Source organism: Lissotriton vulgaris, unplaced genomic scaffold (genome assembly GCF_964263255.1).
Source record: "Lissotriton vulgaris unplaced genomic scaffold, aLisVul1.2 SCAFFOLD_3338, whole genome shotgun sequence".
Taxonomy (NCBI): Eukaryota; Metazoa; Chordata; class Amphibia; order Caudata; family Salamandridae; genus Lissotriton; species Lissotriton vulgaris.
In genome coordinates, this window is record NW_028251673.1 from 28,737 (window position 1) to 172,915 (window position 144,179).

The following is a 144,179-nucleotide window of genomic DNA, read 5'->3' on the forward strand; positions in this document are numbered from 1 at the left end:
GTGATCCCTAAGACACGTGTAGGTGGTATATGTGTCTGAATTTAATTGCCAAGGTTGTTAGGATTTGGTTAAATTCAGCTAAATACCACGTGGTTAAATTAATCAGTCAACATGTTTCTGCCGTACTAGTGGTATGTATTCACCAAGGCATTCTTCAGGACTATACCCCGGCGGTATGGACACTCTAATAGTCCACCCTAACCTGGGGACGTGAAAGTGAAAAAAGAAAAGTGAAAAAAAGTGCTTAAAAATTAGAAGAGCAAATGCTCATTCTAAAAAAAAAACAAATTCAGGGGTGTATCAGCACCTGTAAGAGAGAATATACAAACAAACAAATATAGACATACATACAATTAGTATATGCTAGGGTAAAGTTATCATAGTGCTCCTAAGATGGTGGCAAACTTTTGTGTGCACACAATAGATGATATCTTATGCACCATCCAAGTAGCCCTTGGGGATGTTGTAGCATTATACACTAGGAGGTGAAGTGCTAGAGGTGGTTTAAAACTACGATTGTAGAGGGGGGAGTAAAAACACGATGTGAATTCTCCATAAGGAGGGATCAATTTGACCAAAGGGTCGGTGACCCCCCTAAGATGGTAAATATGGAGGGTATCTCACTTTAAAATAGGGCGCTACTAGCACCATGGGTCTCGGGAGGAGGATTGGAGCGCGCCTGGCACATCCTAAGAAAGGAAAGAGTTAAATGTCATTGCAACCTAAGCGTACAGGTACTTAGCTTGTGGCGATCGTAAAAATCGTTCCGCTGAGAATGGAGACTCACGCCCTCAGCGCTCTCAACCCGCTTCTCAACCTGCAAGAATCCTCAGAACCGGACCCCGACGATGGAGAGCGGGGCCGGTGAATGCGTTTAAAAGCGCTGTGTTTTCGTTTCAGCGTGCGATTCCGGGTTGGGCGTGTCTCGCTCAAAGCGAGGCTTGGGACGCACACGCCCATGTGGGCGGAGTGCGTTTAGCTTTCAAAACGAGGCTTGGAGTAGCGGGCCTATCGTTCAAGGTTTACAAGTCAGTGTTTGTCAAGCTTACGGTTGCTGAGGCAACAAAGCGCTCGTTTCCTTGCACCGGTGATGTGCAAATACCTTTGGCTATAAAGAGATTAGAAAGGAATTTAGCACTGCTATGTTTAAGGGGATAATTGTGAGGCATTCGGTGTAAATTGCACAGACTATTGGGGAAATTCTAGAGCATTTGTGCTTGGCTATCAGACATGATCCAATAATAAAGCATTGATAGTAAAATGCACCGGTTTTTTCAGTATTCAGAGCAGATCCACTCAGACCACCTTTGTATTTTGTTTTCAGATACAGTTTCAGAAATATGAGGCTGGAAGCCAGGGGGTTCATGATAGGACTGTGTTCCAGGGGATATCGTCGTTGAGGCCATTGGTGTTGGTCCCCAGGCGATATACCCAGCGCTGTTCCTTTTCGAACAGTCTATTTTGTACATTCCTAGTACCATCGATCGCTTCAATGACAGTCCACCTCATATCATTGGTAGTGTGATTTTTATCCAGAAAATGGCGGCTCAGTTTCGTTGTTGCTTTTTTGCACCTTATGTTGCTCCGGTGCTCGCAGATACGTTGTTTTACCTTTCTAGTGGTCATACCTACGTACCGGAGCTGGCAGGGACAGGTGATGAGGTAGATCACGTTGATCGAGTTGCAATTAGTGTGTTCACGTTGGGTCCACACTTTGCCTTCTTCCAGTGTCAATGTTTTAGTAGCTTGTGTTAAGTGGCACACACTACAGTCCGAGCAGGGGTAGTGTCCGGTAATTTATGGAAGGCCCCATGATGTCGTCACTGACGGTATCGTGTTTAGTGGTTTCTCTTTTGGGCGAGTGTGGACCAGGGCATCTCTTAAACTGCATCCCTTTTTGAATGAAAAAAGGGGTTTTTCCCAATCCTTTTTCAAGGTTTTTACAATACTCCAATGTTTGTTTTTGCTCTTTTTCATGATGTTTGAGAGACTGCTGTATGTGGTGACACAGGTGAGTGGGATCTGTTCTGGATTGTTAGTTCTTTCTTCAAGGAGTGCCTCCCTTGGTTGATTTTTGGCTCTTTTGAATCCCTTGTTAAGGGTAGATATCGGGTAGCCTCTATTTTTTAGTTTTTCTGTGAGGTTGATTGATTGATCTTTGAAGTCTGTGGTCGTACTGCAGTTCCTTCTTAGCCTGAGGTATTGTCCGTAAGGGAGGTTTTCCTTCAGCGGGCGAGGATGGAAGCTGCTAAATTCCAGGAGGTTATTCTTTGTGGTTGGTTTGTTGTGGGTTTTAGTGGTAAGTGTCGTTCCACTAATTGAGATGACCACATCTAAGAACACAATGTCTGTTTTGCTCGTGGTGTTGGTAAACCTTAGGTTGTGGTCTAGGGTGTTAATCCATGTAAGGAAATTTTCCAGGTCAATATTACTGCCATTCCAGATGAGCAAAATATCGTCAATGTAACGCTTCCACAGAAGCATTGACGAAAAAAAGGTTGCATTGGGTGGCAGGATATGCTTGGCTTCAAAGTCTGCTACATACAACCCCGCCACGCTTGGCGCAAAAGTACTGCCCATAGATGTACCAGAGCATTGTAGGTACAATTGGTCTTTGAAGGAGAAAAAGTTCTCTTTCAGTGCTATGGTGGCACACTCAATAATGAACTTTTTCGGAGTCTGGTATTGCCAGGCAGTTGAATCAAGTACCTTAGTAAGGACCTCGATGGTGTCGTCCTGTGGGATACTAGTGTAGAGGCTTTCTACATCTAGTGTCACAAGGGTGATTGAGTTTTCAGGAAATGTAATCTCCGCTAGCAGACGCAACAGACTTTTCGTGTCTTTAAGGTAAGTTGGTGTAGACTGTACCAATGGTTTTAGAAAATAATCACAGAATTGTGATAAAGGCTCTAGAAGCGAACCGATCCCTGAGACGATTGGACGTCCAGGTGGTGGTAGTCTGTTCTTGTGCATTTTCGGCAACGTATAAAAGTAGGGTATCACACTACTCGTGTTGTTCAGAAATGCTGCTTCATTCTTGGATAGGTGATCTTGGTCCTCTGCTTGTTTTACCAGGGAGGTGATCCTTTTTGTGAGGTCAGCAGTTGGATCCGATGTCAGTGGAGTGTAATTTCTGACATCCCCAAGTAGATTTTTACAGGTGTTCTCATAGTCGGTTGTATTCTGGATAACAGTCCCTCCGCCCTTGTCTGCAGGCTTTATAGTTATGGAGGTGTTGTTTTTTAATTGTTGTAATGCCTGGAATTCAGCTGTACTGAAATTTCCGAATGTTCTCGGGTTCTGGCAATTTTCTAGGTCTTTGAAAACGGCTTGCTCAAAAGCAGTTATGGCCGCTGGTATTGTGTGCGGAGGAGGAATGAAAGTAGAACTTGGTCTTCATCCTGTGTCACCTTTCCTAACTGATTCCATTGGGTCAGTTTTTCCATCAAAAAACGCTTTCAATTTCAGTTTGCGGAAAAATCCAGCCAGTTCGCAGTGCAACTTAAATTTGTCAGGTTTAGCTGTAGGTACAAAACCTAACCCTTTTTCCAATACTTGGATCTCCGCAGGAGTTAGTGTTCTAGCAAATAGATTAGTCACTAGACTCATACTCCGCTCGGGCCCGGCTGCTGGTTGCTCTGGGTGTGGTTCGCTACCGAGTCGTCCTCTTGCCAGGTTACTCTGGTGTTGCCTCTCCTTTTGCCTCGGCCTCTCCGGCCGCTCTCTAAAAAAGGCTGTCTATACTGCTGTTGAAAATTGGCCAGGGGCATGAAGCCTGGGTTCCAGCCCATGAATGGGTAGGGTGGCTGTTGGAAGGCATAAGGGTGTGTGCCCATCCCCATTTGTGGAGGATACCACTGTTGGTGGTTACCTTGATTTCCATGTCCACCTCTTTGGTTCTATTGCCACGGTTCCCTCTTCTTTTTGTTTGTTTAAAAGAGTTGTTGCTAGAACCACTGCTATTCGATGAATCATCGTCTGAATAATCGGAGTTGTTGGCATTGCGTGCTGGTGGAGTGAATGAAGCGGCAGAGTAGGGGTACACTTTTTCGAACTCGAACTTCTTTTGGTCTTTTTGAAGTTTGGTTGCCTTCGATTGCATCAGGTTGTCTTTGTATTCATTCATCTCCTTGTTTAATTCATCTAGTCGTTTTTTGTAGCCGGTGATAGTGGATTTAAAGTGAGATTCAGTTTCTCTGATTTCTACCATAAGGGATTCCGAGAGTCTCAGTGCTGTCTTTATTATTAAGACCATCCAATCGCGTGTGCAGTGCCATGCGATTGATGCCCAGTCCTTCCTAAAGGCAGCATCATTGAGAAAGATGCGCGGGGCATTTGCCACCAAAAGGCCTTTCGGGCTGTGTTGGATGTTAGATAGCCCTTAAGGATCGTGCCATGAAGAACAGTACGTATATGCTCTTTCTTTTTCTCTGACAGGTTTTCCCATTCAGCAGTGTTGGCTATTGCTTGTGATATGTGTGGATCTGCAAAGATTGCAGCATCTGACATCAACTCCTCGATTTCCGCCTCAGAGTATGTCAGACCCAGGTTCGCCATAGTGAGATATTAGTATTAAAAGAACAAGCAATGATAGGGGGTTGTTATTATCTTGCTTGAGGTAAAAAAAGCTCTCACAGCTGTGCGCTGCTATGATATATGTCAACAAAGGGAGAGGTAGGGAGAATCAAGGACACTCTCTTAATCCCCGGTTAAATGCAATACAACAAAAGAAGAGAGGTCTGGTCAGTCACAGGACTGCCAGGAATATGGAGCAAATGATAGGAGGGTTTTAACACAATCACTCTGATTGAGTAGGAAGGCCCTCACACACCGACCTGGTCAGTGTCATGCTTCATCATCGGGCCCCACCGAAGAGACCGAGTGTCTCTTCGGTGTGCTGCGACGCCAGAAAGACTGCGGAGCTGGTCGTGTGGGGAGGACGTGTTGTGAAAAATAGAAATTAAGAGTGCCTAACAGGGTATCAAAAAAACTTTAATGAGTGATCCCTAAGACACGTGTAGGTGGTATATGTGTCTGAATTTAATTGCCAAGGTTGTTAGGATTTGGTTAAATTCAGCTAAATACCACATGGTTAAATTAATCAGTCAACATGTTTCTGCCGTACTAGTGGTATGTATTCACCAAGGCATTCTTCAGGACTATACCCCGGCGGTATGGACACTCTAATAGTCCACCCTAACCTGGGGACGTGAAAGTGAAAAAAGAAAAGTGAAAAAAAGTGCTTAAAAATTAGAAGAGCAAATGCTCATTCTAAAAAAAAACCAAATTCAGGGGTGTATCAGCACCTGTAAGAGAGACTATACAAACAAACAAATATAGACATACATACAATTAGTATATGCTAGGGTAAAGTTATCATAGTGCTCCTAAGATGGTGGCAAACTTTTGTGTGCACACAATAGATGATATCTTATGCACCATCCAAGTAGCCCTTGGGGATGTTGTAGCATTATATACTAGGAGGTGAAGTGCTAGAGGTGGTTTAAAACTACGATTGTAGAGGGGGGAGTAAAAACACGATGTGAATTCTCCATAAGGAGGGATCAATTTGACCAGAGGGTCGGTGACCCCCCTAAGATGGTAAATATGGAGGGTATCTCACTTTAAAATAGGGCGCTACTAGCACCATGGGTCTCGGGAGGAGGATTGGAGCGCGCCTGGCACATCCTAAGAAAGGAAAGAGTTAAATGTCATTGCAACCTAAGCGTACAGGTACTTAGCTTGTGGCGATCGTAAAAATCGTTCCGCTGAGAATGGAGACTCACGCCCTCAGCGCTCTCAACCCGCCTCTCAACCTGCAAGAATCCTCAGAACCGGACCCCGACGATGGAGAGCGGGGCCGGTGAATGCGTTTAAAAGCGCTGTGTTTTCGTTTCAGCGCGCGATTCCGGGTTGGGCGTGTCTCGCTCAAAGCGAGGCTTGGGACGCACACGCCCATGTGGGCGGAGTGCATTTAGCTTTCAAAACGAGGCTTGGAGTAGCGGGCCTATCGTTCAAGGTTTACAAGTCAGTGTTTGTCAAGCTTACGGTTGCTGAGGCAACAAAGCGCTCGTTTCCTTGCACCGTGATGTGCAAATACCTTTGGCTATAAAGAGATTAGAAAGGAATTTAGCACTGCTATGTTTAAGGGGATAATTGTGAGGCATTCGGTGTAAATTGCACAGACTATTGGGGAAATTCTAGAGCATTTGTGCTTGGCTATCAGACATGATCCAATAATAAAGCATTGATAGTAAAATGCACCGGTTTTTTCAGTATTCAGAGCAGATCCACTCAGACCACCTTTGTATTTTGTTTTCAGATACAGTTTCAGAAATATGAGGCTGGAAGCCAGGGGGTTCATGATAGGACTGCAAGACGATCAGGGGGTTCATGATAGGACTGCAAGACGATCTCCATCATACACTGCATTGATAAGGATGTGATTAAACAACAAGCTTCTTACAAATTGTTGTGGGATTGCTATGAGGTCTTCAGAGGCCACGCCCCCTTTCTCCAACACTCTGCAAACACGCCTCCTGGAGCACTACTTATTGAGGGATGAAGTTTACTTTACTCCTGAGCGGCCTTTGGGGAGAGGAAGCCCTCCTGGTACCTCCTGTAAGTCCTTCACAGCGGGATTCCAGAGAGCGGGTCTGAGGCCGCACCAACATATTAAATAACTTCTGTATAGTATAATTATTACTTAAAAGAGTACTGGAAGAACAAATTTACAAACGTAAGTGAACGTACCTCTTTAAAATGTTTTTCACATCCTAGAGAGAAATGAAGAAAGAGGACAAAGTAAATATCCAAACACGCATACATTGAAGCATTCATTTCCTTTGTAGATGGCCCTGATCTGTGATTGAAGGAAAGGTAGCATCTAGATATCAGAGAATACTATATAATCAACATATCTTCAGCATTTACCATTTTTATTTTTCTGACTGATAGTTGTTTAGTCACAGAACAACCTGACAGTATCAGATCAGGAAAACTTGCAATAAATACCAGAGATGGCTGCATGCACAATGGGAGTTCACTCAGGTTTCCTTTAAATCATTTGTGATCATCAGGCTATCATGCACATTTAAAATTTAAGAGCATTATGAGCATTGTTCATGAGCATTTTGATGTAGAAATAGAGAAGGCTCCCTTTCTTAATGTGGGCTGTACAAAGTCTGGCAGAGGCATGCAGAAAGGACAAGGAGTGAGACAGAGCAGGGTTGCTGCACTGTCAACTACTTTAATTGAATGCCTATGTTGTTTAAACTACACTGCCTATGACACATGCAGAGGGTGATATGGTTGGCGGATTGGTAATGTGGCTCATATGGCAGAAAATTCAAGCATGCTCTGTAGGTGTAGAACAGCACTCCTATTTAATGAAAAAGTCTGTTAATAATGTACATCAAGTTCAATGAGTAAGTGAGCAGTCTCATGTGGGGAATGCCCTATTCCCCTTCTACTGTAAGCTCTGTTGAGGCCAGGGAACACCTGGTCTATGAGGCGCTCAACTATGTCCCTCAGGCTTCAATACCCTGGAACTCAAATATCTAACAATCATCAATTTTTATCCTAAAGAAACTTTTCTAATGATTCACAAAACATACACTGTGTTAATCTTGTGAAAACACTCAGCTTTATGTCACTTTTATGGAACGAAAACGATCTGTGTGCATCATTAAAATATTACCATCCACATAGTAAACAAATCATCACAGTAAATCATTGGTCTGTCAAACAGGGAACAAAATAAACAAACAAAAACACCCAATGCATTTCGGGTCTAATTCGACCCTTCTTCCGGGGCAACCAATGATACTGAATTCTAAACTGTCACAATTGATGAGAATTCCACTTAGTACATTCAAAACTTGATAGTGCTAGGTTCGTCTAGTAGGCAATCTGCCAAATGTGTGACTCTGTAGAGATCAATCGCCTAGAGAATGTAACTTCATGTGTTCACAAATTTACTCCAAGACTCTAATTTTAAGTTGAACTCTTGCCCTCAACCTGTGCGATATCAGGTCCACCGTATCAAGCGGAGTGTCGTTCACCTGCAGGCTTTCAATACGCCCGCGAACATCCAAATTGCCAAAACGCCTGTCACCCGTTCCTGAGCATCAAAATTCCACCACAACAGACAAGACTCCGTCCTCCATTGCTCGATATGAAAATACCCGCGGGTATTTTCATATGAATTTTCATTCAGAGTTCAACTGAAAATTCAAGCAACCACAATTGTATATATACAGCTCTAGCTTGTCACGGTGCTTTACGCCCAATGTGATAAACTGGACGCTTTTTGCTAATAATACTCGAAGCTATAAGAAGACACCCACAGACCTGCTGCAGTGGCCCCCACCCAGTTCTTGGCCCCACTCACATTTCCTAGCTTACCTGAAGATCACTGGTAAGAGCTTGCTGGCCTGACTTCAGAAGTTGTAATCAAATTAGTAATACAAAATTTAGCAACAGAAAAACCCCTGGATTAGTTCTCTCTTAAATATTATATAATGTTTGCAACTCACCTGGTTCCCCGCTTAACTGCAATATATATATATAGAAACCCTCTAGATAGGCATTCTCCCTTGTACCCAGTTTGTTCCTCCTATTATCAATATCCAAGCCTGATCGAGATCCAAATGAATTGCAGTGACAGTTACCACAAACCAAAAGGAGTGGGGCAGGTGGAGGAGGCACACGGGTGGAAAAAGGGAGGGGGAACACGAGGGGAGTTTAATATTAACTTTTATAAAAAGGAAGACTTACATCAAGCTGCCGGCTGCCTCCCACTCCTCACCTTCCTAGTCCCAGGAGCTGCTGGGACAGCATCAAAAACTTCCTGTGCAATCCCCGTGCTGCCCTCATGCTACGAGTGCAGCACGGGATTGACTTGAGCGGGCTAGTGTGACGCTCCGCTCAGGACAGGGACTCTGTGCTGTTTCTTCTACCTGGCTGTTCATTACAGCTGAGTTGGAGAAACCTATGGATGCATGTGTGTTTGGCCAGCCTACATCGGCCAGCCAAAGACACATGCACACTTAGAAGTACAGGAGCCACTCCTTTGCCCCCCTCTCATAGTCCTGGCCCCACCCCTCCCTGCACACGATGGCTGAGCCAGAAGGTAAAAAATAAAACAATGATAGAATATGGTTTAATTTTTCACCTGTTAGCTCTGAGCCAGTGAGGCTACGCTCCTCCGCCACTGCAGAGGAGCTGCCCCTGCTCAATTGCCTTCTTTCAGGCCACTGCTTATCTTGGGTACTGACTACAAAATATTAAGCAAGATTCTAGCACACAGATACTTACAAATACTCCCTGCGCTTATCCACTCAGATCAACATGGATTGTGCCTGGTTACAGTAACTCCCTAAACATCCGCAGGTTTCTCCACATCATGGACAGAGTTTCTTTCCAATTTCCTCAATCTGCCTGTCTAGTGCTGGATTTGGAGAAGGCCCTTGATGCACCTGACTGAGGTTATCTTTACCAGGTTCTACCTGGGCTAGGAGTATGTAAGTGCTTGCTCCCCCTGATTCGACTACTCCCTCTTCACATGTTCTAATGGGCAACTTACTCAAAAAAGCATTAACATTCTGGAGACCTTTCCTTAGATGGATACTTGCTCTCTTTTGAACAACACATAGCACAGCACAGTATTCATACGGGGCAGGTTCTAATGCACAGGCAGCTTCGGCAGACCGGTTGTATGCTATGGGGAATCCCTCATGAGGAGCCACAAATTCACACAGTTACACATAAAATGTTTGTAATGAGTCCATGTTGACTTTTAGCTACCTGGCTAAAAAAATATACTTTGTGGCAAATGTAATTTGGAAGGGGGTTCCTTACTTTTTCTTGCAAAAGAAGCTTGTATATAAATGTGAATTTACATGTACATATGTCAGTTGTTTGATAGTTGTATGATAGTTGTAAATATTGTAAATGTTTGTATTAAGTGTGTTTTTCTCACCCATGAAAAAATGTTTCCAAAAATGATTGAAAATTTATAAAAGGGTTTAAATAAAATAACCCATACAAACAAAAGGTTCCCCCTTGTTTGTATTCTCGAAAGTTGTGAGAATATCCTCCTGAGGGCCAGCACTCATTTTCTTCTTCACTAGTTGGCATCTACAAGCACACAAAGCAAAGTAAGGTTCACAGAGCTCACCCTCTTGTTAGCTAAATGGATTATAACCTTAAAGAGACATGCGTCATTGCCCCCAACGGTTGCATCTTGGAGGCAAAGAAGAGGCAAGAGCTTCCCTAAACACCCCATCCCTATGTAATGGGATGATATGTTGAACCACTATCAACGCATTAATAAAGATGACTCCCTCCCCCACCATGTTAAATGTGAGTGGCTGATACTTCTCCTCCCTGTGACCACTCCCCTGTCCTTGGCATGCCGGCAACTACTTCCAGCTCACAAGAAGCACCACACACCCTTGCTTTCCTCCCCTGCTTTCCTCCCCTGTATAGAACGCATTGTTGTATCTGTATTACCTTCCTGTGCCTGGGTAGTCCCCTTGCTCGCATAGACAGAAGCCACACAACAATCACAGACTTCCCACTGCTCAAGTATTGTCCGAAAGTTCACATTTTTTCACCCTTTGTCTTTTTTAAGCATAATTCCTCATAGTAGCACAGTGATGTTTTCATTAATTGGGTAAAAAGGAGTTTAATTGGTGTATTATGAACACATCAACATTATCTGTAATCTCCTAGAAAGCTTTGCAGATACTGTCTGTCATGGTCTAAATTAAACATGCTTAATAAAAAGACTTGGTCAAAAAAGTGAGACAGAGGCCCAGCAGTGGAGAAGTGGATTAGGCTGGGGCATAGAGGAAAGACAGTAGGTAATACTCAACCACAGTAAGGAGGGTGATGCATCTGGTGCACACAGAGAGGGGAGCCTGCGGCATCCAGAGAGGATCAATATGTCAGGCAAAGGCACTCACAATAGACTGTAAGAGTGTATCGCGGAGACAGAATGGAGAGGAGAACAAGGTGGCCACACCGAACACGATGAGGAGTCACAGTACACCTAATGGACAGAATGGAAGACTGAGGAGGAACTGGAGCAGGGCTGAACAACCCACCAGGTGTTTAGGATGGCACCACACCTGCACTAGTGGTAGGTAGGGAAAAGCAAGGCGTGAGAGAGCAGATGACCAGACCGGTCACTCTTCTAGCACTGCCAAGTCTAGCAGTAGAAGAGCAAGAGTGCTTTATGTGTACACAAGAAACACACAGGACCTCACACATAAGTGTGTGTGTGTGTGTGTGTTTTAACAGTGATCAATGCAGCAATAAAAAGTAAGGAAAATAAAAGTCCACAGTTCGAAACCACCCTAATGTTAATCACAACTCCAAACAAGAGCTCAATTCATATCTTAGACTGCACTAGTGCTAACTCTACATACCTACATTTGACAGTTCCTCCTGTAAGCTGCTAGGCCTCCCCTCCCAAATAAATATGACAGCCTCCTCACACGTATGCACCCCTACATTCTCCAAGTGTCACTTGATAAAGTGTCTGCTCATTTTCCAGCACTTTAAAAATACATTAATTATTCCTCAGTGATTCTCTAGGAGCCACATAGCCTTCAAAATATTTTACTGACTCAATGGTCAAGCTAGACAGTTTTTGGTATACTTTCTTTGAGTATATGTTAAGGGTCCTGCCTTGCCTATTAGGAGATTAATTTGATTAATAAATCCCCATCACACACCACATCCCGGCTATCATTGACCGGAGTCCTGTTATTGTAAGATACAACAATACGCTCTTAGAACTATCTATAACTCCCAGAATTCGGTTGACATTTTTAAGGCCAGTGCTAGGCCTTTGTGACATTTTAATTGTGGTCTCGAACTTTGCAAAATTCTCAAACATACATTTCCAGGAATTCCCCAATAAGTGAAATTTCCATGAATTCCCCATTAAGTGAAATTTTGCAAAATTTCTTCAATAGAAGCCGAATGATTCAAGCAGAAAATCTATTACGGAAGACATTTTCTCCTTGAATGAGTTCTCTTCCAGGAATCTCGTACTGCTTTTGAACGCATGCTATGCCTTTGTATTGAATTTTCAGGTGAGACATTGCAAAATTATGTATCATACATTTTCACCTGATTTTCCATATTTTTTGTGAAATGTCACAAAATGAATTCTGCAGTTTTTTACAGGCCTAGACATTGTGCTGAATAATGCACAGGCTTGCTACAATCCCTTTACAGTTTTTATGTTGACGGCGGACCATCAACGCAGTCACCCCCGAGGAGACTAGGGGGCATATTATCAAGCCCCTTATCGCCGCGTTATCAGCACTTGTCTGCCAATTATGTGGGGATATTTGCATCTCCCTATTATCAAGGAAGTGTTAAGGCAATTCACTTGGCTTTAAGCCACATTAATTGACTTAACGCTGCCTTGATAATAGTGCCCTTTTAACGGTAAAATAATTGTGAAAGGGGGAGTGCAGTGGCTGTTGCGGTGGGCATTCCACCACAACACCCATTCACTTTGACGCTGCCACCTATTATCAAGCTTGTTGAAGTGAATGGGTGTTGCAGTGGAGTGGAATGCCCACTGCAAAACCCACTTCACGCCCCCTTTCACAATTAGTTTATCGTAAAAGGGGCACTATTATCAAGGCAGTGTTAAGTCAATGAATGTGGCTTAAAGCCACGTTAATTGCCTTACGCTCTCTTGATAATAGGGCGATGCAAATATTGTTGCGTTATCGGCAGAAAAGTGCTGATAACGCAGCGATAAGGGGCTTGATAATATGTCCCTTAGTCTTAAGGTGGCAAAACGAGGAGAAATGCTTCATTTCTCCTTGTTTTTGCTTTTTTCATGTGTTCTGCCTTGTGCAGTTGAGTCATATACAATCAATACATGAAGGTACTGTGGTACATGACCCTGTCACCAGGCAGGTCGCTCCTCTCGCCGTCACACAGCCCCTCCTGTGTGCCCTGATCCCGCTGCTGCCGCTCGCATTGGTATTGTGCCCCGCATATCTTTGACTGCTTGAATTCTGCTCTGTCATTTATTTTGTACTGTGTTTAGCACTTCTGTGTTCTTTTACCTCTGTGCCCTCTGCTTTGCCTCCGGTAACCCTCGCCCGCTCCCCCCCTTGTTTTTCCCGCTGCTGCGTCCCCGCCCCCCTGATCTCCTATTCGCTGCCCAGCTCCCGCCTCCCAGCTCTTCCTCCCTCCCACATCCCCTCATATGGACGCCGCGTCGCTGAGGCGCCACTGGCGCGCCTCAGTCAAGCCCATCTGCGCTTGGACCACGCCCAGCACCAGGACCCCTGGCCTCTGTGAATGTCACGATGCCCACCTCCGCTACGACTCCAGAACTCTCCACGCACCCAACACCGGGCGACCACGCACCTGCTGCCTGGTCGCCTCGAAGCGCACCCAAGGGCCCTTCTCCTGCCGGAACTGCAGCTTCACCAGCATCCGACCCGCTAACCCACCTACCAAAGAACCCAACTACCTCAGATGCATCCTTCTCAACACCCGCTCCACACGCAAACACGCCCTTGAACTCTAGGACCTACTGGACCCCAACACCCCAGACGTCGCCTTCCTGACAGAGACCTGGCTGAAACCGTCCTCGGCACCGGACATCGCCATAGTCACTCCGGAAGGCTACAAGGTCACCCGCAAGGACCGCACCAACGGAGCAGGAGGAGGAAACTCCATCGTCCACAGGAACACTCTCAAAATCTCGACAAACACCAACAACATCCTCAGCACCGCCAAACCCCTGCACTTCCAGATCCACACCAACCCCAACACCACCCTCAGAGGAACCCTCGTCTACAGACCCCCCCCAGGACCACAGTTCAACGAATCCATCGCTGACTTTGTCAGCACACATGCCCTTGCCTCTATGGACTACATCCTCGTAGGGGACCTGAACTTCCACCTCGAGAACAACAAAGACTCCAACTCTTCCACCCTGATCGGCAACCTCACCAACCTCGGACTCAAGACAACTTGTCACAACACCCACCCACTCCGCCAGCCACGCGCTGGGCCCCACCTTCACCGCAAGCCCCCACGTCTCCTTCAACCACACCACCGAACTCCATTGGACTGACCACTTCACCTTCCGGAAACCCACCATGCTCCACCGCACTCAACAGATCCCCCGCCACTGCTGGAGCAAAGTCACCGAAGACCAGCTAACCACCACCCTCGCCCGAAGCCCACCCACAGACCCGACCGACGCCGACTCCCGCAACCTTAGACAGTGGATCGACAACTGCGCCAACACCTTTGCTCCGCTCAAGAAACCCTCCAACAGCCACACCAGAAGAAAGAAAGAAAGCCAGCTGGTTCTCTAAAGACCTCCAGGCCTCCAAGCAAACCTGCCGAAAGCTAGAGAAGACCTGGATCCATGAACGAACACCGGAAAGCCACGCAGCCCAGAAGAACACCACCCGCAGACACCACGACCTCATCAGATCCGCCAAACAGGTCTCCTTTAAAGACCACCTAGACAACAACGCACACAACAGCAAAGAGCTCTTCAACATCGTGAAGGAACTCTCCAAACCCAGCTCCAACACCAACGGCATCCCACCTTCGCAAGACCTGTGTGACTCGCTGGCCACCTTCTTCCACCGCAAGATCGCAGACATCCATGACAGCTTCAATGCCACGACCGCCCTGGCAACCACTGAGACTCCCTCCTCCACGACCACCACCCGCACCAACTGCCTGATCTCCTGGACCAACATTAACAACGACGACACCATCAAGATCATGAACTCCGTCCACTCTGGATCCCCGTCTGACCCATGCCCACACAACATCTTCAACAAAGCCAGCACCACCTTCACCCCCCACCTCTGGAAAGCCAACAACATCTCCTTCGAGACAGCAACCTTCCTGGAGAGTTGGAAGTGCGCCTTACTCAAGAAGCCCAAGGCGGACCCCAAGGATCTCAAGAACTTCCGACCCATCTCCCTGCTGCCGTTCCCGGCGAAGGTAATCAAGAAGGCCGTCAACACGGCCCAGATTCCTCAAGGAGAACAGCATCCTGGACCCATACTAGTCTGGGTTCCGCAGCAACCACAGCACCAAAACTGCCCTCATCGCCACCACCGACATCAGGACCCTGCTGGACAATGGAGAAATCACGGCCCTCATCCTCCTGGACCTGTCAGCCGTCTTCGACATGGTCTGCCACTGCACACTACGAACACGCCTCCACGAGGCCGGGATCCAAGAGAAGGCCCTGGACTGAACAACCTCCTTCATCTCCGGCAGAACACAGAGCGTCAGCCTTCCCCCCCTTCCGCTCCGAAGCTACTGAGATAATCTGCAGTGTACCACAGGGCTCATCCCTCATCCCAACGCTGTTCAACGTCTACATGGCACCGCTCGCTCACGTTACCCGACTGCACGACCTCAACATCATCTCTTACGCTGACGACACCCAGCTGATCCTCTCCCTCACCAAAGACCCAATCACCTCTAAAACCAACCTCCACGAAGGAATGGAGACTGTCGCCGAATGGATGAGAAACAGCCGACTGAAGCTGAACTTGGACAAGACGCAGATCCTCATCCTAAGATCCACGCTCTCAGCCTGGGATGACTCCTGGTAGCCGACCGCACTAGGAACAGCTCCAACGCCCACCGACAACACACGCAACCTATGGGTCATCCTCAATGCGACTCTCCATGACGAAGCAGGTCAACGCCATCTCTTCCTCCTGATTCAACACCCGCCGCATGCTCCTCCGATCTACAAGTGGATTTCCACCGTAACAGGAAGGACGGTCACCCAGGCCCTCGTCAGCAGCAGACTGGACTATAGAAATGCCATCTACGCAGGAGCCTCGGTCAAACTCCTGAAATGGCTCCAATGCATCCAGAACGCCTCCGCACGCCTGATCCTCGACATCCTTCGCCGCAGCCACATCACACCCCACCTGAGAGACCTGCACTGGCTCCCCGTCAACAAGAGGATAACCTTCAAGCTCCTCACCCACGCACACAAAGCACTCCTCAACACCGGACCAGCATACCTCAACAGCCAACTCAGCTTCTACACCCCCACCCGCCAGCTCTGCTTGCCTACCACGCCCTCGCCACTGTCCCCCGCTTCCGAAGAGTGACCGCCGGGAGAGGATCATTCTCCCACCTCGCCGCCAAGACATGAAACACCCTCCCCATCCGCCTATGGCAGACCCAAGACCTACAGGAGACTCCTCAAAACCAGGCTTTTCAAACAGTAGCAGCATCCCCCCACCCCTTAGAGCTTGAGACCCTCATGGGTAAGTTGTGCGATTTACAAATGCTTTGATTGATTGATTGATTGAAAGGACAACAGGTGTAGCATAGCTATGATGAAGGGGAGGTGCGCTCACTCACAACATAATAGAGTTGCAATATTGTAGTCTCAGACACTTTGTGACATTTTTCCCTCAGTCTGAAAAATAAAGCAATATGAGTTAAAAGTGTTTTTTTCACTTTTTCTATGTGTTCTTAGGCTCTACAAGTAGAATAGGAAATGAAATTAAATGAAATGAAATGGAGTTTTATAAAGCGCATTTCTACCCGGAGGCCTCGTAGCGCTGCGGACGGGAGGGGGGAAAGATGCCAGACTGATTATTACTGAAAGAGGAATGTTTTCAGGTTTTTGCGGAACTTAAGAAGATCCGGTTCGCTGCGCAAAGTGAGAGGCAGGGAGTTCCAGTCGGAGGCAGCGTTTCACGAAAAGGAACGGCCTCCCCACCTAGCTCGTTTGAGGTTTTTTTGTTGAAGCTAGAAAGGTTGTAGTGGAACGTAGTGATCTAGGAGGGTGGTACGGAGTGACTAAGGAGCAGATCATTGCAGGACCTTTTTGCCACATAGCTTTGTGCGTTATGCACATCGCCTTGAATTTTATCCTGGCCTGTATGGGCAGCCAGTGCAGTTTTCTCATGGCGGCAGTGCCTGAATGTCTTCGGGGAAGTCCGAGGAGGAGACGTGCAGCCGCATTCTGGGTGACCTGGAGCTTTTTGACAGAGCTTACCAGAGCGCCCATATAGAGGGCGTTCCCGTAGTCCAGGCGGGACAGGATAATTGACTGCACCATTATCCTCCGGGCCTGAAAAGGGAGGAGAGGCAAGATTTTTCTCAGCATCCTCATCAGGCCGAAGCATGTGGCAGAGAGTTTGGTGGCTTGCTGATTAACCCCTTCGCTGCGGCGGCTATTCCGCCGCAGCGCTAAGGGGGCAGGGCGGCCGCGCGGCGGTCCCATGCTCGTGATGGAACCGCTCCGTCACGGCCCGGGGGTGAGCTGTGCTTGTGATGGAACGGTTCCGTCACGGCCCTGCCCGCTCAATAGAACGCGCCGCACAGGTGCGGCGAGCGGGCCGTGACGGAACCGTTCCGTCACCAGCACAGCCCACCCGAGGCTCGTGACGGAACGGTTCCATCACAAGCATGGGAGGGGTTAAAGCTTAAGTTGTTATCAAGCCATATTCCCAGACTTTTGATCTGGTCTTTAGGTTCTGGAGGCCCACCCATGCAGGTCGGCCAGTCAATGGTGGCTATAGGTGAAACGGATTTTCCCAGGAACATCAGTACCGTTTTTTCCCCATTCAGTTTTAAATGGGAGAGTGCCATCCATTTGGTTATTGCTTCTAGACAGCTGCCCAGGTTACTGGGCGTGCCCTCAGGGTGGTTCAGGGCCACCACTAATTGGGTGTCGTCTGCATAGGTTACAATTTCAAACCAAAAGGATGCACTATCTCTGCCAGAGGCTCCATATAGACATTAAAAAGGGTAGGGCTTAGGGAGGAGCCCTGGGGCACTCCCCGGTTGAGGGGCCATGCTTTGGATTGGGTGGCACCCTCCGATACCTGGAACGTCCGGCCGTCTAGCCTAGGAAGGATTGTAGCCAGGTGAGGGCCTGGCCTGCGACTCCAAGATGTTTTAAGCGAAGAACCAGGATATTATGATCCACGGTATCAAAGGCGGCACTCAGGTCTAACAGCATAATTGCCGTAGTGCCGCCTTGATCCATGTGCTTCCGGGCTAACTCAGTTACTGTTAACAAGGTGACCTCAGTCCCCAGCTTTGGGCGGAAGCCTGCTTGAGAGTCATGGAGTAAGTTGTTAGCCTCCAGATGGTTAACAAGAGTGGAATTGATATGCTTCTCAAGCAGCTTGGTCACCCATGGGAGAAGAGAGATCGGACGATAGTTAGCCATGGCTGCTGGGTCGAGGTTAGGTTTTTTTAGTAGTGCTCTGACCTGCGCACACTTCCATGCCTTTGGTACAGTTCCTGTAGTGATAGAGGTATTCAAGATGTTTAATAAGAATGGTCTAATAGTGTCCGCAACCGTCAGCAGATGGCACGGGGGGCAGGGTCAGTGGGAGAGCCTGATGACACTTTTAACATTATTGCGTTCAAGGAGTCCTCATTAAGCAGTGGAATTTCCACTAGCTGGCAGTTGGAGTTTGCGGGGGTGTTTTGCGCGTCCGGGGGATTATGTTCATTTGAAGTAAAGGAAAGGGAGATGGACTGTATTTTTTGGGGAAAGTACTCTGCCTGCTTGTCGCAGCCGTTTTGGGCTTCTTTTGGGTCAGGGGGGTTTGGTTGAGTTTTAATCAGTGTTTTGGCAATTCAGAAGATTTCCCTCGGGCGTTGGCTGCCATCCTTATCTTTTGCTTGTAAAACACAGATTGTGCCAGTGTGATTTCGGCCAGTGTGATTTCTGTCGTGTGCCCCTATGGTCTGTCTCCAATTCCTCTCTAATTTCCTACAACTTTGCTTTAACTCTTTCAGTTTAGGAGTATACCGCGGTGCATCTTATGACTTAGTTTTTTTCTTGAGAATTTTCAAGGGGGCCACAGAGTCCAATGAGGTCTGTATCCACTCATTGAAATATTTATTAAGTGAATCTGGGTCATCCCCTGAAAGTAGAGGGGTGGCTAAGAGGGAATTTGTCCATTGGTTAGCTGATACCTTCGACCAATTCCTCCCCATTAGTGTGGCAAAGGGATGGGGCCGAGGGGGGTTCGGGATTTCCCAGACTAGCGGTACCAACAGGTGGTCCATCCAGGGAAAGGGATTGGAAGGCCTACATGAAGCCTATGGTCATTACTGAGGACGGTGTCTAATAGATGGCCTTTGTTGTGCGTTGGTTCGAAAGAGCTAAACAGATCAGACAGAGTAGAGGATGAATTAGCATAAAAAACAAGCACATCAAAGTATTTGGTACAGGAGTGAGGTTTGACAAAAGCAGATACAAAGTTCCCATTTACAAGTCTTTTAGTGGTAAAGTTGTGTCCTACATATGACCTAGATGCACTGCTTAATTTGAGCTAGCACTCTGCAGCGCCACTTAATTCTCAACACCAGCACAAAGGACAGGCCACCACACAGGGGTACGGTTTGTCTAAATTTGAGGTGAGCACAGCAAATGTGTTTAATGATTCAATATACATAAAAATTAATAATACCTGCCATCCAGGTCATTCTGATAGCTTTGGGGCAGAATAGTTAGAATTGTCACACTTGTGTGAACATTAGTAGTTGTGCTGGTACTGTCAGAGCTCGTAGGGGTAATAGGTGGTGCATTCCACCGGCCTCTTGAGAAGGGCCTGAATACCTACTTTTTTTAAAGTTTTTTTTTTTTTTACAAATTTTGCACTGCCTAGATGTGATATACTGCTGAATTTCCAGGAGGGAGATACACTTACAATAATTTACTCCAATGCATGCCTATATCGACTGTAATTATCTGCAATAACTTAAGAGCAGCAGCCACTTGAAATCATAGGATACACTTAACAGTACCTTTCCATTTTATTCTACGTGTGTTCATGTTATTTCTTCTATATACTGAACATGACATTTAAATAATGTCTTGATTATCAAATGTACTGTTAGATCTAGTGTGGAAGGTTTCATGGCAATCAGGGTTTACCATGCTCCAATAGAGACACATCTAGCCATTTAGCATTAGTGTCCAGGGGGCACCATACTGCTAAATCCCAAATTGGATTGTAAGTACTTCTCTTTAGCACCTAACTATCACAGGCTAGTAAGACCAAGCAGTCCTAGACACACCCAAGCAAGTGGTGAGGGCTAGACTCAGCAAACAACAATTCCATCAATAAGGCTACCACTTAAACTCAGTTCCCACTAGATACAGTTCAGCGTCAAACTCTTCAGTCATTACGCTTGAAAGGAGTAATATATTGGTGTATATTATGGAGCAGGCCGGTGTGCACCACCACAAAGACAGCAAGTTGTTGCAGGATTTCTGCACTTGAACACAGAAACCGGACAGACCCAAAACAAAGACACCATCCAAATTGAAGGACCCTAGATTGAACCCACTCAGAATCAGTAACACTAATCAATCTAGCCACACAAAGAGGGGAACCAGGAAGAAAAATCCCAGCCTCATAGATAATCAAATTAAAACCATGATGTTAGTGCATTAAATGTTTCAGAGCTTCCTGCTGAAATCAGATACCCTTAATATCTCATAAGCTGCCCGCTGCACTTCACAGTTAAAATATCTCGGTGCTTGGCTGGCCATGAGTCCTGGACACATCTCCACAACCGTACAATGGATCTACACTTTGATTGCGGCGCTGGGAGCAGCATGGCCTCACCTAACTGCCAATCTTACTGCCTCCACTCCCGGAGAAGACACAGATGTGGTCCTTGCACTCTTGTGGGGGCAACTAAAGGTAGACACCAGCACTCTGTAGTCAGCAACCCTTCCTGCACAGCGGAGGGGCAACCTCAAGGTTCTCTAGGAGTTGGGCTGATGAACGCCTTCGATGGCAGGCTCTCCTCTGTAGGATGGAATCCAGCAATCCTCTTCCCAAAAGGCAGAGCCAGTCTCCTCTCCAGTCAGTGCAGCACAGCATTTAGAAGGAAACCTAACCAAGACTCAAGGTCAGATTCAGAGTCTGGTGGGCAGGCCACCAGCCTGCTGGGTCAGAGAAGGGTATAGCCTCTGCTCCCTTTGCAGAAGACTGACCAGATATTTAGATGCTGCAGTGGTTGCTCTGAAAACAGAGTAACTTTATGGGAGCTGTGCTTGATGTGCCCACTCTGAAGAATGTATTTTTTGTTTTTCAGGTATACATTCACAAAGCAGGAGTTCTTCTAAAAAAATAAATCCTCTTATGATGCCTAAATGCAGGAAGTTTTTTCTTCTCATAAGGGGACAATGGAGCAATGTTCCTGTCTGCGACTGCTATGGCTCACAGGGGTTACATACAGGCAAATGTTGTGGGAGCGCCTAATACAGCTGTCTGACTTCAGTATGATCTGGCAGTCCTGTGGCAGAGAGGCCAATAGAGACAGTCACTGTTCTACAGTATTAATCAAGCTCTTCCCCTGACTCTAAAAGAGCTGGGTTACCACAACGTATGATGTGGGAGCACCACCAATTTATGGTCCACTAAACTCAAGATTACCCTCTAAATCCCTTATCTCCAGCCTGCTAAATGGAGGTCAGAAATTAGCAGATTCAGGGGCTGGGTTAAAGCCATTGTTCAATAGTGATGGGTTACAGCCCTGCCCTGCCCTACATCTTAAATGATCCTGGAACAAGGTATGTTTAGGCCGGTCAGTATTTATCCCCAGAGCCCAACAATAAGCTCTTCTTTTTTTTTAAAATATACTTTTATTGACAACACGGGAAAAAAACCCAGAAAAATCATTTAAGAAGAATTTAAAGTGAAACAATAGAATGATAACAAATCCATACAGAGATACAATTTTGCCGGATCAAAGGAATTCAATCAGTCATACATTTATATTAAACTAATAAAGTAAATAAATTTGCAGCCTTCACAATTGATAAGCCTCAAAATTCATTAAGCACAGAGGAGATGTTACAATATGGTTATGAAAATATTCCCCAAATTTTATCCAGTTTCATCATCGATCGCACTCCCCTTATTTTAGCTAATGCTAACTCTATGGTGTAAATTTCATTAACCAGAGTCCACCATTCCATAATGTGCGGTGGTTTTAAAGAAATCCAAGCCCTAGCAATAGTCAATCTGGCACACAAAAATAAAATAGTGATTAGATCTTTATATGGACAGATTATTGATGGTATATCTAATAAAACGGTGCTCACTGAGAAGGGAGAAAGAATTATCTGTTTCTGATTAAGAATGTTTTCGAATCCAGACCAGAACTCAGACAATGCCGGGCATAAGAGAAACATATGTTCTAAGTCTGCCGCCATTAGATCGCATTTGGGATATTTAGAACGATTATTTGATGGGCTATTTTGAGACCATTTTGATATTCTTTGTGGGGTATAATATAAGAGACATATAGTTTTATATAGCTGGAGCCTTAAACTAGAGGACTGAACCACACGATTAATGCTACAAAGTGAGGCTGAAATCTGATTAGAAGTTATATTAGTGCCTAGTCTTATAGTCCACTTTGTGGCAAGTTTTATAAAGTCATCCACCTTGTATTGATTAAGGCATTTGTAGCCCTCACTTATTAGTGATTTCAGAGTACAGACAAGTCCAAATATCCGAATCCGAGATTTCAATCAACTTCATCTTGCGGATGAAAAAATCCAGAATTTGCATATATTTAAACTGCAAAGAATCTGTCAAATTGTAAAGAAGTTTAAGTGTTGCAAAGTCTAAGAATCCACCAGAACCATAAAAATCCCCTAAGGTAGTGATACCATAGTTGGCCCATGTGGTCCCTGCACCATCGTTAAAGATTCCGGGAAGCCCCGGATTTCCCCACAACAGCAGTTTAGGATGATAAAAAGAAGTCTTACAGAGAGTCAGAATCAGATTCCATATTCTGGCTGTCTCCCTTGCAGTCTTAAATTTAACCCTTTTAAAGTAGTTAGGGTTGTTTACTCTTGCTAAGAACTGGTTGGAATCTATGCCCAGCATAAATGGATGAAAAAAAACTGGTTATTAGAGTTAAGTAGGCTACGAAGGCAACCAAAAAAAGTTGCAAAAAAGTATAATCTAAAATCGGGGAAATTTAACCCTCCTTTGTTAATTGGGAGCTTAAGCAAGGAAATCGATCTACGAGCTTTTTTGTAACCCCAGATAAAGCTGCTAAAGATCCCTTCTAGTTTTTTAAAGTAAAGATTATTAACACGTAAAGGAATTGATCTAAATAAATAAAGGAATTTTGGCAATAACTTCATTTTTATTAAATTAATTCGACCTTCAAGACTGAGAGGGACATTATGCCATTTTTTCAATAGAACTGACACTTCTTTTAGTAAAGAGTCATAGTTAAGTGTAATTATTTCTTTTATTGTAGATGAAATCTTAATCCCTAAATAGGTAGCGGTCCTGCATATCCCTTGGACAGGGGCCTGAGGTTTGTAATTCACTATAACCTGTGTTTTGTTTATATTTAATTTGTATCCAGAGATTGCCCCGAAGCTATTAGCCTCCTCTGTTATCCCTGATAAAGCTTTTGCCACATCAGTAGAATATATAGCGATATCATCAGTGTAAGCCGTAATTTTAAGAGAATTTAGACCATATTCAAAAGCAACAATACTGGAGTGGGCCTGTAGTGTGTTGATAAATGGTTCGATAGAGAGTGTAAACAGCAAGGGTGACAAAGGACACCCTTGCCGAGTGCCCCTAGCTATTATAAAGTTAGAGGATGTCATGCCAGCATAGCTGATTTTCACAGTAGGATGATCATATAATGCCTGCATCCATCTTAGATATTGTCCCTTAAAGCCGTATGCCGTCATTGCAGCCCAAATGTAGTTGCACCCCACTCGGTACAAAAGGGGGTGGTGATGGACGGAGCATACGAATCAATCAAACACTCACACCCAGTCAAAAGATCTGGGTTTAATCCATCACCGTTCTTTAGCCCACTCTGCCACCCCAGTTCAGACATGGCTATATGCAAATCAGTCTGACCCTGTGCCTCATGGGAACAGTCCAGCCCCTACTGCCAAGCCATGTCTTCCCTGGACCGGAAACAAGCTTCCGAGGACCGGTTTCTGGCATTCCAGCCGTCTTCAGCCCAGCTTGCTTGAATCCAGTGGCAAAGTGAGCAAGGGACTCACGTCTGAGCATACCCTGCCACACTTATGGCGGCCAAAAGCGGTATAAAAGGGGGTGGTGATGGTCAAAAGCTTTCTCAGCGTTCAACAATATCATACCGAGTGGGGTGGAGCTGACCGCCGCCGCCGCTACATCGAAGGCGGTTATCGAAATATTTACATGGGCTGTGGTGTCCCTACCAATAATAAATCCATGTTGTTGTGGATTAACTAATTTTGGCATTAGGGGGGCAAGTCGCATGGCTAAAACTTTCGCAAATGCTTTTGCATCCGCGTTGAGTGATATCGGTCTATATGACCCACACTCATTAGGAGGTTCATTCTTTTTTAAGAAAAACACTATCTTGGTAGTATTCCACGAATTAGGAGCTTTTCCAGTTTCACCGATCAAATTAATAACTAAACTGAGAAGAGGGAGTAATTCATCAATACATATTTTATAAAGTGCTATGTGTAGCATATCCTCCCCCGCAGCCTTGCCTGAGGGAAGAGATGCAATCGCAAAATCTTATCTCTGTATTAGTGATATTTTCAACCAATTGCCCCATTCCTTCTATTTCTCTATCATTCATCAGATTATTATTGATGTACGTTTGTACACTGTTCACAATAGGATAATTTTCAGGGGTATACAGATTACTATAATAATTAACAAATTGCTCCATTATCTGTACTGGTTGGTTGTAAATAGTATTATTCGGTCCCTTAATTGACTTGATTAATGTATTAGCCTTCTCATCAGCAACTTTGCAAGCCAAAATGTTCCCAATTTTGTCACCATTCTCATATTGAGACAGATGATATTTGTGGAGTTTAATACTACTTTTCTCTCTGAGTATGCTTTTCATGGCAGACTGAAGACTCACTATTTTAAGTCTTAATTCGACAATATTTTGCGAACCTTGGCGCAGGGCTTCCGCTAAATGATTTTCTAATGACAAAATGTTAGACATCATGATTTTAATCTCGTTTCTACGCTCTAAGTTCTGTCTCAAAATAAACTGTTGGGCAAAGCCCCTAATACTAGCCTTGCAGGCATCCCAAACAAAAATAGGTGAAGTAGAATTGAGATACATTTTTATAAATTCTATAATATGTTCTTTGAGTCGTGAGATGAATACTGATTCTAGTAATAAATATCTAGGGAATGTAAATAGCCTTGGGCCCTGTTTCTTTGATGCGATGTTGAAGACAAGAAGGATAGGGTTATGGTCTGATGGTGACCCTTGGACATATCTCTATAGTAGTAGAGTCTAGAGTCCTATCCGAAACCCAGGCCATATCTATACGTGAGCATAGTTTATGGGGCGCAGAATAGTAAGTATACCCTCCTAAGTTGGGGTATATAGTCCGCCAGGCATCCTTTATATTATGTAGTCGGCTTAGTTCTAATATTGCAGCTCGTGTCTTGCGCATCCGTTGGAAGGCGCCCGCGCCTGGTGGTATCTAACTCATAATTCATTACACAATTAAAATCGCTCATAATAATAAGTTCTCCTTCCCAGTCCAACAATTCGACATTTAGACAATCAAACATAGCTGGATCATCAATATTAGGTCCATATACGACACAAAAAACATATTTGCAATTTACCAAGTCTATTTGAACGGCTGCCCATTTGCCCCCTTATCGACAGCAGTTTTAATAGTTTCTAGTCTTAATTGCTTTTGTTTCAGAATGGCAACCCCTCTAATAGAGGCAGCTAATGTAGAACAAACAACTAGCTCGTACCCTAATTGCCCTAATAATTTACTATCTTTATAACAGATATGAGTTTCTGATAGTAAGGCTATATGGGGGTTATACATTTTTATCTCTTCTTGGACTAAGCGCCTCTTGGTCTTGCTGTTAAGGCCTGCGACATTCCATGCTAAACATCTAAACAGATACATTTCCTAAATAGATTGCATCCTTCTGCTCCGTACAAAAATAGGAATATTTCACCGTAATCTTCTTCCATAGTTCTAATTCTCGTGTTGTCAATTTTTACCCTCCCCAAAGGCCCAACCCGCCCTACCCCAAACCATACTACTCCCCACACATTTGTCCCTTAGGGGAAAACACCCCTCCATTTCCTGCTGCCGCTGGAAGGGCAGCCTTGCAGGAGAGGCAGCATCGGAGTCCGCCCCCCCCCCCGACCCCTGTTCACAAAAGAACATAAACTAATAATTTTCTTTAATGATTTCAGTCAATTACAATTTATTCTAATCAGAGAACTATCAGAGAAGTATCAGCCAAAGGAAAGAAAAATAAAAGAGAACAAAAAATAATGAATAAAAGAATATGAATAAAGAGATAAACAGACAAAGAGACAGACTGGAGCAAAAAAAGATGCAATGCTCGCCCTCCTAAACTAGCGTCTCCTGTCATAGTAGCAAACATGGAAAGAAAAAGAAGAAAGCCAGGTTTCCAATATACCAATATACCAAGTCAAGTCAAGTTCCAGGTCAACACTAGGATTTTTGATACGAAGTTAACATTCTTTTCCCCCTTGATATTCTTTAACCAAATTTAGAGAGTGCTACCTCCGCTTCTCTAACATCAGTATAAGAATATGTGTGGCCACCCTTAACCACTTTGAGAAGAGCTGGCTCCTGGAGAAACGCCTGCCCCCCCAGTGCTTTGAAAGGATCAATAAGCTGACGTAATTTCCACCTTTTTTCCATTGTGGCCTTACTCAAATCAGATCTGACAAAAAAAGTAATATTCTCTATTGTGACAGGAGTGTTAGGCCTATCTTTAAACGCTACAGCTTGCCTGAGTAAAAAATTACCAAAATAGATCAAAAAAGGGCAGGGAAATTTGCTCTCTCGGTTTCTGTAAGTTATTGGAAGTCTATGTAGTCTTTAGAGCTGTGAATCCCAGTCCCAGTCTGCCAAATCTGGAAAGGCCTTCTGGAATAATTTAACGATATAAGCTTATGGATCTGCCCCTTCTGATCCTTCAGGTATGCCAAAAAGTCTGAGATTTTGCCTTCTTTGACGATTCTCCATGTCTTCTATTTTTCTCTGTAAGTTCACCATCTGCGTATCATGTTGAAGGGTTAAAGCCTCTGTGTGAGCAGATAATTCTTTAACCCCCACCACCCTTTGTTGAAGATCTTCTTTTGCTTGTATAATCTCACCAAGCTTGCTGGTCACTTCTGATAAAGAATTTTGCATCTTACTATTGTCTTCTCTCAGCTGTAGGAAGTGCTGTTGTGCTTTCTGTTGGTGTTCCATTAGGGTCTTTAATATCATATCAAAATGGGAGAAGTTAGCCTCTGGATTTTCTATAGCTGCTAGAGCCGGCAAACTAGTGTTGTTGATGACATTATCATTATCACGATTATCTGTTGTAGCAATTGAGGTTATGAGTAGGGCGGCAGGATCTGTTTAATTTGTTTCCATTGTGGCAACTGTTTTGATTGATGTTGTTGTTGTTATAGCACAGCTGGATTCCGACAAAGTTTCAATCTCATTTAAAGGAATTGATACAGAGCTTGCCAATGTTAGTGAAACTGCCGGCAGAACAGGTGAGATGGGAGGAGGTGAATTATGATCACCAGTTGTAGCACAATCTTTCGAATGTTCCCCCTCCGTGGCGCTATTGCCAGATAAGCGTAGTACCATATTCTTAACCCCTCCTTTTGCCTGAATCCATTTACGAAGAGGACTCTCCTTGCTGATAGGCTTCCCTCGTATATTCGAGGTGGAACTTGTAGTGGAGAGAGTAGAAACATTAGTATTCTTCCCTTTCTTTGATTTATTCTTCGCTTTAGACTTCCCCTTTTTACGCCCTAATTGTTTTGCCACATTTGCAGGGGAGCTGGTTAAATCATCTTCCTCTAGCAGCTCTTCATATTTATCATTTGAACATTCATCACCCCCGTTGAAGTTGGCAGCGGCACTGTTCATCGTCCAATCCATCATCTCCAATTCCCCTTTTGCAACAGGATCTCCTATAGATTCAAAAGTCTCAGATTCGGCCGAAGGAGTCATGCTGAGTGCTTCTGGGCTTAGATGAGAGTCTACCGTGCGCTTTATTAAATACTTTATTCATTCATTCATTCATTCATTCATTCATTCATTCATTCATTCATTCATTCATTCTGCTTGGTCATCCCTTTGTGAAAGTGCAGACACTAGTTTAACACACTTAGCAGGTCTAGATGCATTTTCACAAGTGTCGGAATCTTCTATAGTTGCTCCACTGGTAGCCATTGAGTCTTTCTCAGCACACAAATTAATATATTCTCTGTTGCTGGGCAGCCCCTTGTTTGTTACATCAGAGTCTAAACTAGCCCCGTTAGACAGCTTAGTGATATTAACTTTGAGAACGGTGCTATTATAAGCTCCATCTGTGTTTGAGATTAGTGCAACATCGTTCTTAAGGGGAGCAACAGTGTTTCCAACACAGGCATTGTTCCCTGCACCGCCGTTGGCATTCGTTAATTTATCTGTTACCGTAAACAATGGGGCACAAATGAATTGCTTACCTAGCTGCCCGTCGGGATTCTCGGAGATTAGCAGGGGTGTGGAAGCAAGCATAGCACCTGCCGCCGCCGCCTTCGGTACTTTTCCAGCTACAATGTCTCCCCCGTCTGTAGCGGTTAAAATCTCCGTCGCAGCACCCTTACCCGCCCTTGTCAATCTAGGTGCATTTTTGGGTGCCATAGTAAGCACTGCTGAAGAAGTCAGCACCTCGCCATTCGTTGGTGCATTCACGGCACACGGGGCAGCTGAGAGAATGGTTGATGGCGAGAGACCAAAGCAGCCGAGCCACGATCCTACGGACTGGGACGTCCTTGGAAGTGCTTGTTAGGTTATTCGGTCTCATTTTGAGTTCTCCAAGTAATTTTCAGAAGTTTTCTTTCGTGATTGATAGGGGAGCAGGGAGCCTCCAGCTGCGCTACACCTCCGTGGCGACTTCAACCCGCCATCTTGGATTTCCCTAATTTACCGTGATCAGCTCTTCTATACAGTTTGAAAATGAGGAGAGTCTTCAAATGCTGCTTGATCTGAGGTGCCTTTCCTGAGCTTGTTTCTGCAAACTCTGGTATAGATGTTTGTTCGACCCTAAAATCCAGATCAAATAATTTGTGAAGCAGATGAGGAAAGAAGATGGGATGCTGTGTCAATAAAAGGACACAGGGGGAAGGGAAGGAATGTCAACGATGCAGGTTTCCCAGTTCACAATGGTCTGGGTGGCTTTACACAAAAGGCAGACATTGTCCACCATCAAAGGTTGCTGGACACATCAGAAAGCCAAAATGGGCTCCATTTCATATGATGTTTGCCATGCACACCGATCCTCACATTCCCACACATCAACCATGCAGATAGAAATAATTTCCTTTTCATCTATGAACCAACGAAAATAAAAAAAAAGTAGACTGGCAGTAAAGTGTTTAAGACAGGTAAAGCTGCCACTATTGCCTGTCACACAAAGCCTGTGTTGACACCCTATGATCCACTCTCCTAAAGAGGGGTCTCTTAGTGTGCCCACTGCTACAACACCACGCTAGTGTCCCAATCCATGTAACAGGGAAAGTCTGTAGTGAGCACCCTTTGGGGAAATGACCTATGGCATGGGGAACATGCAGTCTAGAGCTACAAAGGGCTTTCCTTCCCATACCAACAAGGTCTGCTCATGACTGCAAGCAAACGTGCTTTGAACATTCACAGGCTTACCTTCAGCATGTCCACATCTTGTTGCTGACACTTCTCCTCTAAATCCGCGATGAGGCCCCGGTGGGTAGATTGTGATAGCTCCAGCTCAGTCAGTTTCTCTTGCGTCTTCTTCATATTCTCCTCATGTTCCTTTTCCAGTTTGCTGAGAAGTTGTTGCTTTTCCTTGTCCAGAAACTGCTTCAGCAGCTCAAATGTACTAATGATCTTCTCTGTCTGGTTCTTGTAGTTTTCCTTGATTAAAACAATTTTAACAATTAAACTTATTTTTATAATTTTCCATTTAATGATCCCACAGCAACATGTTATTACATTTGTCATGTTGAGCATGTAACACTGATCTATAACCAAACTTAGAACATTGGAATGTGGAACACTCCATTGAAGATAATGGAGTGCTCCATGCTTCTATGGGCAGGTAAAGGCCAGCAAAGCAACATTCCAATGTTTTTGCAAAGACCTCTCGTGCTAGAGGAGATTTAAATTCCCTCGGGCTTCGCGAGGCCTTTGCTTTATTTGTTAGAACATTCTGGCCTCTAGTGGCAGAATGTTCTAATAGCCTTATAGCCCTTCGTAGCTGGGCTATACCGGCTATTGAAGGTACGCTCTCTTGTGAAAGGCCCTCGCCTTCGGCACGGGCTTTTAACGCTGGAGCAGAGCGGGTCTTTAATAGCCGGTATAGCCCGCTACGGCAGGCTATAAGGCTATTTTACAGACCTTTTGAAAGATGTGATAAGTAACCCTGGGCGAAGGACTTCGCCACGCCCACGAAGTGGGCGTAGTGTCGCCTACTTCGCCCTTTGCAAAGTAGCTGAAGCAGGCAACACTACTCCCACTCCTTGGGCGTAGCGAAGTTGCCCGCCACCCGCCTCCCTCCCACCCTCCCGAACATACCTAATTTTAGTAAATGGGCACATAAAAATAAAGAAAAGGCACTTACCTTGTCCGCGGTGTCCCGGGGCTCCCTCTGCTCGTTCACGCTGCTGTCTGATAACCAATGCGCATGCGCGGCCGAGCAGAGGGAGCCACGGGACGCCGCGGACAAGGTAAGTGCCTTTTATTTATTTTTATGTGCCCATTTGCTAAAATTAGGTATGCAGGGGAGGGGGGCATGCGGCGCGTAGTGGGGCTACGCGAAGTGCGCAGGTGGGCGTAGTTTCTCGCCCACTTTGCGTAGCTTCGCGTAGACCCACTATGCACTCTACGCCCAGGGTTAGTGATAAGCGACATGTTAAATTAGTCCATTAGTTAAAACATTAACTCACACAATCTCTCTATCTGTCTGTCTGTCTGTCTGTCTGTCTGTCTGGACAGACAGACAGACAGACAGACAGACAGACAGACAGACAGACAGACAGAACGTTTTAACTAATGGACTAATTTAACATAACAAATTAAAATTATAGTTATACTTATGTTGCAAAACTATCATTTGTGGCCTAAAGTTGCTTAAAGGCATTATAATTTCTTCAGTGTATACTATGCCACTCTACTTTACTACACTCCACACCACTCCGCTCTGACATTTTACTCCAATCTACACTACCCCACTCTAGTTCACTCCACTATGCTCCACTCTACTACTACATTTTATCCCACTCTACACCACTGTACTACACTACACTCTACATCACTCCACTGTCCGACACTCTACTCCATTTTGTGCAAATCCACTCTACAACATTGTACTACACTCAAAGCCATTCTATTGCACTGTACTCCACGCTATGTCCATCCACTGTACACCAGAGTAATACACTGTATAACACTCGATGACACGCCACTCAACTTCCTTCTACGATATGCCACTCCACTATATGAGATGGTATGACACTCCACTCCACTCTATGACACTCTCCTCCACTATACTCTATGACCCTGCACTTCACGATACTCCACCCTATGACACTCTACTTCACCCTACTCTCCTCTAAAACTCTCTAACACACTACACCACCCTACTCTACTGTTCGACACGCCATTTCACTTTACAACTCGCTGCTCCAGTCTATGATACATGACTCCACTATATGAGACACCATGTCACTACACTTTATAAAACGTTAATACACTCCACTTGATTCCAATTTGCAATACTCCGGTCTATGATAGCAGCATTTACAACACTCTCCTTCACTATACTGTACCACACTCCACATAACAGCTCTTCACTTTTAATACTGGACTCTACGATTTAAAACACATTTTTTTTTTAAACATTGAAATTCAATAACAAAACCAAAGGTTAAAGCTTAGTTATAGTAAGGAAAACTTATTTTCCCTATACAAAGCAAGGTTAAACTACACAAACTTGAAACATTCTAAAGTTATAGTTATAACGTTGATTTACAATTTATCCACCACCTTCAAATAATTATAAGTAGTAGACCTTGTTACACAGTCGTTTCAGCTCAATAACCACACAACACTAACTATAACTTGCCACTCTACCAAGCACTGTGTTGGGAGAAATAATATAATTTGAGAAGTTATGTGTTGTTATGAATGCTATGATTTCACATGCTGTAAGTGATGTACTATGCAAAGGTATAACCAGTGCCTGGGAAAGGAAGGAGTTATAGTTAATGCAGTCACACACACACATAAAGACATATATACAAGCCCTCACACACATAATCAACCACACATCGCCACACACATACACCTATACACATACACCCACACAATGACACACAGCTACCTACACCACACCCCAGATACTCAGAGACTATCCCATAAAACCATATGCACACATAAACCCCACAATACCTCATACACTCATATATGCAACCACCCCCACACAGAGATGCAACCACCATCACAATCCAATACACAGAGCCACACTTACACCCTCACAAACGCATATGCACACAGACACAAGTACACAAACCCACACACACACTCTCTCTCCCTCTATCAAACACACAAATGTTGGGGAGTTTTTAAAAAAGATACACTCACACAACCACACAATCCAATACAGTCGCACACACACAGTCACACAGTCATACATACTCACACAATCCTCACACAAATTCAATCACACAATGACACACACACACAGATAGCTATACAACACTCCCAGACACTCACAGACAGAATACCACAGAACGCACACACTTGCAACCACACAATGCCACGCCCACAGAACACCATTACACACTCATACTCGCTACCGCCCCAACAACACACTACCATCTCCCATACAGTCATAGTAGCAGCTACTGCTTTCAAGCAGCCAGGTAAAGCTGAAGCCACTGGATCCAAAGTGGCAGAGAAATACGCCACTGAACGTCGGATCCGTCCATATCCTTGAGTCAAAACTGAAAGTGCACAACTCTCTTTTTCACAATAGAATAATGCTAATTATTTTGTATTATCTGGCATTCCCAAGGCTAGCACCTCACACAGACAATTTTGCAACTTTACGGTTCACCAACAACAGATACTCCACCACCATATACCCACCTGGGCCCATAAAACTCACAGTGGACAAACCGCTGGTGGGTCAAGTTTTTAGATATTTTCACAAACTGTTTAAGATTAGTTTTATTCAATACCTCTGTTCAATTTTCAACTAACCCTTCGCAGATCAACAAGTTCTTTCCTCTGGTAGATGGACCATTAGTTGAAACTAGTTGATGGCGATAATTAACATAAACTAACTTTCTATACTTTAAGAAAATCACCACAGACTGAAGAAGTTTTCAAATCTTTATCTAAAATTATAGTTGCATGTGAACAATCTTAATACAGTGAAGTCATAATCATTCATAGGAGAGAAAATTCAATTAATAAACACAATACATTTATCTCTGACTCACGCAATAATTGAGGCCGGAAAGGGAGAGGACAGAGAGAAAAAATTGAAACATTAGCAAATAACAGAAAATTATTTTTACCAAGGATGGTGTGGAAGATCAACCCCCTGGCCAAAGGGCTGATGGGGGTCCCCTGAGACAGATTTCAGGAGACAAAGACTTCAGGATAGTTACCGTCTCTAAGATACCGCCGGTTGCGCCGCACCCCTCTCTGACACTCTCTTCCTCCTCAAGATTCTACAGCAATCTTTGAATCTAACCCAAATTAATTTACAATAGAAAGTTCTGCTTCAGGTTCTGCTATTGATTCTTCATCAGCAACACAGCATCAGCTTCTCTCTACAGCATTCAGCATGTCTCTACTCACACCGTTCAGTTCTCAACCATCCAGTTCTGACTAACTAACTAAAGCTATCTTAATGATATCTTTCGTTCTGCAAATTCCACCCATTAATGATTCAATATCAGGAACATAAAAAAATTGATTGGTCCGGCAAAGGGGGGTCTTCATCACACCATGCTTACATGTCCCAAAATTTAGTCAAACCATTGTTCGCAAAACCAACCCCTTACTTTTTATTCATACATGTTATTCCCATATACTACATGTATATAAATGGCAACATTAAAACATTACAATGAATAGAACATTTCACTGCTGAACTCTGCACGATCCGTTCCCAGGCTGTGGCACTTGTTCTTGGCTTTCTTTCAACTGCTGTGTCATTGACCTTCATGACTTCCTCAGTGGGTATGCGCAGACTTTGTGTCACTCAGCTTATTCAGTTATGCAAGAAAGGCCCAAATACGCACTAATGATCAAAGTCAAAAGACAGATGTTAATTTCTCAAAATAAGTGTTTGCACTGTATACCACCCACCTCTACTCTATCCCTGTTTATTTATTACACTTCTCCCCATGTTAGCATTAGTAAAATAGCTTGCTCTAATTTCAGATAAGCAGGTGCCATGCACATGAATCCTCAAGCCGCCATGTTAATAGCTTCTGCTCTTGTGCCAGATTTTCCCTCCAAGCATTACCTTGTCATACTACGTAGATGTAGTTGACACATGCACAAAACAGATTTCCCGCTTAAAGCAGTTTTAGTCCTTCTTTAATGTTATCTGGATTAGTAAATCCATACGCAAGCTTCGCTAACCCATAAGTGTTTGTGTAAATGCGTATTAGTTTCCACAAAACGTTATTAATAACTTGTTAGTAAGTTAAATGAGCAGATTGCTCCGAGCAAGTCTCTTCTCTCCGAGACCTTGCCCCATCAATACATACTCACACAATCCTCACACAAACTCATCCACACAATAATACACACACACATTGCTTTACAACACTCCCAGACACTCACAGACAGAATACCACAGAACGCACACACACACATACAACCACACAACCACACAATGCCACAACCACAGAACACCATTACACACTCATACTCACTACTGCCCCAAAAACACACTACCATCTCTCATACAGTCATACCCACCCTCAAAATCCCATATAATATACACAGTCATACACCCCCCAATCATTGACACACAGACAGCTACATGTGCACAATTCCATATACACACATACTCATCCACACAATCAACCCCACACACAGAAACTCACACTCACCCTCACAACACAAACATAAAGTAAAATACTCAAACACACAATATCATATCTAACACAGTCACATCCAGACTCACACACAGAGGCACACACATAGGTTAACACATTCCTGCAGATATGCATTGGAAACAAAATACTTTAAAACAATAAATTAAATGTTTTGCTGAAACTGTTTTATTGACATGTTGCTCACGGGTCTCAATCTTTGGACAAATGTTGAAGAAAGAGAACCATCAACTATGCCAATGTGTCCTTCATTAGATTTCAAGTTCAGCCCCTGTGATTCTATTATGATCATTGCTATCACAGTGCAGAGTCATCAGATCTGGGTGCTCATAATCCAAAATCCACTCAAGCAAACTATGCGGTTTTTTTGCTTAAGGAAAGGTCTCTAACAAGAGAATACTTCCCTACTAAACACATCACATAGTAAGTAGTACATGAAGTGTATTCTACATGAAACTTTCTCCCCATAAGAACCATTTTACTAAACAGCTCTGTCTCTCACCAAATATATAAGGTAACTGTAGGCAGTATTGCAAGGTATGTCTGTGTGAGATAGTTAAACAGGTAATGTAAGTACTCTAACATTTTTTAAACCATTTTCGAAACATTTTAATTACTCATACTATACCAAGCAATGTAACCAAAGATAGATGTAATCTACTCCAAGGTTGTTCTGTGGCTCTGCCATTCTTTTTCATGCACTTTTCAGTGCTCCAAATGCCCTTCACTCATATGAAGTTTGGAACATAGAGGGCAGCACTTCAATTTCTTTTTTTAAGATTCCATAAACAGGATATTTAAAAATAAAGTTTACGTAAATTGATAAAATGTTTAAGTGGCAATGAGAAGAAAATTCGAAAGAAGAAGATAAAGAATGGAGAGTTAAAATAGTTGAAGAAATAGTGATATGATCAGTATTATTTGCGCCTCCTGTGCAACTTTAAAGAATGTTTTAAAAATAAGTCTCTTTAACAATCTTTTGAAAATTGAGAAATTAATAAGTATATATGTAAGCATATGTCCACTTACATATATCCTCACATGTTTAATAACACACTCATACACTCCCTCTTTTACTTAGGGATATACAAACATACATTCTTATGGCTTAAACTGTCACACATACAGTAAAACACACATGTAATTAATTGTATAGACAGATTCACTCACACTCACAGGGAGATATACACAAGTAAACCTATACACACATTCAGTCAGACCTATCCACACACACCTTCCAAACACTGAGTCACACATACAGATTGAAATACTGGCACACATACCCACACAAATAAGCTCTTACTCAACAAAACCACCACACACCCGCATATACTCATACTCTGAGTCACACAAACACACATAGATCCCCACTTAGTCAATTATTGATGATTGATTGATTGATTGATTGATTGATTGGATACTTATATAGCGCTGACTGTCGCCCTACGGACATCCTGGCGCTTCTGACTGAAGATAGGAACCTAGATGGAAAAAGGCATAGCCGAAAATATAGGAGGCAGAGAACTAAGTTTTAGGAAAGAGCCAGGTTTTAAGGCTCTTCCGGAATTCTGATAGAGTAGCTGCTAGTCTAAAGTTCAGGGGGAGTTTATTTCAGAGGCATGCACCCACGACGCTGAAAGCCCTCCCTCGTGCTCTGGCCCGTTTAACCCTGGAGACTGCCAGAAGGCCAGCACTGGAGGAGCGAAGGTGCCTCTTAGGTTGATACCACCTGAACTTTTCCTGCAGGGCGATAGGTCCTAGCTTATGCACTGCTCTGAAGATCAGACATAAAGATTTAAACTGGACCCTTTCCTTAAGGGGGAGCCAGTGCAGCTCTCTCAGAGCCATGGTGGAAGATGAGCTTCGTGGCCTGCTGAGTGCTAATTTCGCCACTGCGGATTGTATTCTTTGCAGACCCTGAATGATATAGAGTGGGGCACCTGCATACAGGGAATTACAATAATCCAACCTGCTTAGGACGGTGCTCCTTACCACCAGTGATCATACCTCAGTAGGTAGTAGCGTAAGTATTTTACGTAACAGCCTTTTTAACCAGAGACATACATTAGCGGTCTTAGTATCATGGGACTCCATCTGGAGGTTGTCATCGCACGTATGCACAGGACTGAACCTATGACTTTAAAATGTATACTCTTTTAACAGCAGAATCAGCATGCACACTTGGAGGCAAGCCGCCATCCACGAATGTGCTGACAAGTGCCCCCATTTCTTTCAAGGAGTCCTGATATTTTAGGCATCAGTGTATTGCATTTTGGAACTTGTAGTTTTTGGGACTTGTAGTTTTGTCGTTTCATTGTAATGATAGGCCCATAAATTCCAGTATCCGACATGCTAATGGCAAAAAAGCCAGGAGTAGCCAAATGCCAGATTTTTATAAAGAGGTGACAAAAGCAGGTGAGAAAAATGAATATCAACGCTTTTTAAAATTTCATTAACAATCTCAGTTTCACATTTTAGGCCTAATTACGACTTTCGGCAGTGAGGAGCGGGCGAATTTCACCGCCACCCGCCTGCCAGATTACAAGTTTAAAGTGGTCTGGACTCCCGATCATGGCATTTATTTTACTTTCTAAGATGATCATGCTCCTTCGACTGCTCTATTACTTTGCGGACCTGCCAATGCGGGTCCCGGTGTAGGGGTCTCGGCAGCTGGACTCTCGTCTGAGAGAGTTGGTCTGGGTTTGGGGTCGACAACGCGTCTCGCTCGGGATCCTGTGCTGCCCTCCTCTTGAGGGAAACCAAGATTCTTCACAGACTGTATGGGAGTCGGAACTGCAACAAATTTGGCGGGTCACCACTCATCGGACCAAAGAGTAATTACTTTGCTAAACAACATGATCTTGGTTTTGTCTACATTCAGCTGTAGATAATTAACTGTCATCCAACTAGAGATGGCTACCAATCCCTCCGCAAATTGATCTTTGGTTTTAGCTAGATCTTTGTCCAAGGTGTAAATCAGCATAGGACATTATTTCAAAGCCAAAATAGCCCTACAATCTAAGCAAAGGGCACCACATAAATGTTAAACAGTGGTACGAATCACTGAGAGAATATCGAAGGTCAAAATATCGACCTAAAAAAATATCGCAGCAAGAATATCAAAGTCAAGAATATAGACGTCCCATCTACATTATGGTAAGTATAAAAATATCGGGAAAAAAATATTGTTGTTAAAAATATTGTTTATTTTTAAGTAATTTTTTTTAAATGAAGTAAATAATATATATATATTTAAAATAAACATAGATACAAAAAATTAAAATGTTAAAACTTTATAAATTATATATACAATTTATAAATACATTTAACATATACATATAATATATACACTTACTTATTAATGTTTTAATACTTATTTTAATAACTTATAAATTATTTTAAAAAATATATAAATTATAGAAAAATTACTATTCCCACTACAGTGAGTGCAACAGTATGTTATATGTTATGGTATATTCAATTTATACAGCGCACGGCTACTCTAAGTGTCCCGCCGCTAGCTCAAGAAGGTTAATCCACACTCAGATCAAAAAGCTAAAAGAGCAGCATTTTTAATTTTTTCTTGTAGAGCAAAGGGTCATGAACACTCTGAAGAGCCAGCGGTAGCATATTCCAAGCCAAGCCTGCTTTACGAAAAAAGGAGCTCACACCAAGCCTATGGCGATTAAATCGAGAGTTCTGTATTAGTAGCTGATCAGATGATCGAAGTTGTCTAGTGGGTTTATAAAAAAAAAAATCTGTTCTGCAGGTAGATAGGGCCTAGCCCATAAAGGGCCAGATGAACAATGGACAGCATTTTAAATTTGAGTCGAGACTCAACTGGGAGCCAGTGCAAGTTACGTAGATGGAAACGAACACTCTGTCTAGATGAAAATCCCAGTAGTAGTCTAGCTGCCGCATTTTGGACTACTTGCAGTTTCCTAGTCAGATATTCAGAACTACCCACCAAGAGAGCATTAGCGTAGTCTAATCGGGACAAGATCAGAGCCCGGACCAACACACTCTTTGGCGCTAACTGGTAAAAGAGGGAGACATTTTCTCAGGATTTTCAGGGTGCCTAAACAGGTCCCTGTCAGCTTCTTCACCTGTGTCGAGAAGTTCAGGTTTTCATCAAACCATACCCCAAGATTGTTGGCGGTACCCTTACCTGCAGTGGGGCAGGGAAGTCAGGAGGCCACAGCCTATCTCTGAAATCCCTTGGAAACGAACCGTACAGGAGTACTTCAGATTTTTCTTCATTGCACTTCAACTGTGCGCTCGCCAACCAATGGAACACAGAGGATAGACAGTGCTGCACAGACCGACCGAGTCATCACCCCTCTTCCAAGAGAACAGGAGCTGCGTATCATCCGCATAGGCCATCACCTTAGCCCCCAGTGACTCTGCAAGATAAACCGGCGGGGTCACATAGATGTTAAAAAGGAGAGGGCTAAGCGATGACCCCTGCGGAACGCCAGTTGACAAATGCATCGGCGTAGAGGCACAGGGAGGAAGCCAGACCTGCTGTGATCTATCCTCCCAAAAAGATCTAATCCATCTCCATGCCGATCCCGAAATACCAATTTCCGTTAGGCGATCAAGGAGTAGAGAGTGAGGCACCATGTTGAATACCGCCAAGAGATCAAGCATAACCAGGGCTGCTCTCCCACCGGCATCCAGACAATCCCGGATCGCCTCTGCCACCTCCAATAGTGCTAACTCCTTACTATAGGGAAAGTGTTGGATAGCGTAGGGGTAATAATTACTATTCCCACTCCAGTGAGTGCAACAGTAGAGAAAGTGTTGGATAGCATAGAGAAAAAAATTACTATTCCCACTCCAGTGAGTGCAACAGTAGGGAAAGTGTGGGATAGCGTAGGGGTAAAAATTACTATTCCCACTCCAGTGAGTGCAACAGTAGGGAAAGTGTGGGATAGCGTAGGGGTAAAAATTACTATTCCCACTCCAGTGAGTGCAACCGTAGAGAAAGCGTTGGATAGTGTATGGGTAAAAATTACTATTCCCGCTCCAGAGAGTACAACAGTAAGGAAAGTGTGGTATAGCGTAGTGGTAAAAATTACTATTCCCACTCCAGTGAGTGCAACAGTAGGGAAAGTGTTGGATAGCGTAGGGGTAAAAATGACTATTCCCACTTCAGTGAGTGCAACAGAAGGGAAAGTGTTGGATATCGTAGGGGTAAAAATCACTATTCCCACTCCAGTGAGTGCAACAGTAGGGAAAGTGTGGGATAGCATAGGGGTAAAAATTACTATTCCCACTCCAGTGAGTGCAACAGTAGGGAAAGTATTGGGTAGCATAGGGGTAAAAAATACTATTCCCACTCCAGTGAGTGCAACAATAGAGAACATGTTGGATAGTGTAGGGGTAAAAACACTATTCCCACTCCAGAGAGTGCAACAGTAGGGAAAGTGTTGGATAGCGTAGGGTAATAATTACTATTCCCACTCCAGTGAGTGCAACAGTAGGGAAAGTGTGGGATAGCATAGGGGTAAAAATTACTATTCCCACTCCAGTGAGTGAAACAGTAGGGAAAGTGTGGGATAGCGTAGGGGTAAAAATTACTATTCCCGCTCCAGAGAGTACAACAGTAAGGAACATGTGGGATAGCGTAGGGGTAAAAATTACTATTCCCACTCCAGTGAGTGCAACAGTAAGGAAAGTGTTGGATAGCATAGGGGTAAAAATTACTATTCCCACTCCAGTGAGTGCAACAGTAGGGAAAGTGTTGGATAGCGTAGGGGTAAAATTACTATTCCCACTCCAGAGAGTGCAACAGTAGGGAAAGTGTTGGATAGCGTAGGGGTAATTATTACTATTCCCACTATAGTGAGTGCAACAGTAGGGAAAGTGTGGGACAGCATAGGGGTAGAAAAATAACATGCTTATTAATTGAATTATTTTAAATAAATACTAATTTAATTATTAAATATCAATACGTTAATTATCAATACCGATAAATATTTAATAAAAATAATTACCAATTAATATCGAATTGACAGTAAATTAATGATAAATGGCAATAAATAATAAAATGAATTACCAACTAAAAATTAATTAACAATAAATACATTTTCAATGCCAAAAAATAATTATTAAAAAGTAATTACCAATTAATAATTATTTACCCAAAAATTAATGATACATACAAATAAACAATATTTAATCCAAATTAATTACCAATTAATAATTAATTAGAAATACATTAATGTTCAATACCAAAAAATTATAAGTATAAAACATTGATTTCCAATTAATAATTAACTAACAAAAGTTAATTATCAATACCCAATAATAAAGTTAATAATTACTTAATTAGAATTAAATTACTTCCCACCCTATTTCCCTACAAACTCACAACTCGCTCCAATCAAAAAATTAATACACTTAATATAATTACCAATTAATCATCTATACACATAAAACAATGATATAAATACAATTTAAATAAATATATGTAACACATTAAAATAATTAAAATTATTTTTAATGTTTGAAAAATTAATTATATGCTACATTAGCTAAAATAATTTTAAAAAATTTGATGACGGAGGGAATAAAATTACTATTCCAACTCCAAACATTGCAACAGTAAGGTAAATGTTGGACAGCATAGCTGTTAACATTAAACAGTAGGGAAGATGTTGGATAGCGTAGGGGTAAAAATTACTATTCCCACTCCATTGAGTGCAACAGTAGGGAAAGTGTTGGATAGCGTAGGGGTAAAAATTACTATTCCCACTCCAGTGAGTCCAACAGTAGGTAAAGTGTTGGATAGCGTTGGGGTAATTTTTACTATTCCCACTCCAGTGAGTGCAACAGTAGGGAAAGTGTTGGATAGCGTAGGGGTAATTATTACTATTCCCACTCCAGTGAGTGCAACAGTAGGGAAAGTGTGGGACAGTGTAGGGGTAAAAAATAACATACTTATTAATTAAATTATACGTCCGCCCGCCACCCTTGCGGAGCTGGGACCGGCTGCTAGTGGTGCGACAGTCCCTCACAGGCAATTAGGATGTCACCTTCACGGTGGCGGAGGCATCCCGCATCCACATCATTGTGGCTGGCGGTGCACACTTTGCATTTGCATGCACAACGTGGCAGGCACTGCCCGGTGTCTGCCACCTTGTGCATGCAAATGGTACCCCCCATGTGCCCCCCCACTCACCTTAACATCCTGGGGCCCGCAACGGGCCCCCAACTGCGAAATCCGCATGGAAAGGCTGATCCGCCTACCCGCCATCCTAATGGGCCCCTTAGGCTGTGCACCCTGTGGTACACCCTTGTCCAGTTGGCACTTGCAGGAAGTATAAAGACCGAGAGAAATAGTTTGAAATCTATCTTCCAAGAAATTTGGGATCCAATTGAGAGTAGTCCCCTAGATACCTTTCTCATGATGTGTCTGCAACAACCTTGAATGTGATATCGTATCAGTCTGCGGACAGGTCTAGCAGCCCTAACATAGATGAAGCTCCAGCATCAAGTGAGAGTCTAAAAATGTTTGTGACAGACAGCCAAATCAGTGCTCTGATTAGATCTAAATCCAGATTGCAACAGATCCAGCATCTGATTCTCTGCAAGATAGGCTGTTAATTGCTTGTTAATTAGGCCTTCTAAAAGCTTTCCTAAAAGGGGTAGTAGAGATATATGACGATATTTGGATACGATTTTGGGATCTATATTTGCTTTTTTTTTAGATAGGTAGGACTTGTGAAGATTTCTTCTCTGAGGGGATACTGGTTGTTTTAAATGTTAAATGAACCACTGTCTGAATAGCCAGGGCAACATGGTTGGAGAGTAAACTCATGACCGTGGGTGGGCAAAGTTCCAGCAGCAAGCCAGATTTCACAGTTTCTAATGGATCTCTGGGCAACCTCTAGAGAAAAAGGCTTAAATTTGCTTAATGTAGAGGTAAATTTCCTAATGTCACTGCTATATTCTTCGGCTGGGATCCTAAAATTCAAGTATATCTGAGAAAGTTTATCCTGAAAAAAGTTTGCAAGAGAATCAAATAATTCCGAGATGCATAAGTGGACTGGGAGCATGCCTGAGGACTGATAAAATTATGTAAAATTCTAAATAGCACTTTGGATGAGTTGCCTGCCTGTTCAATTTGATTAGTAAAAAAGAAATATTTTGGTGGGCTTGATGTTATAGTGATATCTAGACAAGGCTAATTTATAAAAAAACTTTATCCTGGAAGTTATTTGTTCTAAGCCATCTTCTCTCAAGTTTTTTACAAGTCGATTTTTTACGTTTCAGCTCTGTTGTATACCAAGGATCACAGGAAGGCTGTTTTGCATCACCCATCTATTTCAGCGGAGCAATTTTATTTATAGACAGGTTTTTCCTGGAATCGAGGGTTGGGTACACGTTAGTGTGTGTATACCGCCCAGTTTCCATACACTTGGTCCTGAAGAAAACCTGGTAGATTCAGTCGCAGGTTGAAACATGTCAACCACTATTTTACACTTCACATAGATACAGTCGGTCATTGAAGCCAACTGAAGTATATTACAATTTATTTTAATATTGTTCAGTGGCTTCAGAATAAAAATCTCTTTCAAGAAGTTATACTCGGACAATTTTTAACATCACCTTTTTCTATTGCACTTCACTCGCACACAAAAACCCGCTCCACTGTCGCAGCACACCCGGATGGCACTCGGCTGTCCGGGTGGGACCCCGATGATGAAGCATGTCACCAACCAGGTTGGTGAGTGAGGGGTCTTCCTACAAAAGAAGATCTTTCTTTTGTTATTTCTCCTTCTCCTCCTATCCCATTTAGGGCCATTGATTTGGTCCTCTGGGGATACTCCTCCTGTTGTTTTTTGATTTTTTTCAATTTTATCAAAAGCCACCGTTAAAGCCTTATTAAAGTCAGCTAATGCTAGATTAACATCAGAGACATTTGCTTGTGAAGCTGATTTAAAAAAAGTCACTGAAAGAATCAGGCAAGACTAAGTGCCAAGCTGTTCTTAGAGCCTTGTCACAATGGTTACTAGTGAGGAATGAAATTGAAAGATGATCATACGATTGTCTGTTCATGTTAACCCCTTAAGTGCTGCCTCGGTGCATTGGCCGACGGCAGCACTACCTCCCCAGTGCTGCGCACGACCATTGGACGTCCATTCAGCACTAGTTCCAATGGACAAAGCAACACTGGGGAGGAATGTTTAATAGCATCTATGAGGTTAAAAAGCATGGGTACATTGCATATGACTGAATGGCTATTAGTAAACAGTAGGTCCAGCAAATGGCCTACTTGGTGAGTAGGATCTGTTGGCTCAGTCCCAGAGTTCGCAGATCTGCCATAAGCTGCGCCACCTCTGGATTGGAGAGATCTTCTTCACGGTAATTAAAATCACCCCCACTAGACGAAAAGATTTAGTTGCCAGGACTTGGGTCGATATTGCTTCTACCAATCAGTGACTAAAACCATTCTATGGACCCGGCGGGCAATAGATAAGTGTACCTTTCTAGATTTCCATGGGGCGGTGGGGGGCAATTTTAAAGATGCTAAATTCCATAGTCTCAGAAATGGAAGTATCAACCCATGATACTTTGATGGTGTTTTTAAAAACAATAGCAATGCCACCTCCTGTTTTCAAACCACTATCCAATCTTATTAGCTGATATTTTTCAGGACGGCCAAAGTAATAGCCCAGGAATTTGTGGCATTTAGCCAAGTTTTATTAAGAAAACATATATCTGGGGACAAAGAAGTAATAACATTCCATACTTCAACGGAATGTTTAGATAGCAATCTAACTTTGCAAAGAAACGTCTTTCTCTTAAGGCCGGGATTAGAATTGGTAGGATATAATTCTTGACGTGGTGCTATAGAGTGAGGAGCAGCAGGTACGTTGACCGTATCTTTCTCACTGCAGACAGGATCTATTTTAGGTATATCTGGATTTTCATCCTCAAAGGTGTGGCTAAAAAAACATAGCCACATTCAAAATAGAAAAAAGACAGGCCACGGAGCCCTTGAGAGCGCAAGGAAAACCTTTAGGGCTGTGCACTTTATGTGAAGTAACTTATGCATTAAGGAAGGAGGGACGATATGAGATTCTACTAGATTTATCACTAATGGGGGAGGCTACTGGCAAATCCCCAAAAAGTGTCATGCAACGCCTGACTGAAATACATATAGTACAACTACACCCACAGAACAAACCTGACCGCACACAGATTTAGGGCAATTTACGGCGGCGAGCCAAGACCATGTGCATGCTGTACGACACTGAATGCAGACTTCCTACACATGACCTGGTGTGCACATACATCCAGGGTTATCGGGAGAAGATACTGATGAAAATTAACGCAACTCTGAACAACTCACTGGAGAACACAGCAGAGATATGTCTGCTGGGTAACTTCACTAGGCCCGAGCCCAAAAGTGTAGGGAGTAGGTTTGCATACTTAGCCCTAATATTAGCTCAGAGATGGATCGCTATCACATGGAAAAACACCTCAGTGCCCAGGGTTGAGACCTGGAAATGAGATGTATCATTATGGGCCAGGGCTGAAGAGAGAGCACAGGGGAAGAGGCCCCTGGAGTATGCCGACACCTCATAGCCAACCTATGGAAGGAGATCATAGATGAATGGGAACTTCCAACACAGACAGAGTCTGAACAGGGGATGGCCCAGTTGGTGAACAGTCTATTGCAAGCCATCATTTGTGGACCTGGAAAGAATTTTTTGTGCAAATGTCAGATATACACAAACTACTACAACATACAACCAGTAAAGAAGTCAAAGTGGACAGGCCACTGTGTCACACACCACCAGTAGAATTATTCTTCATTCTGGAAAAAGGAGTGAGCAGAGAGGTTAGTCAGTTGTTAATGTCTACCTAACTTAGCCATCCTCCTAGAGAAAGGTTGTGAGCAGATTAATTTATCACAATCTACTACTACAGTCATTCACAAAGGAGAGAGGTCTAAGGAAACTGGTCAGCATGTCATAAAACAGAACTATACTCAGTCATCACTGTAGAGTGAAGTCTCAATGAACAGCTTAGACTATCACAGACCACTACCATACACATACATCAGCAGGGAATATGTGTCAGTGTAGAGGCTAATTCACTGATAAATAGCACCCCCACTTTATAAATGGGATCAAAGATCAGATGACAAATGTTATAAATAGTATCACTTAGGGGCCAATTCCGATCTGGGTCGGAAAGCACTCCGTCCGATCCAGAGTGATTTCCGACTGATCCGGACTCCCGCAGTCCGACCGAGTGAGTACGATGCGGCCGGATGCTATTGGACTTGGTTCGGTCGGACTCCCATAGAAGTCAATGGGAGCCGGTCGTACAACACGTACATGGGCTCCCATTGACTGAATGGGTACGTCGCCAACAAGTGCGCCACCTACAGTGGGTACGTGTCAGTGCCATCCGGACCGTACATGCCTATGTTGGAGAGAACCCCAAAGTCAGCCTCCGAGAGCTATTGTGAGCCGGACGCTCCACTCGATCCGGCTGTCCGAATCTACTGTCGTATTGGCTCGGTCGGTATTTGTCTCCATTGCATGCCACGGTGTGCTTGCGACCGAGTCGGTCGGAGTGGCTCGGACCCGGTCGGACCTAGAGACGAATCGGACAGAGATCTTGCGCTTGTTTGCATCGTACTACGGCGTCCGGACGCGTGCACGATTCGTTCAGAAATTCAGCCTCCGAATCGGATCCACTGATTCCGAACCCGATTCGGTGCCCTAACAACCGAGATCGGAAGAAGCCCCTTAGTAGTGCAGAAAAAATAGTAAGTTAACTTATGCAGTAGCTTAGTATATTTCTTTAACCCCTTCCCCGCTGGGGTAATTACCCCGCGGTGCACGGGGGAGGGGTGCCGCGCGCTGCGCCGCGGTGCTCGTGGCGAGCTCAGCTAGTCATGCTGCACAGTGGAGCTGTGCTCATGGCGAGCTGAGTTCGTCACGACTCCGCCCAATCAATGGAACGCCCCGCACAGTAGGGGAATTATCCCCGCGTGGGCGTTCCGCGGCGGTTATGACGAGCTGAGCTCGTCATGAGCACAGCTCCACTGTGTCTCATGATGAGCTGAGCTCGTCATGAGTGCCAAAAGGGTTAAGTCTCAGAAACGTTTTACGAAGCACACTCACGGCATCTATTTATTAGTAAATTTTAAAAAACATAATCCCCAAATATTACATTATATATGTATATATATATATAAAGATACAGACAAATATATATGTGTGTGTTTAATTTACATTATACTAATGATTTTGGGTTTTCAATTTTATCTGGCTTGGCGTTCCACCCTTCACTGGCCTTGCAACGATTCTTTGAGTACTTCTATTATATAGATATATATATATATATATAGAGGGAATACGCTAGAGCAGTAAAATACTAGTCCGCTCGTTGTTGGCGACAATTCGCTCTCACGTAGAGCTGCAGTGCTAAGTTTTGTTTTCCCATCAATGCTATAATGGCGGAGGCAGCGGACGTGCTTCGTGACTGCGAGGCAATGGCTGAAGCATTATACTCGAATGTGGATATAGTTGACAAAAGTAAACCAAAAGATAATTCGCAAATAAATAAAAAAGAGGCAAATGTGAGAAGTGTTTTGAAAAAATTTGAAAAACTGCAAAAATCGGAGCTTACCAAGTGGTGGGAAAGTAAATCCCTGCAAAAATACAAGGAAGCTGGAAGAGTGCCCAGGGGGTTGAGAGTATTAATAGCACCCTCCTTCGAGAAACCGAACCCCGAATTATTAAAGGAATGGGCAACAAACAATCTTGATGCCTCAATGAATATGGTTTGCCTGCTTATAAAATACGCCGACATTGACAGAGCGGATATTGTAAAAGAAATAAATGCAGTTCTACTGGAATTGGAAGCGTTTGAGGAGCAAGAACTCATTAAAAAGGAAAAAGAAAATATTAACAAATGCTTAGACAAACAACAGGAGGTCATCAAAAATAGAAAGATCTATAAGTTTGCAAGAGACAAAAGTGACTATGAGATGGGAAAAATCTTTACCTTTTCGAAAAAATTCGACAATGTGAAAAGGAAAGCACTCTTGCTGAAGGCAGTCACAGCAGCTACAAGCGATGCCAATACTGAAATGCTGTCTATTGATGACACAAACTCCATAACCACCTCAATGAGCAGTAGTAGTGCGGACTCCATAGATGATATGGGAGTAAATTTGAGTGAAGCAAGTTTTACCCCTTCAGAGGAGTTGGGGTTTATGGTGGAAGATCGTAGATACTCCCTACGCTCGAGGGGAACACAACAACAAAAACCGTACAATCAAATCGGAACAAACGCCACTACCAGAGGTGGAAACGCAAGAGGCAACTGGAGAAACAGAGGAGGGAAAGGGAAAGGGAAAGCGCAACCGCCCCAATAGAGCACAATGACAAAAATAGTGAGAACACTGATCAATTTGAGTAATCTAGATCTTGATACTGCAGAACTACAATTACTCTCTTTGGGCCTTTCTTTTTGCCCTAAAACCAGCTTTCAATACACTCAAGCCAGAATTGATGTATTTAAATTTATTCGAAAACTAAAATTGGTTAAGTTCCATAACTTAAAAAAAGCCAATGACAAGGCAGCAGATATTAGTTCTTCAAGTATGAAATTTCAAGTCTCTGATATCGCGGGATTGAGAACGGTACAAGCACTGGCAGAGACAACAGATGTTGAAGAATATGAAAACACTCAACAGGAATTGAGGGATATGGGCATTATAAGTACGTGTCATGCAGAAAGCCCATTCAAACCAACTTCAACTTTTGTACCGATCGTGCCACGTGATGCTATTGACATTTTCAGTGAGGTCGTTATTGATGACCTCAAGCAATTAAACAGAGACATGAAAACTAAGAAAAATAATAGAAGTTTCAAAGAACAACAATACACCAAAATAATGAAGAAGATTAAGGATGCAGACAATATCATCATAAAAAATGCAGACAAGGGTGGTAACATAGTTCTCTGGCCCAGAAATATGTACATTGATGAGGCAAATAAACATTTGAATGATCCAGGCTGTTATAAAAAAAAGCCAGTTTTAAAGAACTTACAGCCACAAAAGATCTACTATTCAAAGAATTGGCCAATTGGAAAAGGAAAGAGGAATATAATTTCCTAAAAACTGATTTTCCAGTGACTCCAACTCTATATTTTCTCCCCAAGGTGCACAAACAGGTTGATCCCTGACCAGGGCGCCCTATTATATCTGCCCAGGGAGGATTGATGGAACCAATCTCCAAATATGTGGATATCTTTATCAGAAACTATGTGGAAGCGCTTGACTCGTATATCAAAGATACGGGTCATTTTTTGGAAAAACTTAGTGAAATAGTATGGTGCGATCAATACTGTTTTATTGTCATGGATATTTGTGCCCTGTACACCAGTATTAAGCATGAACAGGGTCTGGCGGGAGTTAGTTTTTATCTATCCAAGCGAGAGATTAAATTCCATGAGCACAATAAGATGATCCTAAAAATGATTGATATATGTCTAAAGCATAATTATTTTTTGTTTAATGCAGTGGTGTATCAACAACTGAGGGGTGTGGCAATGGGGGCATGTTTCTCGCCCAGTTTTGCATGTTTACATGTGGGATGGTGGGAGGAGCATGTCCTCAAGCCCATCCTAGAGGAACACTTCTCAAATAAGGTAGTTGCCTGGTGGCGATTTATTGATGATGTCTGTGTCATTTGGCAGGGCTCTGTAGAATCAGCGCAGACTTTTATTGATAAAATCAATACAAATGAATTGAATCTTAAATTCACTGCTAACATAAGCAATGTAAGAGTGGAGTTCCTAGATGTAGAAATTTATATCTCAAACGGTATAATAAACACCAAACTACATAGGAAAAACACGGCTGGCAACTCTATCCTACATGCCAGTAGCACCCACCCCAGACACCTTATCAAAAGCATCCCCTATGGGGAATTTTTGAGGATTAAGAGAATCTGCAGTAATACTGAGGATTTAAAAACTTGCCTAGACCAAGCAGTGCAAAGATTTTTAATCAGAGGATACAAAATGGAAGACCTAAAGATAGCCTTACATAAACTGGACACATCAACAGTCATGCCTAATGAAACCCTGATGGTAGATAATATTGAAACTCCAAGTGAAAAAGTGCCCATCAGATTGATCACGGCCTACAACTGTCAACATAAGAAAGTAAGACAGATAATAACTAAAAACTGGCCCATTCTAAAATCTGACATAACACTGGCATCTGAAATTGAAACTGTCCCTAGCATTACGTATAGAAGAGCACCTTCTATGCGGGACACCTTAGTAAAAACTATGCCAGAGATAGTCACTAAAACTAACATCAAGAGTGACTGGCTAACCAATAGAAAAGGCTTTTATAAATGCAGCTCATGCAGAGCCTGCAAATTTGGTATTAACATGAGGGAGGTTCAAGATGCTTTCTCCACAGATCTATACCAATTGAAAGGTCTGTTTTCATGTAAAACAGAATTTGCTGTTTATATCCTCGAATGCACTTGCAAACTTAAGTACATAGGCAGTACAAAATTACCTGTTGCCAATCGTATCTTACAACATCTACGAGCCATTGTCAATTCCGACGCCAGTTACCCTGTGGCCCTCCATTTTAAACTTGTACATAATAATAATCTTAATGATTTAACTTATTTTGTACTAGATGCGTGCCAAAGGAATTAAGAGGAGGAAACAGGGATAAAAAACTTAGACAACTGGAAAGTCGTTATATTATGCAATTTGACACTAAGATACCGAACGGTTTAAATACAGGGGAAGATTTATACAATTTCTTATAAAAAGGTTTTAGAGCGGAACTTTTTTTGTAGAAATATTATTAATCGGTTATATATTTGCTGCTACTTGATACTGTGATTTACCTCATTATGAATGTGTTTTTTATAAATTTAATTTTATAACTGTCTTTTATGCAATTTTATTATATGTGTAAATAGTAATGTATGAATTTTTTGCCTATTTTATATTGGATTTTAACGGGTTTTACCAAATATTTGGTTTTACTTGTTTTTATCTGGTGTTTATTGGGTGGAGTGTTTGTACTTTGCTATTTTGCACTTATACAGATAGTTATATCATGTGAATTTAAGATCAATAGTAGAAATATGGGAAAGTAATGCAATCTTAAAAACTGTCATGTTCTGACTCAGGTATTTATCTTTTTATTTCACTGGTCACTTTATATCTTGAATGCCTTGATCAATTACACATTCTAATATTATGACAACATATGAATGAATGATATATTTCCTTTTATGAATTAACTATGTATACTACATCCGTCATATAATGTGTAATTTTGATGGATTTTTGCTTTTTTTTAAACTATATAGGATTCGAGTTAAGATTATATATTATCTCTTTCTCTTTTTTTGCACTATAATGAACTAAAAGAATTTTACAGGTTTCCCTTATTTCAATAGGCCCTCTGTTATTATGAATTACAGTCTATGGATTACATGCCAATATTTGTCGGTTGGGTAACTCATATATTTGTGGTGGCTTTTAGGTTTTTGTCCCACTAATCAATTTGTCATGATACCCATTTAGAGCTAGGCCACTTGCCCAGTATATCTGAAATATAAATTCTAAATTGTTTTGTATATATGTCGAACATTTTATACTCTGTTTTTATGGAGAAATGAATTGAAATATCTAGACATTTATACATTCAAAATATTGGCATACAGTTATTTAATCAGTATTGTATTTATACATGAATTAATGTCATAGTCTGTCTTCTAGATCCTTTACAAAAGAAGGGAGGAGCCTTTGTTAATGGGAAACAGTATTTATGCACTGTGGTGGTCACGACATGTCATGTGATCAAGTCCGGGCTAACCGGACGAAACGCGTCATGTCTGTTTGGATGGGAAAATAAAAGCACTTTGAAAATTCGAAATCTTGCCGTGTGGTCCGTGTCCTCGTCGGAATCAGTTTGTGCGGTGAATACTGGGAAGTGTGGGGTATATAGATATATATATAAAGATGCAATTGACATTTATCACGAATGCGTGACGGAAGATCTGAAAAGGTTAAACCGTACTATACAGGCACAAACTAACAAGAACAATGCTAGGATCACACAGTACAATACTCTAATGAAAAAACTAAGTCAAAATCAGGAAGTGGTTATTAACAAGTCTGACAAGGGGGTAATATTGTCTTGTGGAAAAAGGAAGAATACATGGTCGAAGCCATGAGACAGTTAAACGACCCCACCTGCTATGAAAGATCAAATGGGATGGCCTACAAACGAGCCAAAGACAATTTGAAAAAAATGTTAATGTCTTACAAAAGAAATAATTTGATCTCTCAGGCTGAATTTGACTACCTTCACAGAGAACACCCGGTGATACCGATATTGTATTTGATCCCTAAAATTCATAAGCAGAAAATTCCCACTCCGGGCCGCCCCATAATAGCGGCCATAAATAGTGTGGGGGAGAATATTTCACAATATATAGACTTTTTTCTGCAGGACATTGTCAAAGATCTGCCTAGCTATTTGAAAGATACGGGGGACTTTCTAAACAAACTCAATTCCATCCAGTGGCGTGAAAATTGGTGCATTCTGACTTTAGACATTGAGTCTTTATACACCTCCATAGACCACACTAAAGGGTTGAACGCCATCACACACTACCTTGGCTCTCGATCTTGTGAATATTATGCACACAACAAGATGTTGTGTGAGTTAGTGCATTGGTGTCTGTACAACAATTACTTTATGTTTGCTAAGAATGTCTGGAGACAAGTGCGAGGTGTGGCGATGGGATCGTGCTTCTCCCCCAGCTACGCATGCTTGCATGTGAGCTGGTGGGAGGAGCGCGGTCTCACTAACACTCCCGGATTTCATAAGGTTCAATACTGGAAACGGTTTATTGATGATGTGTTTTGTATTTGGGAGGGGGATGAGGAAAGCGCTAAAGTTTTTGTTGATGCTCTCAATCAGAACAATGATAATCTGTTCTTTACGGCCCACATCAGCAAAGAGCAAGCAGATTTCCTAGATGTACATGTCACCATTGCTAACAATACTGTTGCCACATCGTTATATCGTAAACCGACGGCTGGCAACAGTATATTACACGCCAGCAGTAAGCATCCCCAACACGTAATCACCAATATTCCGTATGGGGAGCTGCTAAGAGTCAAGAGGATCAGCAGCACTCCTGAAACCTTTGAACATGAGGCACAGATCACGATGAACAGACTGAGAGCTAGGGGATATAATGACAAGGTCTTAAACAGCGCGCTTAGGCGATGCCGAGCGAAACCTAGGGAATCTCTTCTGACATCTGAGAGTGTTGAACTGGAGTCAGATAACCCTGCCCCTCGACTCATACTGGCATTCAGCAAACAAGAAAAACAAATAAGGTCCATTGTGAGGAAGCACCGGTCTATCCTTCTAACTGACAGTGTCCTGGGTGATATTATCCCCAGTGCCCCCACTATAACGTACAAAAAAGCACCTAGTATGCACAACTGTCTAGTCAAAAATAGCCCTGAACTAGGTAATGGTAGCGCATGGCTTAAACAAAAAGGTTTCTTTAAATGTTCCTCCTGTAGGGCTTGTAAATTCGGTGTCAACACATCACATTACTTTACACCTTTCAGTTCTAGGAGGAAAGCTATCCGGGGATACTTTAACTGCCACAGTGAGTTTGCAATATATGTCCTGACGTGTACCTGTGGCCTACGATATGTGGGCAGCACCAAGCTACAGGTGCACGCCAGGATCTTGCAACACTTGCGTGCCATTGTTAACAGTGACAGTACGTACCCGGTAGCACGTCATTTTAAGTCCACACATAACAATGATTTATCCAACTTATCATATTATGTTATTGATGTGGTTGTGCCCCTCGTTCGAGGAGGCGACAGAGAAAGACTGCTACGAAAAAAGGAAACCGAATACATCATTGAACTAGACAGCAAATACCCGAATGGGCTAAACACCACTGAAGACTTACATCATCTGTTGTAGTCTTATTCATCTCAATATTCACTTGTGGTTTTTTCCATATTTTTCTTCTCAAGGTCTTTCTGAAATCAACAACTGATACCAGATGGAGCCGACTTGGCACCGTATGGGAGTCCAGCAAGGATTCTTTGATCATACAGATCTTGATGTACATTGCCTTCATGTAAATATTATCTCTCTATCCACTCTAAGTAAAAATTGGTGATTAACAAATCTTATGTCAACCAATAACCTGTTTTTAGCTCACAATTTTGCACTTTCACTATAATTTCAATATAATTCGTAATAGGACTTATCACTAGTGGGTTGTTTAATATCAGTGTTGGCACGCTATAAGTACATGTACATATTGAAGCTGTAAATTACTCAAACTATTAGTATGAATTATATATTGATATGTGTCCATTTGTCTATCTAAATGTTATGGAAGCTCTAAATTGGGTTTGTAATGGATGTGGACTTGTATATAGGAATAGAGTGTGTATTTTTGTAAGATATAGATGGATATATATGTATATGTGTATATATATATTTTTGTTACAACTTTGTGATATTGTATATAGATAGTATATATATTTTTCTAGGTGTATATAGATTTATTTAAACCTAATGGACACACTTCCGTATGGGACAGATATTTGTAAATATTTTTGTACATGGCTATTGTGTAACATGTCAGTATAAATGCATTCATGCAGATATAATTTTTCTTAGTGCCATCACCACTGGTATTTTTTAGATTGAAAATATAGGTGTGCACGTAGTTTACAATTGAATACGTGTTTTTTCTATGTCTACACCTTGTGACTCACGTTAATGGGTGGAGCATCACTGGTAAAAAAATGGTTTAAATTTGTAGCTGACCTGGTGCGCGGTGTGTGACCAAGGGCACTAGTTGCTCGAAACGCGTAACCAGCGAGGTTTTCATTAAAGATCTCCTTAACTGCAACCATTGGGTCCGTGTCTTCGTTTCCACAGCAGGAGTGTGGTTTATTTGAAGATTGTTCTGTTCATGTTATACGGGGAGCAGCTGTCCTCGTTTACGGAACCCACTCGCCAGCAAGAGGTCGGGAGTACAACAGCTGAAAAGCAACGTTTGTTTCCGAGGAGGAAAATTTTCACCTGAACCCCCTGAGCTGAAAGCAAGAGCCTTCGTGTTGGCGGACTACTACACACTTACGGCGGGTCCCAGTGGCTAGCGGTCGGTGAGTGGTGTCCAACCGCTGCGGGGCTTCCATTTGGAATTCTCAGGTGGGGAGAACTGGTGTGCAGTCAAGAGACCGGCAGCGGCGCGAGCCGCCGGGTTATATATTTTAAGAACAGAACCTCTCCAGTCGCACTATGTCAGCCAGTTTGGAGAGAGAGAGGGAGGACGCCGCTGAAACACTCTTCAGCAATATACGGAAAAATATTCCAACCACCAACGCGGCAAAAAGTCAGCCCAACGAAGCGCAACAGGATGCCAAACAATTGTTGAAAATCCTGGAGAAAAAAACAAAGTCGGAGATCACGAAGTGGTGGGAGCATAAGTCGCTCACCAAATATGTTGAAGCCGGTCGAGTTCCGCGTGGTCTGCGGATCATGCTGGCACCCAGCTTCGAGGACCCCAATCCAGCAATGTTAAAGGAGTGGGGCGAGCTGAATTTGGATGCGTCGATGAACTTAGTAAGAGTGCTCATCAAATATGCGGTCATAGACCGCGAAAAACTGCTTGAGGAAATCAAGGGTATTAATGAGCAGCTGGATGCCACTACGGACCCGGATACTAAGTTGCTAATAATTAATATGCGCAAAGAGATAAGCGAAAGACTGCACAAACACGAGGAGCGCATTAAGATCAGAAAAGTGCACAAGTTCGCGAGGGACTTGAAAGACTATGAGACTGGGCAAATTTATACGTTTGCCAGAAAGTATGACCGAGCCAAGCAAGTCAAACTGACCAAACAAGCCGCCAGTGTGGGAGCAGGCGGTAGCAATTTGGCGAGAATGAATCAACATGATGAGTTGATGGAAAACTCGGATCCAGACACAGTCTCTCTGGCCAGCTCATCCAGCATGTCCCTTTCAGAAATTAGCAACACAGAAGCACAACCGGGAAGAATTTTAGAAATCGGCGAAGAGATCGATTTTTTAGTAGAGGACCGGCTGCAAACTTTGCGTCCCAGACACAAAAAGAACTACAACGCAAAAAGCGCAACGCAAGACGCCATGCAAGACGCAAAAGGCGGAAAGCAACAGCAGCCGCAACAGCAAAAGAAAAAGAAACAATGGTTCAACAAGAAGAAACAATAAAGGATTGTACCATTACTAATCTTTCCGATGTTACCCTAACCAAGGCAGAAGAGCAATTACTAGCTCTAGGACTTAATTTTTGTCCAGAAAGTTCTTTTAATTATACCAACACTAGAGCGGATGTTTTTAAGTTTATTCGCAAGCTTATGCTTAGAAAGTTTTTTGCGTCCAAAACCGCGACCAAAAACAAGGAGCGTACTGCCAACACCACTGCCAACAGCAGTGTCATTGCCACAGTGCCAGCAGCCCCGGCAGCGAGAGATGCTAGACTCTTGCTCACCCTGTGTGACCTGGGAAATGCGGCGGCCTCAACACCGGATGAAGAAGGTGTTCCAAATACCCAAAGAGAATTGATCAATGTGGACATTCGCCAAAAAGGAGCTGGAGAAAGTCCTTTCAAGCCGGTAAGCACCTTTTTACCTGTCATGCCTAAAGATGCAATTGACATTTATCACGAATGCGTGACGGAAGATCTGAAAAGGTTAAACCGTACTATACAGGCACAAACTAACAAGAACAATGCTAGGATCACACAGTACAATACTCTAATGAAAAAACTAAGTCAAAATCAGGAAGTGGTTATTAACAAGTCTGACAAGGGGGGTAATATTGTCTTGTGGAAAAAGGAAGAATACATGGTCGAAGCCATGAGACAGTTAAACGACCCCACCTGCTATGAAAGATCAAATGGGATGGCCTACAAACGAGCCAAAGACAATTTGAAAAAAATGTTAATGTCTTACAAAAGAAATAATTTGATCTCTCAGGCTGAATTTGACTACCTTCACAGAGAACACCCGGTGATACCGATATTGTATTTGATCCCTAAAATTCATAAGCAGAAAATTCCCACTCCGGGCCGCCCCATAATAGCGGCCATAAATAGTGTGGGGGAGAATATTTCACAATATATAGACTTTTTTCTGCAGGACATTGTCAAAGATCTGCCTAGCTATTTGAAAGATACGGGGGACTTTCTAAACAAACTCAATTCCATCCAGTGGCGTGAAAATTGGTGCATTCTGACTTTAGACATTGAGTCTTTATACACCTCCATAGACCACACTAAAGGGTTGAACGCCATCACACACTACCTTGGCTCTCGATCTTGTGAATATTATGCACACAACAAGATGTTGTGTGAGTTAGTGCATTGGTGTCTGTACAACAATTACTTTATGTTTGCTAAGAATGTCTGGAGACAAGTGCGAGGTGTGGCGATGGGATCGTGCTTCTCCCCCAGCTACGCATGCTTGCATGTGGGCTGGTGGGAGGAGCGCGGTCTCACTAACACTCCCGGATTTCATAAGGTTCAATACTGGAAACGGTTTATTGATGATGTGTTTTGTATTTGGGAGGGGGATGAGGAAAGCGCTAAAGTTTTTGTTGATGCTCTCAATCAGAACAATGATAATCTGTTCTTTACGGCCCACATCAGCAAAGAGCAAGCAGATTTCCTAGATGTACATGTCACCATTGCTAACAATACTGTTGCCACATCGTTATATCGTAAACCGACGGCTGGCAACAGTATATTACACGCCAGCAGTAAGCATCCCCAACACGTAATCACCAATATTCCGTATGGGGAGCTGCTAAGAGTCAAGAGGATCAGCAGCACTCCTGAAACCTTTGAACATGAGGCACAGATCACGATGAACAGACTGAGAGCTAGGGGATATAATGACAAGGTCTTAAACAGCGCGCTTAGGCGATGCCGAGCGAAACCTAGGGAATCTCTTCTGACATCTGAGAGTGTTGAACTGGAGTCAGATAACCCTGCCCCTCGACTCATACTGGCATTCAGCAAACAAGAAAAACAAATAAGGTCCATTGTGAGGAAGCACTGGTCTATCCTTCTAACTGACAGTGTCCTGGGTGATATTATCCCCAGTGCCCCCACTATAACGTACAAAAAAGCACCTAGTATGCACAACTGTCTAGTCAAAAATAGCCCTGAACTAGGTAATGGTAGCGCATGGCTTAAACAAAAAGGTTTCTTTAAATGTTCCTCCTGTAGGGCTTGTAAATTCGGTGTCAACACATCACATTACTTTACACCTTTCAGTTCTAGGAGGAAAGCTATCCGGGGATACTTTAACTGCCACAGTGAGTTTGCAATATATGTCCTGACGTGTACCTGTGGCCTACGATATGTGGGCAGCACCAAGCTACAGGTGCACGCCAGGATCTTGCAACACTTGCGTGCCATTGTTAACAGTGACAGTACGTACCCGGTAGCACGTCATTTCAAGTCCACACATAACAATGATTTATCCAACTTATCATATTATGTTATTGATGTGGTTGCGCCCCTCGTTCGAGGAGGCGACAGAGAAAGACTGCTACGAAAAAAGGAAACCGAATACATCATTGAACTAGACAGCAAATACCCGAATGGGCTAAACACCACTAAAGACTTACATCATCTGTTGTAGTCTTATTCATCTCAATATTCACATGTGGTTTTTTCCATATTTTTCTTCTCAAGGTCTTTCTGAAATCAACAACTGATACCAGATGGAGCCGACTTGGCACCGTATGGGAGTCCAGCAAGGATTCTTTGATCATACAGATCTTGATGTACATTGCCTTCATGTAAATATTATCTCTCTATCCACTCTAAGTAAAAATTGGTGATTAACAAATCTTATGTCAACCAATAACCTGTTTTTAGCTCACAATTTTGCACTTTCACTATAATTTCAATATAATTCGTAATAGGACTTATCACTAGTGGGTTGTTTAATATCAGTGTTGGCACGCTATAAGTACATGTACATATTGAAGCTGTAAATTACTCAAACTATTAGTATGAATTATATATTGATATGTGTCCATTTGTCTATCTAAATGTTATGGAAGCTCTAAATTGGGTTTGTAATGGATGTGGACTTGTATATAGGAATAGAGTGTGTATTTTTGTAAGATATAGATGGATATATATGTATATGTGTATATATATATTTTTGTTACAACTTTGTGATATTGTATATAGATAGTATATATATTTTTCTAGGTGTATATAGATTTATTTAAACCTAATGGACACACTTCCGTATGGGACAGATATTTGTAAATATTTTTGTACATGGCTATTGTGTAACATGTCAGTATAAATGCATTCATGCAGATATAATTTTTCTTAGTGCCATCACCACTGGTATTTTTTAGATTGAAAATATAGGTGTGCACGTAGTTTACAATTGAATACGTGTTTTTTCTATGTCTACACCTTGTGACTCACGTTAATGGGTGGAGCATCACTGGTAAAAAAATGGTTTAAATTTGTAGCCGACCTGGTGCGCGGTGTGTGACCAAGGGCACTAGTTGCTCGAAACGCGTAACCAGCGAGGTTTTCATTAAAGATCTCCTTAACTGCAACCGTTGGGTCCGTGTCTTCGTTTCCACAGCAGGAGTGTGGTTTACTTGAAGATTGTTCTGTTCATATATATATATATATATATATATATATATATATATATATATATATATATATATATATATATATATATATATATATATATATCACATTAAGATGAAAAATATACAATATTGTGTGTGTGTGTGTATATATATATATATATATATTTATATATTTATTTTTTTTGTTTGTTTTTGTGACAAACAACCAACTTTTCGAGGTTGCACTCAATTACCAGTCTGTGTGAAAGAAAAACTGACTTGCCTTCCCTCGGAAAAAAATCCATTCAGCCTTACGCATTTCGGAACTCCTTTGCTCCTTGATCACAGGCATTCACAGAAACTGCAAAGAATAAAGGAGGCACCTTTGCAGCATGTTTTTATTACGCCCATAATGGGCCCCAGGTGACTGACACAAATGCTGCATGTTGGGGCTTGTATTCTATAGTAGTTGTCATTAGTAGGCTTCGGTGCCCCCTACTTTTGTTACCATTGTGGGTTTTTGCCTATTTCCATGTCACTAAAAGTGTATCCACGCATTTCGGCCATCGCTTGCATTGATCACATCATTTACAAATTCAAACGTCGTGTCTTAAAACTAAACAGTGAAAACATGCTAAGGCATTTTCACACTGTGCATAATACAAATACAGACAAATATACAAAAATTTAGAATGACAACTCATCTTTTCACACACTGAATATGTACCTTTCAGTCCATATATAATACAGTATAAACCCAAATTAGTCAGGGTATATCTATTATATGTTCATCTGGCCAACTGGCATTACACTGCCTGAAACGTCTCTCCCCCTGGTGGTGAGCTAACGACAAGAGAAAATAGCCCTTTGTATGGATAATGATCACATTCTCAAATAATGAAGGCACAAGGGTTACTACTAGTCAAATCCCACCTGATGCAAGAATAGAAAGAAAAGGTATGTTTCCTTTCCCGTCCCAGTGCATTATGGTAGCAAAGGCGCGGCAGATCATGTCAATGTGCTATATCAAATCAGCACGCCAAGTGGTGGCGGCACAATGTATATGAATGCAAGCTGTGTGGATGGAGAAAGAAAGGGGGCGGGGAAAGGAGGGGGGTAGACGGCCATCCCACAAGCAGGTGTCTCACAATCCCGAATCTATACTCCATGGTACTGGCATGATTCCATGTGATAATCCCCCATTGAAAGGCACATGCCTAATATGAGCATGGCCATAAACAAATCCTGGAGAGCAAATCGACCCCTAGTGGGGAAAGAAATCTATTCCTAATGGGAAATGCATGGGAAGTACTGCGTACTAAAGCATGGATATGAACAGCGGGTAGGGTTCAATGACCTTGGCCAGTAGTAATAAAAAAATCAATCAGCTTTTTACTGTCTTGAACAGTACTATGAAACGTAAAAGCAAAAATATATGAAACAATATAGAAATATATAAGAAGTGCAACCACCAGACTTATCAGACAAACACCATGAATCAATCAAAGAAAAGGATAGGGAACACTGTTGAAGCAGGAAACACAGCCACAGTTGCCACTTTCTTTCTTCCTGTGAAGAGAATCAAACATAAAGAGATGTAGTTATTCCAAAACCCAGAAGAGAATAAGATGCATGTTAGCTATAAATGCAATTGAAAACATGTGCATAACTTTATCTACACATTCTTACACCCATCTTGATCACAAAAAATACAACTAAGGTTAAAAATCCAGGGACTGAAAAAACCCAACAAAGGTTTAAGGTGAAAATGAAGGGGCTGAGAAACAGCATCGCACATCCCAAATGTAAGTTATTTGAAAAAACTAGTCATTATGGAAAAGAATTTCTAGTTCCTCATCCTGGTTCAACTTGTCCTGGTAAACCGTTTTGAGGTCAATTATTACCTCAGACTCCCTTGCTCTCATTCTGAGTATTCTATCTCAATCTTTTCTATGATGAAGAAACTCAGTAATTTCCTGTCACCAAAATGTTTGTCGAAGAAGTGCCTGCAACAGGGACCGAAATTGACAGTATGGCGCAATAATGGTTTAATTGATTGGAACGAGTCCCAAATTGCCCATGATATATTTGTTACCTAAAGTGCATAAAGATGTGAACAACCCATCTGGGAGTCCGACAGTCTCCTCATGTTAGATTGCCCATGAGTTCATATCAAGATACGGGGTCTCGATACTCAGAGAGTTTGTTATGACCTTACCATCTTATGTGCCAGACACTAAGGATTTCCTGTGCAAAATCTTGGTGGTAACATGGGAACCTGATTATCTATTGATGACCCTGGATGTCATGGAGAGTATAGCTGCATGTCAATCAATCAGGGAATAGTAAGCGCACTACTCACCCCTGAGGGTCTCAATGCGCTGGGGGGTATGCAGCTCCGTTCAGTCGCACAGCCAGGTTGTGGGTGTCTTCCTGAAGACGTTCAGGGAGGGGGCGGGTTTGATGTGGATTGTGAGCTTTCTTCCTGTTCTTGGCTGCGATGTAGGAGAAGGCTCTTCATCCTGTTCTGGCTCAGCGGATGCACAGTGTGTCGGCAAGCACGAGATTGGCAGATCTGAGGTTTCTTTTGGGTATGTGGAAGGAGATTCTCTCGTAGAGGTATTGGGGTCCCATGTGATGGAGCGAGGCTGAAAACAAACATTTTTGTATACCCCTCTCAATGTCAATTTCCCATAACTGTAATATGTATTAATCGTGGGACACTAATTGGCTTGTGTTGCAAACAGTAATACATTAATTATGTGAATTTGTCTTACTAATATAGTGCGGTTATGCTTTAACTTAATTGAAGCTATGCATGTACGCTTATTAGAAGTATTATAGTGGCAGAAATGACGGAGAATGGTAAGAAAACAATGCTTATGTGTTGCTTAAAAGCTAGGTAACCACTAACAGGGTGAACTTAGAATGGGGGGCGGTAAACAGAAGGGCTTTACTTCGAAATCTAACGTTTAGTTGTGTTTGTTTCTATAATAGTTCCGGTTATGGCCCATGCGGCCAAGCAAAACATGGAGGTTTTGCAAGACTCCGAGAGAGTGTACTTCTACGCATGCGCGACTGTGCTCGAGAGATGTGCGAGCGGCCTATGCCTGTGCTGCTGATGTCAAGGTCAGCGTGGCCTGAAGAGCAAAAGGGTGCCAATTTGGAATGTTCGTGTTGTGAGCCTGGGAAAATACATCGAAGTGTCAAAATAAGGACAATAATGAAATATTGCAACAGAGACAATTAGGACTGTATTAGGCTTAAGGAAGTGACTTAGCGAACAATCAGACAATGAGGAGATGAGGTTATCTTCATCCACCCTTTGAATGGACCAATGAGAAAGGAGTGTGAACCCTAAAGTTTCAAATTTTAGTTAGATAGTTAGGGAAAAAGGGTATAAAAGAGGTCGTTTGAAAAAGAGAAAAAAATGCTTGCTTCAAATTACTTTTCGCACCACGACAAGCTGTGGGACTGATTGATTTTGTCTGGTGCAAAGACTTTGAAAATGTTTCCTGACTTTAACTTTTGATGGGGTCGGAGTCCTGATGGGAGGTGAATACCAAGAAAGATAGAGAGGCTGATTTTGGAAACTTTGCTGTTCTTAATCCTGATTTTCATTACCGAAAAGATGGGTAAAATGTGTTTGATTTACTTTATTTCTGAACTATTCTGCTAATAAATGCAAACTGATTGAATTAATTTTACTCTTTACTTGAGGTGATTAATAAAATGCTTAACTGAATTTTGAATAAAGAACTTAATAAAAGTAAGGTCATGCTAGGTGATTTAAAGCGAAAATAAAATTTAAATAAATGGAGAATTAAGCTGGTCTTGTTGTCCATTAGCTAACTTTTACTAGCTGATCCATTGACCAAACAGTGGGGTGCCTTAAATCTTTGCTTGAGAGTTAAGACCATGGTAAAATGCATATGTATATAAATATATAGAATTTAAATTAAATAGATGAAATAGGGTACTCCGCTATCCAGCAGCTCGTCCTCTGGTTTTTCCCTGATCTTGGGAGCAGTGTAATTTGTGTGAATGAGTGACTCGCGGTGCTATGGGCCCCATCGACAAGAAAAGTACGATAGCTCCTGGGTTTTACAGTGATGGTTTGGATGGTTGTTTGAAAGCAGCGCTGGATCACGTGTTGTGGAGGCATTTGAAGGCGACAGGGATCCAGTGGAGGTTCTGTAGGTGTTGGGTGATGTGTTTGTGTCGAGTGATGCCGATGACGAGTCTGACTGCTCTGTTCTGTGTTGTCTGGTGTTTACGGAGTAGAGAGTTGTTGATCCCGCCATATAGGGCATTTCCGTAGTCCAGCCTGCTGGCTATGAGTGTGTGGGTGACGGTCTTCCTTTACTCAGGGGATCCATTTGAAGGTCTTTCGGAGGATGCAGAGGGTGTTGAAACAGCTGGAGGTGAAGGTGTTGACCTGTCTGTTCATGGAGAGGGAGGAGTTGAGTGCGGGTGTGGTCCGTGGGGGAGTGGGGGCTGCAGAGTGCTGTGGGCCACCAGGTGTTATCCCATGCTGACGGGGAGGTTCTGAGGATGAGGACTTCTGTGTCCTATGAGTTGAGCTTCAGGCAGCTGTTGCTCATCCAGGATGCAACAACTTGCATTCCTTCCTGGAAGTTGAGTCTGGTGGTGGTGGGGTCCTCAGTAAGGGAGAGGATGAGCTGGGTGTTGTCTGCGTAGGACCCTATGCTGAGGCCTTGCTGTCTGACGATGGCGGTGAGGGGGGCCATGTAGCTGTTGAAAAGGGTAGGACTGAGCGAAGATCCCTGGTGTACTCTGCAGCTGATTTCCATGGGTTCGGAGAGGAAGGGTTGCAGTCTGATTCTTTGGGATCTGCCGGTGAGGAATGAGCGGATCCAGTCGAGGGCAGTTTCTTGTATGCCGGCGTCGTGGAGTCTGCCTGCGAGTTTGCGGTGGGAGACGGTGTTGAATGCTTCAGAGAGGTCAAGTAGGATCTGAGCCGCGGTGTGTCCTTGGTCAAGGAGGGTGCGGATGTCGTCTGTGGCAGCGAGCAGGGCAGTCTCAGTGCTGTGGTTGCTGCGAAATCCAGATTGGGAGGGGTAGAGGATGGAGTTGCCGTTGATGAACCTTGTTAGTTGTGAGTTGATGGTCTTCTCGGTAACTTTTGCTAAGGGGAGGAGGGAGATGAGCTGGAAGTTTTTGAGGTCCGTTGGATCCGCTGAGGGTTTCTTGAGAAGCGGTCTGACTTCTGCACGTTTCCTGTTGTCGGGGAAGGTGCCGGTCTTAAAGGTGGCGTTGATGGTGCGTCATGGTCTGGCACAATGGTGGTGTAGGCTCTGTGGTAGATGTGCGGAGAGCAGGGGTCAGTGGGGGACCCCCAAATGGATGCTTTTCATGGTCGAGGAGGTCTGAACATTTCATGTGAGCTAGAGCAAATAAATATCATGTATATACACAGATGGTCCTAGAAATGATTTATTACTGTTTAACTAAGAATATATTTCTGTTTAATGGCTCCCTGTACCAACAGACCCTGCTATGAGTACTTCCTTTGACCCGAGTCTACCAATCTCTTCCTAGGCAAGTGAGAGGAGGATCTGGGTGAGGTCAACAACTTGACCCAGAGAAGATCACTGTGTGACTGAGGTACATTGATCACATTTTTATCATTTGGAAGGAATCGAGCACCTCAGCCACCAAATTTGTTGACAAACTCAACAGGAACAACCTCAATCCAGTATTTTCCCGTACCATTAGTGATACCACCATTGAATATTCGGATGTGGTTGTAGAAACAAGGACAACAATATACAAGCTAAAGGTTTTAGAAAATCCACTGCTGGAAACAGTATCCTCCATGCCCTCATCAGATATCATGAAAACCTAAAATGAATGATCTCATATGGTGTGCTCCTATGTGCCAGGAGGAACTGTAGTCCTGATGAGGCTTACTACAGGGAACGCAAAATCATGATAGAAAGATTTAAGGATAGAGGCTATCCTATCTGGGTTCTCAAAAAAGCTGCTACATGTGCCAATCTTCTCAAAAGGGGCAAGCTACTCCTTAAAAACACAGCTACTGACACCCCTGACCTCACCCCCAGACTTATTCTGACATTTACTAACAGCTCCACGAGGGTCAAGCAGATCCTGGTGAGAAATTGGCAGATTGTCAAAAGTGACCCCATCATAGGGAAACTAGTAGGCTTGTATCCGAGAACAGGTCCCTGAGAAATTCTCTGGTGAGAAGCGATATTACCCTCAACAGAGGTATCAATAACTCAATGAAGGGCTTCTATCCCTGTCGCCGTGGCAAGACTTGCAGCAACAGCAGTATTGTTAATACATACGCCACTTTTAATGGATCAGCACGTACCATCAAACAGTTCTTGACATGCAGTACCAATCAAGTGATTTATGCTCTTGTTTGTCCATGAAATTTAAGATACATAGGCAGTACCATCTTCGCAGCCAAAAAAAGCGTGCTGGAGAACTTAAGAGCCATTGAGCATACCAACAGGAAATATCCTGTTTCCAGGCACTTCTTTGACGACACTTTGGTGACAGAAACCACTACTGAGTTTGTTCATCATAGAACGGATTAAGACTCCCCGGCAGGGGGGAGACAGAGTATTCCGAACAAGGAAAAGGGAGTCTGAGGTAATAATTGACTTCAACACGGTTTACCCGAACAAGTTGAATCAGGATAAGGAAATAGGAATTAATTTCCATAATGACTAGTTTTTTCACATAACATACATCTGGGATGTGCAATGCTGTTTCTCAGACATTGCCATTTTAACCTTTAACCTTTGTTGTACTTTCTCAGCCCCTGTATTTTTAACCTAAGTTGAATTTTGAGTCATCATGATGGATGTAAGAATGTTTAGAAAAATGTGTGCACGTTTTTAATTGCATTCATAGCTTAGATACATGTTATTCTCTTATGGGTCTTGGAATAACTGCATCTCTTTATGTTCGATTCTCTTTCTAGGAGGAAAGGAAGGAGCACGTGTGGATATGTTTCCTGCTTTGACGGTGTTCCCTACCCTTTCCTCCGATTTATTCACGGTGTTCGTCTATTACACTCAGATAAGACTGGTGGTTGCACTTCTTATATATTTATAGATTGTTTCATATTTTTTTGCTTTTTAGTTTTGCAATGCTGATCCACACAGTAAAAAGCGAATTGATTTTTTAATGTGTGTATGCCAAGGGCATTGAACCCTACCCAACAGGGCATGTCCATGCTTTGGTACAGTGCTTCCTTTTTCTTAACCTTTTTTATTGCTGTTTTTCATATATACACATAAAACACACCCCTAGTCCCACAAACCCCACGAACCCCCATGTTGAAATCACAAATAAATTATACAGAAAATCACACCTATTGCAACACAGCATACATGATTAGGAAACAATACAGGTTATTAAATAACAACAGTTCAATATAACACAGACATAATCCGTCTCTACAAATAACCCCCTTCTAAAATGACATGTGACAAGTAATATAACCACGTTTCATTGTACTAATATAAAATTTAAATCTAGACAACTAATCCCTTTTACCCATTAAAGTGCCTAGTGCTGTAACAACACAATACTACAACAGAGATAACCCAAAAAGTTCCATCTAGAGACATCCCATCTCCACCCATCTTAAAGTGACACATGACTTATAACAACTAGCCCCATTTTCTATCAAATTGACTAGAGCAATAGCAGATGAGTACAATATCAAACATACCTTTATGAATGGATTAACTGGCTACGTGGTTAGCTCACTTAGTCAGTCGATACCAAATTCTCTGCCCCTTCTTATGCGCTCTGGGGCCCTTTTGTGCATAAATACTCTTTTGTAGGTTATACACCGATAATACCCTGGCCGGCCACTGCTGAAAAGTTGGGAAATTAGATTTGAGCACGCTGAGGCAATGCACAGTCTAAGAATTGCCATAGAAACACATATATAAGCCCCACCCTCTACTATTACCTCTCCATCTAAGGCTCCCAACAATATCAAGGAGGGGGTTAGTGTCACCCTCGATCTACCTCAACTTCTACAATCACTTTCTAATGAAGTAAAGCCTCCACAAAGACTCGTAAAGAAATACTGAAACAACTCGATCTACCTCATTAGCTACATCAACTTCAACAAATACTTTCTAACTACCTCAAAGATACCTCAAGGTATCACAAGTACCACAAAGCAATCATGTAGTCTCTCCAAAGGCCCTGCAGACCACGCATAACTGGGTACAACCGGACCAGCACCTCAGCCTCGACAAACAACAACGAACAGCTGATGGAGGCTCCCGACCCTTGAGTTAACACAGAGGAGAGCACTTCCTGGGTGTCGTGCGGGGGGCAATGACTCAACCCTGACTCAACCCAGCGCAAGTGCCTACACCCAGAACCTACTACATCGACATCATCTACCTCATTGGAGACCTCGGCAAACTACCTCACCAAGACCACAACAACAGACGTTGGAAACTGAAGGAGGGCAGGCAGCACAACCTACATACTTGATGTCATGCACGGAAACCAAGACTATCATCATATCCTTTTTACCTATAAAGACACAAGGGCAGTGAATAATGGCGGGGAGAAACTAACACAGACTTTACACAGCAAAGAAAACTGTAAATGAAGACTCTCTTGGGATCATAGAAACATAGAACTACTACCCAACAACACGCAGTGAGACGGGACGGCGACCCTGTCATCGCACGCTCAGCATATGATAATTCTGTGATGGGGGGAGCGAGGGGGGAGGGGGATCACTAAACTCTTTGCTTTCTTTTTTCTCTGTCTTCCTTTCTATTTTCACCTCTTTACTCTCACGTTTTTCGACGAGAAGGTTCCGCCAGACACTTGTAACCACTAGAAGAGAGAGACCTAACACTGTGGCTAACACAAGGCAGACACTCGTCCTACAGCACGGGGCCAGGTCGTGCGGGAAGGGAGGAGTTACAACAAATGAGAGCTGGGGAGTAGATTAGGTTTACCAGACATGACTCACACTAGATAATGGCCCCCACCCACAATCTCAATCTGGCCTCTGACCTAAAGATAGTATCCCTCAATGTCAAAGGGCTCAATCACTCCATTAAACGCAAGAAGATCCTAGACTACCTAGCTGAAACTAAAGGAGACGTGGTACTGCTACAAGAAACCAAACTATCCCTGGGAGATGTCAGGCTAGAGAAAGGTAACTGGATCTCACAGGTTGCGTGCTCACCAGCAGAGGGGAAGAAGCGAGGGGTAATCACACTGGTATCTAAAAGTTCCAACCTAACTCTAGAATCACAGTACCATGACGAAGTAGGTAGACTATCTATGGGGCACACAATAATCGGAATTAAATCCAAAATAAATAAACAAAAACACAAACTTACAGCTGTCCCAGCTTGAGCAGGACATCAAAAGCCTAGAAAAGGCCCACGCCAGGGTCACACACAATACTAAACTCCTAACGGACCCAACTAGAAAAAAGTATGAATACAATAAGATCCTGAGTGAGAGAGCCGGACTGTGGTTTAGAAAATACAAGGCCATTAACCTCTGCAAGGCAAACAAAGCGAGGAAACTACTAGCCTCCTACCTGAAGCATAAGCGTAGCCAATTTACCATCTCATCCGTCACAGACCCACACAACAAAACCCACACAAGACACAAAGACATCCTCAAGACCTTTCAAGAGTTTTTATCAGGAACTCTATAAAAACGACCAGATCTTGGAACTGGAGGCATGCAAAAAAACCTTAACAGACTTGGCATCCCACAGTTAACCAGTGTAGAAGCACAGAGATTAGGGCAAGAAGTTAGCATCGCTGAGTTTGAAAAGGCGGTTAAATCCATGAAGGATAACAAAGCCCCAGGCCCGGATGGGTACACAGCCACCTTTTACAAGTCTTTCTAGAGCAGCTGAAAACTACAATGAAGAGGGTGTTCAATCACTGTGCAGAGAATGGGTTGGTATCACAATCCATGTCCGAAGCCAGCATAATAGTCATCCCAAAGGAGGGTAAGGGTCAGTTGTTACCCAAGAACTACAGGCCCATATCCCTAATTAATGTGGACTGCAAAATATGTGGAAAAATCCTAGCAACCAGACTAAATTCCATCCTACCCAACTTAATAAGCAACTCCCAAGTAGGTTTCCTAAGTACACGAATATCTAAAGACAATACCAGACTCTGCTACATACTAGAACATACAGCAAAAAAAAAACAGAGGCAGCTGTAGCTATCACCCTTGATGCCGAGAAGGCCTTCAATAGAGTATCATGGTCCTTCCTGGAGCAGGGCATGCAATCCTTCAACTTAGGGGAAGGTTATATACGGAAGGTGATGGCGCTGTATGGGGACCCAAGAGCACGTAAGGTAATTAACGGGTCACTCTCCGAACCACTAACGCTACAACGCAGCACTAGACAGGGCTGCCCACTGTCCCCCTCACTCTTTCTGCTGGCATTGGAACCCCTGATCAGCGACATCAAGGCAAATGCGAAAATAAAAGAGGTCAATAATAATGGCGTTGGCATACGCGGATGACATTTTAATTGTAACGGAGCAACCAAAGACCTCAATTGAGGCCCTGATAGACAACATAGAGCTATACTCAGGACACTCAGGATATAAGCTCAACAGGGACAAATCAGAATGCAAACCCCCGAACATCCATTGCACTAGGGACACCCTAGGGGGGTCGGGCCTGGCCTGGCAAACACTGTTTATCAAATATCTAGGTATACACTTTGGTAACGATCTCATGAGCACACTAGGCCATAATGAGAAACTACTGCTAGAAAAAATAAAGAAAATCTTGGAGGCCTGGTCCCCGAAAAGTATAACTTGGTGGGGCAGAATCGAAAAGATCAAAATGATGATCACCTCAATGATCAACTACCTGATCAGCATGCTCCCACTCCTGCTCACAGAGGACTTCCACCGTTAAGTAGATAACCTGATTACTAAATTCTTATGGCGTGGGAAGATGGCACAAATAAGCATAAAAACTAAGACTGTAGAGAAAACTGGAAGGTGTAAATCTAGTAGACTTTAGAACCTCCCAAACAGCATTTTATCACCTCCTCATGGATACACACCGGTATGGCTACAAGTCGGGAGAACCATACTGAACAATTTAAACCCAATGGCGCTGTTAACAGCTAACAAGCATCTTCACGCCTCCTGCTCCATTTAAAAAAAAAAAAAAAAACTAAAATGTTCCTTCCAAGAACAGACAAGAAAATAGAGAACAGCATAAAGGACTCGAAGCTGGAGTCACTCTGGGCCAATAGCAAGATCAGACACAAGGGAAAATGCCTAGCCTTCAACACATGGACAGAGAAAGGTATTTCCCACCCAGCCGAACTGAAGGAAAGGGGATACCCCACAACGTTTGCCGTACTGAAATCTAGATATAACCTAACAGACACTGAGTTCTACAACTGCCTGAAAATCAAAGCAGCCCTATCCAAAGCCAAACTATCGCCTGCCCAACCGTCAATCCCACAGTATATGGCAAAGATCAACAGACTAGGTCATCCGGTATCACACCTCTACAAACTTCTACACCAAAATCCACCAAACATAATGACAACTAACTATTGGGTAAAACAAGGCAATATCTCATTCAACGAGCAAGAACTGGCTATATTATGGTCCTCTGCTTCACGTAATAAAATATCCCCGGTACTATCACAAACCAAATTCTGGCTACACCACAAGGCTTTCTGGACCCCGCTCAATTATTCTCACTAGGCCTCAGGGAAGATGATCTATGCTGGAACTGTAGCAAGGAAAAGGGGGACCTAGCACATCTTATCTACTATTCCCTATCACTCAAAACATTCAAAATCTTTAATTTCATAAATAAAGTGCTGGGCTGCACAATAACAGCTGAATTTTCCTCCCTTGTCACCGCATTCATGACCACAGGACCCAGATCAGAGCATGACAAATACCTACTAGACCTGCTCCTGACCACGGCAGTAAAAATGGTCCTGACCAACTGGAAGGACACAACTAAGACCTCATACAAAGGCTGGTTCAACTGGGTGACGCACCTCAGAGGCGCGGATAAAATTTGTCTACAAAACTCACCCTAGAGACAGCAACCAGGGGGATGTGGAAGTCACTAGACACGTACCTAGACTCTTACGAACCCCCTTGATCCATTCCGATTGCATCACTCATGGGCCCCAACGACGGTAGGTCGTCCTGGGCCGGGGACTCCAGTATCTCTACGTGACACCTGGGAGCTTGAGTTAAGTGTTCTTTTACTGCCTCTATTTGAATTCCCAGCATCATGTTGTTTGACACATATTTATTCTTAGTGTCCCCTTTACCTCCCCTCATATTAGAGGCTGCAAACATATTAGTAATGGAAGGCTGCGAGTGCCCACCTTCCGAGTGCTAGGCTCCGCGAGTAATCTGCTCCGCTGTTTTTCTCAGCCTGGCTTCACGCTTTCATTTACAAGTGGCATCAGCGTGTTTTGCCTCCTCTCCTGCATCACGATGTACTAGAAGCGGCGCATGGTAACCGTCCCGATCACACCACCAGCTCTGGTGGTAGTTGGTAGGGCAACAAGCCCTGCCTGTCCTGTCACCTGCCCTTCACTTCTTGTGCCGGGTCACCTCTCCTTCCCCGTCACCTCTCCTGCCTGCCCTGTCACCTCTCCTTCCCCGTCACCTCTCCTTCCCCGTCACCTCTACGGCCTCATCACTTCTCCTGCCCCGTCACTGCTCCTGCCCCGTTCATTGCTCCTGCCCCGTTCACTGCTCCTGCCCCGTTCACTGCTCCTGCCCCGTTCACTGCTCCTGCCCCGTTCACTGCTCCTGCCCCGTTCACTGCTCCTGTCCTGTTCACTGCTCCTGCCCCGTTCACCGCTTCTGCCCCGTTCACCCCTCCTGTCCTTTCACCGCTCCCGCCCGGTTACCGCTCCAGCTCATGCCCCATCACCTCTCCTGCCCGTAAACTCTCCTGCCCCATCATCTCTCCTGTCTTGTCATCTCTCCTACCCAGTCACCTCTCCTGCCCAGTCACCTCTCCTGCTCGTCACCTCTCCTGCCCCGTCACTTCTCCTGCTCGTCACATCTCCTGCTCGTCACATCTCCTGCTCGTCACATCGCCTGCTCGTCACATCTCCTGCCCCGTCACTTTTCCTGCTCGTCACTTCTCCTGCTCGTCACTTCTCCTGCTCGTCACTTCTCCTGCCTGGTCACCTCTCCTGCCCAGTTCCCTCTCCTTTCCTGTTGCCTCTCCTGCCCCGTCAAGGCTCCTGGCCCGTCACTTTTCCTACCTCGTCACTTTTCCTGCCTCGTCACTTTTACTGCCCCGTCACCGCTCCTGCCAGTTCACTGCTCCTGCTCCGTTCACTGCTCCTGCTCCGTTCACTGCTCCTGCTCTGTTCACTGCTCCTGCCCCGTTCACCGCTCCTGCCCGGTTCCACTCTTGCTCATGCCTAATCACCGCTCCTGCCTATCACTTCTTCTGCTTCGTAACTTCTCCTGCCCCGTCACCTCTCCTGCCACGTCACCTCTCCTGCCCCGTCACCTGTCCTGCCCAGTCACCTCTCCTGCCCCGTCACCTCTCCTGCCCCGTCACCTCTCCTGCCCCGTCACCTCTCCTGCCCGGTCACTTCTCCTGCCCCTTCACTTCTCCTGCCCCTTCACTTCTCCTGCCCCTTCACTGCTCCTGCCCCGTCACTGCTCCTGCCCCGTCACTGCTCCTGCCCAGTCAATGCTCCTGCCCCGTCACTGCTCCTGCCCCGTCACTGCTCCTGCCCCGTTCACTGCTCCTGCCCGTTCACTGCTCCTGCCCCGTTCACTGCTCCTGCCCCATTCACTGCTCCTGCCCTGTTCACCGCTCTCTCGCCCGGTTACCGCTCCAGCTCATGCTCCATCACCTCTCCTGCCCATCAACTCTCCTGCCCCATCACCTCTCCTGGCCTGTCATCTCTCCTGCTCGTCACATCTCCTGCTCGTCACATCTCCTGCCCCGTCACTTCTCCTGCTCTGTTCACCGCTCAGGCTCGGTTGCCGCTCCAGCTCTTGCCCCATCACCTCTCCTGCCCATCAACTCTCCTGCCCCATCACCTCTCCTGGCCTGTCACATCTCCTGCTCGTCACATCTCCAGCCCCATCACTTCTCCTGTCCCATCACTTCTCCTGCCCCGTCACTTCTCCTGCCCCGTCACTTCTCCTGCCCCGTCACTTCTCCTGCCCCGTCACTTCTCCTGCCCGTTCACTGCTCCTGCCCCGTTCACTGCTCCTGCCCCGTTCACTGCTCCTGCCCCGTTCACTGCTCCTGCCCCGTTCACTGCTCCTGCCCTGTTCACTGCTCCTGCCCAGTTCACTGCTTCTGCCCTGTTCACCGCTCCCACCTGGTAACCGCTCCAGCTCATGCCCCATCACCTCTCTTGCCCGTCACCGCTCCTGCTCGTCACCTCTCCTGCCCCATCACTTCTCCTGCCCAGTCAGTTCTCCTGCTCGTCACATCTCCTGCTCGTCACATATCCTGCCCCGTCACTTCTCCTGCTCGTCACTTCTCCTGCCTGGTCACCTCTCCTGCCCAGTTTGCTCTCCTGCCCAGTCACCTCTCCTTCCCTGTTGCCTCTCCTGCCCCGTCACTGCTCCTGGCCCGTCACTTTTCCTACCCCGTCACTTTTCCTTCCCCATCACTTTTCCTGCCCCGTCACCGCTCCTGTCCGTTCACTGCTCCTGCCCCATTCACTGCTCCTGCCCCGTTCACTGCTCCTGCCCGGTTACCATTCTTGCTCATGCCTAATCACCGCTCCTGCCCATCACTGCTCCTGCTTCGTAACTTCTCCTTCCCCGTCACCTCTCCAGCCACATCACCTCTCCTGCCCCGTCACCTCTCCTGCCCCGTCACCTCTCCTGCCCGGTCACTTCTCCTGCCCGGTCACTTCTCCTGCCCGGTCACTTCTCCTGCCTGGTCAGCACTCCTGCCAGATCACTGCCCCAGCCCCATCACTGCTCCTGTCCCATCACTTCTCCTGCCCAGTCACTTCTCCTGCCCAGTCACTTCTCCTGCCCGTTCACTGCTCCTGCCCCGTTCACTGCTCCTGCCCCGTTCACTGCTCCTGCCCCATTCACTACTCCTGCCCCGTTCACTGCTCCTGCCCCGTTCACTGCTCCTGCCCCGTTCACTTCTCCTGCCCCGTTCACTGCTCCTGCCCCGTCACTTCTCCTGCCCCAACACTTCTCCTGTCCCGTCACTTCTCCTGCCCCGTCACTTCTCCTGCCCCTCCACTGCTCCTGCCCAGTCAATGCTCCTGCCCCGTCACTGCTCCTGCCCCGTCACTGCTCCTGCCCCGTTCACTGCTCCTGCCCGTTCACTGCTCCTGCCCCGTTCACTGCTCCTGCCCCATTCACTGCTCCTGCCCTGTTCACCGCTCTCTCGCCCGGTTACCGCTCCAGCTCATGCCCCATCACCTCTCCTGCCCATCAACTCTCCTGCCCCATCACCTCTCCTGGCCTGTCAGCTCTCCTGCTCGTCACATCTCCTGCTCGTCACATCTCCTGCCCCGTCACTTCTCCTGCTCTGTTCACCGCTCAGGCTCGGTTGCCGCTCCAGCTCTTGCCCCATCACCTCTCCTGCCCGTCAACTCTCCTGCCCCATCACCTCTCCTGGCCTGTCACATCTCCTGCTCGTCACATCTCCAGCCCCATCACTTCTCCTGTCCCATCACTTCTCCTGCCCCGTCACTTCTCCTGCCCCGTCACTTCTCCTGCCCTGTCACTTCTCCTGCCCCGTCACTTCTCCTGCCCGTTCACTGCTCCTGCGCCGTTCACTGCTCCTGCCCCGTTCACTGCTCCTGCCCCGTTCACTGCTCCTGCCCCGTTCACTGCTTCTGCCCCGTTCACTGCTCCTGCCCCGTTCACTGCTCCTGCCCTGTTCACTGCTCCTGCCCAGTTCACTGCTTCTGCCCTGTTCACCGCTCCCACCCGGTAACCGCTCCAGCTCATGCCCCATCACCTCTCTTGCCCGTCACCGCTCCTGCTCGTCACCTCTCCTGCCCCATCACTTCTCCTGCCCAGTCAGTTCTCCTGCTCGTCACATCTCCTGCTCGTCACATTTCCTGCCCCGTCACTTCTCCTGCTCGTCACTTCTCCTGCCTGGTCACCTCTCCTGCCCAGTTTGCTCTCCTGCCCAGTCACCTCTCCTTCCCTGTTGCCTCTCCTGCCCCGTCACTGCTCCTGGCCCGTCACTTTTCCTACCCCGTCACTTTTCCTTCCCCGTCACTTTTCCTGCCCCGTCACCGCTCCTGTCCGTTCACTGCTCCTGCCCCATTCACTGCTCCTGCCCCGTTCACTGCTCCTGCCCGGTTACCATTCTTGCTCATGCCTAATCACCGCTCCTGCCCATCACTGCTCCTGCTTCGTAACTTCTCCTTCCCCGTCACCTCTCCAGCCACATCACCTCTCCTGCCCCGTCACCTCTCCTGCCCCGTCACCTCTCCTGCCCGGTCACTTCTCCTGCCCGGTCACTTCTCCTTCCTGGTCAGCACTCCTGCCAGATCACTGCTCCAGCCCCATCACTGCTCCTGTCCCATCACTTCTCCTGCCCAGTCACTTCTCCTGCCCAGTCACTTCTCCTGCCCGTTCACTGCTCCTGCCCCGTTCACTGCTCCTGCCCCGTTCACTGCTCCTGCCCCATTCACTACTCCTGCCCCGTTCACTGCTCCTGCCCCGTTCACTGCTCCTGCCCCGTTCACTGCTCCTGCCCCGTTCACATCTCCTGCCCCGTCACTTCTCCTGCCCCGTCACTTCTCCTGTCCCGTCACTTCTCCTGCCCCGTCACTTCTCCTGCCCCGTCACTTCTCCTGCCTAGTCACTGCTCCTGCCCAGTCACTGCTCCTGCCCCGTTCACTGCTCCTGCTCCTTTCACTGCTCCAGCCCCATCACTTCTCCTCTCCCATCACTTCTCCTGTCCTGTTCACTGCTCTTATCCGTTAACTGCCCCTATCCGTTCACTGCTCCTGTGGGTTACCACTCCTGCCCATTCCTAATCACCGCTCCTGCCCCATCACTTCTCCTGCCTCGTTACCTCTACTGTCCCGTCACTGCTCCTGACACGCCACCTCTCCTGCACCGTCACTTCTCCTGTCCATTACTTCTCCTGCCCGTCACTTCTCCTGCCCGTCACTTCTCCTGCTCTATTACCTCTCCTTCCCTGTTGCCTCTCCTGCCCCGTCACTGCTCCTGGCCCGTCACTTTTCCTACCCCGTCACTTTTCCTTCCCCGTCACTTTTCCTGCCCCGTCACCGCTCCTGTCCGTTCACTGCTCCTGCCCCATTCACTGCTCCTGCCCCGTTCACTGCTCCTGCCCGGTTACCATTCTTGCTCATGCCTAATCACCGCTCCTGCCCATCACTGCTCCTGCTTCGTAACTTCTCCTTCCCCGTCACCTCTCCAGCCACATCACCTCTCCTGCCCCGTCACCTCTCCTGCCCCGTCACCTCTCCTGCCCGGTCACTTCTCCTGCCCGGTCACTTCTCCTGCCTGGTCAGCACTCCTGCCAGATCACTGCTCCAGCCCCATCACTGCTCCTGTCCCATCAATTCTCCTGCCCAGTCACTTCTCCTGCCCAGTCACTTCTCCTGCCCGTTCACTGCTCCTGCCCCGTTCACTGCTCCTGCCCCGTTCACTGCTCCTGCCCCATTCACTACTCCTGCCCCGTTCACTGCTCCTGCCCCGTTCACTGCTCCTGCCCCGTTCACTGCTCCTGCCCCGTTCACATCTCCTGCCCCATCACTTCTCCTGCCCCGTCACTTCTCCTGTCCCGTCACTTCTCCTGCCTCGTCACTTCTCCTGCCCCGTCACTTCTCCTGCCTAGTCACTGCTCCTGCCCAGTCACTGCTCCTGCCCCGTTCACTGCTCCTGCTCCTTTCACTGCTCCAGCCCCATCACTTGTCCTCTCCCATCACTTCTCCTGTCCTGTTCACTGCTCTTATCCGTTAACTGCCCCTATCCGTTCACTGCTCCTGTGGGTTACCACTCCTGCCCATTCCTAATCACCGCTCCTGCCCCATCACTTCTCCTGCCTCGTTACCTCTACTGTCCCGTCACTGCTCCTGACACGCCACCTCTCCTGCACCGTCACTTCTCCTGTCCATTACTTCTCCTGCCCGTCACTTCTCCTGCCCGTCACTTCTCCTGCTCTATTACCTCTCCTTTCCTGTCGCCTCTTCTGTCTCGTCACTGCTCCTGCCCAGTTCACTCTGTGTACAACATTGACAAATTACACTAGGGGGCGAATTCCCCACAGTACTCTGTTTGGGGAAAGCTCCTCTGTAATCACTAACTCTGATCTCACTGACACATATATGCTAAAGGCAGAGGGTGGGCGCGGGCGCATTGTCATTCCAAAGGAGATAATCTGCCTCAATCGGAATGGCAATGGGCCTGCCCTCAGTCTGTGAGAGCTCAGGGAGGGGCAGCTGTGGCCTCTGGAGCTGAACAGAGAAATGCGAGAAACCCCTGGAAGCTGAATGAAAAAGATATCGGACTATTCTTGCCATCCCGGGATGCTTTTTTGAAAGTAAGAAGTAGGGGAACGGACTGGAATAATTTTTACAAGAAGGGGCACGCCGTGCCCTTCCGATCCCGCCCACTTCTACCACTGGCCACAAGACGAGTTTTCCTGGTCTTCACCCCGGCCCGTCATGATCTCGGGGAGAGTCACTCTTCGAGTCTTCCGGGTCCACGGTAATCCAAAACTGAGTCGGGCAAGATACTGTGAAAGCTGTGATATCTCCTCCAGCACTAGGCGGGTCAAAACATTACCCTCACAGCTCCCATGGCAATATTTCCAGCAGCTGAGCTGTAGGTGGCATCTTCACCGCAAGAATGGCTTCAGAGTGTCAAATCCTCGACGCATGCTGCAGTCAGAATAGCCGAATTCCAAACTAACACGGCAAGAGCGAAGAGGTGAGCAGAGCGGCGTGTAACTCAGGTGCCATCTTGCTCCCCCTGACAGGCCATAGTACACAGTACATCCATGTATTACCCATTAGGAATAGATTTTCTCTCCCACTACCAAGGGTTGATTTTCTTTTTGATTTCAAAAGATTTTTATCCAGGATAGTTTTTTTCCATGCTCACATTAGGCAATTGCCTTTTATGGGGGCTTTATCACATAGTATCATACCAGCACCGTGGAGTACAGATTCGGACTTGCAAGACACCTGCTAGCGGGTTGGCCCTCCACCCTCCCCGCCCTTCTTTCTCCACCCTGCGCATCTTGCATTCATATACATTGTGTCATCGCCACTTGGCGTGCTGTTTGATATGGAACATTGACACAATCTGCCGCGGCATTCGGCAATCATAATACACTGGGACGGGAAAGGAAACATATCGTTCCTTTCTATTCTTGCATGGGGTGGGATTTGACTAGTAGTAACCATTGCGCCTTCATGATTCGAGTATGTGATTATTATCCAGACACAGTGCTATTTTCTCGAGTCATTAGCTTATTGTGGTGATCTGTATTATGCAATACTTGTTGGAACTCCATGATGTCACCAGTGGGTTCTTCATGTACTGTGCATTCTCCTCCAGTGTTCCCTGTTTGGCAGTTGCAGCTGCCCTGTCTCTCCTTCATGCTGGATGGCTCTCTTCTCCTGAATAAACATCCAAACTGCAGTTCCTGACTCCGCCTCATCTTTACATTGGCGACTGAGGATGGTCAGCTGTTCCTCAGCTGCTGGATCTACTCACAGACTAATTCCAAGCAAAACGGTTTGAATTCCTGAACATTTTCCATACCTACGATCTACTTCCTTGTGAGTACTTTTTTTCAATATTATCCTCACGCTTCATTTTAGAGAGCCGTCGCAGCCATCAGACTCTTTTCTACTATTAGCCTCGTTCTGCGCATCAATCAAGCTTTCACAGCACACTTCCTAGCGCACTGTTAACTATTTTATTCTGCCTCGCGCTACCAACTCTCCTTTCTACTAGCGCTACGTCTTACCTGCTTCGCCTGTGCCTTCACCGTCAAGTGTCAAGTCCTGCCAAGTGCTGTCTGTGTCTTCGCTACTCCTCACCAACGCTGCGTTTTCCTTCGCTGCTTGTTCCGCCACCTTCGAGCTCCGCTACAGAATGATGACGTAGTGGAACTCCTCCATTCAGCGCCAGCACGCCTTTGGTCTCCTTAGCAACCGGCAAGACGCCCAGCGCCAGCACGCAATTGGTTTCCGCAGCAACCAGCAAGACGCTTTTTGTTTGTGCCAGTCACCACGTTATCTTGACGTTCTTCTTGGCTTTCAAAGCCTTTACGTCATAAAGGCTTCGCGTCTATTTCATTCCTGTCCTCATTATCTTGGCCTCGTCAGCTGTTTCTTCATCTATTTCAATCCTCAGCGCACAGCTTTAAATATTTCTCCACGCCGATGCGCACAGCCTTAAATACTTTCTCCACGCAGATGCGCACAGCTTTAAATACTCCTCTACGCTGATGCGCACAGCTTTAAACATTTCACTACGCTGACGTGCATGACTCAAGCACTCAGCTAAATAATTCTACAAAGAAGCAAATCCACATTCTCGCGCTGATGCGCACAGCCTATATCACAGCCTGATTTTCTACATCAACACGCCGGAGTATTCAGTATCTACACACTGACGTGCACAGCTGCTGCACGCATTCTTCTCTACACGCTGACGTGCACAGCTACTACACGCAATTTCTCCACACGCTGACGTGCACAGCTGCTGCACACCTTTTTTTTTTCCCACACGCTGATCTGGGCGCATTTTACTCCTAACAAAAGACCTACATATCTAAACTGCTATATTAACAACATTTTTATTTTTTCGTCTTCTCTTTTCTCCTTTTTCTGTCATTTTTTTTTTTTTCTTGTATTTAAATTTTTCAACCCAAAGGAAAAATAGAAGATCTCACAATGCAAAATGTATCTCCTCCTGCTCCTTTTCTTCAGACTCCTGGAGATCCTCCTCTCGAATGGAAACTTTGGTTGAGATCCTTTATGGCCTACTTAGGGGCAATTGATGGTCTTAGATACCGTGCGGAAAGAAAAAAAAGTCTAATGTATTATCATCTTGGTGTAGAGGGGCAAAACGTTTTTGACCATCTACCGGTCTATGTTCCACCTACTGGCGAAACTCCCGATGAATTTGAAATAGCTATAGCTAAATTAGACAAGTATTTTGTTAAAACTAAAAATATGGTTGTACGCCGTTATAAATTTTTTACTAGAGCTCAAAAACCCGAAGAAAGCATTGATACTTTTGTTACTGCCTTAAAAATACTTGCGTCTAAATGCGAATTTGACAATTTCACCTCTCAACTTATCAGAGACCAGCTTGTTGCTCGCTGCTCCTGCAAACAAATCCAAGGGAAACTTTTATCCTGCAAAGATCCTTCTCTTGACAAGGCTATTGATATAGCCAAAAGCATCGAAACATCTTTAGAAGATTCCAAACAATTAGAGGTTTCTCTTTCCAATACTTCCATCTCTGGTGCTGTTTCCACTAAGGTGCCTTTTACCACCAAGTCTCCTATTTCCATTCCTCGTGACTCTCGTGGCTATTTCAAAAGAATGCGAAACACCAGTTTTAGAAGACCTTTCATGCCTAATAGACAATTCAGCCAAAGTACTTTCTGTTATAGATGTGGCTCCTCTTACCATGCTTCCAATTTTAAAAATTGTCCTGCTGCCAATCAACAATGCACTCAATGTGGGAAAAATGGTCATTTTTCAAGGGTCTGTATGAGAGGTAGAAGAGGTAATGTGCGCAGCGTCATGTGTGAAAATGATTCCTTTCAAGACTCAAATCCCCTTGAGCTTTCAACTGAACATTCTGAATGCGATGTGACCAATCAGGAATATGTTGTTGTAGTGAAAGACAATGACACCATCAGCCGTACTTTTCTTGTCCCTGATCCTGAAGTCGATGCCACTATTGACAATCACCATATCTTACTACTGGTGGACACTGGTGCTCGCATCACCATTGTTTCCTATGAGAAATATTCTCATTTTTGGCAAGATAAATGTCTACTTCCTCCTGATGTTCTTTCTGTGGCCTTTGAAGGAAGCAGAATTAACCTTTTAGGTTATTTCTTGGCTGAAATCTCCATCTTTGGCAAATCCATTAAGGGGAAGGTCTATGTTGCCAAACGTGGTATCAATGTTCTAGGGCTTATACATCAGGCAGAATTTGGTGTCACCATTAAACCTGGTTTACCCAACCCTGTATTCATTGAAGGGTGCAATCTTTCTTCTCCTGCATCTTCCCCTGTCTGCAACATTTTCAATAGTGAATTCTGGGAGCACAAATATGGAAAAATCTTTGAAGATCGCTTGGGGAAGATCACCAACTACCAACACTTTATCAAGGTCAAAGATGGTGTTTCCCCAGTTAAACACAAGCTTAGGAACGTTCCACTCAGTATTAGAGAAGATTTGTCCAAACACCTTAAATCATTATGCGAGCAAGAAATCATTGAAAAAGTAGAATCCACACTATGGCTTTCTCCTATTGTCCTTGCCAGAAAAAGGTCTGGTGATCTTAGGATGTGTGTGGATTTACGCAGTCTCAATGAAGCTATCTGGGTCGATGGTTTTCCCCTCCCTCGCATTGAGGATTTGATAGCTAAAGTGGGCTCATCTACTTGGTTTTCCAAACTTGATTTAAAGGCGGCATACCACCAGATTGAGTTACATCCGCTCTCTCGACATCTCACTGCTTTTGTAACTCCTGATGGAGTTTTTCAGTTTCCTCGTCTTCCCTTTGGGTTGGCGTCTGCCGCCGCTGTTTTCCAGCGTATTATGTCTGAAATGTTTGAGGAACTCTCTAATGTTGTCGTTTTCCAGGATGACATTCTTATCTTCACTCAAACTGAGCACGAACACAACTTGGTCATTGACCAAGTTTTCAACATCTTGGAAAGAACAGGTGTAACTCTACAAAAGAGTAAATGCGTATTCAAAACCAGAGAGGTAGAATACCTTGGTCATACCATCTCTGAGTGTGGTATTAAGCCCAGGCCAGGTCTAGTCAAGAGTATCACTGAGGCTCCTGCTCCTTCTAACAAAGAACAGCTTCTGTCTTTTCTCGGCCTCTGTGAGTTCTACTCCAAATTCATGAGAGACTACGCCAAGACCACTGAATGTTTTAGACTTTTACTTAAAAAAGGTGCCACCTTCAGCTGGTCTGATGAGTGTGAAAAAGGTTTCCAACTTATTAAAGAACACATCACTAAAGCTCCTGCTCTTCAACCTTTCAATGGGAACAGAGAAACTTTTGTCACTGTTGACGCCTGTGAATATGGCCTTGGAGCTGTTCTCTCACAATTGGCCTATGGTAAAGAATTTACTGTGGGGTTTGCCTCCAGGACTCTCCGCCCTGTCGAGCGAAAATATTCTGTTATTGAAAAGGAACTGCTGGCCTGTGCTTGGAGTGTTGAAAAGTTTAAATCTTACTTATGGGGCAGACCATTTGTTCTTCAAACCGACCATCGACCTCTTGTCGACATTCTTTCTGGCCGAAACGTCAGCGCACAACCGCACGGTTGGCTAGACTCTCCACTAAACTGTTAGAATACAACTTCAAAGTTATCTACATTCCTGGGGGCAAGAACAAACGTGCTGACTGTCTTTCCAGGTTACCCATGCAAGAACCTAACGAAAATGAGTGGGAAACAGAAATTGAAGAGTGTTTTGTGGCCAACATTTCACAAATTTCCATCTCTTTCGCTGAGAATGATTGGGTTAATGCTGTTGAGAATGATGCTGTACTTAGGGATGTTGTCTCTTTCATACAGAAAGGTTGGCCCAAGGAAAAATCTCTTTCTCCTGAACTTCAGATTTATTGGAAAATCAATTCCGAACTTTCCTTGGAAAGTGGCAAAATTGTTAGGGGCAATAAATGTATTCCTCCCTCTGTTTACCGGGAAAAAATAATTGCTGATGCTCATTCTGGACATCTGGGTGCCACCATTACTAAAAGAAATGTCAGATCGAATTTCTGGTGGCCAAGAATGGACCATCAAATTGTGGATGCTGTCAAACTTTGCACACGCTGTAACACCAGCGATAAAGTCCTTATTTTGGAAGGTGTTTGTGATTCTGTTGTTCCCCCACCCAGCAGGGCTTGGCAAAAAATTGGCCTGGACTTTCTGGGTCCATTCCATGTTCTTCCCAACACTTCCAAGTATTTCTTGGTCCTCGTCGATCACCTCTCTAGGTGGGTCGAGGTTGAACCTATCAATGTTCCCAATTCAAAGAGCGTTATTGATTGCCTGACCAAAATTTTTCTGAGGGAGGGTTGTCCAGAAGAAATTCTCACCGACAATGGGGTTCAGTTTATCTCCAAGGAAATGAGTGTTTTCTTGAATAATTGTTGTATTAAACATATCAGAACTCCTTTGTATCACCCTCAGAGCAATGGCAAAACCGAGAGGTTCAATAGAGTTATTGTTGAATGTGTGCAGGCCGCCTTCAGATCCAATAGCTGTATTTTCCAGGCTGTAAAAGATCTCGTATGGTCTTATAGAATTTCTCCACATGTTGCTACAGGCTTTTCCCCTTTTGAATTGATGAGAGGAAGGAAAGCCTCTTCTCAAGCTTTTCCCTTTTGGATGGTCAAAAGTCTCCACAAAGGTTGTGATTTGGAAGTGGCATGGGATTGTTCCAACAAAAAATCTTCCAGTTCTCTGCCTTGTGACGTGGAACATGGTAAGAGGTCTTTTCACAGTATTCATGCTGGTGATTGGGTCAGGATTAAGAATCCTGTCAGTGTTAAAAAAGGTCTTTCCAAGTTTCTTGATTCCCAACAAGTTGTGGAAGTTCGCAAAAATGCTGTCAAATTGTCAAATGGTAATTGGTGGAGCACTTCTCGCGTTGCCAGAGATCCCTCTCGTGATTCTCGTGCAACTGTTCCTACCCCCAATGTCCAAGTTGACAATGGTTTAAGGAAAAGCTCAAGGTTGATTGTTAGACCCAACAGATTTCGTGACTATGTATGATTCACTATTCATTGTAGTTCCATCTTGGTTTTTTTTAGAAAGAGGGGAGGTGTGTGGTGATCTGTATTATGCAATACTTGTTGGAACTCCATGATGTCACCAGTGGGTTCTTCATGTACTGTGCATTCTCCTCCAGTGTTCCCTGTTTGGCAGTCTCTCCTTCATGCTGGACGGCTCTCTTCTCCTGAATAAACATCCAAACTGCAGTTCCTGACTCCGCCTCATCTTTACACTTATCGCAATGCGGGAGGGGCGTTTAGGGGAGTGTAATGCCAGCTGGGCAGATGAGCATACAATAGATATACCATGACAAATTTGGGTTTATACTGTATTAGATATGGGCTGTAAAGTAAATATTCAACATGTGAAACGTTGAGTTATCATTAAACAATTTTGTATATTTGTCTGTATTTTCCATATGCACGGTGTAAGAATGCCTTAGAATGTTTTTACACTTTAGTACAATTTGTTTTAAGACTCAGAGATTGGATGTGTAAATCATGTGATCAATGCAAGTGATGGGCGAAACGTATCTTGCTATGGAGTAAAGCTTTTTGTTGATACCACACATATTCCTGAATGAGAAGCAATTGGTGATTTTTTGATGTTGAGAAGCCGGTGATCTCATCTGGCTTGGTGCTCCACCCCTCATGGGCCTTGCAAGGATTCTATGAGTTCTTGTATTTCATATAAATATCACACTAATATCATGAAAAACATACAACGTTATATATATATATATATATATATATATATATATATATATATATGTATGTATATATATATATATATATATATATATATACACACATACATACATAAATATGTATATAATGTACGTTGTTCATGTTTTTAATATCATGAAAAAAATAAAACAATATATGTATATACAAATAATATACAATATTGTATTTTTTTCATGGTATTAGTGTGAAAACAATATTTTTTTTCCGATAGTTTCTTACTTACTATTATAAGCATTGGGAAACAATATTTTTGTAATCGATATTTTTGACACCATATTACTGTATCTCGACATTGCTGTGTTCAATATTGTGCCAGTGATCCAAGGGAAGAGCTGGAGGGGTATAAACCAGGGATTCAAGCTCAAATGGGGGCAAACAATATGATAATTGTTAACTTTTAGCCTGAAAGTCATTATGTATTATGATAGGGGCCTCAAAAGATAGAAGTGGTCTGACCCTTTATGGGCCTGGACCTAATGTGACAATGTAATGGAAGCCGCAGCTCATGAAATAGCTTCACATGGGAGGAAGATACAAAAATATTTGCCCACTAAATCAAGAATGTTACTTTGCAAACTCAAATCAATTCCTCTGATTCCTGCCTCTTTAGCTTCTGTTCTACTTTGTATATTTCTATGACCTTCAGATATTGGGGTGACTGGGCAAGAGGTGCTTCTATTTCTGTAACCCTCAGCACAGATTCCGGAGTCTCTCCTGTCATCCTTCAAGTCTCTGTACCCCAACTGTTATGTTATGTTATGTTATTTGTTTTTGTACCGCGCACAACTGCCCCAGCAAAGGGGCGTCCTGGCGCTCTGAGAAGGTAAACACAACACAACACAACATCAAGAGTAGAAAAAACGCAATCCGGAATTAAGCAAACAGAAAAGTTTTAATGGCCCGCCTAAAATGAAGTAGATCATCTATTGCCCGTATCTCAGCAGGAAGGGAGTTCCACAACTTCGCGGCCACCACTCGAAAGGAGCGGCCACCAATTCTACTTAACCTGAAGCGTGGGACCACTGACAAGTTCTGGCCCAAGGATCGCGAAGGGACATATGGGGTTAAGAGGTTCGCCAGAATTTGTGGAGCCATACCTTTGAGGATTTTAAAAGCCAGGCAGAGCACCTTGAATTTAATCCCCTGACTCACTCGGAGCCAGTGAAGCGAGTGCAGTGTTTTAGAAACCGAGCACCGCCTGGGCAGACCTACCACCACTCTGGCTGCAGCATTTTGCACTTGCTGCAGTCGAGTGAGTTCAGCCTGATTGATCCCGGCCAAAAGCGAACTGGCATAATCCAGCCTGGATAGCACTGAAGCCTGAACCACCAGCTGTCTGGTGGGAGCATCAAAAAATGTAAGTATTGGCCTAAGTCCTCTGATAATGCCATAGCAAGAGGCTGCCACTCTCTTGGTATGGCAAGTAAAACTGAGAGCCGGGTAAAGCCAGACCCCAAGGTTTTTTATCTCCATTACAGGAGAAGGGGTTAGTCCCAGTTCCGGGGGCCACCAATTGTCATTCCACAGCCCCACCTGCTTTCCCACCACCATGACCTCAGTCTTCTTAGTATTCAGTTGGAGACAGTTCGAATTCATCCAATTAGCCACGGCTCGTACACCATCGCGAAACCTAAGGGCCTCCACATCAGAGTCTCCACTCAGCGTGACCGCCAGCTGCGTGTCATCCGCATACGAGACCATTGTCAGGCCCCAGCGCTTGACGACCGCAGCCAGCGGTCTAACGTACAGGTTGAATAAAGTGGGACTCAGAGATGATCCCTGTGGGACCCCTAATGTCAGCGGGTAAGATTTAGATTTACCGGGTGGAATAGCAACCTGGAATGATCTGTCCGTGAGAAAGGACCTAAACCAGCACAGAGCTGACCCCCTAACTCCCACTTCCTCAAGTCGCTGCAGAAGGATCCCGTGCGAAACAGTGTCGAACGTGGCACTCAGATCTAATAACAGGAGTGCCGCAGTCCGACCAGTGTCCAGCACGGAGCGCAGATGTTCAACCATAGAAAGTAGAGCAGTCTCCGTGCTGTGGCCCGCCCGAAACCCATTTTGGGTGGGATCCAAGATGTTAGCTCTGGCAAGATGGTCTGCCAGGATGCCGTTCACATGAGCCTCGGCAACTTTAGTAGCCCAAAGTAGCAGCGAAATGGGGCAGTAGTTCTCAGGTTTTAGAGGATCCAGGGTAGCTTTCTTTAAAATGGATGTAACTACGGCCTGTTTCTACCTAGTGGGCACAATCCCTGAGGCCAACGACAGGTTGATCAGAGCTAGCACTGGGGTGCGACATATCGGCAGCATGTTCCTAAGCTGAACATGTTTAAGTGGATCCGCGGGGGAACCCGACTTAATTTTCTGGCTCAGAGAATCAAATGCCTCCATAGACAGGGGGGGTAGAGTGTCCAAGCCCACACCACCATCCATAGAGCAGCTGACTGGTTCTGGATTCAGCAAATCGGTCGGGAAAGTGCGATAAATCGCTTGCACTTTTTCAATAAAGAAAGATGCCAAACTTTCGCAATGGGGGTCCGAGCATATTTCTGCAGCAGTGACCCTCTTGGCCATAAGGTCCTTTAATACCTAAATATCAATTTCGAGGGATTAGGGCTATTCAGAAACTCCTGAGCATAATAGGCTGCACGAGCTCTGCATACCGCTCTATGATATACTTTCATTTTACCCGTCGTGTGAGGGTTTTTTTGTTCTGGGAAATAAAGAAGGGGTGCAGACATAGGAATAGTCACTTGCACCAGCAGGTGGTCAGTCCAGATCAGCTGGATAGGGCAACATATGTTGATTCCCTCTAAATTAGTAAAGAGCGGATCGAGTGTGGGCCCCTCTCGATGGGTAGGGAAGGTCACTCTGCTTCATAAGGCTCATAGGGCATCTCCTATGTCTATGACCTCCAGATTTGCTTCCGGTGACACTCCTAGCAGACCCATTTTTCTGAATTTGATCTCTGCTTCTTGTAACTCTCAGGAAATTCATGTTTCTCGGCTATGACGTACCTCTTTCTAAATTTCACTGAATCACACTTGTGTCTGCTGTCCATCTCTCTTTAGTGTGCCACTTACGGGATTACTTGTTTTACTCAGTTCAAATTCTTATCTCATCTCTTCATTTTATAACACCGAAGGATGCCTCATAAGTGTGGCCTACTCTTCTCTTTGTGTAACTCTCAACTGATCAAGTATTGTCTTGCAACCATTGTTGCTTCTTATGATTCTCAGAAGTATCTAATGTGTCTAATCTCTAACTATGCTATATTTGATTCTCAGGGAAAGCCAAAGTCTCTCACCTCTCTACTCTGATTGTCTGCAAATATCACGGCACCAGTCACATTCATTTTAACTGTACTTTTTAAAACCTCCATAGCTCTCTCCGATCTGCCCAATACCCTCCGCATATACAAGATCTGAAATTCCTCTCACCTCCAGCGCAGATGCTGTACTGCTTTCCTCAGCTGTCCACAACTGCAGTTCTTCCATTTCCTCACTCAGTTTCTTCTTGTGGATACTGAAGGTTTTCTAAAATAAACCAACAATGAAGAATACAGATGAGCAGGGGTTTGTAGGGCGATGTCCACAATGTACCAGTATTAAAAGGGATGAATACATTTGAGCAAGGAGGCTGTCTATCTATCTATCTAGGGATTGCGTTATTATCAGTTGTGCAGGATGTGAGTTCTGTGCAAGTAATAGGTCCACGTGTATTTCCTTACTGGGAACCAAGTGCCCCATTGCAGCTATTGGGTTTAACAGGGCAGCAAAGCAGAGCAATCCAAGGCCTACTCAGGGAGGGATGTGGGCTAGTAATCTTCATTCACTGGCATGCAATTATAATACTCAATAACTCATTGAAAAAGGAAAAATAAATGTATTACACATACTACTGGATACTACACATTAAATTACAAATATGTACATCAGGTAGGTGGAAATACTTTTGGCCATTTTCTGAAATGACATTTGACCCCTTGTAGGTAATGGCTCCCATAATCATAGCCTCCCCCACTTATACCAGATAGAATACCACATTAAGAGAGGGTGTCAATAAAGCAGTACTATGGTAGTGGAGGTGGAGCTTCGGCATGGCCTGCGATGGCCGCTCCTTGATCGAGTTCCATGACCATGGGCACCACATTTGGCTTGTAACCCTCGCTCCTGAAATTTCCTGAGGTGGCGATCTTGTGAGGTGGTCCCAGGAGGTTGATGGGTTATTTCATGGCTGCAGGAATAGCAGTGGAGGAGCAGCAAAACAACGAAAACTGCTTAAGGGACTGCGGACCACCCTGCACCATGGAACATGAGGACGGGTATGGCTAGAGGGCCTTGGAGGCCCAGTCAGGGCAGTCGCCCATAGGATCTGGGCAGCTCGACGTGAAAGCAGCGATTGGGGCAGTGAGCCTGTGTGAGACGACCTAGTGACATATCGGGCACCTGGTAGCGGAGTCTCCCCAGCTGTGGGTCATAAGCTAATTGGTTGTCAAGGTGTCAGACATAGATGTCGGCTGAATGTTCCCTGAGGACTTTCAGGGTACTGGAAAACTCATAGATGGATATTTGCATCTACACATAGATGAATTACTGCTATACGTAGCTTAGTACTTCCTATGAATACCATGCAGGTTCCAAAAACAAGTTGAACAAGAACTTGAAAGCCTGTGAAAGCAGGACACCGAGGAACTTTGGGTGTCCCCAATTATGCCTATCCCTAAACAAAATGCAGGGAGCAAAATCTGCATCTGCTTCAACAGGCACCACCAGAATCTTTAAATTCAATGAGAGATACACATGGCACCATGCATTCAGGACATAATAAATGAGAAAATCCACTGAATGATGCAAGTCATGTAGTTCCCCCATCTATTTGTTTACGGTAAGCATTTTACCCTCGTCACTGATCATCAAGCCTAATTTCCATATTTAGAGCCAAAAAATGACGATGCCTCGGAGGATAGGGGACTCCATCTACAAGTTTAATAGTTTAAAATTGTCCACAGTCTGGGTAAGAACAAAAAGTCTACTGCTTTTGTGTTCGGATTTCCGTTTGACTTGTGTGATACTACACCATTTTCTGCAGAAGAATACAGCGATATGTCGTTAAGCAGGTATATCGATATTCAATTATAAAGAAGGTAACCAAACAAGCACACAGAGATGATGCATCATTACAAGAAGTCTCAATCCTTATAGAAACACACAGATGTAGAGATCTGGAACAGACCCACAAACTTTACAATCAAAGTTAAATCATCAGAGGTCAAGGTTTTTAGATATGTCCATAAATAACAAGAAACTCACTAAACTAATTCTGAGGCACACCTTTATAGTTACCCCCAATATATAAAGAGTCATGAGGTCATCCTGGAGCATGAAAGACCACCAGGCATATTTGCTACCAAACGTTTGCCATCAAACATCTCATACAACAAAAGTCTGGTTCCAATCACTTGACTTAAAAAAAAGACCAAGTGAAAATGCTATGTTTGCCAGGCCCTTTGGAAGTATCAATCTCCAGAACTGCTACAGAAGTTTTTCTGTGCCTTCATCTTTGTGGAAGGAGGTTGCTATGATTTCGTTAGATCCATAACCATGGGGCAAAATCTTTTGGTGGTGATGGATAAGTGCTCTCTGTAATGGCTTTTTCCGCCATTGCAGCTGATGTCATTATTCCAGCGCTGAACAAAGTATTTGACATGTTTAGCACCCCTTCAATAGTCAAGTCTAACTATTTAGGTTTAAAGTACAGAAAAATCACACCATTCGGACTGCAAACCAGTGGCACTTTTGAGAGGTTTATTGTAGTTTCAAGAAGGCATAAAAAGTGGCAAAAGTTTCTCATTCATTGCAACCCAAGGTTTTATGTCAGACATTGACGGACTACAGAGACACATCTCATAACACCACCCGTGTTTCACCAGCCACTCTTATGTTTGGGAGGAAGCTAAGAACCAAGATCCTGCAAAATCTCATCAGACCTCTTCTTCAGCTCTACCGCAAGGTGAGAACTCAAGATAACATACATCAAAAAGATTAGCTGATGCAAAATGAAATATTTTCTCATGATGAACATATTGAGAGGGATGAAGGCACTGCTGATTTTTCCAGGCAATGGTGAAGCTGATTGCAGCCTTATTGCTTGTGGTATGGTCTGTGATTCAGACTGTAATGGTGAAAAATGTCATCCATGCTATCATCAACTCCCTCTTTTTTTTATTTTCATTCTCCATCTCACTCCTCTGTCGGTGTCTCCATAGCTTCTGCCCCTTGATCTCTTCATCTTCACCCTGCTGAAATGCTAGGCCTCCAGAATGACTTTATGCTGCCTGATTGATGCTTATCCTTTAGCCACTCACTTTTGGTCTCTGCATTATAATCAGGATTCCAACAAAAAAAACTGTGAAGTGTCATTCATGTTGTTTGCTATGGAAGAGGAAATTATAGAATTTCAGCTTTCAAAAAACGTGAAACCAAATGGATATATATCCTTTAGTGTACTAGCCATGGACCGAATACAGATCGAGAACTGCACACTTACTCGAAGAATGAAGCTGTAGCAGCTACCCTTAGTTTCCCCTTTGATGTTAATACTTATGATACCCACCTTTGAGGCACTCATAAGTACTGACAATAAACACATTGACCCATTCAATGGTTTTCAATACAATGTGATCACAAAAGAATGCATCATGTAGACGTAATAGGGGGGTGGTCCCTTGTAGTATTACATACAATCTACTTCAGAGACAGCTCCTTATGTTTGCGATGTTTTATGATGGGTTTCTGTATATATATTGCAATGAGTTAGACATACTTTTTGATCCAGGGTATTCTTTTCAATGTCATTGTTGACACTTACCTTGGTCTCTGTACAAACATTGATTAGTGGAGACTATATTGGTGCCATGATAGAATAACATCTGTTGGAAATTGCTCTTTCTGCAGGGTCACCCTAAACTTTTTGCCTTCCGCCTCCTATTTTTCTGACCTACTTTTGTCGGATTTAGGACTTGGAGCTTTTCTTCACTACTATCCAGTGCTACAGTGCTTGCAACATGTAAATTATAGTAACATTGGTTTAGCCACAATTTAAAAACCTAATTTATTCAAAAGCCACCATTAAAATACTTTATATGTGCCCAGGGCCTGTAAATTAAATGCTACTAATAGAGCTGCAGCACTGAGAGAGAGAGAACTCTGTTTATTTAGACCATAGTCTTTAAACTCCGAAGATCTCATAAATACATAAAATCATACACACAAAAATCTCATAAACAGATAAAACCACACAATGTATTAAAACCACCGTAACTTAGTACATATGTAAGGAATCAGTACCCAGCTTCTCCCCTAGCCGCCGCTACGCTTTCAATTTTATACACACAATTAAGAAATTTTAAAATGACATAAAAAGCTAATTAAACAGTGATATCATTGAGCCTTAATTAAAAAGGGTACATTATTCCAATCAGGGCCGGCTCTAGGCTCATGGTGGCCCTGGGCAAGGAGCGTAGGTAGGGGGCCCGGAAGAGGTGGTCCGGGCGGGGCGGAGCGTGCAGGCTAGTAAAGAGGGGAGGGGGTCAGGGTGTTTAGTAGTGGAACAGAGCCGGAGGCCGCCAAATCCCTGCCAGGGGCCACCACGCAAATATGTATCCATCCTCAGAGGATTAATATATTAAGGATATATATTGGCGTGGTGGCCCCTGGGGTTTGGTGGCCCTGTGCAGGTGCACAGCTTGCACATGCCTAGAGCCGGCCCTGTTCCAATCATTCTTCAATAGCAGCAGTAGTTCAAAACCATTGGATCGATAGCTATTCATTGGTTTTAAGTGTTTATATGCACGGAGTAGGGAGATTTTGAGGGTGAGTAAACGTGCTGCCCTTGCTTAACTTTTCCCTTACAAAACAGTTTATACCTTTCATATAGTTTCCTAGTGCAATAGCGATGTCACCGGTTTGTCATTTCTGTCAGTAACACAATGGCTTGGGCTCGTGACCTTATTCCGTATTTTAAGAACACTGGCCGTAAAAACAGTTTTCTCAAGTCTAAAACCACAAAGCAATCTAACAATATGTGCAGGGATTCAGACTTAGTCCAAAGGCCACATTTGCATGTTCCATCTGGATATAACATTTCTGCTTTTATTTTCCTCTCCATTTGCCATGGGTTAGTACCAATTCGTATCTTCAAGATTTCGTATCTAAGCCCATGGTTTGGCAGAGTTTCTATATATGGATACCATGCTGCATTTTCCCATGATTTTATCATGAATTGGACAGATTTTACTTAATCAGGTATTCTAGGTCTTGATTCCTTGACTGCTCCATGCCTTGGTACCTGAGCGAACTCTTTGTAAAATCTACATCCAGGGGGTGCTGTTTTGTGCTCACATTTAAGCTCCCTGTTATAGCCTGAATTTTCCTTCTCGCTTCCTTCGTCCATTTTAGGTTACTGTGCCGGATTTCCTCAATACACCAATGCGAGACTTTCTGCGCGCCCCCTGGGTTTTGACGTTTCCAAAATCTTACCAGGGACATTTGGACCTGGCTACTCTATGCTATTGTTCCTAACTCCATTCTAATTGCCTGTATCATTGCGAAGCTTGGTAGGGATAGTAGCATTTTTAGGGCCTTGCCTTCCTCCCGATCCCACCCTCTTTTACCGCTTAAGTGGAGGACTTCTGTTCCATACAATACTTGGGGCGGGATCATAGCTTCATAAGCTTTTATCATTGGTTTATGCAACATGTCTCCATAATCCTTATTACATTTTTTCAGCCCTGGGCTTCTAGGTGAATACACCATTTTAAGGAGCTGTCAAACCATAGGCCCAGGTATTTATATTCTTTTACGATTTCTAATTTCGTTTGACCTAAATACCAGTTAAAATTTTTGTCTCTCTTGCCAAAACATAAAATCTTTGTTTTGTCCATATTTGCAACTAAAAGTTTTGCCTCGCAGTAATCTCCAAAGGCATTTCAATTCCTTTGGAGCCCCAGTTCCGTTTCATCAATTATCGCTAGGTCATCAGCATATAAGAGACTTGCTACTTTCCTACCGCTCATTCTGGGGCTTGCGCTTCTTTCAACTTCCAGTGCTGCTGGTAGATCAGCTAGGAAAATTGGAAAGAGGTGGGGGGCAAGGACGCAACCCTATCTTAGCCCATTTCCTATGGCTATTTCCTGTGTCAATGACCCTTTTGTGTCCTTAATTACTTGGGCCCAATTCCCTCTATGTAGTTCCTTTAGAATAGCCAGTAGGCCTTCCGGTATATCATACTTTGCCAAGCACTATTTGTTTTCATAAACCGATGAGGATTGACTGGGTTTATCTGAAGCGCTGGGATGCTCACGGGTAGCTATGCGCTATATAAATGCGTAGTCATTCATTCACTCCCATAAGCTCTTACTGAGGTTCCGTGACAATTGTAAGTGGTGTTTTCGACTCGCACGAATATGGTCGAGTCTGGTATCTATGAACCGCAAATGACGAGTTTAGTAAGTGTGCGCAGTTTCGCTGTGCTAACTTAAACCGTTCGTTTGTTATGTGGGTTTCTCATCTGTACCCACGGGTTCCATCTTAGATACGGCATCCATTTTGTCTCTTGCCCTCAAGTAGCCAGCGAACGGACGCTGTCCGCTTCGCGACCCTGGGACTCCCAAGATATTTGCGGAAGACACATGTTCTTTGAAAGTGTCTTTATGACGAGGGGGTTGCTACTGTAAGGCAGGTGGCGCCGCTCGAGGCTCATCTTGCCGCACGGACTTATTGTCTCAGCCGTGCATCTCATTAGGCACGTCCCTTTGATGCCTGTATCTCGTGCTTCCCGACACCTCCCCTTTTACACCCTTTCCGATCTCCCCACTGTCTCCGTCTTCCTCTGCACCTGTCTTCGTTCCTATTTCGATCTACTTTACTGCTGATTGGAATTTGCTAATGGTGGGAAGATGGGTTTTTACAGTTGGGAACCGCCAAATGTTTCCGCACTTATGTTCCGGACCTTATGTGTTTCAAAGTGACCAAAGCGACCCCTCTGGGAGCTAGATGTGGGAACTGGGTTGTAAACTATTGTGTTCAATGTTAGCCTATGGGTAAAAACTGTATAAAAGGAGCGATCCACAAAACCAATTTGAAGCAGTCTCCCCAAGTTGCACGTGTTGTACTTGTCGTGACTTCTGTGTTCCCTGCAGTAAATAAACCTTGACTCTTTGACGCCGAAGGAAGTGTCCCGTGTCTCTGTGACTTGTACGCCGGAGCAGGTTACCCACGAAGGTTTCAGGTGTTGTGCCCTGGCACCGCTGGGTCCAAAAGAACCCAGTCCTTCAGTTGGCGCCCAACGTGGGGCTGCATCAGTGGTACCGGTCCAAGCCCGACGATCGTGAGGAACTTCGTGTGAAATCTCCGAGGGAAGGTGCACCCCGCTTCATCGATCCTGTTGTCGAAATAAGTGGCCCGAAGACTTTTCCCGCGAAGATTCCCGCCTCCTAACGGCTGCGACGGACTGCTGCCCTGACTGTAGACCTGTTTTGGCGCCTGGCGTAGACCTTGGTATAGCGAGACGATAGACGGGCCTTCCTGAGGACGCCATTGATCTTTGAGTTAAGTATTTGTGGGTCGCTCCCAGAATCCTTGGTTGTAAACACTTTAGCGTGTGTTTTTGTTGTAGACACTTTAGCGAGTGTCTTTGTTGTAAACACTAGTGTTTTTGTTGTATACGCTGTGTGAGTGTTTTTGTCGATGACACTTTGCTAGCGTACTTTGTTGTTGTATTTGTTTGACGACTGCAGCCGCCAAAGACCGAGGGTTTTGTTCTTGCTGGGACTTGGTAAATCCCGTAACCCTTGAAGTTTGTGAAACTCGGCTAGTGTGCAAGATGCCTGGTCGCAGTACTTTGTTCAGTTGCTTTAGACCTTGTGGTGCGGATTCCCTGCTGGAGGACTCGTGTCCGATACCTCCGGTTGGAACTCCTACTTATGACTTATATAGCAAACATGGGCTAGGCCCGATTGCTTTTAACGATTATTGGATAAAATATACAAAGAAAGACGGCGATCTTCGTTGGCCACCTCACGGTAGCTTCGAAGCGTCGATCTTAGATAATTTGGAACTAAAGTTGTTCGAACGTAAATCTAGGCCGGCCATGTTTGATGCCTTTCGGTTGTGGCGCAAAGAAGCCCGACAGAAAGAGATCAGACAGAATAAACGTAGTGAGCGAGATAATGTTGCTACCATAGTGAAGAAAGCTGAGCAGTTTCAGCGTGATAAGGAGGATAAGGATAAGGAAGTGTTTGAGAGACTACAGCGTATGACCATAGATAAATGCTATCCTGCTTTGCCTACGGAGTCGGATAAGAAGGAAGAGGCAGTTGAGGATCCTTTAATGTCCTATCTTATGAAGTCGCCACCTCCGTACGTACAGGGTACCGCAGCTCCTGTGGTCCCTGCCGTACCTGTTCTTCCACCTGTTATTCCTCCACCAGTTCCTCAACCTGCACCCGCTCTTCCGACTATTCCTGCTCCTGTGCCTGCTTCTATTCCTACTGCTCCTCCGCTTCCACATACTCCTGTTCCCGCTACTGCTCACGCTACTGCTCCTGTGTTGTTAACCCCTGTTGTTGCTAATGTCTCTACTCCTTCTCTTGTTAGTCCTGTGTCTTATTCTTGTCCCTCTACTCGTAACCGTAATTCTCCCATTGCGACAAACTTCTTTCAGTCGCTCGGGCCTGTTTTTGGGTCTGCTGGTTTCGATGCACCGCAGAGACGTAGTCAGCTTCCTGGTAATAGAGAACGTGTTGCGCTATATAATATGGCGATGGGTTGGATTGACAACCCACTTAGAAATCCACCCCGAGTTGTTCTTGAAACATTTAGTCAATTCAACATACCGACTCAGAGATATGTGTTTGACGAAATGTGTAAACTCTTACATGATCAGATAGCGGCCGTTGCGCCTGACGAGGTGCTGACCGCCCTGTCTAATCTTCGGCTTCAATTCGCAGCTGGATTGATAGTCGATACTAATGTCCGACGTGCTATTGAGCAGTTACTGTCTTTACGTCCCGCTCCCATTCCCCACGCACTGTTTGTTGAGGATCTTGAACGCCAACAAGCCGAGTCTGGCCAATATCCTATGCGTGAAGTTCCGCCGGTTTGGGTACCCGCTGATAATACTAATGCTAATGCTCCAGTGGCGGCACATTTCCAGAGAGTGTGGATACACCTCCCATGGAAACGATCGGAAGTGCTTCAGGTGAAACAAACTTTGCCCGATCCTCGCAAAAATCCTGCAGGGTATTATAAGGAATTGTCGCAGCTCGTAGATGCTACGGTAATGAATCTTGCCGATATCGACATGTTGTTTGGTAACGTCGTACCGCAACCGGTATGGGCTAAGATTCGTCACCAAGATCACGCAAATGAATTAGGTGGTGATTGGGCTGCCATTACAGCGGCAGACGCTGGACAAGCGGCTGCTACTAAACCCGACCAATTGATTGAACTTCTTCCCCAGCGAATCATTACATTAATGAAAACGCTCATGCCAGCTATGAGGGTGAATTGGGACAAGTTGTCAGCCTGTAAGCAGAAGAAAGATGAGAGTGTTTCAGACTTCTTTACGAGGTTTGAGGAAACATTCGTCGATCATAGTGGACAGGATATGGGTACTGAGGGTGGACAAAGGTTGTTTGTGGATAAATTTGTATCGAACTTATTGCCCGACTTGTGCAATAAATTGAAGAATTCAGAAAGTGCGTGGGCCGTTTCTACCTCAGCTCAGATATTGGCCACGGCACAATATTATGAAAATAGGGAAAAGGAGGAAAATGACCGTGCTGATAAAAAGACGAAAGAGCTGAAAACTAAAGTGTTGTTGCAACAAGCATATCCGCCGCGTTCTAATCAGAATGCGCCTCAGCAGAATAGATCGCAGTCGCAATCGAATCGATCGCAGTCGCGTAATGATTCCTCTTTCCAAAGATCTTCCTTGGGGTACAATCAATGTGCTTATTGTAGACAGGAGGGACACATTAAATTTGATTGTCCTGCTTTAAATGACCGTAATAGTGGTAATTCGTCTAGAGGAGGCCGTGGTGGTTCGCAGAATGCATCACGTGGTAGAGGTCGTGGTGCTCAGAACGACCGCTCTGACAACTCATCAAATTCTAATAACTGTTTCGATCAACGTGGATCATCGCAAGGACGATCTGCGCAGTACAATGTAGACGATTATTACGTCGATCAGGGAACTGACGACAGTAATTACTAGGACAGCCAAAGACAAGGAGAGGGAGTGGTATCAGTTCCGGTTGATCAGAGAGGGCCTTACGTCGCAGTTGCTACATCGGGCGTCGTTGAGCCTTTTCTGTTGGACACTGGTGCAGCGAAAAGTTCTATCATGCATTCGAAACTCCCTGGCGCACCTTTGTCTGGCTTAACAAATGTATCCGTTGGATTCTCTGGCGCCCCCGTTAGCAATCCAGTTTCGCGCCCTTTGCCCCTTAAAATTGGGCCTCGTGAGCTCGAAGCTCCATTGATTTTGACCACTGGTTGTGGCGAAAATCTTTTGGGTCTGGATTTGCTTAAACGTTTGTATGCAACTTTGTATTGTTCTCCTGCGGGTGTACAGCTTACGTTCGGAGAGAGAGTAGTCTCTCCCATGTATTTGTCCCTCGATAAGCTTCCACCGGAATTGGATTCTCTTCCTGCGTCTTTGTGGGCGACGGGTCCAAACGATGTGGGCCTACTTGATATCTCCCCTTATGTTGTTCAGTTGAAATCGAATGTGCGATTGCCACGTATTCCCCAATACCGTATCTCCCTTGATGGTGAACGAGCTTTGTTAGCGATCATCTATGATTTGATCGAGAAAGATGTTATTGAGGAGACTCGGGGAAACGTGTGCAACAGCCCTGTACTGCCCATTCTTAAACGTACTGATCCTACCAAACCGCCTGTTTATCGTTTTGTTATCGATTTACGGGAGGTAAATAAAATTGTGGTTCCTCAATTCCCTGTTGTGCCTGACATCACGGCGCTACTGACTCTGATTCCAGCTACTGCTTCGTGGTTCTCGGTGATTGATTTGAAAAATGCGTTTTTCAGCATCCCGATTGCCGAAGAGAGCAGGGACCTTTTCGGTTTCTCTCTTGGTGGACGTAGCTTCCGGTTCAAACGCGCTCCTCAGGGCTACTGTGAAAGTCCATCGATTTACAGTCAAGCCTTGAAGGGTCAACTGGATGCGTTTAGGTTGCCGGTTGGTGCGGCTCTAATCCAATACGTCGACGACCTATTGGTGGCTGCTGATACTCAGGACATTTGCAAAATTGCCACGGTATCGTTGCTGCAACATCTCTGTGAATTAAATCACAAGGTGTCACCTTCTAAACTCCAATATTGTTGTCGAGAAGTAACCTACCTAGGTCACTTATTGTCAAAGGAGGGAAGGAGATTGACCCCAGAGAGAATTGCAGCGATTGCGCGAATGGCTGTGCCACAAACCCAAAGAGATGTGCGTGCCTTTCTAGGTATCACGTCGTACTGTAGGCAGTGGATTCCTAATTTTTCATTGCTAGCGAAACCATTGGTGGCTCTTACGTGCAAGGATGTTTCAACTCCTTTACCATGGACGGAAGAATGTCAGAAAAGTTTTTCTGAATTACGTGATTCATTGTGTTCGGCTCCTGTGTTAGGTACTCCTGATTATAGCAAACCGTTCACGTTATATGTTCACGAGAGGGAAGGTTGTGCTTTGAGTGTTTTAACGCAACCTTTTGGTGGTAAGCAACGTCCATGTGCATATTTTTCCTCGACCTTAGACCCAGTAGCTAGAGCATTGCCGAGTTGTTTGAGAGCAACTGCGGCAGCTGCGGTCTCCATCCGACAATCAGCAGGATTGGTCATGGATAATATGCTTACGGTGATGGTTCCGCATGCAGTCGACACTCTTTTGAATCGAACGAAAACTCAGCACTTGACGAGTGCGAGGTTGTCTGGGTACGAATTGACGCTCTTGGCAAGCCACATTCAGATAAAACGTTGTAATGTCCTAAATCCGGCAACTTTGTTACCAATTAGTGCAGAGTCAGATGAAGTAGCAGAACATGACTGCTACTTGCGGACAGAGGAGGAAACAAAAGGTCGAGTGGACCTTAAAAACACCCCATTGGAAGACCCTGATGGCACCTTGTATGTGGATGGGTCATGTTTTAAATTGCCGAATGGTGATGTGACTACTGCTTATGCTGTGGTGACGTTGAATACTGTTGTTGAGACTGCGAGATTGAATCAGAATTCTGCCCAAGCTGCAGAACTGATTGCTCTTACTAGAGCATGTGTATTAGCAAAATGGAAACGTGTGAATGTGTACACCGATAGTCAGTATGCTTTCGGTGTAGCGCATAGCTTTGGACGGTTGTGGCGAGAGCGTGGTTTCTTCACGTCACATGGCACGAAAATACAGCATGGCCAGCTTGTGAACGATCTTTTGGATGCATTGACTTTGCCCGCTCAAGTTGCAATTGTTAAGTGTAGTGCGCATCGTAAGGTGACGGATGATGTTGGTCGTGGTAATGCGTTTGCAGATGAGATTGCTAAGGAGACTGCCCGGAACCTTAGCACTCGAATGTATGTGACGAGTTCGGTTAGGTGGCCTACAGAATCGAGTATGTGTGAAAATACCATAGAGAGCGTGAAAGCAATTCAGAATGAGGCCACCGACACGGAAAAGACGAAGTGGAAAGAAAGTACGGGAAGGTTGGATGCGAATGGTTGCTGGATTGATTTGTCGGATCAGAAAAGATGGATGTTACCGGATGCGTATGTACTGGCCGTTGTGACAATGGCACATGGGTCAGCACATATTAGCGCGAAAGGTATTTGCAAGTTGTTGGCTGATGTGTGGAAGAATGATGGTATTACGAAGTGTGCTGAACGTCTGGTGAAGAATTGTATGGTGTGTATAATGTACAATCCTGGCAAAGGAACCCCAACTCCCCCTGGCAGTTTTGCTCCTCCTTCGTATCCCTTTGAGGTGATTCAATTGGACTTCATCCATATGGAGCGATGCAATAACCTGAAATACGTTTTGGTTGTGGTTTGCGCATTCTCCCGATGGATCGAGGCCTATCCCCTCAAAGATAATACTGCTTTGTCTACTGCGAAAATCCTACTGAAGGAATACTTTCCTCGGTATGGAATGCCTAGAGTCGTGTGGTCAGATAACGGAAGTGAGTTTGTTGGAGGTGTGATGAAGAGTGTGTGTAAGGGCCTTGGAATTAATCAAAAATTCCACAGCGCCAATCATCCCCAGTCAGCTGGATTGGTTGAAGGGTACAATGGCACCCTTAAACTAAAATTAGCGAAGATTCAGGCTACGACTGGACTTTCGTGGCCTGACGCTTTGCCTCTAGCACTACTGTCAACTAGGGCGACTGTACACTCCCGAATAGGGCTTAGTCCCTATGAAATAGTGTTCGGCCGTCCTGCTAATGTGTGGGGGGTTCCTAGGCCAGGTATATTCGTTGATCTTGAGTATCCGATGTTGATTGACTACTTACATGACTTGACTGCTAAACTGAGGTTAATTCATCAACAGGTTTACGACGCCTTGCCGACGCAGGCGGAGGGTCCAGGCCACCAGCTCCAGCACGGAGATTGGATAGTTACCCGTAATTTCTCACGCAAGAAGAATCTGGACCCCCGCTTTGTTGGACCTTACCAGGTGCTCCTGGCCACGAGGACTGCCGTTCGTCTTGAGGGGCGGAAGAATTGGGTACATGCTACCCATTGTAAGCGAGTCCCTATTCCTTTGCCGGCAGACCCGTGGGTGAGGAAAGGCATTGCGTCAACAGAAACAGAGACATTGCCGGCGTTTGTACCTTTTAGCGACGCACAGCTTGTTGAAGAACTCTCAGCGCAGCAGAAAGCCACTGTTGGAACATTGTCAGCAAAAGACTCAAGACCAGATCAACCAACTGATCAGCAGGACGCTGTCTCCTCAACGGATCCTTTGTTCGACGAGCAGACACGTCCCGGGAAACATCGATATTCTTTGCGTTCTCGCACTAAGGACAAATAAAATTTTCTTGCTTTGCTGAAATTGATAACTGCAATATCTTCGTTTCCCCTGATCAACTTTGAATATTCGTATCATTGAAACTTGTTTTGTACATGTATCAAGCTTCTACCTTGTATCTTTTTCCTTCCACAGCTGAATTATTGTGCTAAATAAATACATATTGTGTATTGAGGGCCGTAGGGCCGCGCGCGTACGTCCTTCTGGACAGTAGGTCTTGACGCTAGGTTAAAGGCCGTCGGTTCCTAGGAACTCCTGGGGATTGACTATTGCTGCACAGAACGAAGTGCGTCAAGAAACGTTGCGGACGGTCGTAGGGAAATGGCATTTTCGAAGCTGAATGATTTGGAAGGAGCTCAGGCGTACAGAGTCAAACTGCAGAAACTCAGTCGTACTAAATGTTTTGTATTCCAATTGTTTGTACTGTTTTTAACTGCTTCTGCATTCTTGGCGGGTGGGGTGTATTATACTATGTCTTACTACTTACTTGCTACCCCTACCCCTACTCCTTACCCTAACCTTACTTCTACTACTTCCACCGCTTCTCCCCATTCTTTTCACATATTACCGGAACACGAACAGGCTAGACGTGTAGAATTCCGCAACAATTCCTTTATCCAGCTCCTCCACCAGCATCAGTTAGTGGTTAACACTACTAATTGTTGGGTGTGTGGGTTGATGCCACATACTACGGGTAAGGGAATTCCATATCTGGTGTTACCGTATAGTTCCCAAGGGTCAGCTCGAGCATTCCAAACAATGCTTCGAAGCGCACTAGGTTTCCACCCCACTCCAGAACAACGTTCCCCCAACTCTGGTCCTACCTCGTATCAGTGGGTGCTATCGATGGCAATAGAGGATATGGAAGATGAGATCCATGATGCTTTTCTCATCCCTAAAGAAGAGGTACAAGCCTATAGGGTCCTAAGTAGAGGGGAATATAGTATGTTCACTAATGAAAAGCAGCTTAAAAGCTCGTCTCCAATATGGGTCGTACCCCACACTGGTAATCTTTGTCTTGTGGGTCGTGGTTCGCAAGCCTCACTTGGAGCAAGTGCTTGCACTGAAAGTTACGTTCTGCCAATGTCCCCGTCCCCTGTGTTTCTGGCTGCCAAGGGTACGTACTTCATCTGTCATGATCGTGCATACACATGGTTGCCCGCAGACTTCATGGGCTCATGTTTCGTCGCAAATCTGTTGCCTCCGACGTTCACTGTAGATGCCGATTATCATAAGACTAGAGTTGTACGAGGCGTAATTAGCGAAGAGGATACTGCCGGTCAAGAGGCAGGAGACTTTTTCAAGGGTTTCCTCCCGTTTTGGGGACCTATGGTTAATAGTAGGAACCTGAGACATTTGACTCGAGTGGTAGAATCGACAGCTAATGTTACTGCCAGTGCCCTTGGTAATATCACCACAGAACTTCAGGCGGAGAGACTTATGACGTTACAAAACCGTATGGTTTTAGATGTCGTCTTGGCAGATCGCGGTGGGGTATGTAAAGTGATCCATTCGAGCTGTTGCATTTTCATTCCAGATAATGCTCCTACTGTCTATCAAGCCATCTCGAAGTTGCATAAGATCTCCGAATCCATACACGTGGATGTAGGGGATTGGACGCTACTTGGTTGGTTTTGGGGCCTGGTATCGACTTGGGGTTGGAAGATTCTGATGATCATCGGGGTTGTGGTAGTGTTCCTGTTCACGTGTTGCCTTTGCGTGCAGTGTGGTCCTGCCTTATGTGGCCTCTGTGCTACAACGTGTATGAGACAACCACCTGTTACCAAGGGGACTCGGTTGGACAGATCTATGCTACAACGACATCTTGATGGTCTGATGAATATCGAGTATGATTCCGACTAGTGCTTGCCTACATGAGGGCAAAAGGAGCGTCTGAGGTTCCGTGACAATTGTAAGTGGTGTTTTCGACTCGCACGAATATGGTCGAGTCTGGTATCTATGAACCGCAAATGACGAGTTTAGTAAGTGTGCGCAGTTTCGCTGTGCTAACTTAAACCGTTCGTTTGTTATGTGGGTTTCTCATCTGTACCCACGGGTTCCATCTTAGATACGGCATCCATTTTGTCTCTTGCCCTCAAGTAGCCAGCGAACGGACGCTGTCCGCTTCGCGACCCTGGGACTCCCAAGATATTTGCGGAAGACACATGTTCTTTGAAAGTGTCTTTATGACGAGGGGGTTGCTACTGTAAGGCAGGTGGCGCCGCTCGAGGCTCATCTTGCCGCACGGACTTATTGTCTCAGCCGTGCATCTCATTAGGCACGTCCCTTTGATGCCTGTATCTCGTGCTTCCCGACACCTCCCCTTTTACACCCTTTCCGATCTCCCCACTGTCTCCGTCTTCCTCTGCACCTGTCTTCGTTCCTATTTCGATCTACTTTACTGCTGATTGGAATTTGCTAATGGTGGGAAGATGGGTTTTTACAGTTGGGAACCGCCAAATGTTTCCGCACTTATGTTCCGGACCTTATGTGTTTCAAAGTGACCAAAGCGACCCCTCTGGGAGCTAGATGTGGGAACTGGGTTGTAAACTATTGTGTTCAATGTTAGCCTATGGGTAAAAACTGTATAAAAGGAGCGATCCACAAAACCAATTTGAAGCAGTCTCCCCAAGTTGCACGTGTTGTACTTGTCGTGACTTCTGTGTTCCCTGCAGTAAATAAACCTTGACTCTTTGACGCCGAAGGAAGTGTCCCGTGTCTCTGTGACTTGTACGCCGGAGCAGGTTACCCACGAAGGTTTCAGGTGTTGTGCCCTGGCACCGCTGGGTCCAAAAGAACCCAGTCCTTCATTACGGTCCACTAAGTCAAAGGCTGCCCGAAAATCAAAGAAGCAGCAATACATTTTCCCCCTTTGCTCCATTGATTTCCGGGCAAGTGCTCAGAGGGCGAAACAGTGGTCTATGGTGGAATGACCTTCTTTGAATCCCCCTTGTTCAACCGGTACAACTGAGTTCTGGTCTGCCCAATTTTTTAATTTACCTAGAACTATTTTTGCGAAGAACTTCTCCCCAACATCTGTCAAATTAATTAATCTGTAGTTTTTTGGGGTTTGCATATCGCCTTTCTTATGTATGGGCCTTATTATTGCCCCCTTCCAGTTGTTAGGGACCCTCCCAGTATCTAGAATAACTCAGAACATTTAAGCATAGAATTCTGCCCACCAGTCCATCTGGGTTTTGATTATCAGCGCAGGGAGGTTGTCTGGGCCAGCTGCTCTTGTTAAATTCAGAATTTTTATCGCATTTTTCACTTCTGATACCGAGAAGCTGTGTTTTAAATCTGCCACCAGACCACTCCAATCCGGTTGCAATCCCTCTTCTGGATCTCTCCCTGGGCGATGTAAGTCTACCACACAGTTCATTTCGGCCACCAGATGGCCCGCTGCAGAATTAACTAGTTTCCAGAACAGGCGTATGTTCTTTGTTTCTATTGCCTCAAGCAACTTTGACCAACAGTCTTCTTTATACTCTCTTTTTGCCCTCCTAATTAGCATAGTATATTCTCTTTTTAATTTCGTGAGCACCTCACCCCTGCCCTGATCGTGCTTTATGCTTAGACTACGTGCTATTCTCCTCAATTCTCTCTTCTTTTCCAAACATTCCTTCATAAACCACCTTCTTTGTCTCTCCGGCTTTCTTTGGTTCATTTTATCATTTATTTTATCATTCCTCAGTCCATCGCTGAGGGTTTGGACCACTTCTTCAATTTTGCACACATACCAATCTAGGCACTGATCACTTACTGTGCCCAGTTCTAGGTTCTGTTGCAGTTTTACTAGCCGGGCAATATATTCTTCCGTTAGCCTAGTTGTGATTCGCCTGGGGTATCCCACCTGTTGTTAATTAACTTTGGTTCGGGGCTTCAAATGTACCTCAAGGAGTTCCAATTCTAAAAGGTTATGATCACTCCCTTCTCTATTAGAAATCCTAAAATCTTTCATTAATTGGAAACTCGAGGGTGTCGTAAAAACGTAAATCAATTGGACAATTTTGTGAGCCTAATTTAAACGTTTTCTTTGCAGGGCAGTCTAGGGTTGATCTTCCGTTTATGCAAAAGAGGCTTTTAGACCCCAAGTAGTTTCCCATCTGGAAGTCCATAAAAGGGGCTACACAATCTGGGAAAGTTGCTTGTGTTACATCATAAGCCTCCAGCAATTCTTGGAACCAACAATCTTCTTTCTTGGGGTGTAATTTATGATTGAAATCGCCCATTAACATAAACAGATCCATACCATACTTTTCACAATTATATCCATATCTTCTTTAAAATGCCCCATTTCGGCAGCGTATTCCTCTGTAGTACCCCATTGCAAATACACGTTTAAAAGCATTAACATATTCTTTTTATCAATGGCAGATAAAGTTACCCTACATGCAAGCAACCATTTACATTTTACAGGTATTTCAGTCACCTTTTTCACTATTTTAGTTGACAACAATGTCATTATTCCCCCCACTAGGCGGCCAAATCTTTGCTTCTTTGCTAAGTGGTTGAACTGGGAGAAACCGTCGAATGTCGGGGTCTTGCCACATAGCCAAGTTTCCTGGATACAAATGATCTCGGTATTTTTTCCTAAATCCCTTATATTTTCTTGTTTAGATTCATCTCCGAGGCCATTTATGTTCCAGGAAGCTATTCTTACGCCATGCGGCGTACCCTTTACCTATTCGACGTCATCTAACAAGCCTTCCTCCCGACGCCCCTCGATGTATCTGTTTGAGGGACCTACGTGGCTTATATCCTAACTCCAGTTTCCCCACCAATTTTCCACATCTGAGTTGTTTGCTACTATTTTGAAATTTCCCAAGAGAGCTGCTTCCTCTTGATCTTCTTCTGGTCAGTTATCCTTACCTGCCTCTTACTTAAACCTGCATGACACCTTAAAAAGTGTATTCCTTGCTGCTCTATCCCTTATACTTCTAGTTGTACTTCCTCTTTAGATGTTATCCGTATCGCCTTTTTTTGTATCTCACTTGCTGCTTTCTCAATCATAACCTTCACCAGATCCGAGTACATTAATACTCTGGTCACCTCCTTTCCTTCCGTATTTTGCCTAAATCCCACTTGTCTCAAGTCGTTTGATCCTATACCTTTCAAGTTTGGGCACTTGGCAAATACTTGCAGGACCTGTGACCTATTTAGCGGCAACCTCTTACTTAGCTTCTTACCCCCTTTACCGAATGGAATTGGTTCAAAATATAGCCACTTATTCTCTTTAACCTCCTTCCTTACCCCCATTTAATGCCAGATGTAGTATCATGTGGGCCTTATTTTTCTGATTGATTGGTCTACTAGTTCCTAACTCCTGGGTAACCCTGAGTTGTAGACTTCCTCCATAGCTAAGGCCTGGCTGACTACCGGGCTCTTTAGAGTGTGTTGGAGTTTTGTTTCTAACTAGTTTCTTCTGCTTACCTAAACTTCTATCTAAAGGCACGCTTATGTCTTGCTTCTTGGGGGTTTTCTTCCTTGTTATACACCTAGTGTGGCTCAATGATTAGAGCGTCAGACCCTGATGCAGAGGTCTAGCCCGGAACCAGGGTTCAATTCCCCGCCTCGGCGGGTCTTGAGCTCAAAATTCCACTGATCACGGTTGGCCAAGATTGGTGATTCAGTTGTATGCTCTTTGAAAGGTAGGGAGATATTCCCATTCCCATCTCTACTAACACTCTCATTTAGTGGTGTTGCCTCTATTATCTCTATGTCAAGGGCTTTTGCAGGTGAAAAGACTTTTTTAAAATGTTTCCCCACAAATTCTTTTATTGACTTTGAGGCAGTGCTACCCTGTTTTTTGCTAGCAACCATATTTCTCTTTGCTCTTTTCTTTATTCCCTTCTCTGGGTTCAACTCAGGACTCCCTCCACTTTCTTCAGAGAGTCCCGGATTTGCTGGAATTGTTCTTGTCCTCAGATTGTGCCCCAGAATATTTTTAGATTTCTTAGGGGCCATCCCTGCTACTTGGCACTGGGGTTCCAGTCTCCAGGCTCCGCGATATTTTAGTAGAGCTCTTGCTCTTTTGAAGGCTAGGGGGGTGCGGCTGCAATTCAACCAGCTATCTGTCCAGCGGTCTATACTCCAGGCACGCTCAGGCTCTCTCACACTCTCCACTTACCTCTACTGTGCGTGCCAGATTTCCCGAGCCCGAACCCGTGCCTGAATCGCAAAAATGCAGCAAATTGAGCTGCCAAGCCGTCCGGCATTCTGCAGCTGCTGCCGGCCAGCTCTGCTCGTTGTTCTTCCTCGTCTCCTCCCCCTCGCCGGCGTTGTCGTCAGCGCGATAATGCGATGGTGCTGGCGCTTGCACTGACGCTGACGTATGGCGTAGGTGTGGGCGTATGGCTGGGCTACTGCTGCGGGAAGCGGCGGACGGCGTTTCGCACAACAGAGAGTATTCCAGGAAAAAGCTGAATCAGTCCTAATCATAGGGGCGTTCACTAGTGCATGAAGTAACGCTGCAGCACTGATTGTGCCATCCACTTAAGTAGGACTTTAAACATGTCTCAGGTCATTCGCTGCACAGCTTGTGTGTGCAATTTTAAACTGTCATGTCGACCTTGCAAGTTGACCTCCTTGCCAGGCCCAAACTTTCCTTTTTTACTTCATATAGGTGATCCCTAAGGTAGGCCCTGAACAGCCCATGGGCAGGGTGTATTTAAAATGTTGGACAAGTACTTGTAAGCTTCACATGTCCTGGTAGTGAAATGATCTTAAATTTCATTTTCACTACTGCAAGGCCTATTACTCACATAGCATAACATTGGGACTGACTTATTCCATCTTATCAGTAAAGTTCCAATTAGAAAAAGATAGGAAAACCAAATTTAGTGTCTCTGGAATCACAACTTAAAAATACAACTCATGGTGAAATTAGCTTTTAAATTGTAGTTCTGAAAATGCCACTTTTAGAAAGTTGGTATTTTCTTAATTAAACCATTTAGTGCTTTTCTGCTTGTCTCTGGAATACACATCTAGGGTTGATTACAGCTGGCTTCTACACACAAGGAACTGTAGTTGTGATTTCCGAGTCATCTGCATGTTGGCAGGTCCTCCTGTGCAGGAGAGGAAGAAAAAGCAGGAAGGAACTGACACTCTGCACCTGAAAGGGATAGGTCCTGTCCCCACACAAAGTACTGCATATCCTCTGGAAGTGAGTCTAGAGGCAGGGCTGGAATGGCAGGGTCTTTTGCACTTCAAAGCATCTGTTTGAAGTTTCCCTACTTCAAAGGCCAAATGGCCTATAAGTATTGGGCCTCTCACCCTACCAATACAGAACACTGCTGGAACTGAGGACATTCTACCAGGAAGAAGTGCTGCTGTGCTGTAGGAGGGACCACCACTCTGTTAATCTGCTTTGATATGTTGGCCTGCTGCTTCTAGACTAGTAATGAGAAGGACCTGCTCTCGAAATTCTTGAACCTAGTTTCTCTAAGGGCTTGTTGGCGTGCCTCCTGTTGCTGGAGTCTCGGGGATTTATTTATTTATTTATTTATTTATGGGCTTATATAGCGCTATGAATAAACTCCCTAGGGAGTATCTCTGCGCTGTAACTGCCAGTGCAGAGCTGAAAAAGGAGCACATAGTTAAAAAGTACTGTGAACAAGGAAACAATTTAAAATGAACCAAACAAAAACGTTTTTAAATGTTTTCTGAATTGACAGTGGTCATTACATTGCCTTAATGACAACGGAAGTGAGTTCCACAATTTGGGACCTACGACAAATGATGCTCTACCACCCAACCTGGTTTTCGTGATCTTAGGAACATTTAGTAGCAATTGGTCACTAGATCTAAGGGCACGGATGGGAACATAAGGAATAAATTTGTTCGCCAAATACTCAGGTCCCAATTGGTTGAGGCCCTTGTGTATAGTACAGCAAGTCTTAAACTTCACTCGTTGACGTATTGGCAACCAGTGAAGCTCATGAAGTAACGGTCCGGAGGGGGATCTAGGGGGTGCATTTAGCACCAGCCTAGCTGCCGTATTTTGCACCACCTGCAAACGGTCCAAAACCTCCTCATTTGCACCTGCCAGGAGCCCGTTACAATAGTCAAGCCGACTAATGATCAGAGCCTGAACCAGAGTTTTCCTATGAAAGTCAGGGAGGAAAGGGAAGATTTTACGAAGAAGGCCAATCACATGAAAGCAAGATCCTACAGTGATGTTAACGTTTTGCTTCATGGTTAGCTCTGGTTCAAGTCTGACGCCCAAGTTCTTGACCATTGTTTTTGGCACAGGGACCGGCCCCAAATCAGAGGGCCACCATTCAGGGGACCATTGAATCCTGGCTTCACCAAAGAGCATCACCTCTGTCTTTCCAACATTGCATTGTAAAAAGTTGGATGACATCCACCTTGCAACTGCCTTCATCCCATCGGAAAAAGATTGTAAAATATCCGGGGTAAGAGTTTTAAAAGGGAAGAGCAGCTGCGTATCGTCTGCGTAGGACACTGGACAAAAACCAAAAGCTCTAGTAACATCTGCCAAGGGGGCCACATAGGTGTTAAATAGCGTTGGGCTCAAACATGAGCCCTGTGGAACCCCCTTGGAAATGCTAACTTCCTCCGATTTAAAGTCACCCATGGTGACAGATTGGGTGCGATTGGAGAGAAAGCTTCTGATCCAGTCCAGTGCCCTTCCGCGGATTCCACTCGCAGACAGTCGTTCGATCAAGATGGTGTGGGAAATCGTATCGAACGCTGCCGATAAATCCAGTAGCACCAGGACAACAGAATAACCTCTGTCCTGGTATAACCGTAGATCGTCAGTTACCGACATTAAAGCTGTTTCAGTACTAAATTTAGGTCTGAAACCTGACTGCGAGGGATCGAGACTACCAGAGTGTTCTAGGTAGGTAGATAGGTGCTTATTGGTGTGCTTTTCGATGATTTTCCTTAGGAAAGGTAGAAGGGAAATAGGCCTCAAGTTGGACATGTTAGACCAAGGAATGGATGTATTCTTCCTAATAGGTCTAACTAGGGCTTTTTTCCAGGCCAATGGGACCACTCCAGATGCAAGTGATAGGTTTACCAGTCTCTGCACATCAGGACCTAGTAAACTCCCCAGCGGACCCATAAGTCTGGCTGGTAGTAAGTCTGCCGGGCTTCCACTTTTAATATCAGAAAATAATTTCTGAACTTCCAGCAATGATATTTCAGGGAATTCGTTAAAAGCACAAGTATTAATAGGAGTTGTCAGGATAGGGGTCCAGATATCTGGGCTAGTTAAGTCAGGACCTAGTGCTTTTATTTTATCATAAATGGCATCAATTTTCTCTGAGAAAAAACAGGAAATACTGTCACACAGGGGTTGTGAAGCCATGTCAGCACTTTCACAAGCTGTTGGTTTTATGAACGTGTTGACAATTTGATATAAAACTTTAGAATCATTACCAGCAGCATCTAACTGAGTAGTAATATGGTTTTTCCGTGCTAGCCGTAAGGCTTTGTGATAGATGTTGAGGTTGATTCTATAATAGTTTTTATCTTCCTCCCTGGCAGATTTTCTCCATGTTTTTTCCGACTTTCTAGCCAAGCGTTTAAGATTACGTAATTCCTCTAAGTACCAGACCTCCTGTTTTCTGGCAAATCTAGGTTTAAAGTTTTTATCGGGGCAATATGCTGTACTGCAGCATCAACTGCATGCTCCCAATTTAAAAGGGCAATGTCAAAAGGGATATCAAATACTTCAACTTTCATCTTCAACCCAGCACCTGGACTCTACTTGCTGTAAGTCTTCCTTTGCCAAAAGGTGCCAATCCACTCTAGGGCCCCTGGAAGGGAGTTTAAAGTGCTGCATTTGGCAAGAACCTGCGCATCGGAATTGAACCAACGCATTGCCTACTGTGAGATCGGTATCGACTCATCACTACCACTGCAAGGTCTGGAACTGGTGCATCGCACTCGGCACCGCTGCAGCGCCTCCCGAATCACAGCATCAGGAACCAATGCATCGCCATCACCTCGTCAAGAAGATCGATGTATTGCCTCCAGCATGAATTAACCCTTCGCATCGCCTTCAGAACTACAGCACTCCAGAATTGGAGTTTCGTCCACAGAACTGACACATCACTATTACTGCGTGGAGAAATCCGTTGCAACCTCAACTACGTGGAAAGCATTAATGTATAGCATCACACATTTCATACTGCGACAAGGATTAGGGGAGTTTTGCTCAGCGGGCCAGCTTGGGTCCTGTAACCGGACTATGCCTCATAGTGGACAGCCTGAACTCTTGACTTTATCCCGGTGGAGCACAACCCTGTTTAACCCTTTAGGCACAATTTGCATCTAAGCGCTATTTTGACACGTATTCGTTAAAATTTCATTTTTGTAGTTTTGGTCTTGTTTTGTTCAGAATATAATAATCTATTTTTTAAACAATTGTGGAGTCCTTTTGCAGTGTTTTCATTGTGTAACTGTCTGATGTGTTGCACAAATGCTTTACACATTGCCCCTTAAGGTAAGTCTGCCTGCTCTGTGCCAAGCTATCAGAGGGTGAGCACTGGTTAATTGTTGCTGTGTATCCGACTTACCTGGACTAGGATTGTGGTTCCTGCTTAGAAAGGTTGCATACTATGCCAATCAGAACCCCAATTTCTAACAACACTCAATGGTCCACACGGTATCTACGATGTCAACTCAGAGTTTGATTCCTTTGTTAAACCATTAAATGTACTATATCCAATTTGAATTTGCACCTTTAATCTTATCCTCCAGACACTTTTCTAGGTCTCCGTTTTAACACTTCTTAGTACTGACTATGTGTACTTTACTTGAGCTATGATAGAGCAGCACCCATCAAGTACTTATTAGGTTCACTTTGGGGTTTGATATCTGTTGAAAAATGGCCCTCTCTGCAGAGTCACTCCAAAGTTTTGCCTTTCTCCTCCACTTTTCCTGACCTCGTTTTTGTTGGCTTTAGGACTCTGACCACTTTACCATTGCTAACCAGTGCTAAGGTGCATGTGGTCTCTTCACTAAGCATGGTAATATTGGCTCATACTCAATTGTCATATTTAATTTACTTATAAGTCCCTAGTAAAGTACACTGCTTGTGCCACCCACTTAAGTAGCTCTCAATCCATGTCTCAGGCCTACCATTACAGAGCCGGTTTGTGCAGTTTAAACTGCCATTTTGACGTGGTGAAATAAACCTCTTGCCAGGCCCGAACCTTCCCTTTTTATAGATATAAGTCACCCCTAAGTTAGGCCCTGGACAACCCAGAGCAAAGAGCAGGGTGCAATGTATTTCAAAGTCAGGACATTTACTTTTAAGTTTTACTTGTCCTGTTAGTGAAAATCTCTCATAGTCATCTTTCAGTACAGCACGTCTATCTCTCTCATAGGATAACATTGGAATTATCTTATTATATTTTATAGGTGTAATTTACAATTGGGAAGAGACCTTCAAGTCTGGTGTCTCTAGAATCACTATTTAAAATCACAACTTATTGTGAAGCCGGATTTTAGATTGCAATTCTGAAAATGCAACTTTTAGTAAGTTGGCATTTGTATACTGTAGTCATTTGATGCCTGCTGCCTGTCTCTGATCACATGTCTGAGGTGTGTGACAGTTGGGCTTTGTGTACTCCTCCTAGACAGCCACACACAATGGGAGCTTAGGTGTGAGTTGATGAGCCATCCTGGGAGGATGGGAGGGAGGAGCTCGGCACAGTCTCAATCACACATGAATAAGCTGTGTGCTGTCTACACAGAAAGTGCTGCATAACCCCCTGTAATGAGTCTGGATCCCGGGCAATAAGGGCAGGGGCTCTGTGCACTTCGACTGCACGTCTATCAAGCTCCCCCACTTCAAAGGTATAGCTGAGCATAAGCACTGGACCTCTGACACCACCACTTCAGTACACTTCTGGACCTGTAAAGACTCTGCCAGGAAGAAGGAATGCTGTGCTCATGAAGGACGGCCACTCTGCTGAACTACTTCTTAGCTGGACTTCTGCCCTGCTGCTGATTTGCTGCCTGCTGTACACCTCCATGGGTGGGAAGGACTGGACCAGCAATACTTGAACCCAGAGTGGCTCCAAGAGCTAGCTGGCTGAACTCTTGATCTGATGTTCAGGGTCATAAAAGACTTGCAGCTTCTGCACCTAGACTCTGCTATCTGGAATCTGCCCTGCCATTTAATGGCCCCCAGTCATGGGCCCTTGGAAGTGGACCTCAGGTGCTTTCTCAAGAAAAACCCATGCATCCTCTGTCACACTGGTGCATCCCTCCTATTGCATGGATTGGAACCGACACATCGCTCCTGTTGCATCACTTGAACTGGAACATCGCTTCTGCTGTATGGATCGGCCCAACGCATCGCCTTCGGAACCACCACTGCAAGATGCTCTTCTCGGTGCAAGGTTTTGGCATCTCCATCGTTGGTATCCTCGACAAGTAGTTTTCACATCACAGCACTTCGCTCATGGGAGCTGACGCATCGCTGGTGCTGCGTAGATCAGGATCGGCACATCGCTACTGCTGCCTGGATTAGCACAGATGCATCCCTCCAGCTGCACCCCTTGTCCTCGAACTCGATGCAGCCAGGATCGAGGTACTTTTGTTCAGCGGGCCTCACTGGGTTCCTGTATCCGGCCCCTGCTTCATCGCAGTTGGCCTGAACTTTTGACTTTGCCCTGGTCTAGCTCGACCAGATCTCCCAACTAAGCCCTTATTGTTTCTAAGTGCTATTTTGCAGTGCATTTAAAAGGCATGTTAGGGCGTGTACAGTTGTGTTTTACATGCCCTGGTAGTGAAATACTTCTAATTTCATTTTTCGCTACAGCAAGGACTATCTTTCCATAGGTTAACATGGGGATTGCCTTGATATATATTTTAAGTGTAATTTTCCATTGGGAGTCGATAGAGATATGAAGTTTAGGGTCTCTGGAATACATCATTTAGTAAAGTTGTTTTTTAAATTGCTTGTCTGAAAATGCCACTTTTAGAAAGCATGTTGTAAGATACTACAGGAGTATAACCCGTCAAATTATATGATGCCTTGAGCACTTTTGAAAAAAACGTATTGAGTCTCCTTGTTTCTGTTCGCGTAATGCTTTTTGCATACTTGTTTAATCGCCTTTTTAAAAATACCAGTTGGGATATTGTTTGTCTATACTTTTAGAAAGCGGTCATGTTCTTGCCAAACTATTCTGTGCATCATATTCTTAACCAGCCACTCACCTTGTCTGCGCCTGTTCTCATCTTTGATTTTTGACGCATCTACGGTACTTTTTGCTAAATAAACGCATCCACTGATTTATATGGACTAAACTGGCTTAATCTTTTAAAAGTGATATCTAGACTTGTGTATGTTGGATGTTTGTCTTTTTGGTCTTGTTTTATTTAGATACATATTGGCTATTTTTCTAAACTGGTGTGGAGTCCTTTTGTTGTGTTTTCACTGTGTTACTGTGTGTGTGTACAAATACTTTACACATTGCCTCTGAGGTAAGCCTGACTGCTTGAGGCACATTATCAAGGTGGTGAGCAGGGATTATCTTAGTTGTGTAACTTACATACCTTGACTAGAGAGAGGGTCCCTACTTGGTGCATACCACTGTCAACTAGAGAACCCATTTCTAACATTGGTGGTCAGGAGGATTGGATTTGTATTTGTGCATTGCATACAGTGATTGGTGTACGTTATTTCCATATCGCAGACCATTATGTAACCACAAACTGTTTTTCCTGTTGGTCTTTTTGCCTTCTTGATTTTTTGCAATTTCTGAGTTCTGTGCCACAATCATCTCTCAGGCTGGGGAGCCATCAGCTGTAGTAGCAGATTTTTTATTTGAGGAGAAGAGGTTGAAAACCTACACAGTACAACTCAAACAGATCTGTAGAGACCCCAAAGTTCAGTTTAAAGGCATCGCTAGAAAGGAGGAGCTACAAAAAACTCTGGTAGACTGGTTGGAGGCCAGAGCAGCAGGTGAGCACACAGAAACTGGGAATTATATTGTGGCCTTGGATGAACAGAGCCTGCATGGGGGTTTTGGAGTACAACCGGATCTGCCTATGGGGAGAGCACCCTCCAGGGCAAGCAGCATCCAAGGCCTGTCCCCAGAGGAGATGGAGGACTGACAGGAAGCCAGAAAACACACATTGGAGCTAGAAAAGCTCAAGATGGAAAAGGAGAAAGCCGTAGAGGAGAAGAAATTGGCCATAGAAGAACAAAAATACATTTAGCTCATGAGCTGAGCTTAAAGGAGCTGCATTTGAAAGGCAGGTCCAGCACAGATGGCGGTAGCAATTTTAAAGTGTAGTCTGATTTTAAAGTGCATATATCTAAGAACCTGGGGGAAAAGTATATACAGGAGGATGACATGCATAGGTGGTTTCAAGGTTATGAGTCAGCTTGCCACATGCACCGGGTCACTGACACCGATTGGGGGGCGGGTTTGTTGAACTATTTTACAGCAGTGGGAAGGGACACATTGTTGGCACTAGGGACCCCAGTTAGCTTACCTATCCTGTTATGGTCTTACCCCAGAGCGATACAGGGACACGTTTAGGCAGAGCAGGAAACTTGACCCCCAAACATGGCTTAAGTGTGTTGATACTTTTTGCAGAGCACAGGATGGTTGGGTGAAGAGCAGTAAGGTACAGATTACATGGGGCTGTACAATTTGTTTGTATGGGAGCACTTGTCTAGTCTGTGTTTTGCAGAGCTGTGCCTGCACTTGATGAACAGCAAGGTTACTGACCTCAGGAAGCTTGCTCAGGAGTCAAACTGTGGGATGAGTACCAGGGTACACAAGAGGTTGTATGTGGTAGATCTAGTCAAGAAGGGTGGCTCAGGCTCCCCCCAGCAGAGTCAGGGGGAGGTCTAGGGAGACACAGACAGGTCATAGGATAAAGGGGGAGAAAATGGGTCCCAAGTCCCTTCTGACAGGAAGGTGGGAGGTTCTAATGGGTAATGGCCCTGGGCTCCTGATTTTCAACCCCTCTGCTTTGAGTGTTCCCAGCTAAGACTCAAGAAAGGGGACCCTGCCTGTCCTAGAAAACCATCCACTGGTGGTACCTCTACAGGAGTGGCCAATATGGCATTAGGGGGAGGTAGTCCCCAGGGGTACGTCATGGACCATGCCATAATCTCCCTTAGTTGGGAGGTGAACTCAGAGGGTGAGTTGGTGATCCCAGAGGGTAGGAGTTTTTTTTTTTACATTGTCTGAAAATGCCACTTTTAGAAAGTGGGAATTTTCTTCAATGAATTGCTGGAAAAATCCAATGCAGCGCCTTCATCGCTGCTACAGAACTGACGTAGCTCCTGCTTCGCCGCTGTGAATAGACGTAGTGTGTCCGGATTTTCAACGCATTATCCCTGGGCACCAATTTCTTCATCAACACCACCGTAAGGAACTTTGCCTAGCGGGCACTGTCCACCAAATTAGGATGTGGGTAAACAAAGGCCTTTCCATGGCGGCGATGTCACCATGGAAAGGCTGGAAGGAATTGGGTTTGGGGGTCCGTTGTGGACCCCCTTGTTGGGGGTGGGAAGATGTTGGTGCACTGGGGGGCTACCCATGGTACCCCCCATGGGTACCCCCATGCATTTCCCTGCACTGCGTGGCAGGCACTGTGTGGTTCCTGCCACGCAGGGCCGTTTTCACATTGCGAACGGTGCTGCAATGTTCAAGGCCCTGGATGCGCCCGCCAGTTTGGCTGGTGCATCCTAATATGTGTGGTGTGACCGCTGGACATCTGGCAGGTGGTCCCTGCACCGCAACTATGGCTGGCGGTCTGATATCCACCGCCATCGTAATGAGCCATCGTAATGAGCCCCTAAGTACCCAGACGGAACCACCTGTTCTTAATGGAAGGGCCCAAAGCTGTGGTTCAGGAGGCCAAACTCCCCAAGTCCCCTTCCCATCATTGATGATGATTTTGCCCCTTGCTGCCAGCTCACCCACTGCAAAGCAAAAGAAGCGAGGTAAACAACCTAAATCAAGAATCATCATGGCTGATTTCCCGATTTTGCATTCTTGTGACTTTTCTTGCTTTTCCAATGGACCTTGACATTAATGACCTCTTTGCCCCATTGTCAACTCCTTCAAATTGTTTTTGTCCCCCAGCCTTTCACCAATGCTTGCTCGCTTGTATGCCATCAAAATGTTGATGTCTGAGGTCATGGGTTTGGAGATGAAGCATGATGTAGGGAGAAATCCAACTCCACCTCTTAAACTGTGCCTACACAATCTGCAGTCCCTACAGGCACAAATACGATCCAATCCCATTCCAGTATCTCTTCGCACCAAACACTGTTTAGGCCTTCCTCTGAGGCACCTTCAACTCATAACCCTCCAGAGTCCCTCCAACATCTAGTTCTTTGGCTGCCTGCCAAACTTTGCCAGCCTTGGTCATTCTCAGGGGCAGCTCACTGGTGTGTCAACAATCCCTTCTTGCCTGTCCCTACGTTATGGCCTTAACAAACATACCAAGAATTGAACCACAGTAGAATGGCAGCACCAAACAGTTAATAAACAAAGCCCCCTATTGGCTACATTCTCATCTTCTTTGCAAAGGCAGCTTGTTTCCAGATTGTCTGAACATACTCTATTCTGTGTCCAACAAATAATCGATTTTCTGTTCTATTTTGGGAATGTGGCCTCGACCAATTGAAAATCCACTCACTGCAGCCTAGTGCCATTTATGGCATTGAGGTTAAATATGGAGTGTCCACCGGGGGCGTGGCTAGCAACATGGCCGGGTAGAACGTGAGCGCTGCAGCTCCAGCTACCGGCAGAAATCCGACGAACTTACAGGCGACCCTGGACCCAGACAAAGGCGTCCGGCAACCTTTCACGGTCCCTGCATCCCCTGATCGTGGATTGAAGCCGATCAGGATTGTCGACGCTCCGCTTCGGAGGTGAAAAACGGCGGGTCTGGTGTCAGGCGCGCGGCCTGGGATGGCGCTGGCTTCGTGTCCCTGGGGCTGACGCTGCAGACCAGGCCCGACGAGCTACGGGGTCTACAGCTGCCTGGACTGTGGCGGCCCCCCGTCCGGACTGACCCGGCGGGGGTTGCTGGGGCATTGTGCGACCTGGACGACGTCGGACAAAGACGGCGAGACTCCGCCTTCGGCCCTGAGGCCCCCGTAGGGGGCCGGCTGCGAGAGACTACGCGAGCGCCGGGGATCGGACTTGCACCACAGGTCTCTGCTGTGGCGTGACGCAGCCTTCCTGAACGTCGGCCTTGGAGAGGTGGGCACCTGGAGAGTGACGGCGGCCTGAAGGGGCGGAGGAGCCGGCAGCATTGAGGTATCGGATCGGCTAGAGGTGGATTTCCCTAGAGGATTCTCTCGCAGTCTGCATGTGGACCCTGGGGGCCGTGCTGTAACATTACAAGGTTGGGAACCCTCTCCCCATCACCACTGTGTATGGGACAGCTGAGGTCTGCAACCAGAGCAGCCACGTGTGAAGAGGCCCCTGAGGGGCTAGATTGGCAGAGGCCTGTGCATCCTAGGTCCGGCGGCCTGAAGGACCTTTAGCCTTGCAATATACCGCATCACCTGAGCCTGGGGGCTGGTGGGCATACCCCCGCTTCTTGACGGCACTACAGCCCTGCCTTGGGGGAGGCCAGAAAGGGCGCTCAGCGGAGCCAAGGAGGGCGAGTGTGGCCTAGAGTGCTGACCAGCCTTAACAATTGGATGGAAGAAGAGTGCTGGGGCTCCCCTCCCCCTTGGCAGTAGGCGCGGGGAAGTTGGCTGTGAAGAGAGGAGTACTACGGCACTACCGGCAGGACCAGGCAGAGACACTTGAAGGAAACCGCCTGAAGACGACGCGGGAGGTGGATGATGGTGAGAGCGCCGAGGACACTCCGGAAGTGTGGCTCGGAGATCAGAGAGTTGGGTGCAGGAGCGCTGCCCACAATAGGCAAGAAGCAGGGCACCCTGGACAGGTATGCCATGGCCCCGTCGTCGTCGGCGGAACTGAATGGGCGAGTGCAGACACGGCCCTCTTGATGAATGCGATACAGGCGTCCCGCGAGGCCCTTGAGAACAAGATCGGGGAGGTGGGGACGGAGGTGACGCTCCTCCGACAAGATCTTCGTAACTTGGCTGAGAATGTGACGAACACGGAGACCAGAATAGGGGAGGCGGAAGACACGGTGCAGGACTTGAAGAAAGATCTGGTGGACCTCCGAGCTTCCCACAAACAGCTTCTCGGGAAGGTGGATGATGCCGAAAACAGAGCGAGACGTAACAACCTTCGCTTTGTAGGCTTTAGTGAAGGAACTGAGGGGCCAAATATGTCAGAGTTTCTTCACTCGTGGCTGCTGAACACGTTCCCGAAGGACAAATTCTCTGCCTGTTTCATAATTGAGGGGGCACACAGAGCACTGATGGCGAGACCTCCGGTCGGGGAGAGGCCATGGCCAGTCATCGCTCGCTTCCTAAACTTCCTAGATCGAGATATGATCCTACGAGAGGCAAGAAGACTCGGTGATATTCGCCATGACAACGGGCGCATAATGATCTTCCCGGACTATAGCCAAGAGGTGCAAAAGCAGCGACGGTCCTTTGATTCAGCTAAAGCCAAGCTGAGAACACTTCAGTTACAATACATGTTGTTATTCCCCGCAAAGCAGAATGTGCTCTACAAGGAGAAGGCCTACCTTTTCCAATCCCCAGAGGAGGCTTGGCAGTGGTTGGAGGAGCGCCCGCCGCGGGAGAGGCAGCAGATGGGGGAGTGGAGACCGCCGGAACAGGATCATCCGGGGGGAAACACTCGAGGTTCGCCGAAGCCACAGAGAGTGAGACAAAGCTGTGGAAGCCAAGAAGTGGTGGTTATCCCGTATGTGACATCTGGAGTTCGGAGGAAGAGGTGGAAGAGCACAACCTCGCTTGAATCGGGCAACATGACTGGCTCCCGCTTCCGCTGTTTAGCGGACAAGGGGCGATCGGAAGATGAAGAGGAACCTGAAGACACCACATCGGAAGAAGAGGACGTAGAAGGGCGCTCGATACATCCCCTGGTGGCAGCCATAAAAGACATGGAGCAGGGACATACACAGGACACTGAGGCCTCGCAGGGGGACCCACAAGATTCCAATTCCTGAGGAAGGGTCCAGAGAGGTCGACCTGTTGCGGACACTGTTGCTGAGAGCCCGCAAGTTGTTGTTCACACTTTCCCCCTCATCCTTTTTGTTTGCACTGCTTTCCTTTTGTAATTGCTGCTCTGGATAGTAGTGGGTTGCTTTTTTTTTGTGAAAGATATTTTATTGAGAAGACAGAAAGACAGAATAAACAAGAGAGAGGTGGGACGGAATCACAGGAAATGCAAAAAAAAAAGATGCCCTCACAGGGGCCAGTTCAATAAGGCCAAGCAGCAATAATAGTGATGAAGGGTCATACAGCGTCATCGCTCAGGGCAAGATAAGGCTCAAAAGGCCGTCTGGAAAAGCATCAAACCCCCCGGGAGGCCCCAGAGGTGCGAAAGCCCACACTGGCACCGAGCCAAGCTGTCCAAGTCAGAGGCTTGTCCGACCAAGTCCATTCGCGCCTCTAAGCGTCCAGGCCCTAAGGAGGCAGTGCCGCAAGGCCAAACATTGTAAAACCAAGATCCCCATCCTCCTCTAAGAAAGAAAAACAAACCTAACCCCCCCCCCCCCAGAGGCTCCAATCACCCAGCTATGTCCCTCCCCCCAGTGGTGGCAGTCTAGCAACAGGCATTCGCTCAGACAGACTTTACACCTGAAACAAATGTAAGGCGCGTATGGTGGGCGGGCAGACCGCCGACGGCAACCCTCGAGAGAGAAAGCGGACCAACGGGCCCCATCTGAACATAAAGTTCTTAAAGTCATTTCTGAAAATGTCCGCCATACGTTCCACGCTCAGCAACTTCCACAACCTAGCATACCAAAAGGAAAGAGCAGGGGCCTCCTTTTTCTTCCATGCAGCAGCCAAGGACAGCTTGGCCGCACCTACGCAGAGCCAGAGGATGTGTTTGTCTGCTCTGGTCTGGTGCTCCAAAAGTGGGTCCCGAAGGCCCAGGAGCACGAAGCCTATACAATCCGGAATCGGGTAACCCAGGATTTCCCTGATATGAGAGAGTATCTCCTCCCAATAAGGGCGTATGATGGGGCAGTCCCACCAAATATGGCGAAAGTCCCCAAGGAAACCACGGCCCCGCCAACACCTGTCTGATGTAGAAGGAAAAATCTTGTGCAATCGGGTCGGGTACAGATACCAATCCAGCATTGTCTTCATGTGAGCCTCCCGAAGATCAAGAGAATGGTTAAATCTATGTAGATCCCGCCAGAGGTGAGACCACTCCTCGTCGGAGATATCCCGTCCCAGGTGTTCCTCCCACAGACCCATGTATCTAGGGCGAGGCGAGATAGCAGTGGTCAATAGCAAGTCATAGAGGAAGGAAATCACCCCCTTCATAGAAGATGTGCGAGTGATATAAGATTCGAAATCCGTGGGAGGCCTCGTTGCGGCATCCCGAACCGCAGGGGACAGCGCCCAGTGAAGTAGCTGGGCATGTCGGAAGCGCTCAGTAGGTGGCACCCCATAGTCACGCATGCAGTTATGGAAAGTGAGCGGCTCATAACCATGGAACAAATGTGTGAGTGCGTGGCAACCCCCGGCCCTCCACTCATCAAAGGGCCCCTCAACGAGAGCCGGCGGAAACGCTGGATTAAAGTGAATAGGCGTGAAGGGGGAAGGAAAGAAGGTCCCCCTCTCATCACTAGAGACCGAGTCCCAGACCTTCAGAGTAGTGCTCGTAGGGGTGCTAATGTAAGCGTTGCGAGGCCGATCCCCCTTCGCCTTCCAGATCAGGTCCCATATGGAACGTCCCGCCACACTCCTGTCCATATGCAACCAGTGCTTCTCTGACTCCATCTGGGTCCATTCGACCAGCACCCGGAGTTGCGCCGCTTTATAATAAAGAAGCATGTCTGGAAGACCAGCCCCGCCATTCCTTAACGGCCGGCGGAGCGTAAGAAAAGAGAGTCTAGCACGGCCACCCTGCCAGATGTAACGCAGAATCATAGATTTAAGACGTCGAAAAAAGCCCCCCTCCAAGGTAATAGGGAGGGCCTGGAACAGGTAAAGAAGCTTGGGGAGCAACGTCATCTTGACGGCATGCACGCGTCCCAACCAGGAGATAAACATGGGTTTCCAACGGTTAAGCTCGGTCTGTATCTGGGTCAAAAGTGGAGGGAAGTTGGCCGCATACAGGGTAGCGATGGACGAGGTCAGCCGGACCCCTAGATATTATATGGAGGAGCTAGACCATGACAGGGGCGTGAGCGGTCGGATGCGTGCAGCCTGAGGGGGCGGCAGCGTAAGGTTGAGAATGTAGGATTTGCTGGGATTGACCCGAAAACCCGCCACCGCCTCGAATTGAGAGAGCACGTCCTGAACCCGCGGGAGGGAAGTCCCCGGGTCAGCTAGTGATAATAGGACGTCGTCCGCAAAAAGAGATATTTTGTGCTGTTCCCCCGAAAAGGGGAGTCCAACAATATCCGGATCCTCCCGCACCCGAAGGGCAAGAGGCTCGATGCTGAGCGCAAAAAGTAGAGGAGATAGAGGGCAGCCCTGCCGCGTACCCCGGGAGTGTGCAAAAAAGGGTGAGACATGCCCATTCACCATGACCCTCGAGCGTGGACCATGGTAATTGGCCTGAAGCATATCCACAAATTTGGGAGAAAAACCGAAGGCCTGCAAGGTACTGAAGAGAAAGCCCCAATCCACCCGATCAAACGCTTTTTCAGCATCGAGGCCAACCAAAACCGCTGGGAGTTTGAAGCGATTAGCTTTCTCGATCAAATGGATTAGTCGTCTAGTGTTATCATGGGTCTGGCGACCCTTTATAAAGCCCGACTGGTCGGGGTGGATGAGGGCAGGCATGAGGTCCTGAAGCCGGGCAGCCAAGATAGAGGAGTACAGTTTAGCATCCACGTTTAACAGGGCTATGGGCTGGTATGATTCGCATTTAGAAGGGTCCTTCCCCGCCTTGGGAATAATCGAGATCATAGCTTCTGCCATGGTGCCCGTAGTATGGCCCGCCTCCCTCATGCTATTGAAAAGCGTCACCAAGCGATCCCCCAACTCAGAAGCAAACGTCTGGTAAAAAGAAGCCGTGAAGCCGTCTGGGCCCGGTGCCTTCTGCGGTTTAAGGGACCGAATGGCGGTCAACACCTCCTCCCTAGTAAAGGGGGCCTCCAAAAGCTCGTTCCACTCCTTGGAAACCTGTGGAAGTGACAGAGCCTCCAAGTAGTCCGGCTGAGCGGCCGGCGCCAGGTGGTCCGTCGAGTATAAGGCGGCATAAATGTCGCGGAAGAGTTCGGCTTTAACCGCATCTCTATGTTCCACGGCGCCGGAAGGCGTCCGGATGCCACCTACATATTCCTTCTCACGTTTATCACGGAGCTGCCGTGCCAGATGCCTCCCCACTTTATTGCCCTGAGCATAAGAAAGGTGCCGCAAACGCAGGAGGGTATATTTAGCCCGATTATTATAATGCGCCCTAAGCTTCCCCCGCACCGCTACAAGAGGGCGAAGGGTCTTTCGAGAAGGATTCTGCTTATGCGCAGTTTCCAGTGTCGCCAGTTCCGCCTCCAGCGCCTCCCTCTCCTGGCGCCTATGTCTGTTCAGGGCGGAGTTCAATGCAATGCACGTGCCCCGCGTCGTCGCCTTAAAGGCGTCCCATTGGGTGAAGACCGAGGTGTCACCAGTCTCATTAAGCTCAAAAAATTCACCAATGGCCACCCTCAGCTTTTTGCAGGATTCCTCATCTCGCGTGAGGGATGCAGGGAAATACCATTTGCGGTGAGGGGACGGCTCCGGAGCCCAGATCAAGCACGTCGCCAAAAGGCTATGATCGGAGACCGAGAGTGGGAATATTTTGCTGTCCCGCAAGTCACCCTGCAGGGATTGATGTACAAAAATGTGGTCAAGGCGTGAATAAGTGTGGTGGACATGGTAATAGAACGTGTAGTCTCTAGTGCGGGGGTGGAGGGAACGCCAGCTATCAATAAGGCCCAGACCAATCAAAGTGTCACGCAATTCAGAGGAGAAGAGACCTGCCTCCGTCCTTTGCTGATGCGAACAATCAAGACATTTGTCCCAAACCAAATTAAAGTCCCCCATCACTATCAAAGCTCCCTCCCCAAAGTCCCCCACCACACTCAGAAAGGCCTCAAGGAACCCATGCTGGCCCGTGTTCGGTGCCTAAACAACCACCCACGTGCAAAGCTTACCCATGAGCATCCCCTTCACCATCAGCCATCGCCCCTCCTTGTCTCCCCGCACCCCCACAGTTTGAAAGTGAAGCGTGGAGCGGAACAAAAGCGCCACGCCTCGATGCTTGGTAGTGGCAGAGGATTTATAAATCAGGGGGTATTGCCTGTGCCTAAGTCTAGATTCATCTTTACGGGCCAAATGAGTCTCCTGCAAACCCACCACATCTAACTGATGATCAAGAATATACTTCCACACTTTCTGGCGCTTTTGAGGAGAATTAAGGCCCTTAACATTCCAAGACCCTATTGTAACAGGCAAAATTGAGTCAAACAACGCCCCCCCACCGCTCCAATCAGTGCACCCCATAACGCAAGACACTCTACAGTCATACCAGATCTCCAGCCACCACCACTGGGTCCCTTCCCAAACAGCCCACCCACAGTCAAAGGAGCCTCAAACAAAAAACATAAAAGGAAAGGAATCAGTACTAAAGAGAGAACAGTGAAAGTCGGACATGACCGTAAGGGTCGGGGGTAGAAGACCCTGGTAATGCCCCCCTCGAGTTCAGGGTCGGGGTAACCCTCCAATGGAGTACTGTCCCACAGAGTACCTGAGGTGGTAGAGCCCCTCCGGCCCCCCGGGCCTCCGTCGAAGGAGCCTAAGCTGCAGAGGAGCTGTCCACTCGGCTCGACTCAGTCACCAGGGCTAGGGAAGCCAACACGTCTCCCCTTTCGCTCTGACTCGCCGATGGAGTCGGACCCTCCGCCACACCGTGTCGGCCCACCCTCTGCCATGCTGGGGAGCGGGAACGGCGACGTCTTCTCGGGGAGGCGCTGGCGCCCGCCGATGCGGTTGCCTCCTCCATGCACAGCAACTCCCTTGCAGCCGCCAGGGATCTCACTTGCACCAATCTGTTTTGCCACCTGAAAATGAGTCGAAAGGGGTGACCCCAGGAGTAAGACACCCCGCGCTCTCTCAAGAAGGCCGTGACCAGGCGGAAGTCCCGTCGTTTTTGCAAGGTGGAAGCTGCCAGATCCTGAAAGAGCTGAGGGTTGTGCCCCCGAAAAAGCAAGTTATTGGTATCTCTCGCTTTCCTTAGGATCATCTCCTTCAGTTGAAAATCGTGGACACAGACCAAGATGTCGGGAGGTGGCGAGCGCGCGCCACGTGGCAGGCCTACTCGATGTACTCTGACCATCCGGACCTCCGTGCGATCGTCCTCCGCCAGAATCTGCAGAAACAGTGCCTCCACGTACTCCCGTAGGTTACCACCATCTCCGTCCCAGGGCACCGCACGGATCCGAATGTTATTACGGCGGGACCGGTTTTCCAAATCCTCGCAATGGGACTGAAGATCCAAATTTTGCTCGCGAAGCTGGAGCAAGTCCTGCTGTAGCTGATGGATATCCCCACTGAGGCCCAAATCGTGGTCCTCTAGGGTCGCCACTCGTTCGCCAATGCCGTCCACATCCCGGCGGACCTCACGGAGATCAGAAGCTAATTGCGATTTCAGTTCCGTGATGTCGTCCTTGATGGAGGAAAAAAGTTCTATCAGGAAGGCCTTCGTGACCGGGCCTTCAGTGTCGTCCTTGGCCGGCGACTTGCTAGGGCCGGGGGGCGAGCCGGACGCTCCCTTACCAGGTCCATCTTTCCCCGGCTTATTCAAGCGATTCCTAGTCGACATGGTGCAACGCCCAAAACCGGCACAGGTGCCTCGCGACCTCCCAATGTGTCCCGGATATAAAGCTACGCCTCACCACACCTTCAGCAATCTCTGTTCCGCAGACACCGGGGGGACCGATGCGATCAGAAGGCAACACCAGCCGCTTCGCACACAAAGTCCGTAGGGTCGTCTGATGGGCCGCCCCCAGGGCGTCGAGGGTTAGAGGCACGATGGGATCACCTCCCCTTCCCACAGCCTTCTGCGCAGTCCAACTGCCGCCAGCCAAGTCGGCGCCTCTTCGTCACCTCCGTCTCGGTGTTAGCAACCAGATGGCTCGACGGGATCTCAGGCAGGCTCGCCACAAGCTCAGTGGGGGGGACCCTCCGGGCAAGCGCCTCAGTCGCCAACTTGCTAGAGTTTAGGGTCCCCTCGTGCTAAAGCCCGATACAGCTCCGGCGAAGCTCCGCAGGCCGTTCCAATACTCGTGCGTCACCACACCGACACCTCGGCTAAGTCTGCCGTCCTAGGTCGTAGCTCGACGGGAGAAGGGTCAAGCCAATCCAGGGCACCTTGGCGACCTCAGGAGCGTCAAAGCTGAAGCTGAAAACGCCCCAGTCTAGCTATACAAAGCTATGAAAGGCTCGGGGTGCCGGAGGAGCTCGCAGGCACGTCTTACTCCGTCGCCATCTTGGCCACGCCCCCCAGTGGGTTGCTTTTTATTGCTTTGTGGTTTATTCGGTTGTAAGTTGGGACTCTTTGATCTCGCATAGCTATCCCAAAGAGGAGTGGCGCGGGCGGATTTGTAGAGGGGAAGAAGAAGGGTTGGCGACAGACCTCCTTCACCTGAACAGCTGTATCTCTGTCACTAAGATGGCGATGGGTCTAGACAGAGAAGGGGGGTGGGGCGGGAGTGTTTTTGGGATGCACCAGTTGGGGGGTTGGGGATGGGTGGGGGGGGCTGAGGGTATATGGGTGGGAAGAATTTGGGGGTCTGGTTATTCTTTTTAAGCATGTTACGGACAGGATGGTTCATTGCATCTGTAGGCCCTCCACTGGGGACCCGCTGAAACATGTCCTGACCTGGTTTGATGTCTTCTGAGGAGGGGGGTGGCCCTGAGAATGGGACGCACGACTGTGGACAATTCAAAATTTTTACTTGGAACATGAACGGCCTGGGCACTAAGATAAAAAGGGGGCTGGTCATGGCCTTAGTCAAAAGGATGGCTCCCGATATAGTGCTACTGCAGGAGACGCATCTAGAGGGAACACGATGCAGTTTCTTGGCTAGGGGGGCGTACAAGGTTATAGCCCATGCGGGATGCATGACAGGCTCCAGGGGAGTGACCATACTAGTTAGAAAATCCCCCCCTTTTTAGTCACTGACACCTGGACGGACCCACAAGGTACATACGTTGGTGTGACGGGGAAATGGAGGCACCAGAAAGTTGACGGTGGTATTGGTATATGCACCCCCTAGACTACAGGTCAGAACCCTCGAACAAGTGACAGATATTATCCTGAACACACCAGACTCCCTGCATGTGGTGGGTGGGGACTTTAATGATGTGATTCACCCCTCGATGGATAGGTCCGGGGAACGACTAGACCCCTCGGTACAGTCCCCCCTGGCACGCTTCAGTGACATGGCGGGGCTGACGGACTCCTGGAGATGGCTCCATCCAGAGGCTAGGATGTACTCTTACTTTTAAGGGACGCATAAGGTATACTACCGATTGGATTATGTCTTTCTGCCTCGACGTGTGCTGGATGTGACGAGTCAGGCAGAGATCCTAGCTCATGGCATATCGGACCACTCGCCGCTGATGGTGACATTCGGCATGAAAGTAGGGATGAAAGCTGGACGGTGGAGGCTAGCAGCATGGGATCTGCAAGACAGGGACTTGCTGCGGGGATTTAGGGCGGGCGTGAAGGTCTACCTGGCAGATAATTTGGGCTCAGTTCAGTCGGGGTGACGATATGGGAGGCCCTGAAGGTAGTTCTCCGTGATAGAATACAAAACAGGATAGCAGAGGACAGGAGGAAACGACATGGGGAACTCAGAGAACTTGAGGCAAATATAATGGACCTTGAAAGACAACATGTGCTGGATGGAGGGGTACCTACGCTACGCCGTATGCTGGATGCCCAGCAGCAGTACAAGGATTTGACGAATAACGAGGCCAAGACGCAGGCACAGACGACATTAGATAGATTGTACGACGTCGGGGACAAGTCTGGGAGACTGTTAGCATGGTTGAGCCGCAGGAAACAGGAGGCGAGATGGGTAGATAGGGTGGTGGGTGCGGATGGCCGTCCTCGTAGAACGGACACGGCAATAGCACAGTTGTTTGCAGATTACTATGAGCAATTCTATAGGGCTAAGGAACTGGGCTCGGTGGCTGAGATCAATCAATATCTGGAGGGGGTCGTGGCCCCCAGCCTAGATGAGGTTGAAAGGGACAGTTTGGAGGCAGAAATTACCACGGCGGAGGTGCGCGTAGCAATTGCCAAACTACGCCCGGGGAAGTCACCGGGACCCAATGAGTTCCCAGCGAAATTCTTTTAAAGAACGGCGGACCTCCTCACCACCCATTTACTGGCATTATTCAACGGGGCAATGGAGGAAGGGATACTTCAGCCGGACCTCCGTATGGCCACTATAGTGCCCATATATAAGCAGGGTAAGCCGCCAGAAGAATGCGCATCGTACCGCCCCATATCTCTGTTGAACGTGGAGACTAAACTGTTAGCGACTATCCTGGCCCTTCGACTACGGCGGGTAATTACAGACCTGATTCACTTGGATCAGACTGGTTTCTTGCCAGACAGGGCGACTAGGCATAACCTGAGGAGGACACATAACTGGTTGATGGAGGTACGTGCGTGCGAGGAGCCCCGTGTCTTTCTCTCATTAGACGCTGAGAAAGCGTTTGACGAGGTACATTGGCCCTTTTTAGACAGCGTACTGATAAACTTTTGGGTTTGGGCCAAAGTATCGGAGGTGGATCACGCTTCTTTATACGGACCCGCGGGTCAAGATCAATGGGGTGCTTTCCGAGGACTTTCCTATAAGGAGGGGGACCCATCAGGGCTGTCCCTTTTCCCCGCTATTGTTTGCCCTTACCATTGAAATAGTGGCATGTGAGTTCCGACAAGATAGGCAGATAACTGGGTTTGGATTCCGACAAGATGAAGGGTATGAGAAAATATTGCTTTACGCGGATTACATTCTACTATATGTTACATCCCTGGAGGTCTCAATACCACGTCTGTTCTCCTTACTGAACCGTTATGGATTGCGCTCTGGATACACCATCAACTGACACAAATCGGTCCTGTACAACCCTGGGGAGGGAAGCTTGGGTCCGGCATTACCAGAGGCGTTGCGGGTGACAATATAAATATAATTAGGAATCTACATAACAACCAATAGTTAGGTCTCATACAGAAAGAACATACAACGAGTACATCTGAATTTTAAAGAGGATGTGAACAGATGGAAGGTCCTTCCACTTACAATGTTGGGGCGAGCGGCAATGTATAAAATAATCACTCTGCCGAGGCTCTTATATGCGCTGCAAAATGAATACTTTCCCCTTTTGCGCCAGGTTTTTGCTGAGATAAATGGGGTACTCAGAGATTTGCTTTGGCTAGGGAAACAGCCGAGGATAGCGCTGGAGACATTGCAGAGAAACCAATACAACGGAGGGATTTCCCTCCCTCACATCGAGGCATACTGCTGGGCGGAACATCTTGCCCCGATAAATGACTGGATACACGCCCGGCAGATCAGCCCACGTATAGATTGGAAAGGGAAAAGCTGGGCGGTCGTATGTGCTTGCATTACATATGTGGAGGGAAAGGGAAGTCAGCGCTACTACCAGCGACTAAGGTGACGGTAGAAATCTGGGATAGGGCGACACGACGGATTGGCTGGTGACACAAGCCATCGGAACAAACCCCAATTTGGCAGTGCACCTGGTTGAAAGACCTACACAAGCTGAAAGGCTTCAAACAGTGGGATGACATAGGAATCTCCGTGCTGGGTGGCCTGCAAAGGCGGGAGCCCTGAAGTCCTTCCAGGAATGGAGTGTAGAATACGGGTTACACCGCTCCCAATTTTTTGAAATATGTGCAACTGCGGCATGCGTGGCGAGCGGAAGAGATGCTTACGGAGCCATTGCCGGAATATGCCCCTTTAGAGGGCCGCCTACTACAGGAGCAGGAGCAGACCAAATTAGTTTCCCTGACCTATAAAACCCTTCTCAACAACATGCCGGATGGCCCAGTGAAATTTAAGACTATGTGGCGAATCTAACGTAGGGGAGATCGACACGCTTGACTGGGAAACGGCATTGATGCATCCTAGGGGGGTGGCCATAAAATCCAGTTTACGATTAATTCAACTATAAATTTGCAGAGCCTATTATGACAGACACAGTTTACACCAGATGGGGTGGGCTGCTGACCCTAGTTGCCTACGATGTAGACATGTGGAGGGCGACTTCTATCACACCATCTGGGAATGTGGGGTCCTCTAAAGTTACCGGGCTAGATTATTGAGAGAGCTTGGAGAAATAATAGAAGTGGCCATACTGATGGAACCTAAACTCATCTTACTGGGGATAACGACTGAGGTAGACCTGACCCGGCCTGACCTAATTTTCCTGTCATTAGCAATGGTGGTGGCCAAGAGGGATGCGGCGAGGGAGTGGGGAGCCCCGAATCCACTGAAGATTGCGGATTGGAGGATAGGTATGGATATATATATGGCGGCTGAAAGGGTTACTTATAAAGCGAGAGGCCGCCCGAAGAAGTTCCGTAGAGTATGGGGGAAATGGAGACGCTTCTATGGCCTGGATGGGGGACTTTGAGAGGGTAGAGTGGGTTTCAGGCGGTGCTCTACTGTACACAGGAGGGACACGGGCGCACCAATATCTTGAGATGAAAGATGGGATATTCAATATAAATGTATTATTTTGTTTAGTGATGTGCGGGAGAAGGTGGGAGGCGGGTGTTATGTTTTTGGTTTTTCTTTTTGTTTGAAAATGCAAATAAAAATAATTAAAACATATATATATATATGGAGTGTCCACCATGCTACTTGCTACTCACTTGATCATTGAAGTTGTTAATAGTTCCACTATCAAGTCCCCAATGGTATTTCCTCACCCCGGAAAAAGGGTTAAGCTGTTGAGTTGGAACATAGTTGGGCTTTGCACAAAAGTCCAAATGAAGACAGGATTTTAGTTTATCATTTGACATTATCATCCCACCCTTGATTATATATATCATCACTACCATCCCAACAAACAGTAGGTGAATCCAGGTGTTCCAAGCCAATTGATCTAAAACAATTAGCTTTGTCCTCAACAATTTCCATGATGATAATAATACCCCATATTTTGCTTCTCTTTTTGATTTTATTGAAGACCTGGAACATAGTTTTACCCACCCAGACTATGGTGTGAATATTGTCCTAGTTGGGGACTTCAATGTGGCTTTGAAGCGGAAGGTCTAACATTTTTAAAAACCTATTCATTGGTAATCCCCACTGGTTCCAGTGATTGTAGAGGGTTGATGTTATTCTCCCACTTGCTTAAATTTGATCTCTATGATGCGCTTGACTGGGTAGCGCCACAGTACTTTTTGACCTCCACTTTCTTCGAAGGGCGGGACCATACATAATCTACTATATGATTGCCAGTAGGAACTTTCTTGAACATATTGAGCATGGTGAGGTTATTCCTAGCTCCTATAGTGATCACAATCATTCTCTCTCTCTATTACTTTGGCATGCCCAAACCTTCGCTTCCGTGACACTTCAGTGGGGAGCATGAATGTCGTTCCGAGGAGTGATGAACCTAGGTTAGTTTGGAAGACTGCCAACTTGAATGATCTCCTACGCCAGCTTTGTGCAGATCATCTGAATATGCTCTATGCCTGTCTCAGTCTGACTAATGATTCCACATGTAGTGTGGATATTTTTGTTGCCCTAGATTATCACATTAAAACATAGCTGCTGAAGCCCTTAGCAAGCACCAAGATGACCGCACACTCCAGGTTTGATCAGGCATGCAGAGAGGCCAACAAACTTGCATAGCACCTTAAGGGCTACTCCAAGGGATGTGTTGGCTGTCACTTCCTTTTAAAAAAATTTTTTTTTATTAATCATCATCAATTAATCAATCAATTAATTGATACACAAAAAGAAAGTATATAAATAAATTCAGCATGAGTTATCATCATATACTGAAAGCATATCTTATCATAAATCCACGAAAATATACAATTTACAATAAATCCTAATTACGACACGCATCTTATTAAAAAAGAAGCAACATAAGAATCATAATGATTATCCATTCTCATTAATTCATCGTTTATGCTGCCCTGTTCCCATCCTTCCCCCCTTCCATAAAGGAAACCTCTTGCTTCAGCCCTGGGAAAATACTACTTATACCTGTGCACAACTAATTACTCTCCAGCCTGCGTTTTCATTCTATTACTGGAGCCCAGATACGCTTCCCTAGCTGCCTTACTTTCCATCTTTTTTCTCATATAATCCTTTCTCCAAGCTATATGTAGCTAGGAGCCGTGACATCCATTGTTGAAACGTTGGGGGTTAGGGTCTTTCCATGCAAATGCTATACAGATCCTAATGATGGCTGATGCCAGAAATAGAAATTCATGGTGAGCTACAGAAACTCCGTCCCTAGCCACTCCCAGAATCATTAATTCATTAGTAAGGCTTATCTGAACCCCCAATGCCCGTCCCATGAAAAGCTCTATTACGTTTTTAAGGGGGGGTAACATTGAACAGGAAGCAAACATGTGAATCATATCTGCTTCCATACTTGGGCAATGCGGGCAACTTATACCGCTTCTACCGCCCCAGCGAGCTATTCTTTCTGGTGTAAAATACAATTCATAAATAGTTTTGTAATGTTGAGCTTGGAGGTTCGCCACCTTTAATACTGTGCATGCCAGTTTGAGCGAAGTTTCAAACTCTTCCCCTTCTGTGCTTAGTTTCATCCACCATTTTGCTGAGACTTTCTCCAAGTCATCCTTCTTATACTGACTCAATTCCCCATAGATCTGTGTAATTGAGCATCCCTCCGGGCTTTGCAATCGTTCCATGACCGCGTCTCTTTCAAATGACTTGTTCCCTCGTTGTTTGTTTGCCAAGGCTGACCTATTCTGCAGGAACTTAAAAAAATCTCTGCGTTCTCGATTATATACATTTTGTGCTCTATCAAAAGAAATTATGCCTGCAGAACCAGTGAAATCCCCAATAGTCCTAACTCCAAGCGCATCCCATTGTCTCATTACACTGTCATGAAACACCTCCAATAGTGAAGGGTTCTTAAATAAGGGGGTGTAGTACTTCATTCTCCCAAGTCCCAGCTTTTTCCGGATTGAGGTCCAAACCGCTATCGCTGCCCCAAGCGTCTTCAACTTGACATTCTTATAGTAGCTTGCCTCGCTAAACCTTAGGAGACAGTTATAGGCTTCACCACTTCATAAGAGCTCATAAGCAGCTGGTACGGCCTCGCCTCGCCTCCATTTATCTGTAGTAACCCCTCCCAGTAGCCCCCTGTTATATCCTGTTATTATTAAGTGCCTATATTATTTATGCTTGTACCTCTTTAACTGCATGAGCCATGCTGTGTTTCCTTTTAACTCTGCATTCTTAACAGAGCTTTGCTCATACAGCATTCTCCACTGTTAGTCAGTTGTAACCTGTGTCCTGCTGTGTCAGGACTGGATGCTGTGCTGCTCAATAAATCATCTTAACTACAACTGCTTCCTTGGATCTTTACAAAATTGGCGACGAGGACAACCTTACTCCAGCCATCTACAGCACAGGAGCGGAGTTTGAACCCATTTTTGGATATATTTACTTATTTTTACAAAATTCTACTGATCTGCCTGCTTTGAAAATACCCAAGACATCCTGCACTACCTACTGGCTTCTACCAACGTCTCTACCAACGTTTCCCTGCAATTTGGATGTTTTTGTGGCATTTATTTTCCTTTTCTGACCTTTAAATGTCTTTTGGCATCTTTCAAGCTGGTACTTTATAGCGCGATCGCTTCACGAGCGTTTCTGCTGCCTTGACAACGCGACTTCTTCACGAGTGTTCCTGCTGCCTTGACAACATTCACTCGTCATTGCCTCATTCCTTGACAACGCTTTGGTTGCCAGCGCACACGTCATCGCCTTGGTTAATTAGCGATGACGCTTTGAACATCGTCGGAGTCATTTCAGCTTTCTACGCGCTCCTTAGCAACCAGCTACAATTGGGCCGTAACTTCCAGCAACGCCTCCGCGTCATCACCCTGCGTTACCAGCCACGCTATCATTGGTCTGGATCTGCTAACAACGTCTTCGCGTCATCACGCACGCATTGTTTGGACGTCTACACGCACGCTACATCACGTGCCTCCATTTTGTTTCTTGGTTGCCTAGCAACTTCACACGGCGATCAACTTTCACGAAGGAACCTTTTCCAGTCATCGTTTTGCTTCGTTTCTTTTTGATTTTATCTAGTTTTTAGCCCTTTTTACTAGCGTTTCTCTTAATTACAGTTCACACTGTTTATTTACCTCGCCAAGCGCTCCACAACCATTATTAAAACCACAGCTTCGCCTCTTCTCCACTGACAAGCTACTGACCACGCTGACTTCAATTGGCATAAGTACTGTTACATTTTACCTTTTACCTTTTCTGCATATTTACATTTTGTGTTTTTTTTTTGTATTTTATCATTTTATTCGTTTGTTCAATTTATTATTCTATTTTACTATTAACAACATGCAGTTTGATCCTCCTGCAAAATTTTTACAAGTCAAGGGCGATCCACCGTTGCCTTGGTCAAGGTGGAAAGAGGAGTTTTTCAATTATATGAAAGCTATTGATGGAGAGCGTATGGGTTCAGAAAGAAAAAAAAGTATTTTGTTACATTGTTTAGGCTCTGAGGGTCAGGAAATCTTTAGGACCTTGCCTCCATTTGCTGCGCCTAGTGGTAGTGGTGACTCTGTGAATGTTTACACTGAAGCTCTTGGTAGGTTGGAAAAACGCTTTAAGCCTACCGCTAACATTGCGTTGAATCGTTTTAAATTTTATACTAGAGCACAAAAACAAGAGGAATCCTTTGATGATTTTCTTACTTCTCTAAGAGCATTAACCTTACATTGCAATTTTGGTGCCATGGCAGATGAAATGATTCGCGATCAGATCATTGTCCATGTCAAAAACAAAAAAATTCAAGATAAGCTTTGGTGTATAGGTGATCCTAATCTGGAAGAAACTATAGCTATTGCTAAGTCTACAGAAATGTCAGAGAAATGGATGAATATTGTTGTGAAACAAACATCTAATTCTCACTCTGTTAAATCCAACACTGAAGAAGAAGTGTGTATTGTTAAATCCAAAGTTGATGAAAAAAATGTTGTTCCTTTCCAATCTAAATTTAAAAATACTGTGGGTATTGGTAATAGAAGATTTGATTCTAATAGTTCATCACTTTTATGCTACAGATGTGGGAGTAAATCACATATAGCCTCTTTTCAGGGCTGTCCTGCCATAAACAGAACTTGTAATATTTGTAACAAGGTAGGACATTTCAGCAACGTATGTAGAGAAAGGAGGTACAATTCTCAACCTCGTTCTGGACGATCTGTCACTCCCTCTTCCTCAAAGGTATCTTCTGTTGGGGTGGTTGAAGTACAACATGAAGTTGAACGTGGCTATGTTGTTTCTATTCTTGGATCAACCACTAAGAAATCTCCCAAATGTACTTTTCATGTCTCAGGTATTGCTATTGAACTTATGGTAGATTCAGGATCTCCATGGACAATTATTACCAAAGAATATTTTAACGAAAAGTTAACAAGTGTTTGCAATATTTCTGATTTACAACCTTCAGACATTTTAGCTGAAAGTTTCAATGGAAATACTATCGATATTGAAGGTTTCTTTGATGTTCTTTTATGTTTCAGAGGTAGATCAGCTCAAATCAAGCTTTATATAGCTATCAAAGGAGTCAATGTTCTGGGTTGGCATGATCAATGGGAACTTGGCATCACGTTGAATCCACGTGCCAAGGATCCCATCTCTCTTTGTAGTGAACAAGATATGATCAACTCTGTTTCTGATGTTAATGGAAAGGATGATGTAATTATTTCATGGTCTGAAAAGTTCAATAAAGTTTTCTGTGACCGTTTAGGAAGATTGGAAAATTTTGCACACAAAATTGTTCTCAAGGAGGGTGCTGTCCCAGTCAAACAAAAGCTTAGGGGAGTTCCTTTAAATGTTAGGGATGAGCTAAAAGAAATGTTGGATGACCTACTCAAGGACAGTATTATAGAGCCCATTGAATCTTCAGAGTGGGTTTCGCCCATCGTTTTGGTGCGCAAACCTGACCAGAAATTGAGGGTCTGCATTGATTTGAGGGCTTTAAACTCTAATATTGTTATAGACTGTCATCCACTCCCCAATATTAATGAGCTGGTTTCCTTGTTTGATGGTGCGCAGATCTTTTCCACCTTGGACCTTAGATCTGCGTATCATCAAATTGAGCTTACTGAAGATTCCAAGAAATATACAGCCTTCATTACCCCTATGGGACTATTTCAATATAGAAGGATGCCGTTTGGATTAGCATCCGCTGCCTCCGTTTTCCAACGTATTATGTTTCAAATCTTTAGGGACCTTGATAAATTCGTAAAATGCTTTCAGGATGACATCTTAATTTTCTCAAAAAATGAGGCCGAACATAGTTCACATTTGAGTATTGTATGCAAAAGATTAGAAAAATCTGGCCTTACCCTCAAAGCACACAAGTGCAAACTTTTTAGGAAGTCGGTGGAATACTTAGGTCACACCTTGTCGGGGGAAGGTCTTGTTCCTAAAAAATCTAATGTTGAGGCCATCCTCTGTGCTCCAGCCCCAAAGAATAAGGAACAACTTCTCTCTTTCTCCGGGATGTGTGAATACTATAGTAAATTTGTTGTGAATTTTGCCACCAAGATGGAACCTTTAAGAAAACTGTTAAGACAGTGCAACGATTTTGTATGGGAAACTGAACAGGAAAAAGCTTTTACAGATATCAAACATGATATTGTTAATTCCCCGACTTTGAAACCATTTAGAATTGGGAAAAAATGCATCATCACCACTGATGCAAGTTTGTACGGTCTTGGGTGTGTGCTATCTCAAACTGATGATGTTGCAGAATGGAACGTAGCTTTCTCCTCCAGAACTTTGAGTGAAACTGAACGCAGATATGCGGTTATTGAACGTGAGTTGCTTGCTTGTGTGTGGGCCATTGAACACTATAGGATTTACATTTGGGGCAGTGAGTTTATTCTAAGAACGGACCACAAACCTTTGGTGCATATCCTATCAGCCGGGGGTGGTTGGAATTCGACAGCTAGGATTGCACGTCTTTCATCCAAGCTACAGGAGTACAATTTTAAGGTTGAATATATTCCAGGGAAGAAAAATGTCACTGCTGACTGTTTGTCACGTCTTCCGTGTGAAAGTAAAGTAGACAATGTGAATAGTCTTTCTGAAGTTGATTTTGTGTTAGGATTGACAGATTTAGTATCTCCCCAGTATCAAGATATTTCTGAACAGTTTTGGTTAGAATGCCAGAATAAGGATGAGAAATTTGTTAAGCTGAAGAAATACCTTCTAGAAGGTTGGCCCAGCAAGAATAACGTTGAATATGATCTGCTACCATTTTACAACATAGCAGAAGAGTTATGGTGTGAAGGGGATTTGTTCTTCAAATCTGAAAAATGTATTCCACCAAGTGGGGTGCAAGAACTTATTCTCAAATTAGCACACAAGACCCATCCGGGAATCTCGGCCATGAAGCGTATTATAAGGTTACATTTCTGGTGGCCTGGAATGGATAGATTCATAGACCGTACTGTCAGAGAATGCAATGAGTGCTGTAACAGCGACAAGATGTTAAAATTACATGTTCCACCTCTTAAGACAGTGAAATGGCCAGAATTTCCGTGGAGCAAGATAGCATTTGATATTTCAGGACCCTTCCAAGTGTTGCCAGAAAGTTCACGTTTTGCATTGGTCATTGTGGATTACCACTCTAAGTGGCCAGAAGTGAAATTTGTAGCCAAAATCACTTCTGAAGTTGTCATTTCTTTTTTTAAAGAAGTTTTTGCTAGGGAAGGCTGTCCTTCGGTATTGGTTTCTGATAATGGGGTGCAGTTAGTCTCCGCTGAAATGAAATTGTTCTTACAATCCTGCAACATCAAACACATGTGTACATCTCTTTACGAGCCACATGAGAACGGGCAGGTTGAGCGTTTCAACCGTGTTTTAAAGGGTTTTGTCTCTGATGCCATCAAAGAGAAAGGGGATTGGTTAAACCGTATCAGACAGAAACTTTGGACTTATCGTATAACTCCCCATAGCACTACTGAGATTAGTCCGTTCAAACTACTCAAAGGTAGGGATCCTGCGTCAGACACGTGCCCTTGGTGGTTCAAGGAAAAATGTGAAGCTCTGGTACAAAATAATGTAGATGTCAAGGAAGTTGCAAAGAGAGTAAGTGGGAAACAAAGTAAATCTGAAGTTTGGTACAATAAGAAGTGGAAAACAAGAGAGCATGAATTGTGTGTTGGGGATTGGGTAAGAATCTTAAAACCTTTCTTAGTCACCAAAGGTACGAGTAAGTTTGGCAGACCTATTCAAATCAAAAGAGTTTTCAGTAACTCAGTTGTTACTCAGGATGGCAAGGTTTGGAACTCAAGCAGGGTTGCTAAATGTCCTACTCAAGATGTGTCTAAATTCCAACCTCACGCTGTTACTGATAGAGGTTACATTTCTGATGGTGGGTCTGATTCATTTTCTGATTCTGTAGCTTCAAGGATCAAAGACGATAGGCGAATCAGAAGAAGACCAGTTTCTTTGCAAGATTTTGTATAGCTGTTTTTTCTCTTTCCTTTGTTTGGTCTGTAGCCCTCCCAGCCTTACTCCTTTTATTTTCATTTAATGAGGGAGGTGTGTTATATCCTGTTATTATTAAGTGCCTATATTATTTATGCTTGTACCTCTTTAACTGCATGAGCCATGCTGTGTTTCCTTTTAACTCTGCATTCTTAACAGAGCTTTGCTCATACAGCATTCTCCACTGTTAGTCAGTTGTAACCTGTGTCCTGCTGTGTCAGGACTGGATGCTGTGCTGCTCAATAAATCATCTTAACTACAACTGCTTCCTTGGATCTTTACACCCCCCCATATACTGGAGAGCCGGAGCCCAATAGTATGCCCTTAAATCAGGCAATGCCCAGCCCCCTCTATCTCTAGGAAGGGACATAAATGTGATAGCCCTTCTCGGTTTTCCTTGCACCCAGATAAACCGGTTAACAACTCCTTCCATCTCTTTAAACCAATTCTTACCAAATTTCAATGGAATAGTCATGAATAAGTATGGGACCTTTGGGAGAAATAGCATTTTAATTATGTTACAGCACACTATCATTGTCAGATGTAAATTATTCATTCTATCTAGATCTTTTTTTGATTTTTGAATTACAGGGCCCACATTTTTTTCCACTATTCTAGTTAAAGCTGATGTTATTATTACTCCAAGATATGTCGCCGAATCTGTCACTCTTTGATCTATCAGGGTAACCTTGTCATTGACCACAATTTGTGTCTTGCCTTGGTTTAATTTATAGCCAGACATTGCCCCATAGAGAGCTGCTTCTTGTTCTATTTCAACCAAAGCAGAAGAAGGTTTGCAGATGTAATTGCCAGATCATCTGCGTAGCCTAGGATCTTTGTTTCAAACCCGTTCAGCGTTATCCGTAAGATGTTTCTATTTAGCTCTATTCTCCTAATAAAAGAATCAATATAAAAAGCAAAAAGAAGCGGGGAACAGGGACACCCTTGCCGGGTGCCATTCCGAATGTTGATTAAATTGCTCTGTTCACCCATAGCTCGAAGTTGTAGAAAAAGGGTAGGGCTGTCGGCCTGTTTCAAGATTGCCCGGCGTTAACCGCCTCTATACCATTCTGGTTACCAAACAAAGAGACAGGCGCTGGAGACCGGAAGGCAGGAAACAGAGGTTTTTTTATTCCGACGGAGCAGAACACATCAGATCAGACAACAAGGTATCGTCTCGAGGTGCTCTAACAGCCTCGCTGAGGCCTGGCCTCTTATACACTGGTTTATGGCATGTGACCTTTCTTTGCTACAATCAAGACATTGTGAAACAAGGAAAAAGACATCCCCGTAATCCTCATGTCAATCCCACCCCCACATGCATCCACAATGGAGGTCCTCAACCTGCTGATAAGAGGAGGGGGTATCATGCAGCTGAGTGTTCCGCCGATTCTTAGGATGTGTGCGCCTGATCGTATCCCAGGGGGTGGGGAGGCCATGATCAATAGTGGGTCCTTTGAAGAGGAGTGACTTCATACAATAGAGGGCAATAAACTGCGTCTTCTGACTAGGTGAAGGCCTGGGACCTCGTGCGGCCGGTCGGATTCAGAGCAAAGGGTCATCAAAGGAGAAGTATTCATGAGGGGAATGGTCTGAGTGGACAAACAAACGCGGGGCTTATCAACAGAGGGGTATTCATGAAAGGAGAGGAGGTGTTGGTCAGGCGCGGGTGCGACTCCCAAGGACAGGGTCATGCGGGCTTGTGCATGTGAGGGAGGGGGCAGCCAGGGTGCGCGGAGGACGCTCGCAGGGTCAGGGGAGCGCGCTGGCGATCAATCGTGAACAGGGAGACCATGGTTCCCAAAATGGCTGCCGTACAGGTTATACGTGGGTGACAAGCTGGCGCAGATGATGTTCAGTTCGTAAACTTAAATTTCCACAGTCCTCCCTTTTAACATGTCTCGCCAACTTGTCAGTTCGGATTTATCCCCATAAGGCCACGTATTGCTACCTCATAGAGGGGACTCATGCGCTCATTTCTGAAGTCCAAAGTCTTTGGGCGCACACAGTTAGAAACAAGTGCGCACAAGGATGGCAGGCATTGAATACTTAAGCAACACACACATAGTATCACAATCGGTATCAATAAAAAGGTAAACAACCTCCAACCCCAGTCCTTCAAAGTGCCCCAGAACCAGCTCCCAAGCGACCATCCTTCTTGTTCTTGGTGAACCTCCGAGGAAAGTCTGTGGAGGTGTTCAATTGCTTTGTAGACTGAGGGCGAGTTATCTGGCACGTAGGTGCAACAGCTAGATCCGATGATGCGGCATGCTCCTCCTCGATCGGCTAGAACCACATCTAGAACGAGGCGGTTTTGAAGGGCCACAAGGCGGACCGCCTGAAGCTCCGCCGAGTTGTTAGCGAGGATGCCAGTCGTGATGTTGATCGTTGTTTCTACTGCCTGGGTCAGGTGTCGGATAGCGCGGCTGTTTGCCATTGGGCCCCATAGAGGAACAAGTCCCTTTGCTGCATCCAGGAACTGTGCTCCAGTGGAGTCGGCTTGTCCAATGTCATTTGCACGCCTCTGCCGGTGATGGTTAGCAGGGGCGATATACGTGGGAGGGAGAACGAAGGCGATGTAGCAGGTACCCTTCCAACCTTTTGGGAGCCAGGTGTAAGCTTTGGTGCCACAAACAAAGTACATATTTGGAGAAGCAACAAAGGAAGGGGGATCAACTGAGTCCAATGTTCTGGTGATGCGGCAGGAACTGTGACCCACCAGCCGTGTTCCCTGGCCTTCGAGGCACACAAGACCTGTGACGTTGACAACAGTCAGAGCCACAGTTAGGGTGGCGGCAGTTTGTTTTTCCAGATGAGAGAAGGTGGGTCTAGCCGGATTGTGGAGCACTTGCACTTCAACACGTTCTTTGGCTGGGATGTTCTTAAGGAAGGTGGCGCCCGAGGGCACAGGACACAGGGGAGCAGAGGTCCTTTCGGTTCTGTTCAGCCAAAACCCAGAGTAGAAATGCGACACTGTCTGGATGGAAGTGGCATTATCCTTGTGGCTCTCTTGCATGAGGATCAACCAGGCGAGGCAGGAGCCGTGAACTGAGAAAGGAGAAGGGATGAAAGGGATGGAGTGTCCAGTGGCGTGCGGGAGCAACCCGCAGATCCAACAGTTCGTGGCATTTGCAGCAAGGTTGTGTTGGTGCAACAGTTGCACAAAGGAATTGTTCCAGAATTCCCTACGCCTTTCTCGGAGCTGAGGCGACAGGGAGATCAGGTGATGCTCTTTCATGGGGGTCGGTTGCGCAGTGGGCAGCAATGCCTGATGAGCGGGTGTGCTTTCCTCCAGAATCCAGAAGGAGGCCATGAGGAGGAGGCAAAAGAGGAAGACAATGAAGAAGGCGATTGTCTTTGATTTGTGCAGATTGTCAGCCTTTGGGTTCCTGTAGCGGGTATTTCCTGTTGCTTCCATCATCTTCTTATCTGGCGCTTCCATCATCTTCGAGTTGCTCGGTAGTGGGCAGAACCACAGACTTCGTTTAGCTTCTCTCCCGGCAACCCTT

At 45.3% G+C, this 144,179-nt stretch overlaps 1 protein-coding gene across 1 annotated transcript; it reads right to left on the reverse strand.

Annotated features, from left to right (window-relative positions):
* Nucleotides 1–6,021: 6,021 nt before the first annotated feature.
* Nucleotides 6,022–119,190, reverse strand: LOC147662812 (E3 ubiquitin-protein ligase TRIM17-like). The gene is made up of 5 exons (XM_086950896.1): nucleotides 119,113–119,190; nucleotides 89,163–89,258; nucleotides 29,759–29,989; nucleotides 6,754–6,776; nucleotides 6,022–6,106 (listed from the first exon to the last, which is right to left on the reverse strand). The coding sequence occupies exons 1-5, from the start codon at nucleotides 119,188–119,190 to the stop codon at nucleotides 6,022–6,024; spliced, it is 513 nt and encodes a 170-aa protein (XP_086807022.1).
* Nucleotides 119,191–144,179: the final 24,989 nt, after the last annotated feature.

Excerpts from the sequence above, each read along its gene's own strand:
- LOC147662812 (XM_086950896.1), bottom strand. The coding sequence starts at position 119,190 with ATGACCAAGGCTGGCAAAGTTTGGCAGGCAGCCAAAGAACTAGATGTT. Across the intron at positions 89,259-119,112 it reads TGGAGGGTTATGAGTTGAAG|AAAACCTTCAGTATCCACAA; the intron begins GTGCCTCAGAGG and ends GGTTTATTTTAG. Across the intron at positions 29,990-89,162 it reads GTACAGCATCTGCGCTGGAG|GAAAACTACAAGAACCAGAC; the intron begins GTGAGAGGAATT and ends GTTTTAATCAAG.